The sequence below is a fragment of the Argiope bruennichi genome, chromosome 8 (assembly GCF_947563725.1).
Source record: "Argiope bruennichi chromosome 8, qqArgBrue1.1, whole genome shotgun sequence".
In the NCBI taxonomy this organism is placed as follows: domain Eukaryota; kingdom Metazoa; phylum Arthropoda; class Arachnida; order Araneae; family Araneidae; genus Argiope; species Argiope bruennichi.
Window position 1 is genome coordinate 110,953,863 of NC_079158.1, and position 144,179 is coordinate 111,098,041.

General features: G+C 29.7%; 5 protein-coding genes across 5 annotated transcripts; all 5 read left to right on the plus strand.

Annotated features, from left to right (window-relative positions):
• The first annotated feature begins 13,660 nt into the window (after window positions 1–13,660).
• Window positions 13,661–33,574, plus strand: LOC129981328 (protein ABHD11-like). The gene is made up of 7 exons (XM_056092119.1): window positions 13,661–13,762; window positions 14,527–14,609; window positions 17,335–17,500; window positions 20,299–20,475; window positions 24,664–24,849; window positions 26,448–26,641; window positions 33,377–33,574. The coding sequence occupies exons 2-7, from the start codon at window positions 14,533–14,535 to the stop codon at window positions 33,507–33,509; spliced, it is 933 nt and encodes a 310-aa protein (XP_055948094.1). The 5' UTR covers window positions 13,661–13,762; window positions 14,527–14,532; the 3' UTR covers window positions 33,510–33,574.
• Window positions 33,575–38,875: 5,301 nt separating this feature from the next.
• Window positions 38,876–71,514, plus strand: LOC129981255 (cytochrome P450 3A8-like). Its single transcript, XM_056092023.1, has 14 exons — window positions 38,876–39,004; window positions 41,285–41,381; window positions 41,832–41,884; window positions 41,968–42,064; window positions 45,057–45,173; window positions 48,014–48,102; window positions 49,149–49,294; window positions 54,283–54,398; window positions 55,859–56,018; window positions 57,370–57,533; window positions 60,173–60,261; window positions 63,200–63,343; window positions 67,483–67,645; window positions 71,187–71,514. The coding sequence occupies exons 1-14, from the start codon at window positions 38,919–38,921 to the stop codon at window positions 71,283–71,285; spliced, it is 1,620 nt and encodes a 539-aa protein (XP_055947998.1). The 5' UTR covers window positions 38,876–38,918; the 3' UTR covers window positions 71,286–71,514.
• A 5,548-nt stretch (window positions 71,515–77,062) lies between these two features.
• LOC129981517 (progranulin-like) lies at window positions 77,063–88,811 on the plus strand. Its single transcript, XM_056092376.1, has 3 exons — window positions 77,063–77,237; window positions 85,466–85,550; window positions 88,108–88,811. Exons 1-3 carry the CDS (start codon window positions 77,235–77,237, stop codon window positions 88,605–88,607), a joined length of 588 nt encoding a protein of 195 aa, XP_055948351.1. The 5' UTR covers window positions 77,063–77,234; the 3' UTR covers window positions 88,608–88,811.
• A 7,151-nt stretch (window positions 88,812–95,962) lies between these two features.
• On the plus strand, window positions 95,963–120,483 carry LOC129980529 (progranulin-like). The gene is made up of 3 exons (XM_056090870.1): window positions 95,963–96,093; window positions 112,943–113,027; window positions 119,379–120,483. The coding sequence occupies exons 1-3, from the start codon at window positions 96,091–96,093 to the stop codon at window positions 119,876–119,878; spliced, it is 588 nt and encodes a 195-aa protein (XP_055946845.1). The 5' UTR covers window positions 95,963–96,090; the 3' UTR covers window positions 119,879–120,483.
• Window positions 120,484–139,302: 18,819 nt separating this feature from the next.
• Window positions 139,303–140,247, plus strand: LOC129980725 (prisilkin-39-like). Its single transcript, XM_056091107.1, has one exon. The coding sequence runs from the start codon at window positions 139,303–139,305 to the stop codon at window positions 140,245–140,247; it is 945 nt and encodes a 314-aa protein (XP_055947082.1).
• Window positions 140,248–144,179: the final 3,932 nt, after the last annotated feature.

The following is a 144,179-nucleotide window of genomic DNA, read 5'->3' on the forward strand; positions in this document are numbered from 1 at the left end:
TTTTTCTAGTAGTTAGTAGATAAAAGAAACCTCTTCTAATTTAACCAAATTAGAAATAAATATTAAGTTTAATGCAAAAAGAATCAAAAGGAAGAAATGATGAATCCGTCCTGAATACTTTTTCAAGGGTCACCTTCAGCCAGGGATAGCAGCATTAGCGCTCTCTAAATACGATGCATCTTTTATTAGCTTGGTTCAGAAAAAAATTATTTTCAATTGAATTTCATAATGACTGCAATTTTGATTAATTTCTCTTCTAATTTAAATATTCCTAAATTAAAATCTTATTGCATAAAAGATAGACGTCGAAAAATGTGTACAGAAATGTCTTGTCACAGAAATTCAGTTACTTTTTTTTGTGAAATGTTAATAATCATTGTATCATTAAACTTACTGATGATACCAATATTCTTGCTTTGAACTTTCTTTTGAAAAAATTGTGAAATATTTTGAAAGCAAGAAAGTATAAGCAAAATGAGATAAACACAATATTGAAAAAAATTCTGTAGAAGAATTCGGAAGTTCAAGTGCATATGATCTCAGGTCTATTCTAGAACAAAGTCAAAGAAAAAGAAATTAGAAAATTGCCAAAATGACGAAGATTAGGAACGGTGACAACGTTTTCTCGCTAAAAAACTTCTATCATAGTTTTTTTCTGTGTAGTGTTAATAATCTTAAGCAAAATATTGAAAAATCTGTAGAAGAATTCGGAAGTTGAAGAGCATATGATCTCAGGTCTGTTCTAGAACAAAGCCAAAGAAAAAGAAATTAGAAAATTGCCAAAATGACGAAGATTTGGAACGGTGACAACGTTTTCTCGCTAAAAAACTTCTATCATAGTTTTTTTCTGTGTAGTGTTAATAATCTTAAGCAAAATATTGAAAAATCTGTAGAAGAATTCGGAAGTTGAAGAGCATATGATCTCAGGTCTGTTCTAGAACAAAGCCAAAGAAAAAGAAATTAGAAAATTGCCAAAATGACGAAGATTTGGAACGGTGACAACGTTTTCTCGCTAAAAAACTTCTATCATAGTTTTTTTCTGTGTAGTGTTAATAATCTTAAGCAAAATATTGAAAAATCTGTAGAAGAATTCGGAAGTTGAAGAGCATATGATCTCAGGTCTGTTCTAGAACAAAGCCAAAGAAAAAGAAATTAGAAAATTGCCAAAATGACGAAGATTTGGAACGGTGACAACGTTTTCTCGCTAAAAAACTTCTATCATAGTTTTTTTCTGTGTAGTGTTAATAATCTTAAGCAAAGTATTGAAAAATCTGTAGAAGAATTCGGAAGTTGAAGAGCATATGATCTCAGGTCTGTTCTAGAACAAAGCCAAAGAAAAAGAAATTAGAAAATTGCCAAAATGACGAAGATTTGGAACGGTGACAACGTTTTCTCGCTAAAAAACTTCTATCATAGTTTTTTTCTGTGTAGTGTTAATAATCTTAAGCAAAATATTGAAAAATCTGTAGAAGAATTCGGAAGTTGAAGAGCATATGATCTCAGGTCTGTTCTAGAACAAAGCCAAAGAAAAAGAAATTAGAAAATTGCCAAAATGACGAAGATTTGGAACGGTGACAACGTTTTCTCGCTAAAAAACTTCTATCATAGTTTTTTTCTGTGTAGTGTTAATAATCTTAAGCAAAATATTGAAAAATCTGTAGAAGAATTCGGAAGTTGAAGAGCATATGATCTCAGGTCTGTTCTAGAACAAAGCCAAAGAAAAAAAAATTAGAAAATTGCCAAAATGACGAAGATTTGGAACGGTGACAACGTTTTCTCGCTAAAAAACTTCTATCATAGTTTTTTTCTGTGTAGTGTTAATAATCTTAAGCAAAATATTGAAAAATCTGTAGAAGAATTCGGAAGTTGAAGAGCATATGATCTCAGGTCTGTTCTAGAACAAAGCCAAAGAAAAAGAAATTAGAAAATTGCCAAAATGACGAAGATTTGGAACGGTGACAACGTTTTCTCGCTAAAAAACTTCTATCATAGTTTTTTTCTGTGTAGTGTTAATAATCTTAAGCAAAGTATTGAAAAATCTGTAGAAGAATTCGGAAGTTGAAGAGCATATGATCTCAGGTCTGTTCTAGAACAAAGCCAAAGAAAAAGAAATTAGAAAATTGCCAAAATGACGAAGATTTGGAACGGTGACAACGTTTTCTCGCTAAAAAACTTCTATCATAGTTTTTTTCTGTGTAGTGTTAATAATCTTAAGCAAAATATTGAAAAATCTGTAGAAGAATTCGGAAGTTGAAGAGCATATGATCTCAGGTCTGTTCTAGAACAAAGCCAAAGAAAAAGAAATTAGAAAATTGCCAAAATGACGAAGATTTGGAACGGTGACAACGTTTTCTCGCTAAAAAACTTCTATCATAGTTTTTTTCTGTGTAGTGTTAATAATCTTAAGCAAAATATTGAAAAATCTGTAGAAGAATTCGGAAGTTGAAGAGCATATGATCTCAGGTCTGTTCTAGAACAAAGCCAAAGAAAAAGAAATTAGAAAATTGCCAAAATGACGAAGATTTGGAACGGTGACAACGTTTTCTCGCTAAAAAACTTCTATCATAGTTTTTTTCTGTGTAGTGTTAATAATCTTAAGCAAAATATTGAAAAATCTGTAGAAGAATTCGGAAGTTGAAGAGCATATGATCTCAGGTCTGTTCTAGAACAAAGCCAAAGAAAAAGAAATTAGAAAATTGCCAAAATGACGAAGATTTGGAACGGTGACAACGTTTTCTCGCTAAAAAACTTCTATCATAGTTTTTTTCTGTGTAGTGTTAATAATCTTAAGCAAAATATTGAAAAATCTGTAGAAGAATTCGGAAGTTGAAGAGCATATGATCTTTAAGACAAAGTAAAGCAAAACGAAATAAGAAAATTGTGAAAATGATAAAGATTTGGACCGGTAACGACAATTTCGCCTTTTTAGATAAACGAATTTGTAATAATATCCCTAAACTATTGTTCAGAATTTTAGGTTTTATTGGATTTGTCGATGATTTTGACAAAAGTTATACTTTTAGAAAAACTGTATTATTTTTTAATATTTTACTTTATTTCGAAATTGTGAGCAACTGGATTTCGAGCTTTGTTCTTTTTAATCGAAATCAATGGAAAACTGCGATTCCTTGGCTAACCATTTATTTAATAATTTTAGGAATATATCATAGAATGCGCTTGAAAAGAAAATGCTTGTCTAAAATACTCAAAATATTGAGTGACGTATCCCAATCCACGTGTGGGAAGACAGAAAATTTTTTATGCTTATTTATTTTTTCCTTGCCCTTTATATTTGCTATTCCATACGCTTTAACATGCGATAAAATATTAGAAGCCAGATTTGAAGCATATGGTTATGAGCTATCAGATTCAAGTCTGGTAAGAATATTCATATTCATCAAAAGAGTTCTCCACTATTTAATCCACCCAACACTTTTTAATGTTTTTGTTATCCTGTACTGTCTGCTTTGCCACCGATGTTCTTTATTAATTAAAGACCTCACGAAAAAAGTAATGAATAGTTCTTCTAACGCTTTTATTCCTTCGAAACAAATGTACGTCCTCAAGTCCAAAGTCAGAATTGATGATCTTTTGGATACTATCGAAAGCGCCCTTTCACTCCCAGTTTTCTTCGTAATCGTTGTAAATGTTTTATGTTGTGCTATTACCATCGGCTGGTTTCTTCAATACGAGTGGAGACACACCGACCCCGCTTTGATAAATCAAATGGTCATGTTCGGCACCAATGGATTAAGCGTTTTGATCGCTATCTTGTGGATAGCTGGTGGAATACCCATCTGTTTGGAAGATTTGAAGAAAGAATTTTGTAGAAAGTCGCATCAGGGATTTGTGCTGAATAGAAATTTGGATGAAATATTAATACGAAAAGAGTTTGTTGACAAAGAACATTTTATATTTACAGGATGTGGTATAGTGCCGTTGAAAAGAAGCACACTTTTGGCTACTATAGGATCATTGTTGACATATACTGTTCTTATAGTAAGTACCTAAAATCGGTTATATAAAGTTTTATAGGAGATTTTTGGTGACCAAAAACCAGTGAATTCCTCACTTTAAAATATTGCGCATGAAATACAGGGAATATAAATGAATATTCTAACATCGCAAATCTGTAAAAAGAAAACAAAACAAAGTATAGCCATGTTGGAAATTATGAATCAAAAATAACAACTGAAAGCTTAAATTCAGCACAGTTATAAACTTTCAATGTGAGACCCTTCAGAAATGCGATAACTCAATCCACAATTTTTGTGCATGCCTGGTGCGAAGCTTTGAAAAGATGTAGATATGAGATTTGATTTTTTAGATGTAGATATGATACTTGATTTTTTAGATGTAGATATTATACTTGATTTTTTTCTGGGGCTACATTAAACAGCAGGGGTTTGTTCCCCCGCTACCAACTGACACTTAAGACGCGCATATTTGTAGACTTTCAAAGCGTTAAGTAAAAAATGCTGCAAAAAATATTGGATGAGTTATTGTATAATCTTAATATCGTTTGTATTTTTGGAAGGTCTTACAATGAACACTAATAATTGTATTGAAATTAAACATTCAATCGTTATTTGTAATTTTTGAGGAATCGAAAGGTTGTATTTTGTTTCATTTGTTTTTAATAGCTTTAGAAATTTATATATTCATTATAGTCTCCTTATATTTAGGACGCAATATGTGCAGTAATAAGAGTGCTATAAAATATCTGTAATTTTTCAACATCTAATAAATAATCGAAATATATGAGCATAATTACATCATTAAAAAGATTTTAAATTGAAGAAAGAACTTCAAACTTTTCATGATTTACCAAAATTTATTTTAGATAAATTTTTCTTTGATGTAAGCAATACTTATATTCTATAGAATTTACTATAGAAATTCCATGAAAAACTGTTATAGGAATATTAATAGAACCAGCACGATATGTATGGTAGTGGAATAAAAAGCGCAGAACATTTGGCATCGTCACAACATTGAATTGTCGGTGAAGCAGTTTCAGGACACGGGTTGCTTGTGTAAGAGATTCTCAGATCTAACCCCTTATGTTTTTCTCTCATGCGATTTTCCTAAAGACCAATTATTCGTATTTCCACTTCTCCAAGAACTTACAGCAACTGAAGCAATGGATAATTGACATGTTGGACTGATTAACAGTAGATGTTCGATCAGGAATGTGGAAGAAATTGGAACACCGTACAGACATATGCCATGTCACCAAAGAAACGCACATAGAATAGCTACAGATACTTGGAGTGCAGTAGTTTCGCTGTAAATTTGATTTATCAAAATAAAATAATTACAACTAATCATAGGAATGCTTTAATTTCGAACAACATTTTCTAATGATCAAAAGAACATCAAAAATGTCAAAAAATCAAAATTATTAACGTTATTTAATGCTTTTTGGCTTTGTTTTATTTCTACACTTGGAGCGATAGCAAACGAAAATTAAAATTTAATCGCTTAAAAAGCTAGTATAAATCTAGGAATTCAATATTCTACAAATACAATAATTATATATTATTAGCTTCTAACAATCTTCATGTATATGCATCGGATTTGATACTAAAAGCGGAGTTTTCCCGAAATTTTTAAGTTAGCAATTTGATAATTACCTTTGGGAATCTTAAAACTTCTTAAGGGATAGAATATAAAAATCGTACGATGCAAAAGCATATTTGTTTTGTTTTTCTTGCATACATTTAGAACAAATAAACGCAATCGCTGTCTGCTTTTATTGGCATAAACCATTCTGGCTTTGAATTCCATTTATAACTGAAACTGCGGAATTTTAAACTCATTTTGCTCTCATTATGCAACTAAAAAAATGTTTGCCCTGACTTAAGCAACGTTCACACGAGGCCAACTATTGCTCGCAATGAAAACCAACGCCTAACTCAGGGAGTTCGTAACCGCAATGGGATAGTGACAGATGATTGTCTCATCGGGGCAACTATTTGTCATTGTTCTATTGGAGTCATGTGATCTTCTTGAAGTAGGCGAGGACTTTCATTGCTCGCAATAGTTGGCCTCGTGTGAACGCTGCAATACCTTTGATGCAAACATGGAAATAATCTAAACTGAAAGCTGTTGCCAAACGATGAGTGATAAATTTGACCCTTTTTTCGTTGACGTAAATTTCGTTGCCAGAAAAGTAATCGAAATAAGATTTTAGGACTACGCACGGTTTTCGCCAAGCACGTCAAAATCGTTTCAATCGTCCAAAAACTCACTAAAAGTCTATAATCCTTGGTGTACACCAGAAATGCTAACAAAGGGCTTTTAAAGTTGTAATAAAAAAACTGTCACTATTATATTAGACGAGAAAATGGTTCGAAAACATTTGAATTTTGGCGCCCGTATATTAATATTAAGTCAACTGTGATTGTTATGACTTGCTTACGAAAACTGATACTCATATCTTCCAAAATAATTATCTTATAAAAATGCTTTTTGTATTATCTGAAGACTAAAAAAATTACCTTTTTAATTACATAAATATCCTTTTCGTAAGATCCCCCCCCCTTAATTTTAATAATAGTTTATTTTAATTTGATACACTATCTGAAACAATGTTTTAAATGTTATCTTGGAGTTCAAACTCTCCATCAAAACATTGAATCGCGTGCTTTTGTTAATTGTTAAATCCGCAGTATAATTTTCATTTACGCTTTTATTTCGTAAAATATATGCTTTGTAATTTGCAGTAAACTGTTTTAATTGAATTTATATGTTTGAGTCGTATCAAATTACAAGCTGTATTGTTTTTTTTTGAAGAAATACATCCCATATTATTAATTAACAACCTAAAAAACCAATAATTTAGACGAACAAACTGGTCGCCAAATTCAGCTAGTGTTTCAAAATTCAGTAATAATCAATTTTTCACGGCGTGAAATGTTTATTCTCTAAATGTCAAGGAGTTAAACGGATAGGTTCTCTTGCCACGGCGTCCCAGACAGGAACATTTTAGTTTGAATCACCCTGTACTTACACTAAATATTAATCTTGTTTAGGTTTTAGAATATTCAGATAATATTTCACATTTTCAGTGAAATTAAAACTGAAGTTGAATTGTTTAAAACCATCAGCATTGATTTCATTGCACACACACACACACACACACGCGCACACACACACGCACACACACACACACACACACACACACACACACACACACACACACACACACACACACACACACACACACACACACACACACACACACACACACACAAAACTATGCATTATGAGATAAACTGCTGTAAAGGTGGGTTTATACTCGGCCAATTATAAGACGGCCAGTAGGCAGCGAATGCGTAGGAAGGTTGAAAAATGCTGTTCGGTTCATGGCAAATATTTGTACCGACGGGACAACACGCCACTGTATTGCATTTTTTTCTTACAGCACATGCGTTTGTAGAATTTGGCTTTTTTTTTTGGCATGAAAAAACTGATCATTTATTACAGTTTAATTCCAAAATTCTTTGTTCTCTCTGATATAAGGTTGTGTTTTTATTTTATTTGCCATTTTTTTTTTCATTTTGCCATTTTTTCCATTCTAAATTTTATTTGCCATTTTTTTTCCATAGTTTTCCAAATTTAAGTGCGTTGTCCTTTTTTTAAATTTTAATAAGTTTCTTTGTGTAAATATCCATCATTTCAATACAATACGAACCGAAAAAGAAAAATTGAGGGACGCCAAAACGGCAATTTATAGTCAAGCATGAAATATGTGAATCTATCTTATTAAATTGTGGCAAACATAAATCAGTCTGATTCTGCGCATGCGTTGTCTTACTGGCAGAGTGTGAACCCACCTTAATGTAGGGTTTACACTCGACCAGTTATAAAGTAGGTTAGCGTGAAAAAATTGATCTATTATCAAAGATTAATTCCGACATTTTTTGCCTTTGTTCTTTATGATGCGAAGTTGTGTTTTTTTTCATTGTATTTGCCATTTCTTTTTTACAGTCTTCCAAATTTAGGTACATTGACTTTTTTTGTTTTGTTTTACCATGTTTCTTTGTATAAATATCCATCATTTTAATACGATGCATAGTGAAAAAGAATAATTCAGGGGCACCAAAATGGCAATTTATAGCCAAATATGGAATGCCTGAATGTATCTTATGAAATTGTGGCAAACATAAATCAGCCCCTTTCTACGCATGCGCTACGGCATGCGCTGCCTACTTGCCGTCTTATAATCGTGTATAATTGCTCGTGTGTAAATCCGGCATAAAATTCAATGCAGTATTGGAAGGAATTCATCCGATTAAAATTATGTTGAAAAGAAATTGTAGCAAATAAATAGTTTTACATTATAATTTTGTAGCTATTGATGTAATAACATTTCTGGTAAATTTACAGGTTGCCTCGCTAGAAAGTAAACTGTATGCTATTCATAAATTCAATTTTGTATTTAAAATGCGAACTATCAAATGTTTTACATTTCACAAATGCGTATTATCATAAATGCAATTATTTAACCCTTTCGAGCCACAGCTCTAAATACAATAAATACAATTTTAATCACGTATCTGAAATATTCAGTTCATCGTTGAATTCTAAATATGTTTTTCTTAATTAGTAATAGTAGTAATAATTTACGTAGAAATTATGGGTAATAGTTAGGAAGAAGTGAGTATAACATTTTTACGGTAATTTAGGTGAGGTAGTTATATCTATTCTATTAATATCATAATCCTTAAACTAAGAAATCTTCCGGTATTATTTTCTGCAATGATTTGTTGAGACAGAGGCTGCCGCGAGAATGGAATAATCCGTGTTTGGTGTTTGATAATTGACAGCTGTTGCGTATGGATTATTCTGCTTATGTTGCAAATTTGCAGATAAAATACTTTTTTTTTTTGTTTAACTCTTCGCTTGCACTTTGATATGTCTACGTTATATTATCTTTTATTTTATTTATTTCAAAAGCTGCATTTATTTTTAGGAGTTTAAGGATATATTAATTATTATCTTTTTAAATCAATTCCAATATTTTTTGTTTTTTGACTTATTTGACCTTTAAAAATTTATTCTAATTTCAAAGACAATTTTTTCTGTGATATACCAAAATGTACTAAAAATATTACTAGTTGTATCTACTCAAAGATCTTCAAACCTTTTTTTTTATTTAAGAGTTAATTCTAAACATCCAAACATCTTAAATATCGAATGTAAGACATTTCAGATTTTATACTTTATACAATCTTGTATTTTGTAGAAAAACTACGTAAATTAAATAGAATAAAGCTCGTTATGCGCACAATCTGCCTTTTCTTATTGATTCTTTCGGCTGTAGATGATAGATGGGTTGGCTGCCCAACCAATTAAGAATCCATTAAATTCGTGAAGATATTTTATCACCTTGATACTTAATATGCTTCAACACAAGTGTGATATAATCGCAAAAGTTTAACTTTTTAAACAATTCAGCTTTCCTTAAATTCAAATTAAGCATGGAAAAATTTCATGAATAAAATATAATATTTTAATTTCTAAAAAAATATCAAATGGACACAATGCGATTAATGGTAATAGCAATTTTAAGTTCCTTTTATTAATTTTTCCTTTCCTTTTATTTTTCCTTTTGTTCCTTTTATTTTTTTATTCCTTTTATTAATTTTTCTAGAAAAAATTACTAAATTATTTAAACTTTCTTTAATTTTCATAGAAATAATCTTTTCAGAAGTTTGAGAAAAGAAATTTTTAGAATATATTTAGTTGAAATTACTATTGCAACAGTTTTTTAATATATTGTATAGTTTTATAAATATATATATATATATTGTTGACGACAACTATCCACATCCAGTTCCACTTAAGCTTATACAAAGCCAGAGTGTGTCCGTTTCCGAACGGAATTTGATAACCATAGGCAATAAATCATGTGTGAAAGAAAAAAGTTGACACTTTTGGTGGGTAAGTTATATCGTTTTCTTACATTATTTGGATGTGGTAGGTGATGAAATTTAGTGTGTTTCCTGAAGAGATGGTTTCTATTGTCGAGTTCCCTATAAAGGTTGGAGTGACTATCTTATTTCTAAAAAAAAAACTTCTCATCTGTTGTCAGGTAAGCTGTCAATGTTTGAAATGCTATTATTTTATTATTTTTGCTATTTTTTATTATTTATTTGAATTTGAAAATGCTATTAGATACAAGCTAGATATTTGGGAAATACTGTATGTTGCCAAAAGTGTACATACAACTTTTTTCAAAGTAAACATACCATATTATTATCTGGATTTATTTTATTTATTTATTTTTGCATAACCTGTGACTATTTTCCTATAATAAATGATTTTTTTTAAAATTCAAAAATAATCATGCATTTAAGGGTTAAACGCTCGCTAAATTGAAAGTATCAATTTAGCAATTGTCTTTACTTGATTAAATTTATGATTTCTTTCATATGTAGCGAAAATTGCTCCTTCCAACCAGGCTCCGATGGCTCAGTCGGCTGAACGACGCATTTCATAGCGGAGCGGAAGGTTGCGGGTTTAAATACAAGCTAGACGAACAGTTAAAAATTGATTTTTAATTTCACTTTGCTTTATGTCAGACTTATGTTAAATATGCAAATTTATGTTAATTATTCTAATATGTTATTTATGTGAATTCCTAATTTTCTGCGGGACTTCTTTTCTGCGGACCTTCAAATTCTAGAAGTTTCTTGAACTGTATATAAGTAGTTTCCCAATCGGTTAGATTGGTATTAAACTCTTCAGTTGATCTTGAGTGTGTCCATTTCTATTGGACTTAGTACATTCACTTCATCTACGTGACAATTAGAATGGAATTTCCAGTTTGAAAATTAGAAATTCCTTTTTTAAAAACATTCTTATTATCAGGGGAATGAATCGTCGAAATGTCAATTACTTATTCCAATTTCTGATTCCTAAATATTTTAATAGATACATGTCAATTCAGTTGTCGAAATTTTCAAACTTCTCAAATTCTGCTGAATTGCGTGTCATATAAACAAAACAATTGCTATATTTTAGTAAAATTGAATCATTTATCTGAATGAATGTCTTTCATTTCGTTTAAATAGGAATGAGTCCATTTAGCTATTCTTCTTTGATTGATGGCAAGTGCAGTACACTCTCGAGTATCCGGCCAAATATGGAGGAAGGACAGGCCGGATAACAAAACAGCCGGACAGGCCGGAACTCTATAAATTTATTTCTTTGCCCATCAATACCAGATGACAAAGTTTTTATACCAAAATTTACTATTATAATGCTAATTTCTTACTTTTAATTGAGTACTAAACTCTCCATTTATCTCATATCAAGTAGAATGTGGATGCGGACGCGGTCCGTTGAATCATAGAAGCCATTGCCGGTACAGTGTCGAGTTAAAATAGAAGGCTCTGTTCTCGTGCTTTATATATTCTCATATACTGTAAAATACGTTTCAAAAATTTATTACAGGAAAATTAAGGACATAAACTGTTCACATTTTAAACATAAATTTTGTAATGCCTAAATGCAAGAAACGTGAAGAAAACTTTAACATAAATCGTAGACCTAATTCCAGCAGAACGCTGCTCTTTTCCTGACACAACTTGTATTTTGCACACGATAGTAGGAGGATCATAGCAGACGCCCGCTTCCAATGCCTTGGCAATGTTGCCAATGCAACGCCTTGCCTTCTTCATTTAATTACAATAAAAGAAAACTAGCCGAATAGTCGCGAACCAAATACTCGGAAGTGTACTGTAGTAAAAGTTGTAGAACTTTATTCAAAACTCTGCGAATAAAGGTAAATTGAATGTCCATACATTTTCATTTAAAATCTGTTCGAAATATTTGTTCTGATCAATTAACTTTTTAACATTCTGTCCTCAATGAATTAGCACTAAGTTGGTCATAATCGGCTTACGAATTCTTATTTGAAACAGAGAACTCAATAGCCATCTTAATACGACAGGCATATTAATTGTAATAATTTAGTCAGAACAATTACGAATTACGATGACCTACAGCTTATCACAACAGAATAAAGTATTGATTGAAGTTATACTTGCTCAACAAAAGTTGAGCATTGTGATTAGTTAGCTAGCTACATTGACGTAATCAGCTTAGTTGCTGAGGTTGGGGTTTCTATCAAATCTTATTTTGCGATATCTCTGAAAAATGGCGAGTAATTTGATGGCAGGCAACAATTCATAACCTAACTAAAGATCCCAAACTTTCAAATAAAATTTTAAAAAATGTCAAAATCGATCTAGTGTTTAAAGTTGAGATATTTTATCGAGATTTTTCTCCATAAAGAAATTAAAAACATGAATTTCTTTTGCGCCTTCCCTCTAAAATGGAGAGGTGTGTGTGTGTGTTTGTTGGGAGGGTAGCGACGTTTAATGGCATATATAAGACATAAGCTTTTATATAAAATAAAAATGGAAGAAATCGGATCAGTAATTGGGATTGGAAAGAGGAATAACTCTTTAGTTTTAAAAAATAATTTAAATACATAGATTTTTATTAAATCAAATCAAATTCATGATATTTATTGCTAATAGATCTTCAAAAGCACAGATTTTATGACTTTGAAAATTTGCTAATAGCTCGGGACCATTTTTGTATCGTATAAAAATGCCAATGATAAATAGTCTCTCAGGTGTAAAATTAAAAGTGGTTTTATAATTTTGGTCAATGACAAGAACCTTCTTATCAAACCACTTTGATAAGAATGTATTGGTTACACTTTGCCATCAATTTGTACAATTTAGATTTTGATGTGGAGATTCTGATATTTTCGATATTCTCAGTGCATCCTTCACAATGTTCCATGTTTTTATTGTTCGTAAAGAAGTTGCTACATTTGCTGTTCTCCTGGCTCTTCAAAAAATTTGGAGAATTTCCCATTCTCTGAAAATTTTAGGTCTCTCTCTTGATTCTTCTCCTTCCCATTATTTCAACAACTTGATAAATATATGTATAATGCTACTTTGTGAAATATTTTGGAGAGTTGTGCAGAGAATTTTCGATGGTTATTTTGTCAGTATCTGCAATGAATAAAGCAGCATTGATTGCAAGGAATATGGTCATCGCTTTAACAAGGTGGATTCTTCAATCGTCTCAAAAATAAAGATTCTGGTGGGTCAGAAATATGAGAGGAAATTTGCATTGACTTTGTGGAAAATTTACAAAATCGATGAATCTATACTGTGCATCATTTATTACTGGCATTGCTTATAAAAACTTTTTTTCTAAAATTGAAATATAAAGCTAACATAATTTTCGTGTATAACTATGATGCTAGTTTTATTTTTAGAATGAAAGGTTTTCCCATTTTTTTAAAAATCAAAATTGTATTTGGGCATTATAAAAAGATTTTTAAAAAAGAATATATTTTAATATTTGATTCAAAACTCCACAAAAATTAGAAATATCTTTTAAAAATGAGACCTTTTCTATAGAAAGTCATACTATATATATTCTTCTGCTTGTATAGACTTGTAAGCTATAAGTCAATATAAATTTTCCATGATAACAGGATTGAGAATACCGTTCTGAAAATAGAATATTCCTTTCAAGAAAAATACGATAATGGTTAAGTGAAATAATCATATTTTTTTTATTTATCAGAGAGAGGAAAAAATATTAATCTTATCTTTAAGATGCAGATATGTCCAGAGAACTTTTACACTAGGTTTCTTTTAAATTTCCGAAAATAATTTTCTTCTTCATTGCCTTGCCGTAGAAGTTGCTGACACAAGCAAGGGTATGTTGTTGAACCTTTAATTGCTTTCTCGTATCTAATGATATCTTAAAAATTTTTAAATAAAATTTAATTACTTGCTTAAGAAGGAAAAATTTATATATTGAATATGTTAAATCTATGAGTCAGCACAGCTTATTTAAAATAAGTACAATCTTAATAAAGGTTGTTTTAATAGATTAAATGAAGGCTAAGAATAGTATTGAAATTTTTGAATTTTAAAATAAATTTTTCGTTATGAAGTTTTAAATCTTTAACATCAATTTTTAAGTATAAAAATTTAAATAAAATATTTATGCTCAAATTTTTCATGTTCTTTTTAATTCATATTTTTTTCTTCTTATTAATGCAGATTTTATTGCATACTAGATGGCATTTGTTTGAGTTCAAAATATATCAGATCATTTATTTTTGAGAACTATATGCATTATCATGAGAACTATAAGATATTTAATTGAAACTAATCAATATATATTTAATAAGATATTATAATGTTATTCTCTCCCAGAAAATAAAATTGAAAGTAAAGTGAAAAGACATTCCAAATTATGGAAAATACCATTAGAAACATGACAATTCCGGGCAACTCACCTTTCAGTCTACATATCACAACATTATTGCTATATCAATTTTTCACTTTCTGTATGCATGTACTAAAAAGTGTCCACTTAATAAAGCTAGTTTATTTAAGAAAGCATGCTATTTCAATATTTCAAAATTTTAATTAGATTGTTTATGATTTATGAAATATATATTTTTTATTTTAGATAAAAATGTTGCTGTTTTCGATCCTAGTTTGTTTTTCTTCACTTCTTCAAGCATCGTTATCAAGTCCTATTTTGGCTTCAAAGTAAATCTATCATATTCTTTTATATCTTCTAAAAATATGGGATTTTTACTAAGTAAAATAGAATACTAAATTATAAGAGAAAAATAATTGTTACAATTTAATAATCAAAATTTCTTTAAAGGTTTGGTCCAGAGTCATGAAGAATTCTGCTTAATATCTGTGTAGTTTATAAATAAATAAAAAAGTAAGGTTACAATACACGAGGCTTAGAAAATAAATGAATAGGATATTTATGTTTTTAACATCGTGATGATGTTCTGGGACTTTCTGCATTAAAATTGTTATTCATCACGATAAACAAAATTTTAATAATTAAAATAACATGTTTTTAATCCCAAACAATTTAGCGGAATCGTGAGCAGGAATTTATATTTAAACGATTTAGGAAATGCAAGCAATTGTCAATATTCCTGGTGAACCAGCACATCGCTGAAGGTGACAAGTCATTGAATAAATTTAACATCAATAAATTCAATAAATTTAAATAAAATTAACAAATTTCTAAATAATATTTAGTTTTTCATCACTATTTTAGAGAAGAAGAGCAGAACAAAGATGTATTTATTTATTATTTAGGCGTACTCTTGTCAATTCACAGTATTATTACCACAGAGCATCAATTGGATGCGTAATGATTTGACATATTTAAACGCCAGTAAAATGCTCCTCATTTAACACAGAATCTTGAAAATATGTGATTGATCCAGAAAGAAAGAATGGGAACCTCCCTTCTCCTTACCGACCAACAATAAGGTCTTGCACAGTATGCCAGTCGCAATCGTACAATCAGAAGCCGCTAAACCTCAACCTCCCTCACGGGTCCGACAGAATCAGCCGGAAAAGTTCACTCGTGAAGAACACCCCTAATGATCCTGCGAACCGAAGCTTTTCAGACCCGTAGGGAAACCCGGATCCACGAGAGATCCCACTACCAAAGCTGCTCAAGTCCTAAATTGATAGATTACCACACACAGGGACCGACCGAGTGAACTAACAAGGTCGACCCTCCAAACACCTGTGTGCACCGAGGATGCCCCACCCAAAGCACACCAACAGCTCCCCCACCAAAAGTACACCCTACAGCGAGGATAGGGGCGGTTACCGAAGTGGCTTACCGTTCCCAAGGACCTGTGAGCATATGAGGTGTCAGTTTTGGAACTGGCCAGCATTACACTGGACTGCAAACCCACCATAATCCCCTGGATCTGGCAACCCAGAGGCGAGGGCGGAGACCATACACTTAGTTACAGTTGGAATTGAATTCAGACTCTCTACTACGCCACTTAGCTAGGAAATGACGGATTGTTCCCTCCAGAACTATCCGGACCACGGAAAGGTGTGCTGCTCTTGGGAGAGCAGAGGCTTTATATTGCGCATGTTGCTCTGTAGACTGGTGAGATTGCTGCTTCTCTTTTACCAATCCTCGGATATGTGATTGATATATCTCGGAACTCTTTAGTAAAGCATGGGCATTTTACATTTTATTCATCTAAAAGAGACCAAAACATTAATTTCCTATTTTACAACTTTGCTTTAACTAGAGAAGTCCGATTTCAACTCATGTTACCTCAGCATATCATCTAACTAACGCAAAGAGGAACTGACAGTTGTCGAATGATAAACTGTGAATAAAATATCCTAAGCTGTGAATAAAAATCCATAAGATCTAGAGTGACTTCCATGCTCATTATTCTTTATTCAATGAGTTATTTTCTTAGGAAAGGAAGGTAGTTTTTGCATCAAAAATCAAGTATACGATAACTCATCTAGCTTGGAACCTGAAATATTCAGCATAGAGCTGACATTGTGATGATGTATGAATCATTTAGTGATGAACGTATGGACTGTTAATAATGACGTATGGATAGTGTAGTGATGACATATGAATCATTGAGTGATAAAGGTAAGAATTGTTAATTATGAGGTATGGAAAATACAGTGATGACGTATAAATCATTTAGTAATAAAGATATGGATGGTTAATTATGATGTATAGATTGTTAATTATGGCGTATGAATAATATAATGATGATGTACAGATCATTTAATGATGACATAGGGCTAATTTACGATACGTGTGGATGATTAATGATGACATAGGGCTAATTTACGATACGTGTGGATGGATGATTAATGATGACATAGGGCTAATTTACGATACGTGTGGATGATTAATGATGACATAGGGCTAATTTACGATACGTGTGGATGATTAATGATGACATAGGGCTAATTTACGATACGTGTGGATGATTAATGATGACATAGGGCTAATTTACGATACGTGTGGATGATTAATGATGATATATGGGTCATTCAGTTATAAACGTCTGGATCATTTCGGATACATATTTCGATGCAACAATGCTGTAAACAGGGAAAAAAGAGGCCTCATTTTTACCATTTATAAGTAATACAGTAAAGTAATTTTTTTTACAAAATTTATGCTGCTCTATAGCTATAAAATGAACTATTGTATCGTATGTCAAATAATTTTCAAGGTTGAAAGTTAACTCCAGACTTCTCCTCTAAGAGAGGCTTTTAGTGGTCTGACCAACCAATCAAATGCCATTTTATTATGACCAGACATCACGGTAATGACTATAACTATCGGCGTTCAGAAGTTAAGAAGGTGTTAAAAAACTTAATTTTTCTGATAAAAAATTTCTAATGTTTCCTTTGAAATTCAATTGACGAAGATATTTTTCTTTCTATTTTTTTACAGGCCAAAACCTGTGGATCTTTCATACACTTGCATGGCAATATTTGATGCAAGAGATCCGAACTTCAAACACGACAACGTACCTGTTATCTTACTCCACGGACTATCAGGGAATAAAGAATCCTGGCACGGTGTCCTTGAACTCATAGCTTTAGATACGAAGAAAAAAGTAAGTAGATAATCTGTGCAATATATTAAGTAAAGGTGATGTTACTCATCATAGCGCACAGTCAAATATTTCTGCATAGCATAAATTTCGCATTTTTTAATTAATTTTCAATCTTAATGATTACTTACATGACAGAAACAATTATTAGAGTTTTGAATTGCCATTGATGTGTTTTTAATAAAGAAATTGTAGCTAAATCATTATTAATTTATAATAAATTTAAGCTAAAAATTGAACTTTATCAGCATTTTTTAAAAAATTTAATTTGGATACTAAAATTTTATAATGTTTATAAATGTTCACGCAATTACAGTTGACACAATGAAAAAGTCTTGAAGTGTAAGTTTAAAGGAAATTTACAAGTGGACAAATTATTTTCTATGTAACATATTTTATAGCACAATATTATTTTGAAATATTATTTTTTGCGTCTCTCTGAAAATTGAGAATCTTGAAATCTAAATTGCGTTAAGTTTTAGGTATTTAAATATTTAGCATATTTAAATAATTTAGTGATTAAATGAATACTTGAAAAAACACGAGTATTACTTGATTCGTCCATATTCTTGTCAAGTATTGAATGTTAAAAAATGCTGGACTAAAATCAAATGCGAATGTGACAAGAAATAAGATAATCACTACTAGGAACACATTTGAGATAAGGCGTTTTATCCAAGGTTAAAGACCAGGTGTTGGTTTCATATTTGATGCAAAGGAACCGATTGCTTCTTTTCCCTCTGAGAATGAGGTCAAAATGTATGTATGCATCGCTTTTAGCCTAGAATTCCATTAATTTTTTTTTTGTTATTGTGAATTAATTTATTTATCTCCAACAATAATAAAGATCAATGAATGCGCATGCGTATATCCATCTGTTATCTGAGAGTAAGTTCGTTCTCAACTGGCAAGGTCGTTGGTTCTCAACTACAGCTACCTACTTGGGGAGTGGAAAACTAGAATTTTAGATCATTAAAATTAATCTGAATTTTGGTGTCTTTCAGCAATAACATCCGAATCCTTTACTGGATAAAAATGACTTTTACATCATTTTAAAATTTAAAAAAATTCTTTATTATGATACAAATTTAATAATCCCGAATTTTTTCAGTATTTTTAAAAAAATGTTTTACCTAATTTCCAAGAATAATTGAAATATTCTTTGAAATTAGTATTGTATCCAAACTATTTAATGGTGTGATTTTCTTCCATTGTTGAAAGTCAAAGAAGAAAGATTGTGTTTAGTATCTATGAAGTTTACAAGTGACGTTACAATACTACAAAACTTTAAAAAAATAAATGAACTTGAGATTTATGTTCCTAATAGCACTATGATATAATTGAACTTATCTCCATTTGAGAGATTCATGGGTACAAGAAATGGAATTAAAGTAAGTCATTGAAAATAACATGGCTTTAATGCCTTCCAATTAGACAGGATAATAGTTATATCTAACGATTTATCGTGAAGTTGTATCTAACGATTTATCATGAAGTTATATCTAACGATTTATCATGAAGTTATTCAGAAGAAAGTTATATCTAACGATTTATCATGAAGTTATTCAAAAGAAAGTTATATCTAAAGATTTATCATGAAGTTAAATCTAACGATTTATCATGAAGTTAAATCTAACAATTTATCATGAAGTTAAATCTAACGATTTATCATGAAGTTATATCTAACGATTTATCATGGAGTTATAACTAACGATTTATCATGAAGTTATATCTAACGATTTATCATGAAGTTATATCTAAACGATTTATAGGAAAATAAATTTAAACAATATTCCTGGTGAACCAGTTAGTCGCAAAAGAGACTAGTGAAAATATAATATATATTTAAATGAATCTGCACTTATTGTAAATTGTCCTATGTAATTTCGTTATATTGAATTCTCTTCTTTTTTTTATTTCTGAATCTTTATTTGAACATGTCAGATTCAATGCTTATCTCCTAATAATTTTTTATCCACATAACTTCTTTATCAATAAAATGGTCCTAGTCTCACTGAGATATTTATTTAAATATTAATTTAAGGATTCACTAACTTCGTAATTCGAAGAAAGATCATATTCTCTCCACTTTAATGAAGGCCTATACAGATTATCTAAACAATTTACGGATTAATTAAGAAATTTGAGAAATGAAACAATTACAGTACTTCCGCCAAGTTAATCTGCTGATTTCCAGATTTTCTGAGATTTCATATTCAAAGTTACAAAACATTCAACATGTGTCAATTATTTTTAATTGACACATGTTGAATTGATTGAATTCCACATGTGTTAAAACAATTAAACATGTTGAAACAATTAATTCATAGAGAAGGGATGTTGCAGATCGCTTTCCATTCTTTATATAAAATGCATAGTTTACGTCACTGAAAATATTGCATATTCCTAACTTTGAAAACGTTATAATTTTTCTTTTTAATGTCTTCTATTTCATTTTTTAGTACTTTTTCATTTCTCCAGAGCAGGTAATAAAGTCGCGAAAAATGGTAAGACCGATGCCAAACGGAATAACCCTGCTGTTAAATGTTTATCGCCAATTTTTTTATGTGTATACTGTGCGTTGATCAATAAAATTTGTTTGGCGAATTTTGGGCTGGCGAAATAGAAAAGTAGCCCTTTTTTTCTGTAAACAGTTCAGCGCCATTGATAATCAAAAACAGAATGAAAAAAAAAAAAGAGGGCTTGAAATAAGTCACGTTGTTGATAAAAATCACTGAAAAAGAATAAAAAAATATTGAAGCAATGTCACTTTTTTTTTTCTTTTTCCAACTCCATTTTAGGTTTGCGCTGCAGATTTACGAAATCATGGACAAAGCCCATGGAATGACGAAGAATATGATGCTATAGCCATGACAGAAGACGTAAAGCATTTGATGGATCGAATCAATGCTTCCAAGGCTGTATTGCTCGGTCACAGTTTGGGTGGAAAAACAGGTGTTCAGTTAGCCTTGACATACGTAAGTTCGATCCACTTATTTCTTGCATGATACCTGAAAGCCCCCCCGCCCCCCCCCCCAAAAAAAAGAAAGCAATGCCCTTATTGTGATATTTTGATGTGTATTGATTAGTTAAATGACAAAAACACAAATGAATATTTAAAAAAAACCCTTTTAAATAGATTTTTGTATTTTGAAATCCAAAACCTCAAAATTATTCAGGTTTTAATAAATTAACTTTGTGCTAAACATAGGCATTGCATGTTAGATATTACATTACTTATTTACATTACTTTATTACATTGTATGTTAGATATTACATTACTTATTTTTGTTTCCTTCATTACAAAAGAAAGTACAGTAATCGTCAAAAAATGCAGTCACGAAATTTTGAATGAATCTCCACGTTTCAGATTTCCTTTTATCTGAAAAACACAATTTTACTTTCTCGTATGCGAAATATCAATATATATATATATATATATATATATATATATATATATATATATATATATATATATATATATATATATATATATATATATATATATATATATATATATATATATATATATATATATATATATATAAAAGAACTCGAACTCTAGTTTTTGACGAATCTCAACGCTTCAGATCACACTATGTTCTGAAAATGCTTTTTTATAATTATGTTGAACAAGATAAATTAGAAACGCTTTGAGTTAGATTAATGGCATATGACTAAATTCATAAATATATATCTAACTTCCAACGAAATTTATTTAAAAAAAGTCTCTCTATTTGTCTGAATGCTCGAGTACAAGTTAATTCGATAAGTACAGAACATAAAAATCTAGATTAATAAAATTTGGTACACAGCTTTAACTTTTACAATGTAGGTCCATATCAATTTTTAAATTAAATCTGTCTAAGAGTTGACCATCTTTCGGTCTGTGCTTTTGCATTCATGTAAACACAATAATACATAAACGTATTGGCTTAAAACAATCAAATTTGGTATAATATCTTGCGAGTGCAACTATTGATCCGTATCAAATTTTGATTTCAATTGGTCCGAAAAATGGCGTCCAAAATACACATTTGCAAAATATATCCAATAAAGATGCTTGATTCAAGCCAACGATTTCGTAAATGTTTTTCACCAATGCCATGCATTTGCGGTCATACTCAAGTCCACAATTTTATGCGGGATGTAAGAAAGGGGGAGAGTAATAACTTTATTTGAGAAAGTTTCTGACGAATTAGCTAACGTGGTGAGAAACTCTGTCCGTCTGTGAAAACGATAACTAAGGAACGAATTAAATTAGACGGTTGATATTTAATATGTGGCACTAACACCAAATTTGTAAATATTTTTTTATCAAATTTTTCACTAAATCCATCGAAGGGCAGTTTGCTGTTGTTCCAATGGCACTTGCCATGGACAAGCTCACATACGAAGTCAGCGATTTTAAGCCAAAGGAGCGTCTCTTGTTTTAGTAGGGCCAAGAGTACGTCTTAGCTACTCACTCATCACATTCGCTTGCACAACCCCTTTTTACAGGGGGGAACATTCACACATCTCGCAGATAGAACAGATGAACAACCATGCCCAAACCGGGACTCGAACCCAGGACGCCCAAATCGCAGGGAAGACGCGCTACCCCTATGCCAGGACGCCGACCGGGCAGTTTAGTTGTCTGTTTATATTAGTGTGAACTTGACGAAAGCATGCAAAGGGCTAGATGGTTGAAATTTGGTACATATTTTTATCAATAGCAATTCACTTATAAATTGAATTTTAAACTAATTACATCAAAGGTATTACTATATACTTGTCCTTATCTTTTCATCCATATGAAGGCGATCGTTAAAATAATCCATTGGTTTATATAAATGAAATTTTTTATGCTGACTTGAAACTAAAATTGAATATAGAAATGGAAACCAATTTTAGAATTCTAAAATAAAAAAATAAAAGCGCTGAAAATTTAAATTAAAGAGCACTTTGACAATGGATATTGCTGCGTGTAATGAGATGCAAATACCAAAGACAACTGTTGTATTTTTTAAAGTCATAAATTCTTATGATTGAATTGATGCAAGAATTAAATTTCGCCAATTTTCTTCGATTTTACAACCATAAACGAATCCACATGATGAGCAAAAATGACTGCACACACTTAAAACAAGAAGAAAATGAAAAACAATGAAACCATCTAAAAATGCTTATCAACCACAAAAACCTTTCAGGTTGTACTCACATAAACATAAATAATAATAAAAAAATTCAACTAATTTTCTTCAATTAGATAAATTTTAGTTTAAGAACTTTTTAATTTCTCATAACGAAAAAATTATTAAAATTATTTATTAATATTAAACGTTTATTAATATTAAACGAAAAAAATTATTGAAATTGTTAAAAAAAGTCTACTTAGAGAATTTAATGCACCTCTCTAATTTAAATTGCCCTGAGGATGAAATTAGATTTTTAGCATTATATTTATTTTGTGTCTGATTACTAAAAAATTCAGTGTTTAGAAAAACGTAATCTAATGCAAGATAGTATTTACACAAGAATTGGAAATTTCTTTAAAAAAATTTTAATCTGCCAAATTTTTTTAAAAATTAAAACTGCCAAATGGAAATCTGTAACGCCCTCATTCATGTGAACAAGAACCAACGGACAGTTCGCTTATAAGTACTAATAAACTGCACCTACTCTAATTTTTTTCAGTTTTTAAATATAATTAATATTCAAATTAATTTGGCACTCAATAACAAAATATATAAGCACTCTCATAGCATTATTTATATAGCTTTTATTATTTTATTATATACTAAGTGTAGATAAAGCATAGTAATTATCAAAAAATTCGAACTCGTGATTTTGATAAAATCTGAATATTTTAATACTCTCTGTGTTCGAAAAACCCATTTTTGGAAAATGTCTGTCCGTCTGGTTGACTGTTAAAAAAAAAAAAAAACCCTCCTTTGGGTTAGATGGCAGACATTTAGTATTCGGATTTTATATCGAATTTTCAGATTTCGATCAAATTTTGAGCAAACTTTATGCAGAGGAAGTCTGTCTGTCCGGCTGTTGGAATATAAGTTAACACGATGACTACAAAATGAAGAGAGCGATATTGATAAAATTAAGTTCGTAGATTTAACATCTAAGGGGTAGTCAACCATCTAACTCTCTGACCCGCCACGAAGGCACACGGATTTAAACCATAAAAACTGAATGACCGGACCACCGCAACAGCAACATTGGTGGGAACTGTGGTTGAGTCCTAAGGGCCATCACCGGCCACGGTACAACCCTCCCCGAAGGAAGTACGTCCCGTCATCGATGGGAGGAGTCAGATCCCCCACTTATTAGTGTACCCTCCAGGGTGGCGAGATCCAACCACCATGCTGGAAGCATCTCATCCTCGTTTCGAGGTGCCCTCCAGGGGGTCACACATATAAGGGGTAAATAGCAATAAAAGTTTAAGTCAAATACATCAAGGGGTTAATTGCCTGTCGGTCTGTACTTTTAAAAACATGTTAATGCAGTAACTCAAAAATGGGGCTATTTAAATGCATCAAATTTCTTATAGAATTTTGTGACTATAAGTGTAGTTGTGTGTCAAATTTTTATTTCAATCGCTTGAAAAAACTTGTCTAAAGCACAAATTCGATTTTCGGGTACTATTTGCCGCACGCTAGATATTAATCGCCAAATTACTCGCCAAGGATTCAGTAAAAATGCTAAATTCACGTCAAAAGTTAATATTCCATAACTATTGTACGCCAGTGCTATGCAAAGTGCTCGCTGGGTTAACACCCTTATTAGAAAGTACGCGAAAAACTTTTTGAAAAACATTCCCGCTGGTTATGTACAGAAAGCGCAACAAAAAGGAAAGAATAACGGAATGCTCCTTAAAAAAAAAAAATCCAATTGCGTAGATTGCTCCATAGAGCACTAGCAATAAACAATAAATAAATTAAATTAATAAATTTCCACTGCGTAATTTTTGAATGGAAGGAGGTACTATTTGAAATATGTCCACTTACCATAGAGAAACAATAAAAAACATTATACTCGCTGCCGAAATTTTTTTCTAGAATTTAAAATTTTAGTAAATAATAATTCGATGCAAATAACTAAATAAAAATTGAAGCGTTGTTATTCATAAATAAAAATTATTCAATGTTTTTGTTTGAATACACTATTAACAGCCAGAAAGAGTGGAAAAATTAATCGTGGAAGACATGAGACCGAATGGTGTATCCCCAGAAGGCTTGAAACAAGTACAGTTAGCTGCTCGTATCTTTAAAGAAATAGAAAAACACATACCGCAAGGAGTCACGGAAAGAGAGGCAAAGGAAGAAGTCTTTAAAAATTTAAAGGAGAATCTAGCGAAGGTAAGATTTCTATTTTAATAATTTTTATTAGAAAGGAATTAATATCATGATATTACTATGCATGATATGTTTGTTTGGTACGTGTGCGAGGAGAAGTCCAATAAATTAGACAACATATAGCAGTTACCACAAAAACCTACGAAACAAGGTAGAAAAACACACCTAATGTTTGCACCTTGTTTTTTTTGTTTGTTTGCTATGCAAAAAGACAGCAAACATAAATTAATTTCCTATTAAGTAATAGCACAGCACAATAACACTAGAATATGAGAATTCATTTGGCTGACAAAAGCCCCTTGATTGAATAATCCCTAGAACAACTTATCGAATTTTCTAGAAGGATATAGGATCTTTGCTCCTAAAAAATGCATAGTTTAAACTGTTTTATGGTCGTGCACCTTCCTTTTTGTTGAGATAGCCGCCACGTTTTCAGCAAGCCTTTTTTTCTTTGAAAACCGAGGTATATTGACCAGATATCAATTTAGCGTTCATTGAAAATCCATAAATGTATCTTCCTTACAATGAGAATAATTGTGCAGGGTAGCAATATCATAGATTTTTAACAATATCAGTAATTTTGGTTTTTAGTGTTGTGTAAAGAATGACCATAAAATATCTTTCCCTATTTAGAGGAATTTGCAACTGAAATTTACGAAATGAATTTGGATTTTAACTGGCACTAGAGTCATATCTGGCTAAGTTGCGTCACACGTTCGATTAAAAACGTAAATCCATGTATGTAAAATTCTTAAACAAAGGCACAATGGAAATGAAGGGAATAAAATCATTTTCAAAGAGGAAAGGTATAGAACGACAGGTCAAAAAATAAATAAAAGGCTGCCTAAAATCATCGACTTTGTATGCAGAACAGGTTATCACACTGAAAATATTAATACACCATTCGAAAATATTAATAATCTATTAATTATAGAAAATGACATTTTAAGGTTAAAAATACAAATTATAAACAAATATTTAGAAAATTAGAATTCTTTTGCTATCTTTTGTTCAGTTTAAATATTTTTTATTGAAATTACGGATTATGATAATTATGAATGTTTTTATAATCTTTAGAAAATTAAGTTTCATATCGTATTTTATGAGCATTTCATTTTTAGTAACAACATAAAACCTTTTTTTCAAAGTTTGTATAAACATATTTTTTTTTAATAGAATTTTGTATAACTTATATTTTAATATTGAAAACATGACGAAATATTGTTAAAAAATTTAAAAAAATAAACCTTACTAAACTGAGCTAAGAACTGCTATTTCAATAGTGATAAACATGAAAAATATCGTATAGAATAAGTTAGAAAATTTGTAAGAAAATTAATCTTATGTTATGCATAATTTTATTTATTTATTATCAAAAATATATAAAAAAAGACATATTTGAATTTAGAAGAGACATTTTACTGAATAAGAATGGTATTTTAAAAATACTACAAACATTTTGGAGCAATTCTTTAGAAAATTACACGCCTTGTTTTAGAGATATGGTAGTAAGATAAAAATTTAAATCGATTAAGATTAAAATAAAAATTGTTCTTTTATGTGTTTTAGAAATGGCTTAATATATTTGCTTTTTTTTACAGATAAATATCACTCAAGAGTTCCGTGACCTAAATAACTTACCAATCAAATGTTTAGATGGGAAATGCAACCTGACCTTGAATCCTGTACTTCTGGACGCAGTTTTGAGGAACATTACTGATTTATTAAATGAAAGTTCTGGCCGTTTTGAGGGACCAGCACTTTTCATCTATGGCGCTGCATCGATTTTTACAGTGTGAGTGTTTAAAAAAATGGAATATAATAAATAGAAAGAAATATTGGCAATATTTGAGTATGGCCACTATTATTGAGGTAGAATACACTTATTTTAAACTGTTTATTTTAAATTACGTTTTGGATTATTTTTTCGAAAATGTTTTGAGTTACTAATATATATATATATTTAAATTTTGTATAATATAGATAGAAAATGCATGCACGAAATAAAAATATATCGTATAAAAATCAAAAGTATTTTGAAAATAAGATAAAATGTTTATTTTCTAGTAAAAAGTATTATAAAACAAAAACTGTTTAGTTTAGATTTTTATAGCATGATTTGTTCAAAATTTTAGAGATGACTTAAGAAATAAGTTATTTACTTTCTGAACTAAGAGATAAGCCGAATTTCCATTCGTTTTTTAAATATTGGGTTCAATTGATAAATAACATGAAATTTTCAATTTTCTTATCATTATGAGTCAATAAAACAAAACTAAAATCTCTTTAAATAAACATATTGCTTATTATGTAGTTAGGTAATCATAGATCATATTTAGAAGTTATTATACCAAATTTTAACAAAAAATATGCATTAAATTTTAATCTATGAGAATTTTTTTAGGAAATTTTATCAAAATTTAGAATTTCCAAGAATAACATTTGTAGCTATAAAAAAGTGTTAAAACATATGTAATCTATATACTTATAATAAATCTCAATGTGTGTGTGTGTATGTGTGTGTGTTCGCGTTCTACAGGCCAGGTCATTTGACATACAGTTACCAAATTTGGTACATGTATACCTTTGAGATCGGGAATCTTCACCTGGGGTCCCTTTTTTCGAAATTTTAATTAGAATTTTAATTACTAATTAAAAACTAACTTTCCCACCAAAAAAACTTCCATTTTCCCCACCGCCAACTTTTCTGCCAAAAAAATCTTCCATTTTCCCCACCGCCAAATGAGTAAGGCTTCAATTTTTTTTTTTCTCCCAACAGTAATGAGGCTAGGGTTAACATTTTTCGGCGGATTATTTCAAACGATTCTGTTTATTTTCTTAATGTTTTATGCATTTAAAAGTAAACATTGTTAATTAATCGATGTTTCAGATTCATTCTGAAGTACTTTTGAATTAAAATAACACAAAATAAAGGAAATTGAAAATGTATAATCTACATAGCGTTACCCTAACTGGCGTAGAAAAATTCACGCATTTGCGTTACCGTAACTGGCGAAGAAAATTCACGCATGCGCATTGTGTTCTGATTGTTGACATGGCAACCATTACCAACGGAGGATTTAAATTATTTTTAGGTTAGTTGCATGCTTTTGTAATTAAATTGTATTTATGTTAGTTATATATTTTTTGTACATGCTTATAGTTTTAAGTACATCGTTTTTTAAGTAGTGTTTTTTAACCTGTTTTCAGTGATTTAAATTATTTTTAGATTAGTTGCATGCTTTTGTAATTAAATTGTATTTATGTTAGTTATATATTTTTTTGTATATGCTTATATTTTTAAGTACATCGTTTTTTTAAGTAGTTTTTTTAAACCTGTTTTCGACCGATTATTTTAAACGATTCATTTTATTTTCTTAGTGTTTGATGCATTTAAAATGAAACATTGTTATTTAATCGATCTGTTCATGATGAATCTGAGAAAATTTTGTTGAGGAATTCTTGAGATATTACATAAATTAAGAAAGATATTCTTTAGTGCCCATAAAGTTTAAACGCTCAGTGACTCTATTATCAGTAATCATATTATTAAAAAAAAGGCTCTGTTTCAGTAAAAAATATTATTATATTAACTGCAGATTAATCATTTAAGCTTTAATTTAAAGCATAAATTCTACGAGGGGTAACAGAAAATTAGAGAGATACATATCACGTTATTCCTTTATAATATTATGAGTGAATTATATGACTATCAAAATTTGAAGTTTTAAAATATTTTGCTGAAGAATCTGTTAAAGTTGGAATTGCGTAAAATATTTAATGGTACGAGCGGAGTTTAACCTCCTGCTTTGCGAAATTTTTAAAAATCGCCAACAACGGCCTTGCGAAATGTTCAAAAGCAAAGGAACCGATGTTCAGTTATAATGCATAATAAAGATTGCCAGCTTTGGCGCGTTTTGCAACTTGGCGAAGAAGGGGGTTAAACTCCGGTTCAACCTATTTTATTATTAAAATTTAAGCGAACATTAAGATTGGCGGACCGGCTGGTCTCCAAAGGCGGCTAGTATGAATATAAAACTGATTGTAACTTCACCAAGAATTAGCGTAAAAACAAATTCAAACGATTTTATAAAAATAAGTGTTTGAAGCTTAAAAATATTTAATAAAAATTTTTTCGACATTTTCGCCGAAAATTAACTTTTTAATGCAATTATATAAAGTTCTTTGAAGTCTAGGCAGAAGAAATAGCCGCCTTCGAAAACTAAATAAACTACGTTCCTTAACTGTGTCGATTCTCCTTAATGCCCATTATTATAAGCAGGAATTAGAAAGTAATCTCCACTTTCCCGTGTATGTAAGTCAGCCATCTAACTCTCCGACCCGCCACGAAGGCACACGGATTTAAACCATAAAAACTGAATGACCGGACCGCCGCAACAGCAACATTGGTGGGAACTGTGGTTGAGACCTAAGGGTCGTACCGGCCACGGTACAACCCTCCCCGAAGTAAGTACTTCCCGTCATCGATGGGAGGAGTCAGACCCCCCACCTTTTAGTGTACCCTCCAGGGTGACGAGATCCAACCACCATGCCGGAAGCATCTCATTCTCATTTCGAGGTGCCCCCCCCCCCGGTGTTTCCCCGTATATGTAAATAAGAAGAGATTACAAAGTCATTTCATTGGCGTTATCAATAAGTGCTCATTATACACTGATCAATGAATTTATGAGATTGTGTTACAAGTAACGCATTCATTATATTAATTGAAATAAATGAAGAAATTGATGTTAATAATTAGCTACAACGAAATGTCTCCGAGAAACTTTGTACCAGGTCCGTTTATGATTTTTGATAGCCTCCTTGTAGACCAGATTAAGCACCGAGTGACTATTACGTAGTTTCTGTTATTTATTTTCAACGATTATAATACTTCCCAGGATATTGCTCACGATAGTTCCTTTATATTCCTATATTTGAAGCATCACTGAAATATGGAACTCACTACATGATGAGCGGCAATAATTTAACGTTCCATCGAACTATTGTTGATCTTAATATTTATAATAAAAGTTTTCTGTTGATCATCATATGAGGTTTATTTATTATAGTCAATTTAGTGACTTCTATGAGCAGTTCGCATGGCAAAAATTGTGCATTGATTACCAACCAGCACATTCTCTGACCATTAATAAATTTATTTACCATCTGCATTCGTCAAATTCCTTCAACTTATTACTTACAATGTGTTATTAATTTAGCAATGAATTTAAAACTTCAATGATACAATTAACATCGGAACATAACGTGTGCAACGATTTGGTCTTGTCATACACTGTGTAAAAAAAGTAAAACACTTGATTTTTTTTTTTTAAAAATGAGGATTTTTTAAAATTTGTACTACAATTATTTTTATAAAAATTATTTTTTAGATCATTCACCGAAAAAATATTAGTATCATTACCATGATAAATATAAATGACAACAAAAATGGTTTTTTCATTTGAAATTGTGTAAAAAAAGCAGAAGGACAGTTATAAATAGAACAAAATATAAGCGGTTTTAGAAAGAAATACTCTTTCCATTAGCTTTTATGACATCGAATATTCTGTTTGGAAGTGAATCATTCAAAGATTGAATTTCTGTTTGACAAATTCTGTTTTCTGTTTATTATTCCATGAGGTATTTAATGCCCCTCGAAGCTCAGAGAGCGATTCAAATTGCTTCTCATCAAAGTATATTCGACGAAAAAGCATTATCCAGATATTTTCTATTATATTCAGATCAGGACTTTTAGCTGGCCATGGTAAAACCTGCACATTATTTACAGCGAACCAATTTTTAATTCCATTGGAAGTGTGGATTGTGGCTCCATCTTATTGAAACTTTCAATTTTCACCTCCTAATTCGAAGTCATAAAGAAGAACCTCAGAATTCTGAACATTAATGTATGTATGATTCTGCCTACCATTGAGAAATACCAAACTTGTACTCCCTCCATAACCAACTGCTAACCAAACTATCAAACTATGGTTTTGCATTCTTTAGACAATGCCAGTGGTATTGATAACCGTCTGGACCATCTAAATTAAACTTTTTTTTTTCATTTGAAAATATCACAGAAGTCCATTCTGTGGTCCATGACATGTGTTCCTTAGCCCAAGACAAACGATTATTATGTGTTTGTTTCCACTTTGGAGGATGCCTCCGTTTTTTTTAAAACAACCTTTAGACCTTTGGATGTAGTTGTATACTGATTGCTTGGACACAAGAATAAGGCCCGCTAAATTTCGAGCTTTTGCAAAACTTTCACTACTCTTTTTAAGCTCATGAGTAAGTTTTCTTTCATCAGAGGCGTCAACTTTTCAGGCCACCAGTATTCTTTCTTATTCCGTTTCCATGTGAATTTTTAATAAAGTTAGAAACTGTATTGGGGCTGACGTGCAGTATACGAGCAATCTCTCTTATTTCTTTAGCTTCATTTTAATTTGCAACAATTTGACCCTTCTGCCAATGCCAAGCATTCTGAAATTAAAGCATCAGTGAAATTTTTAACAAAATACGTTTTCCTCAGAAAAAACAGTTTAAAAAAAGTTTGTACTTAATCCTCTACTCGTACACAATTCATCAAATAAAAAAAGTGCAGTAGATGCCCTTCTTTTTTTACACACTGTAAATCATATTTTCTCGCCTTTCTAATTATAAATAGTGGTAGCTATTTCATTTTTACATGAAAATAAAGAAAACATTGTTAAATAAAACCTATATAAGAATCTATTAGCCAGGATAAAAGTATAAAAGAGAATTTACAGAAAACGACTGTTCTTCTACTTTTTTTACGCAGTGTAGACACTGTTTTTATTACTTCTCGTAAAAGTTTCACATATTCTGCGAAGCTATTATTCTTTTTGCTATATTTTCAATCATCTGTATACAGAAGACTACTAAGTATTTAAAAAGGGGCAAACTATGTAGAAATAAATATAGATTTTTGAGAATAATTGTTTTCAAAATCGCAAATGCTTCTGAACGTAACTAGTGTATCAGTATTGCAGAATCTAGAATTAAAATTTGCTAAGCCATTTTTCATCAGTAAAATTCATTATTAAATTCCATAAATTTCATTGTATGTAACGAAGTATTTTTTTTTTTCGCTAATAAATTTTATATCCGATAGAAAATTTAGAACATATAAAACAAATGTTTTATTTTAATTATGAAGCAGTAGAAAAATATTTGTTTCTTAAAAGATTTGTCGTTGAATTTCAAATCGAATATGTGTTTTAACGCGATAAATTTCAAATTCATGACCAAAAATCGGAATGTCCAGAACTAAATAGTTGTGAATAAAATCGCTGCACAATTAACATTACATATGAGTATAAGTTTAATATGTAATTATTTATTTATTTAAAATTTATTTAATTTTATTTAATTTTATTTCTATTTAAATATTTTAAAAAGAAACATTTAAAAAAAAGAATGTCTTGTCGTGTTATATAAAATTTAAAAAATATATATGTTATTTAATATCAGTAAATAACTTCTAAATATTAATACTATTGTGCAGAAAAAAATATAAATAGTCTTAACAGATGCATGATGTTTGTAATAATAAATGTCGTCTCGAATGTCTTGTGTAAAATCTAAAAATATATGTATTGTTCATCGTGATAAATAACTTCTAAATATTAATACTTTCGAGCTGAAAAAAATAAAAATAGGTTTAACAGAGGCATAATGTTTGTAATAATGAATGTCATGTTGTGCAAAATCCAATATATATATATATATATATATATATATATATATATATATATATATATATATATATATATATATATATATATATATATATATATATTGTTGTTGTATAAGGTTTCACATTATTGCGATGAATAGAATGTGTTCTATAAGTACCGAAATTTGAAAAAAAAAAGTCTGATTTTAGGAAAAGTTAAGAAAAAAATTGTCTTTATATCTCAGCAGTTTATGTTAAATTTATGGTTTAAAGATAATGTACAAACTTCCGACATATCAAAACTCTGTAAATTATAAATTTCTGCAATGAGTGAAATATTAGACAAAAATTGAAAAATCGATATTTTTCAGTTAGCCGGGCGCAAGCGAAAGGTCGTCGCCAAATAATTTAGACCAACGCTTCTTCCAAAAACCATAGCCAAAAAAGTTGGAGCGTTAGTTTTGTATGTAAGTTGACAAAGGTCTTAAAAAAGTTTTTTTTTTTTTTTTTTTTTTTTTTTTTTTTTGCGCAGGTTTAAATTATTTGGCGACCTTTTACTTGCGCCCTCTAAAGAAAAAGCACCGAAAAATCAATTTTTTGAAGATACAAATGTTTTTAGTTCTCTTGATGGTTAACAGTAATCATTAAAACGATTTTTAACAATTTTTTTTAGATACCTGCTTTAAGATAATCTCTTTCTTTATGAAATAAAATAAATTTTGTTTCAATAATCTGTTTTTATTAATCTTTTCTGTTACTTTTTGGTTAAATTTATAAATAAATCCTTTTTTTTAATTCAGAGCAATTAATCAGCATAATTTTGAATTCCAGAAATGAAGATGAGAGCAACATTAAAAAGTTGTTTCCTGATGCTAAACTCGTTGGAGTAGAAGGGGCAGGTCATACTGTGCATACATCTAGAAAATTCATGACAGAAGTCATCAAATTCATCAACGGTAAATGAAGATTGAAACTCCTATTCATGTAAAATAATAAGCTGAATAAAGTTGAAATCTATTCCAAGTAAAATTTTTTCTTAAAGACCTGAAGAGTTGCTCATCTGGACATACTATTATCCTATTAAATATAGCTAGAATCGAATTTTCACAGGTTAACTAAGGAAAGTGAAAATCTTGGAGTGGAATGTATATCTCAAGTCTAGACAGACTTTGATCCTATTAGCAATACATGAAATCGAAACTGTATTGAATTCACTTCATAAAATTTAATTTCATCTGATAGGGGTTAGTTTTATAAATTTTATTGCACTAACTTCAAATTTAAATTTTTAAAAAATTTAGAACCTATTTTCTTAAATGTAAACGTTTTATATGTATTCATTTTCATGATTTTTTATTGGTTAAATTAGAGAAGAAATAAATGATTTCTCTGCAGAAAATTTATTCCTAAATTGACTGACTGAATGAAAAAATATCTTTGAGTTCATCTGGGAAACTTAATTAAATGTCAATATATTAAATCATCTTAATCCCTCTTGTTTTAAATTATGGAGAAATGTTCGAATATTACCTCAAAATTTATAAAAAAGATAAATTAAAATGTTGGATACAGAAGTTTTAGTTTCAGTTCTTAAAATGTATCTACAAAAGGATAATTTTCAAAAATGTTTCAAAATTCAGTAAATTATTTCAAAGGCATAAAACAAATTCATTTGAAACGACGACAATTGTATTTTTTTCTTTTTGTTTGTCCAATTAATTTTTTAACAAACATTTTTACTTATAGTAATGATAAATATGTTTTTGTCTACATGTATTGTTGTTTTATAGACCCGACTATTTAACCAAGAGCTATCACATTTGCCGCATATATACATTAAAGGATGATAATATGAACATTGGGTGGATTCTTTTCAAATTTTAACTAAGTTTTTAATTAAAAATCAAGGGAAATGTTGGTGTTTTTCAGCAACAACATCTGAAACTATTACAATTCGAAAATGATTTTTATGTCATCTTAAAATTCAAGGAATTATCATTTCAATAGCATTAAATTTTCTGTCATGTAATTTTTTTTTACTTTGAAATAAATTATTTAAAAAAATGCTTTCAACATATTTCGCAACAATAATATAAAAATATGTAAGAATTTTGAACGAATACTAATCGTATCAAGAAAGATAACACAAAAACATAAAAAATTCTGGAAGAAAATTAAAATTATTGATAAAAATCACTATTAAAGTAGCAAATATTTTATCGTTTTTGTTTTACAATTCAAATTAATATCAACATTAATATAAAAAAATAATGAAATGTGCAAAATAAGGAAATTGAATTAACATCAGTTAAATCCATTTGAAAGTAAAACTAAAACCTGAACTTTATAATGAATCAGATAAATGTTTTTGAATAAACTTTTGAGACAATTGCATAAATCATTAAAAATATATGCATAAGACTTTCATGCTAAACGATTTAATTTTCCGCACTCATATTTTTAAAAAACACGTGTTGCTTCAGCAAAAATGTTTTATTGTTGCATTTGTTGAAATTTAATCAACTTTATCTTCAAATTAAAATTTTAACGAAGTTTTCAAAAAAAAAAAAATAAATAAGAAAGAAAGAAAGGAAGAAAGAAAATGCATAGTAAAATAAATAGAAAAGTGTATATCTTTTAAAATAATATGAATTATATCTCTCAAAATTTGAAGCTTAAAAATATTTTGCTGAAGAAGCCATTAAATCTAAATTACATAAAATATTTAATTGAAAATTTGAGCAAACATTAATCCGAACCTGCTGGTCACCAAAGGCAGTTAGTTAGAAATATATGTGAAAAAATAATCCATAATAACACAAAACATTAAATAGTGATTTTCTGCATAACACTTTAAAATATGGAATTTTTCTTCAATTGTGACAATTACTGTATATTTGGTATACGAAGAACTGAAAAGGAATGTTGAGAATAGAAATAACATGTAATATCATTTTTGTGATAAGGTTTCTGTTGGCAATGAAAACCTACGATCCGTGTTGCATAGATACAATTAATTTGCAAGAAAACACGATTCTGCAATGTGTTAAATTAAAATTAATGTTTTAGATAATAGATTTAAACTATTAAAAATCATAATTTATAAAACATATAATTTTTATTTTAGATGATTACATTACATGATTATTCTAAAAACCGTCCATAAGGGAATTTCGGGTATCGAAGTTTAATAACAAATAATTGAAAGTGGAAGTTAAATAATCGTAGAGAATTTTTTTATGTCTTTGAAACAGGGAATCACCAAAATTAGGAAGCGAATGGTAAGGCATTCCTAACTTGGTAATTTATAAAGGGTATTGAAATTCAATGAGAATGATGATATGCTTTAGAAAGTTCAACAAATTTTAATTGTAAAAGCACGAATAAAAATAAATAATTATATGTACATAAAAATATTTATGATGTATATTCCTTTTTAAAAGAGCGAACAAAGAAATTCAAAAATAGTCATAAAATATCATGAACTACTTTAATAAATTAGATTAGAGTTTCTTGTGCAATTAGCATCCATTCAAAGAAAACTCACTCAGAACAGCTAAGAGAATAGTATGACTCATTCCTCCAGCGGACTGTATAGTTCTTCATAATTTAATCACGTGATTCAATTCCAAATTATAGTGAAATTCCTGTTTATTTTTTTATTTTTCATTAAGCAATAGATGCGTATGCTGTAGAATGAATCTAATAATACGTAATTTGCAAACAGGATTATTAGGATTTAAAAGAACAAACTGTAATTATTCAAAACATGTATATGAATCACATTTACACCCGTCATATTATACTGATTATGTAAATTATCACTGATAATTATATTGATAGCTTTAATCGCTTGTTTCGATTCTCACTTAAAGCAAAATGCCTGCTTCTTTTTAATAATTCATTAAACAGCAGAAGCATACTGTAGAATGAATCTAACAACACATAATTTCAGAATTATCAGGAAATAAAACGGCAAACCGTAATTCGTCCAGACTTGCATTTGAATTATATTTCCTTTGCCATATTATACTGATTACATAAATTACGCCTGAGATTATATTGATTGTTTGTTTTAATCGTTTGCTTCTACTTCTGGCTAAAATTAAATTTCTATTTTTTTTTATTATTATTCATTAAACCGTAGATGCGTATGCTGTAGAATGAATCTAATGATACATAATTTACAAATAGAATTATCAGGATTAAAACGAGCAAACTATAATTGTTCGAACCCTGCATATGAATCCCATTTACTCCTGTCATATTATACTGATAATGTAAATTACGCCTCAGATTATATTGATTTTTGTTTTAATCGCTTGCTTCTACTTCCGGCTAAAGTTAAATGTCTATTTTTTAAAATTATTATTATTCATTAAACCGTAGATGCTTATGCTGTAGAAGGAATTTAATGATACATAATTTGCAAATAGGATTATCAGGATATAAAAGAACAAACTGTAATTATTTAAAACATGTATATGAATCACATTTACTTTCGTCATATTATGCTGATTATACAAATTACCACTAATAATTATATTGATAGCTTTTATCGCTTGTTTCAATTCTCACTTAAAGCAAAATTCTTTTTAATTATTCATTAAACAGTAGAAGCATACTGTAGAATGAATCTAGCAACACATAATTTCAGAATTATCAGAAAATAAAAGGGAAAACCGTAATTCGTCCAGACTTGCATTTGAATTATATTTCCTTTGCTATATTATACTGATTATGTAAATTACGCCTGAGATTATATGAATTGTTTTAATCGTTTGTTTCTATTTCCGGCTAAAGTTAAATTTCTGTTTCTTTTTTTATTATTCATTAAACAGTAGATGCGTATGCTGCAGAATGAATCTAATGATACATAATTTGCAAATATGATCAGGACTGAAACGAGCAAACTATAAATGATCGAATCCTGCATATGAATCACATTTACTCACGTCATATACTGGTTATGTAAATTACTACTGATAAATTATATTGATTGCTTTAATTGCTTGTTTCGATTTCCAGTTACAGTACAATTCTTCCTTTTTTATTGTTCATCCGCAATTGCATACTGTAGAATGAATCTCATGATGTATGTTATTCATCGAAATTTGTATTTTAATTATGATTATTCTTGACGTATTGTACTGGTTATGCAAATCACGTCTGAAAAATTATATTTTTAATAATAAACTCACTATTTTCATTTGCATTTGTCAAAAATAATCCTCCAAAAAATTTCTCAGAATTATTAAAAAATAGCAATAATTAGAAATTAGCAAATAAATAAATAAAATAAAATATGTTGAGAAAACGAGTGATATAAAAAACTCACCGAGAGCAAAAATATTTCTATCAATTCTATCTAATGAAGTGATAGTTGGTTACTCTAATCCACGTCAGTTCTAGACGATTTCTTCAGTGACAATCGTTTTTGGTGAAGGGAAGTCGGATTCGTGAGACTAATAACCAGTTTCAGAAATGTTGATTGATCCGGGGCAATTTTTACTTTTTCTTATACAAGGTACAGAAAAAGTATAGAAAACGTCAAAAAATTCGAACTAAAAATTTTGACAAAACTCCACGTTTTAAGCCTCTCTGAGTTAAAAAAAAAAAAAAAAAAAATCCATCTATGTCGCTATGTTATGCAGAATGTAATGGACTATGCATTTGAAGTTAAATTTTCTAGAAGTGGATTTATGATTATTTAATGTAAATATTGTTGAAAAAATTCAAAACTTTCATATAATAAACACAAAATTTTGCTTTTGAATATAATTTTTAGATAACTCTAAGGTATATTACACATGTAATGTTACAAAGGAAAATGAGAAGCTGTAATAATTTTTCTCTGGAACTTTCTTAGTTTTGGTAAATAAGTCCTAAAATTTACATCAAAATATACTTTTTCTTCAAAAGCTACGTATATATTTAAATAATTTCTCTTTTATTTGTCATTTAATTGCCATATATATTAAAAAAATCATCTAAACATTATAATATTTTTTAATCCTGTCCGAATTTAATGGGAACCCTGCCATGGAAAATGTTTGCTAAAAATTCTTCTGATTGGGACATTTTAAGAATATTTTACTTATTTAGTACTATAAAGATTTTTTCTATAAACCATTCTTTAAAAATTCCCATCGGATACCTTGTCGAAAATAACATCCCGAAAAAGGAAAAATGCTTTCCTTTCCTTCTACATATTAAGTGCGCACACCTCAACGGGGAAAAAATTTATTTTCGTCATTGACCTTCACGTGTTTCGTTTCTTCACGTGACCAAATGGTTCGTGCGTCATCTTTGTTTATCAACAATGTAGCTGAAAAAACTGTCAGTTGCGTTCTGCCGTCGGTGCCGGTAGTGAATGAAAATGTTTGGTCTGGAGTTTTTGTTCGATTCTTTTGTAGTCAAATCCCTGATTGGATTGTTTGTAGTTCTTTTACTGTATTGGTAAGTCTTCACTTTTATATTATCACTTCTTTACCTTATGAACTTTTCAGCTTATTTTCAGAATTGACTTTAGGGATATCAGCGAAGAAATAAGGATTTGATCCTATTGAGGGTTTAGTATATGTACCAATAAACGATATAAGCAGTGGGAAGGGACACTAAATACTCTGGAGCTGGCCCTATTTATTTTTTAAAAAGATAATTAATTAATTGCATTGTTTATTTTATGCAGAACAATTTCTTAATAGAATTGATTTTTCAAAATATACCTAAAATCATTGCAGAACGTTTTTAAGATAAGCGGAATTTTTATGCCATAAGTTAGTCGTAATTTAATTCCAATGTTTATTTATGCATAAAATTTCAATAATAAAATTGATTTTTCAAAATGTACTTAAAATGTTTACAGAATGTTTTTGAGATAAGTATATTTTTTGTGAGTTAAGTAGGTCGCCGTTTAATTCTTGTATTTATTTTGTGCATAAAATTTAAATAAAAGAATTTATTTTTTCAAAATGTACTTAAAATATTTGCAAGGACGTTTTTGAGATAAACAGTTTTTTTTGTGAGATAAGTAGACCAAGTTTAATTCAAATGCTTATTTTGTGCATAAAATTTCAATAATAGAATTGATTTTTCAAAATATGCTTAAAATCTATGCAGAATGTTTTTCAGATAAGCAGAAATTTTAAGCGATAAGTAGGTCGCTATTTAATTTCAATGTTTGTTTTTTACATAAAATTACAGAATTTAATTTTAAAAATATACTTAAAATCATTGCAAAATATTTTTGGTATTATATATATATATATATTTGTTTTTTATACAAACATTTATTTTATTTGATTTATTACATACTTGTAGAAATGTATCATGTTTATAACGATACAAAGAATTTTACTATCTGTTTTCTATTCATTTTTGATAAAATGTAAAGCTAGAATTTTGAAAGTATACACACTTCTGATAACAATAAGCATTTTAAATATTTACGCCACCTAATTTTTAGCTAACAAATTAATTTTTTAAAAATTTTGATATTTGGTGCGTGAACTGTCACCTGACATGGAATTTGAGAAAAATTCGACCTCAAGATTCTGATATATTTATAATATTGGATTCAAAATTTAAGACCCATTAAAAATAATATAAATGAAATAGAATATATGTTTTGATAAATAATGAAAGTGTGTTTTATTAAAAATATTTTATTTAATTTATTATACCATTTATTTTGCTTTTTCTATTATTTATCCAAATTTATCAACAATTATTTAATGTATGCGACGTGCAGATGAATTTTAAATATGGTAATTTGTTACATTTCCTCATGTTGGCATAGATGGTAATTAGGAGAATTGAATACGATTTTTCAGCAGGCAATTATTAAGAGTTTCGAGATTCAACCTAAATAATCATTTTTGTATTTTCAAAATTAAAAATTTATGAAATTTGGCATTAATTAAAAGTATTTAAAGTATAGGTATAGATTCAATTATTGATTTAATTTTAATACTGTATCTACAGCATATAGGGTGGATGCTATTTCCCACAAAACCTTCAGATTATGATTATATTTGGATTGCTGTCAACATTTTTTTTTTTTTGAGATTTTTTTAGGCGTGGTTCTGAAGAAGTCGACTGAAAATCACACCCCACATGGCGATAAAGAATGTAAAATATATCATTTTCAAATGTTTTTATTCTTGGAAATTAATACGAATTACATTTTATTCAATATTTCAAAATTTCAGATATATTTGGTAATGTATAAATTATTAATCTTTTCCCTACTCAGCCTGTCTGCGTTAAATTAACCTATATTTCAGTATCTTTCTCACTTTATTATAAAAAAAAAAATCAAATTTTTTATTTGGGCCTGCATTGCGAAGGCTTTTAAAACTTTATTAGCAAATCGTCATATATTTCTTGAAGAAACGCCTCTCCTTTCCTACTTACAAAAGCTTGTTACCATCAATCATTACGTTTTGGCTTACGCTGCCATGCTTACGTTGCCAGTTGCCATGTTCTAACATGAAAAAGGTTATGAAATGAAAACGGAATTCATATTTTGGAACTTAAATCTTCTGCCTTAAATTTATTTTGCATACATTGAGAAAGCTTTGCAATTTAGTAATTTCTGTTGGAAAGCAAATAATGATAATTTTAGGAAAATCTTGTTTCTTCCAATGAATTAATAAGAAATAAGTAGTCTTTACTTTCTTGTGTTTTTTTGTTACAAAAATTTATTCTTGGTTCAATTTGTTTCTTTTAATGCAGGTTCTCTACAAGGAATCACGATTACTGGGAAAAGAAGAATGTGCCTTATGTTAAACCCTTGCCGTTGCTTGGGTCGATATTAGATAACCTGAGGAAAGTAAGTATCTGGATATAAAATACAAATGTTAGTATATTACCTCTCTAATTTCAATGATATTTTTAATGCATATGCTGGGTTTGACTGTAGAAATCTCAGTGATAAATGAGAGAGAATACATTGCTTTATAAAAGACAGAAAAGAGACATTAAAAAAGATGTAGGTGTAAATATAAATACAGATATTGATATAGATATATGTTTATGGAAGCTCGTTTTAACAAAGAATTTCTTTTACTCTGGCAGCAAATAAGTAACATGAGTATGATACAGTAAATGGAAGACTATACAAAAGTTACAGAGGGTAGATTTTATATGATTAATGCGGGATCTACCGTAAAAGAAAAAAAAATTTTGAATTGGCAAGATTAGTCGGATTAATTTTGAAATTTAAGAATAATTTTCTTTTTTATATATTAAACTTCTTTACTTTTTATTTGTTTCTTTGTAGCCTTTACATGAAGTAGAATACGAGAGACAGCTTAAGCTGGGCCCCGTATTCGGGTACTGATATTTTTATAAATCCATCTACTTTCAATTTATTATGATATTTTATATCCTAGTTTTTATAACTGACACTTCTTTAGTTACTATGAGGGAAGTTATGCTAACATTTCTGTTGGAGACCCGGCTCTTCTGAGGGACATACTGGTCAAGGATTTTGCTTCCTTTCCTAATCGAAGGGTGAGTGTGATCTGACTCTTTTGTGTTCCAAATGCTAATTTATTTATCTTACAACAATACACGATATAAAAAAAACCACTCTAATTACAGAGTGCATTGCATAAAACGAATAATTCCCTGCATTTTATTAAATTATATTTTTCCATCTGAAAGCGCATGTAAATATAAAACGCTTCGAGATGGAAAAATTAAATTTGATATACAGTCTTTGCACCAAATTTATAGATTTCTATTTTAAAAAAATCAGTTTTGAGCAAGTTGGTATTTTCGAATATAAATTAATACGATAACAACTAAACGAAGAGAGGTAGATGTATACAATTCAATGCGCAGATTTAACATCTATGTTGTAGACATTTGAATCGAATTTTGAGCTCTAATTTTGAGCTAGATCCAACCAAGCGGTGGGCATCTCTCAGTCTGCAGCAGGTAAATGTAATGATTCAAAAATGCAATGACCGAAATATATGAAATTTGGTATGTAATTCTGTGATTACAATTGCAGTTCGGTGTGAAATTTTGGTTTCAGACGATTGGGAATAAACGTGTCTAAAATACAAATTCGATTTTCGAATGCTATTAATTACATGCGTCACATATTTAATCGTCAAAAAACTCGTCAAAAAACAAAATAGATTCAGTAAAAGTTGTTAAATTGACACCAAAGGTTAATATTTCGTAAATATTGTACGCCAATGACATGCAAGGTATTCTTTACCTTATTTAAAGTTCACACTTTTTTTCGGGAGAGGGGGGATAACATTTATATTGGATATTATATGAGAAGTTTTAGGGTGAATTGTTTCCAATTAGTTCTATGGTCTTTTTACGCCTTTTTGATTAAAACATGTCTTTGACATTCCATACGTTTTCTAAGAAGATTTTTATGTAGAAATAAAATTGATTCATTCTTTACTGTATGTATACTATTTTTTTCAGTTGACTGCTGATAAAGGTTTTATATATTCAATAATATTTATTTACTTGCTATAAGTAATGTAAAATAATTTTTTATGTGCAAAAAAAAAATGTATAAATACCCTATGTAAAGCACAATTTATTTTAAGAACGGGCACTTAAATGTATTTTAATTAAAATATTATAAATGAAAAAAAAATTTTGAAATATATAATAATTGGATGTAGTTATTCAGTAAAGAATTGATTCTAAAGCAGTATTTTAAGATACAGCTGTTTTCTCACGACATCTGTGAAAAAAAAAATTTCTGAACTTGCATTTTTCAAATTTTTTTGGGGAGTTCAATGTACTATTTTAGCCAGCAGACAACAGTTATTGGTTCAATCTGAATTTTAAACAATACAATACATCCATTTAATTATAATTTTATACATTGAATCCCGAGTCAATAAAACACCAGTTGATTTCAAATTACTTTTATTTCAATAAAAAATTATTTTATTTTATTCTGGATCATAGAGCTGATTTCTGAGAAAATATAATAAAACTGAAAAAATTTTCTCTTTTTCTAAAAGAGAAGGCTGTTATGAAGATCTTTGAAATTCATTTAGAACCATACTGCAATATTTGAAGGCTTGATTATTTTTCATTTAGATAATTATTTTTAAAATGACATCGAGTTAGAATAAATCAATTACAATAGCCCATTATTAGCACTGTTTTAAGGACAGTACTACATAATGGTTAGACATATATATATATTTTTTTTTTTACTTTCATGTGGCTTTTTTTTTTTTTTCATCATTCGTGTCATGCTTGTGAAGATGGAAATTTGTAACCAATTCGCAGCCGCTTTGCATTGGTAGTAAATTAGTGCAGTTCGAAACATATTGTTTTAAAAGATTGTTTTAAAATTTCAAAAACTAATTATCAATTAATTGTATAGTTTTATTTAGTTTCAATTCAAAAGGAAAAAAAGAATCACATGGCAAGGGAGTTTTGAAAAATCGATTATAAAATATATAATAATTTTAAATTGAATTATGAATTTTTTTGACGACTAAAGAATAGATAACAATAAAAATTAAAAGATACAATCATTATTAGAATATTAAAATGCAGATAATGATTTTTTATCATAGATCTAAAGATTTAAGCAGATATCGCCAAAATTAACGGCACAGATAGCAATACGATAAGAAACTAAGTTACAATAAGTATAAAAGATATAAAATTTTCTAAAACTCATAAAAAATTAAAATGTGATAAAAATTTTAACTTACTTAGAGAATATATTTAAAATATTCACAAATTGTGCCTTTATTTTCAGAATTCTGATAAAAAAATCTTCTCAGCATTTTAATTATTATTTTTTTGTATTATTATTATTATTAAAAATTAATAATAATAATAATAATCAAAAATTTGTATTATTATTATTAAAAATAAATAATAAAATTAAAAAAAGTGTTTATTATTATTATTATTATTAAAAGTGAAAAATAATAATAATAATTAAAAATTTGTATTATTATTATGTCAAATAAATAATAAAATTTATAAAGTGTTTATTATTATTATTATGTCAAATAAATAATAAAATTTATAAAGTGTTTATTATTATTATTATTAAAATGAATAATTATATTATTATTATTAAAAGGAATAATAATAATAATAATTAAAAAATGTGTTTTATTTTTATCATTATTATTACTAAAAATGAATAATAATGATTAAAAATTGTTTTTTTATTATTATTATTAAAAATGAATGACATTAACATTTTTTTCTTCTTCTTATTAAAATTGAATAATAATAAAAAAATCTTTTATTATTATTATTATTAGTAGTAAATATGAAAAATAATAAAACATTTCTTTTATAATTATTATTATTATTAAAAATGAATAAAAATAAAAAAAAGTTTTTTATTATTATCATTATTTTTAAAATAATAAATATAATAATAATTAAAGTAAAAAAATTTAAAAAGTGTTTATTATTATTATTATTAAAATGAATAATAATAATTAAAGAGTATTTTGTTATTTTCGTTATTGTTTTCCTTCAGCCGTTTGAATTTGGCGACAAAGTGATCGACAACAGCATAGGTGTGAAACGCGGAGAGGACTGGAAGCGCGTCCGAAGCATCATCACTCCTACCTTCAGCACCGGGAAGATCAGAAGAGTAAAAATCCTCTTGTTTTTAAAATATTATTGAATTGATTTTCATCAATGCGTATTAATTTCGAATATACTGCATATCTTGACTTTAGATAGAATAAAAAATATGTTACAGCAACAAAACTACAATTTTTTTCTAGCAATAATTCTCCAAATTTGTATTAGATTTACCACGGTGTTGACCTCACAATTGGTTAATATTTTAAAAGATAATAACTTGCCAACGATGCCGTATTGTATTTTTAAGCTTAAGTCTCTTTTAGATTAGTTTTACAATTGGGTGCTTTCTAGCATAAAAATATAATATCCGTTTCTATAAACTTAATCTCATATGTTATCTAACGCATTAATACAATTTAAAACTTTATTTATCTACCGATCTTTTAAAAATTTTTCTTAAGTTCTATAGTCATGAAATTGATTGGTGTTTTAAACTTTAATCTAAAATTTAAACATTACTGTGAGCTTAGCACAGCATAATAAAATCTGTTTATATAGGTAGGAAAAAGCAAAAGGAAATATAAAACAATGAATTTTAAGTTAGATAGCATGAAAATCAAGACGGTACAAAAAAGATTCTCTCTCTTTAGAATATTATTACAGTACTTTTCATTGCTACTGTATTTGTACTTCTCTTGAAATGGTACGCTCAGCTATTGGTATTTACATGAGCTTCATCTCCAAGCAGCTGATATATTTCTAGAAACTGTGCCATTAGCATTTCGCTGTAGCAATGCTGTGGCCTCTGCATTCAGGTATTCTGCAAGAAATATAATCTTAGATCTAAGATTTTTTTAAAGTATTTTTTATTTAATCCAGGGAGCTAGTTACTTTTCTGTTACTGCCATTTCTTAATTTATATTAAGTTCAATAAAAGACACTCATTTTACCTAATTCATTATTTCCTCACCATCAAGATTTACTACCAATTTTTTGCATTTTTAAATCTAAAACTAAATTTGATATCCATATTGGTTTAATTTGTTATATTTAAGCCTCTCGTTTGGAAGCAACACAGTTATTTTCGGGAAAACCTTAAAATAATGAATTGTAATCAAATGATGAATGGCCATTCTTAGAAATTGTTTTTTCGCATACACAAGCGTCATGTATGATTTTACCAATAAGGTAGTATGCAGTAAATAATTACTATTTGCCCACAGTAAAAGGTAATTCAGAATTCAAACTGCAAATCTCATAAGAATGCCATACCAGAAATGTTATTTGACTGATCACACGACAATATAACAAAACCCAATAATAAGTAAACATTTTTATTTAGTGATATTTTATAATTAGTGATATCATTGGCAAAGCGTGCACAGGCGAAATTTCATAAAAAAAATATGAAACTTCTTGCTATTTGCAGTTATTTAGTCATTACTCACTTTTCGGCATCGATGCGTGAGTTAACGAAATCTTTGACGCGTATTTGTCATTTTGAAGAAATTTGTAGCAACGATGGACTCTAGAAATGAGGTAGACATGTTCGTCATTATTAACATTCATAAATTATTACATTTTCATTGAAAGCAGTCGGAACTTTGGAATCCCTTAATAACGTCAGCGAGTCACCCCATCTAACTCACCCGGAAGGCGTTTTCATTCATATTTTTTTGCCCGATTTCGATTTTTTTACGTATTTCTTCTTGTTTTCAGCTACAGTTCTTTTTTATTGTTCTGTTAAATTGCGAATCATCATATAGAGTGGTTAACATTATCTGCTATGCAATTTCAGTACTTTTATCAACTGTTCTGTCTGCAGGTTAAGAGCTTTGAGTTCACGAACTCCATGGCCCATCCCTCAAATTACCAATTAAAATTATCTTTACTAAAAATAAAAGAGAATGTGTATGCTGGCGCTCTATAGGACTGACCATTTGATCTAGAACTACTAAATTCGACATAGATATAATTTGGACGGTGGAAATGTGCAGCCAGGACTATTTATTAAATTTTAATTATAATGTAATTAAATTTTATTAATTAAATTTTAATTAATTAATTAATTAATTTTTATTAATTAAATTTTATTATTAAATTTTAATTAAATTTTTTATTTTAACTAAAAATTACTGGAAGTTTTAGTGGCTACTCACGTTTACTTGAAAATGTTATTCCACAAAACTGATATTACATAATTTTGAAATCTTTTTTTTTTAAACTTTTTTAATGATGCCCTTTTAATTTCTGTGCATTTGTTTTCGTAAATTTCGCTTTTAAAAAAATATTTATTATTCTTTTGCCTAATTTTCAACAGTATATTTCATTGTGAAATAAAATTAAAACCTCTTGTCGTTGTTTTATCAAAATTTAATCTCAAGTTTTTTTTTTTAATCTGAAAGATTCTTTTCATTATCTACAACGTTTACGAGCAGAATAAGAAAGTGGTTAATGTAACATTAAAGACAACATAAAATGAAATCAAAAGATAGACGAAAAAGGCAGCATGTTTCCAAAGGTATTACGATGTCATGGGACATGACTCCATTTGAAATGTTCTTTTATGCAATACGCAGAGCAAGAGTAAACGTATTTAAATGATACTTTTTTAATGCCGCTCACTATTTGATGCTTAAAAAATTATTTTATCCGGGGAGTCATGAATAGCGGGTTATGCAAAATGAATTTAATGGAAATTAAACACAATCAATATTCCAGGTAAATTAGCTGGTCACCAAAGACGGCTGATTAATAAAACGTAAAGAAAGGATGGAATGAAGCTTTGCTTTAAATGCACTCACTAAAAATAATTATTCGTCGGTAACAAAATTACTTGATATTAAAATTTCATTTCGGAATAAACAAAGTAAAACCCATAGTTGATTTTAATTGATTTTTCAGATGCTGTCCATTATTAACGAATGCGCCGAAACACTCGTCAGCAATTTCAAAGCTTTGGTAAAAGAAGGAAAGCCAATTGAAGTGAAAAGGTTGTTCTCTATCTATTACATATTTTAACGAAATGAATAATTTCTATAAGGGTTGGCCAAAAATTCAAATGACAATAAGTAAACTGAACATTATTTATATTGTTGACTGCCGTGCAACTCGCCTGTGATTCATGTCTTCTATCTAATTAGTTCATACCTATTAGCTAATTACTGAATCCTCTTCTTTAATACAATGAAGAGATAGTAATTATATTCTAATTAGATAGATGATGCGAGTCACAGGCGTAAACTATCGCGACGAACATGTTAAAAACCTTAAAATTGAAAGTTTAAATAATTTTTAATTCCTAAATGAATGAGAAATTATCACAATTAATAATTATTTCCAATTTATTTCAAGGTACTTTTGAAATGTAATAAATTTTTAAAAAGCTTATTGTTAAAAACTGTCTCTGTCTGCCCTAAGAGTTGATTTTGATTTTTGGAGCACAATAATTCTTCATAAATTGCTTACATTACAAATAAATAACCACAGACTGATTATTCCGACCCACCGGAAGGCACACGGAAAAATATGAATGATAGGGCCGCCACAACAGCGGCGGGAACTGTGTTCGAGTTCTAAGGGTCATCACCGGCCACGGTATAACCCTTCCCTAAGGAAGTAAGTCCCATCATCGATAGAGAAGCCAGACCTCCACCTTTTTTTGTACCTACAAGGGTGGCGAGAACCAACCATCATGCCGGAAACTTCTCATCCTCAATTACGAGGTACCCTCCCCCCCCCCGTGGGACTATAATATAAAAAATAAAAGAAGGTAAAAATAAAAAAAAATCTTACTGAAATAAAACAGCTAAAAAGGGGTATGAGTTTTAAACAATAGAAGTAAAAAATAATATAAGAGAAGTAGTTGCAAATTACCTATGCTTGGATTATGAAAAAACATTTTATAACTTCATAGTTTTCAAAAATTAAAAGGTGTGCATATTTATAAGATGTAAAATACATTGTTTAATACTTAAAAACTTTTCAAATATAAATACTACTTTGCATTATTTATTTTATTTTTGTTTTGCTCTTACAGAATTTATGGTGCTTATTCCATGGATGTTATTGCCAGTTCTGCATTCTCCACTAAGCTCGATTCGCACAACGATCCCGACAACAGATTCGTGCAAGTGGCAAAGAACGTCTTCAACCAAAAGCCCGGTTTAAAATTTTTTCTTTTCTGTAAGCATACTTACTTTTCTTAAAATTTCTTATCTGTTTGTGTTCTAAATATTATATTTAAAACCCTTTCTGGACGGGAGGCTTCAATCCTAAATACACTCCCGGACGGAGCGTATGCGAAAGGAATCATCCCACAGGACGGGGTTTTTGCGTTGCTAAGCCTAACTTTGAAAAAGAAATTTAAAAAAATAAAGTTTAAGTCCTATCATTTTTACTACATTTTTGAATATTAGTTAATTCATAATACGAGCACATTCGTTCTCTGACAAATAGCGTTTTCTTGCGATAATAAACCGAAGCCAAGGCTTTCCGTAATAAAAAGGGAAGAGCGCGAAATGTATACGAAAGCTACGCGAAATACAACAGAACTGACGGTAAAACCCAAAATGACTTGTTGCAGTTACACCGCAATAACAAAAAAAAGAAAAAAAAAAAAAAGAATTCGAAGGGAGATCAGAAACACGAATGATTCTATCAAGTGGAAGGTTATACCAAACGGTTATGTTTGTTTACATTATACTTACCTCCCCCTTCCCCGCAGTATCTGATGAGTAAAATACCAAAGTCAGGCTGAATATGAGCAAACTGAAAGTAAGGATTTAAAACTATATTTATTTCAAAAGTAATGGACACAGGGAGCCATCCAGTGGCGTTCAAAAATTGTTCCAGTTTAGTATTCATATCTGCATCACCGTCCCATGAGTTCGATTTCTAGAAATATCCGAGTAGTATTTCCGGCTGTGAGAGATGTTTCAAAAAGATGCATATATGACACGTCCGTCGCGAAATAGGTTTAATAGGTTTTGAACGTACAGACTGCTTTCTAAAAAAATTAGAATAACTATTTATATGATGGACAAGTGCCTCACGGCGAATCTTACATGATGGATTTTAGTGAATTATCCGTTGAAGAATAAGACATTGCATTACATTAACATCACGAGGAGAAATGTCATACCCCCCCTTTGTCCCTCATTTGCCTGTTTATCAACTATCAACCCCAATCCTGAGCTCTCAGTGGAGGGCGCTAACATCCCGTTTGGAGCGTACACTTTATTAATTAAAGCTGAAGCATTTCGTCAGATAATCTAAAATTATCTTTCTTTTAACTCATGCACTTAAATTTGTTTTTTATTCGTTTCAATTATTAATTCCGCATTTTTTTTCTAATGTTATCTTATTATCTCATGGAATTTTTTCGCAGTTTGCGGTTTTGTTCATCAAATCTATAAGCTTGATAACAAATATCCTGTTTAGATAAAGTATAAAATCTAGAAAGATATCTTATCTATTTTGAGACCAATGACATTAGTGAAAGAAATGCCACATAAAAATCAATGCAAACACTTTACTCACCATGACACAAAGATATAAGTAACCAGAGGGAGTTTCCTTTTTTAAATTTTACTCTGTGTTGCATCAGTTTGCCACATTTTGTGATGCTTAAATATGGAGATAAAAATCGATTTAGGGCAATATCGATTATATCGCCAAATTTGATCGATAGGATGCAGAATTTATTACATATTAAACGCTCCAGGTGACTGAAATATTGGTTATATTTGATTTCAGATAAATCTGTTAGATATAACTTCATCTCCATGATTCCGCCAAATTGTGTGACATTACCGCCATGTTATTTTAATGTTCTAAGTTTTATTTATCGTGTAATAAACATTTCTAATGGAAACCAGTCCCATAACATCATAGCACAACTAAAATACGTAAATATCCATTTCATCTATCTTCTAAGTTTAACGATATTGTAATTTACTTTTATCATGTGAGAACATGATGTTGTTTTGGGTTGAGGTTTTTGAAGCGATTTGAAGGCAGCAAATTGTTGAAGCCCCAAAATGCGTAGGAAACAAATTATCCCATTTTTTATTTTGGAGTCGACTTTCACAGTATAGCTTTTGAAATATCTATCGTCTGCTAATGTATTTTATTTTGGAGTCGGTTTTCACAGTATAGCTTTTGAAATATCTATCGTCTACTAATGTAGTTTTATTTTAGAGTCGGCTTTCACAGTATAACTTTTGAAATATCTATCGTCTGCTAATGTATTTTATTTTGGAGTCGGCTTTCACAGTATAGCTTTTGAAATATCTATCGTCTACTAATGTAGTTTTATTTTAGAGTCGGCTTTCACAGTATAACTTTTGAAATATCTATCGTCTGGTAATGTAATTTTATTTTGGAGTCGGCTTTCACTGTATAGCTTTTGAATTATCTATTGTCTGCTGTTGTAGTATTTACCATGGAAATCACAGTTTTATTGCCTTACTCGCGCAACATTTTTTAAAAATAAACATAAGTTAAAATATTGTTTGTTTATCTGTAACGATTGATGGTTCAGGGATAATTTCAACTAATTAAAATAAGGTTATTAGAAAATAATGCAGAAGGTTGTCATATTTGGCGATTTATCGCCAACCAACGTTACAACTTGATTTCCAAATTATACATTCTCTGAATTCTTACGAATTGTCTTACTTAATTTAAGTCATTAACCACTTTAAACAGGTTTGAAACAATCATGAGACTATCAGATTATGCACGCTTCGATATTTAGAAAAACAATGGGGTTTTTTCATCTCAAAATCGGTCGAGCTCCAAAACTTTGTTTGCCAGCTAGAAAAATTGAAAATGAAAGTTTTAAAAAATTATCATAAAGAGAGAGAGCGAAGGGGGGGGGGGGGTAGAGACCGATAGAGAAGTCTCGTGATTGAAAAAAATAATAATGTTCTCACATGATAACTTGAAAGTTGCGATAGTAGATTTCATTTTTTAAAATATTTGTTTCATAAACTACACACATATTCAAGAGAATCCTTCTTCCTTAGCTCTCAACAATGGAGGGAGATCACATGATCAAGTATTTGATGAAGCAATGAAAACGGTTTGCATTTCCGGTCAACATTGTAAGCTATTTGCTCGAAATTAGGGATAAAATGTATATATATTTTTAAACAATAGCTAAAATTCAGAAAACATTTGTGCGATTATAAAATTATTATCGTTATAGAGATAATTGCTTAGTTTTTGAAATGGTGTGAAATGCATTGCAATGCTATTATATTTTAGAAAATTATTGCAGAAAAGTGCCAACATTTCTCTAAATTTTTAAATTAATTAAAATTTTTAAAAATCTTTCTGAGGTGCACATATCCATTCTCCAAAATATATATGTGCCACATTTTATAACTCTGGGTCAAATAGTCTGACCTATAGATCGCCAATACACAAACGCCCACAATTCCATCTTTATTATTAATAGAGATCTGCACGTTTTATGATAAAACCATATTATAAATTTCATACATCAAACTTATTGAATTTTTAAATCATCGTACTCATGTTAAGTTACAAAACAGTTAAATATAAACATATCGAGTTTTTTTTAACCAAAACTTTATGCAAATTTGCAGTTCTGATGCTAAAATATCATAAGCTGAATTTCATCTATGCAGTTCTTTAGGTTTTTGAGTTGACTCGCTCTTATGCTCTTGTCTTTTAAAGATAAGCGGAATTCACACGGACGGATTTTGTCGAGAATTTGATACAAACCCCCAATTCTGGTGTAAAGAGTTTCCATTTATTTATCCCTCCTCTTTTTTTTAATTATCGAGTTCACATCCGGATGGACTGACATAATTTCAAAATTAGTTTATCTTAGTTCGGGGAAATCCAAAATGTAGAGATTCTTAACATATAGAGATTGTGGTGAAAACTTATAATCCAGTTAACAGCTACGCTACACGAGCAATTCCTTTTGTATTGTGTTTATGTTACTGGCTTATAAGCTTTTGTATTGTGGTTATGTTATTGGCCTTTGAACCACAAGGTCCCAGATTCTATCCTCGCCTACCAATTCGCCACCTTTGTGATCTCGGACGATGAACCTTCAATCTTCGTACAGCTGTTGTGGAATCATCTACCCATAGCAACCCAAAATCGTCTGACTCACTTGACGCAGCAACACAAAAAAGGCCACAGCAATCACAAAGCCGTCAGACTCACTTGGCGCAACAGCAACCACACACGCTCGCCATAATGCTTGGCGTTACTCAAATAGGTACAGGCACATTAGACTCAAAAGCTAAATACATCACCACTCAACAGCCATATCGTTCGTCTTACCTCCGACTCACTGAAGGGAGAGCCTGTGGTGAAAGCTTATAAGCCTGTTAACAGCTACGCTACACGAGCAATCGATTTTGTATTATGGATATGTTACTGGCCTGTGAACTGGCCAAGATCATTATATTCTAGAAATGAAAAAATATCAAAGGCATTTAATGTACTTAGGGTAGCAATTCTTTTTTTTTTAATTTTTTTTTTATTTACGAAGTATCGAGGAAGTAATGTAACCATCAAAAAATTCGAACTCGAGAGTAGACGTATCTCCACGTTTCTGTTCTCCCTGATTCCGAAAAACCCAATTTTGGCATTATGTTGTAGATTTCTATCAACTTTTCAATGAAATCCCTTCACATGAAGTCTGCCGGCTGATCGAAAACAAGGGAACTTGATAATTCTAATACGCAAAGAGATAGGAGAAAAAATTTGGCAAATAGGTGTAGAAATTTATAATGCAGATTCTTCGCAAATTTTGAACGAAATCTATCAAGAGGCTGACAATCTGTTGATCTGTATTTTCATAACGTACATTTTTGTAATTGAATGTAAATGCGGTGATTCATAAACGAAGAAATCAACAAAATTCTTTATGCTTGGCGTTAATCGGTCGGCAAAAATGGCGATCGATTAACATCAAATACGTATAATCGTTTGATAGATTTCGTTCAAAATTTGCTACTTTTACAATCTACATTTTAAATGCTAAACCTGTGTATCAAATTTTTATCTGTGTATCTGTTTGAGTAAAATAAAAAAAATTACTTTTTATTGCACTAGTTTTCTTAGATAAAATTATAATTAAAATATTATTTTTGAAAACATATTTTGTCAATTTCTTTTTTCAGTTTTATGCCCTTGGGTTTTGAAACTTTTCAAGATGCAAGTTTTTGCTGGCGAAGCTTCGCAGTTCTTTAAAGACATCACGCTTAGAATTATTGAAGAACGAAAAAAGACAGGACAAGTATGAAATAACTGATTTTCAATTGTTTTGTTGCTGAAATTAAATCGTTAACAATTAAATCTCTAAGACTAATCAATAGCTTCCACACGATGCTAGATATACACATTGCACAAGTACAAGAAATAGACAAAAAAAGAAATATAAATTATTTCAAAAGTAAATATAAATTATTTCCTTACAGCATCCTTCATAATTGTTTCTTTACATTGGATGAAGATATATTGCTGATGATGCTGTAAGAAAGCAATTTATATATTTATATTATTTCCTATCTATTTCATCTATTTGTGCAATAACACAATACTTTCACGTATAGGTTTTTTTTATTAAAAATGTTTATTATTTCGCACTAGGAATTTAAGTTTCTTCACTAGAGTTCTGATTAACTCAGTGTAAGCAAATACTAAAGGTTGCAATTTACGAAAAATTATAGTTTTCAAATGATAATTATTATTTTATGATTGGAACTTGCGAACAATTCAAGAAGATTTCTATAATTTTGTTTTATTAAAATCACATCTCGCTTTTAAGTAACTCTAGGATTATTTTAGGACGGACCATGTATTTTTAAATAGTGTTGAATGACGAAGTCAATAGGATTTTCAACCAAGCCCTTTTGAGGCCCTTCTTTCAATCATTAGATTTGCACCAATAAGAGGATAACCTTAACCGGAAACTCCGACCCACCCAAAGGGACGGCGGAAAAACTGAATGACCGGACTATCGCGACATAAACATTGACAGGATCTATGTTTGATCTTAAAGTCCGCACCGGCCAAGGTACAACCCTTCCCGAGGGAAGTACGTCCCGTCATTGATAGAATGTAACACCCCCCCCCCATTTCTGTACCTACAAGGGGTGATGAGAACCAACCACCATTCCCGAAGCTTTTCATCCTCATTTCTGAGGTGCCTCCCGGTGGAAGCCAACAAGAGGATAAAGATGTTCGCAAAATTTTATTATAACTGACATCTTTTTCTAAAAAGTATCTAACAAATCTGTAATGTTGCTTCTTAACATGGTTTGTTCAATCACTGGGAAAATTTTACGGTGAGCTGATCTGTTGGATGCCGAGCGGATGCCGAATCAGTGAACTTAGAGCTTGGTAAAAAAACTTGGCGACCATTTGGCGACTTGGCGTCTAATTCGGCGACAAAATAGGTAATACTAGAATCTTTCAGAATTTTGGCGATAGAATCAATAGGAAACGAGATATGCCTAATTGTTCTGTTTATTCAAATTGAAAACAAAAAGAGTAAACAATATCACATTATTTTTTTAATGATGATAAGCAATTATTATCACTTAATTATTTTCGCAGCTGAGAAAGTGGGTTAGTTTGATGTTCTGAAATCTTCCATATAATCTCTAGACATGATTTGTAACTACAGCGTGATAGTTGCTTTTGGTAATATCATACTGATAATTAATTTGGTATTATTATTATTTTTATCATTAGGTGCGAAACGATTTCCTCCAACTTTTAATGGATATCGCGAAAGAGACGGAAACTGAAGAGAACAAGCAAGATACTGCAGAAAAGGAGAAGGAAGATATCGCCTCCAACTACGGCGAAAACGACGCTGGACATCATATTTTCAAAACAACCACATCCAAAAGTGAGGCTTTGTTTTTACATTTAACTGATTCGACAAAACTTATTTATTTTATTTACCATCATTTTTATTCTTTTCATTCAGTCTCATTTTTTAATCCTCAACTGGAATAATTCGCATAAGACGAATATCAATTATCACTAGCCATGACATCATGGCATGAGTATTATTCTGGTGATAATTTGCGTGTGCGGATTATTCCGATTATGGAAGTAACTTCGTTAATTTTCTATTGTATTTTAAATTTTAAAGCCTGCTCCTTTGAATCTTTTCCTAATAATAAACGAGTGTATTTTTAATGTATTCATGGGCATATAAGTTTTAATTAAATTCTCAGTTTTCAAGCAATGATATTATTTGAACAATTATTTTTTAAATATAAAACCATTAAGAAAGTGAGATTGTTGAAATGGTAGCGGACAATCTATATTACTTTTGGATAGTTTTATTAAATATCCAAAACTTATATATATTAATGACATATTTATTGGAATATCAAATAAAACTAAAGTTGATAGTTTTTGGAGTGATTTTCATTCAATTGCTGTTTTCGAATTCAGAAATTTCTGGTGAGCTGTTTTGGACTATTTATTTTCTTAAACATAAAATTGATTTATTTTGCTCTATAGGGCAATAAAAAATTAAAGTATTAAAATTTTCTTCATTTCCAGAAAAATTGGTCATATAATTAATTATGAGTTGTTTTAACCAATTGTGCTGTAAAGACGTGCCACGCACGTTGAAATGTTTTTGTCACAAAATCGCCAACAACGTGCTGTATACGTCGGATGGTAATTAGTATCATGAAAGTAAAAATGAAGTTCACAACTTGTCGAGTTATATTGTTTGCTGGAGCACATTCTTAGATTTAAAAAAAATTAAATTATTTAAAATATGTAAATCTTTTTTTCCAATTTCTATAAAGCATCAGATACTTATGTGGTTAAATCTATTCTATTATTTATTTATAAAGCACCAGATACTTATGTGGTTAAATCTATTCTATTATTTATTTATAAAGCATCAGATACTTATGTAGTTAAATCTATTCTATTATTTATTTATAAAGCATCAGATACTTATGTGGTTAAATCTATTCTATTATTTATTTATAAAGCATCAGATACGCAAGCTGTTAAATCTATTCTATTATTTATTTATAAAGCATCAGATACTTATGTGGTTAAATATATTCTATTATTTATTTATAAAGCATCAGATACTTATGTGGTTAAATATATTCTATTATTTATTTATAAAGTATCAGATACGCAAGCTGTTAAATTATTTCCATTCTATTTGGAAACTTTGTAATATGTGAACTTCTTGTGATCGTTCTTGATATCTTCTGCAGAACTTTCTACAGACGAATTGGTTGCACAATGCGTCATCTTTTTCATCGCTGGCTACGATACAACAGCCACTACACTAACCATGGCTACATACTTCCTCGCTTTGCATCAGGATATACAAGACAAAGTGCGGGCCGAAGTGGACTCATTGCTGAAGGAACACAACGTGAGTTCCTTTCTTACTAGCCGCCTTTAGAGACCAGTTTCTTCACCCACATTATTAACTTTTAGGCTATTAAATAATTAATATGGAATGTAAAATGAGGAAATGCTTTGAATGGTGCTTGAGAGAAGTCATCCGAGTGTAAAGGATGGAAAACATTTCACTTTCTTATTTGACATGACGGGAATTTAATTGAATCATTTTGCTATACATTTTTAAAAAAATGTATGGATTATGAAATAAAAGCAGAAGTGAAAATTTTTCTACGTAGTTAATGATTGGGGGAAAACAAGCTATTTAATGTTTGGATTGACGTATTTGAAATAAAAACATTGCCACAAATAATGTGTCAAATTTAATTAAAATACTATTAAAATTAAGCGATAAAGTTTACGGAAATAAAATTGATATTATTAAAAAGTGTTTTTTAATCTAAGATAATTCAAAGACTATTTTTGTAAGGTAATTGTTATGGAAGATATAGGCATTAATTTTCATAAGAAAATCATAACGATTATCTATCTGGAGACGTTTAATCTATTTTAGCTCTCGATTAAACATTCTTGCATATTTCTTGATTTCTTTTATATCTTCTCTGCTCTGACGGAATAAACATATTGGTAACATAGTGAGCCACCTTCAGAACATTTCTAATAATATTTTTCGGCTTTATTAATTAGCTTATAGAAGCGTTGAATCAATGTAGGTCTAAACGCCTTCAGAGAACCAGTCTAAAATTTGTATAATACTTTTGTTCACTTTTTGATTTACCAATGAGAAATAAAAGGGATTTCTGTACGTTAGCGTTTCATATACTGAGATATTTCAAGGCCATAACAGATTAATAATAAGATGTTGTATTCGAAGCTGGAGAGCTTCAGTCTCGAAATCAAAGTTCCACCTAGAAAATAAATATAGTAAATGCCCTATAAATAAATAAAAATCTTAATTAAAGTTATAGTTTCTTAAAATTCCTTAATAATCCATTCATTCATTTAACAGAGAGAACGAATAAAATTTAAGTTCATGCAAATAAATCAGGAAAGTTATTATCATATATTCGTCTTTGCTTTTACAAGTAGATAGAAATGAAATACCAATGAATTCAGAGCACGAGATATTGTATAAACAAGAATTTAACGGTTTGAAATATTATAATTCGCTTAGCAGAAAGCAATCAAATCTTCATCACAAAACTAATGAATTGTCTCTCTCTAAGTAGTTTAAATCCTAATTATTTTTTTTTAAAAAATAGTTTGATTTTATGATTTTTTTTTTCATTTTAACGTTATACAGGTACAGTTATAAAAAAATATAAATATTTATTCTATCGTTCAGTGTATGAAATCCAGAATACTATATAATGCATAGGCATTTTATAGAATGCTCGAAACTGGAGGACAATGAAATGAAATGATTATAAATTTCAAATATTTCCTAGACTTTATATGTAATGAGAAATATCAAATGCAAAATATAAAGTCCATCTCCAAAGCAAAAAAAAAAAAAAAAAAAAAAAAAAAAAAATCCTGTTTTAAAAATTATGGATGTGATTATATACAAAGGTGAATTAAGCCAGCAAGTTGATGCAGATCTCCGTTTCTGTTTTCTATTTAATGTGTTTAAAGAAACCAAGAGCAAAGTATTGCCGACAAATTCATGCATACTGTTAATAAAGATGATCAGATTTATAATTTGTGTATGGCGGAAGCCTGGCATAGGGGTAGCGCGTCTTCCCCATGATTTGTCCCTCGGGGGGGCACCTCGAAATGAGGATGAGATGCTTCCGGCATGCTGGTTGGATCTCGCCACCCTGGAGGGTACACTAATAGGTGGGGGATCTGGCTCCTCCCATCGATGACGGGACGTACTTCCTTCGGGGAGGGTTCTACCGTGGCCGGCGACGGCCCTTAGGACTCAACCACAGTTCCCGTAAATTGCTGTTGCGGCGGTCCGGTCATTCAGTTTTATGGTTTAAATCCGTGTGCCTTAGGGCGGGTCGGAAAGTTAGAAGGTTGACTCCCCATGATTTGGGCGTCTTGGGTTCGAGTCCCGGTTTGGGCATGGTTGCTCTTCCGTTGTTCTATCTGTAAGATGTGTGAATGTGTCCTCCTGTAAAAAGGGGTTGTGCAAGCGAATGAGTGATGCGTGAGTAGCGAAGTCGTACTCTTGTCCCTAGTAGGCGCTTTTAAAAAATCAAGAGACGCCCCCCCCCACTGGCTTAAAATCGCTGTCTTCGTAACAGCGAGCTTGTTCATAGCAAGGGTCATCAGAAACAACAACTTATTTTGCGTATTTTTAGCTTTTAAACTAATAAAATGTAGCATCATATAATTAATATTGTATTATCTTGACTTTTTTTCGTACTTTCCTTAAATAGCATTTATCATTCATTTTATAGAATGTCTAGGTATCACAAATAATGCCTAAGGAAAATGTATAACAACTCTTATATTTCAGATCTTTACCAAAAATGCTTTTATGAAACTTTTATTTCTTTACTTTTTATGAAGCGCATAGGTAATCTATGGAATATCGGCGTTTCATATGCTACTGGAGATTTTATATATGAATGTATTTTTATAAATCACGCTTTGTTGTTCATTATATGATAAATCCTTATCATCTTTAATTTATTTCAGGGAAAGCTGACTTACGAAGCTGTGCAGAGCATGAAATATCTGGACAATGTTATATCAGAAACGCTCAGAATTTATCCTATATCTGTCAGGTAAACCATTTTCATATCTTTCTTTATGCTGGAAAGCAAATTTATGCCATGTTTTGAGAAATCGCAGAATAGCTAAGCATCTTTAGTAATTAACTATGTAGTGCTTTGAAAGAAATGTGTGCCCAGATGATAAAAAATTTTATAGGAGAAACTAGCGTTAGTTATAATAATTTATGAAAAAATGTTTATATTTTTAAATGTGTTTATGATTCCTTGATTATAACATTTTTTATAACTTAACCCTTTAAAGGGCCATTTTTTTCTAGTGGTATTATGTTAAAATATTTTTAGTCTTGAAATTAGAATAAGAAAAAGGATTCATTTAGCTTATTAGATAAATTTAATCTGATCAATTAATTAATTTGGTAAATTAATAATTAAGTAACAAATCAAGACACGTCATTTTGTGTGAGATAAAGAACTGAAGCAACTAAGTTTCTAAAAAACTTTGTCAGAACTTATGCCAACCTACATAATTTCATACAAAGATTGATAAATTTGGTGGGAAGCATACTTCCCACGGCCCTAAAAAGGGTTAACTGTTCATTCATATGATGTATGAAAAGAACATTCAACAATTTTGTTAATTTTAACACGAGAAATATTTTTTTTTCAAAACTTGTCGGTTGCTACAACTTGCCCCGAATATACAGCAAGTTGTTGTAACAAAGTGTTGTTGTTATAACAAGTTGTTGTGGGAAGTTACCGCTGCAAGAAGTTGTAAAAGCATCAATATTTCAAATTATTTTCTTTTTATCATTCTTTTATAAGTGAAAGAAAATAAAGCATTTATTAATTATTATCCCTTGGCATAATGACGACAAATGATATCAAGTAGTTTAGAGTAAAATAGAGATTAAATTATTTAACTAATCAAGTTAAAAATCAGTCTGCATAAGAAATGCAGTAAAGCAAAGAGATGATAGATTTATTCCTATCACACATTTTGTGTTGACAGTTGGCAAATGAAACATTGAACCCATTCTCCTTCATACGAATTTCGTGCAGCGGTGGCCAATTTATAATGTCTTAGTTTCTAGGTTGGATTGGAACCCAATTCCGCCGAAGAACAGATGTGTAAATGGTTAGGTGTGCATTATTGTTTGGGGATATTAAATTTAATTTCACTTAAATTATTTACATATAACAACATATCCAACTTGTCCGTGGTCAGGCATTAAAGTTGTATTATTTTAAAATTGTCTTACATGTATGTGTTCTATTTATTCATTATGAACATGAACCTTTCTAATGAAAGACAGCCTCATGACATCATAGCTCTATTAAAAAAGTTAAGGTTTGGATTAACTATCTTCTAAATACTACGGTATTGTAGCTTCACTTTTTTATTCGTCTCGTAAATTAACGGACTCATAACAGTAACTATTAAACGGAATGCTATTTCTTTAGCTTTCAATAACGGTTAGTATTTCAGAACAATAATGTAACTTACTGTTTGGGCATTAAGGAAAAAAATTCATTGCCAACATTTAAGAATAATTTGCATAATACTTAAATTGGTGTCATTAAAAAAGCAATTTTTTTTATATTTTGAAAAGGTATAAATATTATTTTTGTGCGATAATATTTTAGGAAATTATCGAGAGAAAAAAACGACAAAATTCAACTTAAATTAAAATTTTAAAACATTTAATTAAATCTTCTAATTAAAATTTCAAAAAAAGTCTCCCCGTGATGCACATTACATTGCTCCAAAATATATATGCTTCAAATTTGGTAGCTATAGGTAAAACGGTCTATTCTGTAGAAATACACACACACACACACACACACACACACACACACACACACACACACACACACGCACGCACACACACACACACACACGCACGCACGCACGCACACGCACATGCACACGCACACGCACACGCACACACACACACACACACACACACACAGAGAGAGAGAGAGAGAGAGAGAGAGACAGAAGTGCACATCACACACGTACTCACACAAACACACACACACATTCATCTTTATTATTGAGAGAGACAGGGATCTCCAAACTGCTCAGAATCTCCATTTATAATCCATCTTGTTGAAGTCTATGTCCGATTTTCACAGTCAATGTAATAACTAAATGAACGTAATGAAGCACATAAGAACTGGACAAATTACACTTGATAAAGCGTTAATATTTTCTCGATATTTGATAACACATAAAATTTGTATTCTTTCGTAAACTTATTTGTTTGTCAGCTAAGAGAGTAAATTTTTATAATCGTCCTGCTTGCTACTCCTTTTCAGCCTTATGGGTCTTGGCAGCTGCTATTTTCTATGTTGACAAAACCCTACATATGAGATATTTCTCTTATCTTATTTTCGTCTGAAAATTCCAGAGCCTTAGAAAAATAATTATATTTTGAACGAAAAGACAAAAACAAAACTTTTATTGGACAATTCTACGCACCCAAACAGAAAGCAACCTTTTTATAGAAGTGAATATCTGTTATCCGAATGTTCCATTAAATATCGCCAACGGTAAACAGATATTACAGTATAACAGAGACAGGGCTACTACATTAATGCTACAATGCTATTGCTGGTTAATCAGAAGGCCGCGATGAGCTGATGGTATGATCTCGACTTCGGGAATGGGGAGTCTTAGGTTTGAGGTCCTATTCCAATGAAGCTTAGGTCTGGAGAACGTTGAATTCGTCATGATCCAATGTCCTCCCATTGATGAGATTGCGGAAAGGAGGGTGCTGGATTTGAGATGGGAGTGCCGTTTCAAGTACTGTCCTCGTCATCTGAAAGTGGTTCAATATTACGGGACATAAATATAACTAAATTAAACTAAAAGCTGAATAATCTAAAAAAGTAACCTGAGAACTATTGCTGACTAACATGCGCATACATTGTGCCTGTACAAGTTCTCGCGCAAACCAGATAAAAAAGATCTTTTATTCTGTTTTAGGTTGGAACGCCGTGCTGAAGAGGATTATAAATTAGGAGACACCGGCATCACCATCCCCAAGGGAATGATTGTTTCCATACCAGTCATTGCTGTGCATAGGGATCCTAAGTATTGGCCTGATCCTGAAAAATTCGACCCTGACAGGTAAGTTTCTGTTCAATAAAAGATTCAAAATTACATGTTCCGTCTCTAAATATTATCGTATGGTTTTAAAACGAAATGTTAAAATATAACTATATTAATTTATTTTTAAAAAAATATTAGCAAAGAGATTCTCAAATTATGATGACTGAGAATCTTAGAAAATTCTTGTATTTTGAAGATGGATCACTTTTTGATCTGAAAAATAAACAGATATTGTTGGAGGTCATTATTGTCGATACAGGTGGATACAGTCTACAGCTATTATGTACACTGAATATACACATATCCTAAGAAACCATTGTGAAAGTTCACTAATGCTGTGGCGAAAGATCGTTGTTATATTTTTACTTTCTCGTATACATAGTGTGATGAAAGCTTCTAAGCCAATTAACAGCTAAGCTACCCGATAAATTGCTTTTGTATCGTGGTCATGTTACTGGACTGCGAATCACAAGGTCCCAGGTTCTATCCTCGTTCATACCAATCCCTACATTGGTGACACCGGACAATGAACCTTCAACCTTCGTAGAGCTGTTGTGGAGCCATCTAACCACAGCAACATAAAATTGTCAGACTCACTTGACGCAGCAACAGCATCAGCAACCACTCACCCACACACGCTCGCCATAACGCTTGACGCTACTCAAATGGGTACAGGCGCATTAGAATCAACAGATAAATACATCGCCACTCAACAGCCATATCGTTCGTCTCACCTCCGACTCACTGGAGGGAGAGTCTGTGATGAAAGCTTATAAGCCAATTAACAGCTACGCTACCCGAGAAATTGCTTTTGTATCGTGGTCATGTTACTGGGCTGCGAACCACAAGGTCCCATACTCTATCCTCGTTCATACCAATTCCTACATTGGTGACACCGGACAATGAACCTTCAACCTTCGTAGAGCTGTTGTGGAGCCATCTAACCGCAGCAACACAAAATTGTCAGACTCACTTGAAACAGCAACAGCATCAGCAACCACTCACCCACACACGCTCGCCATAACGCTTGACGCTACTCAAATGGGTACAGGCGCATTAGAATCAACAGATAAATACATCGCCACTCAACAGCCATATCGTTCGTCTCACCTCCGACTCACTGGAGGGAGAGTCTGTGATGAAAGCTTATAAGCCAATTAACAGCTACGCTACCCGATAAATTGCTTTTGTATCGTGGTCATGTTACTGGACTGCGAATCACAAGGTCCCAGGTTCTATCCTCGTTCATACCAATCCCTACATTGGTGACACCGGACAACGAACCTTCAATCTTCGCAGAGCTGTTGTGGAGCCATCTAACCGCAGCAACACAAAATTGTCAGACTCACTTGACGCAGCAACAGCATCAGCAACCACTCACCCACACACGCTCGCCATAACGCTTGACGCTACTCAAATGGGTACAGGCGCATTAGAATCAACAGATAAATACATCGCCACTCAACAGCCATATCGTTCGTCTCACCTCCGACTCACTGGAGGGAGAGTCTGTGATGAAAGCTTATAAGCCAATTAACAGCTACGCTACCCGAGAAATTGCTTTTGTATCGTGGTCATGTTACTGGGCTGCGAACCACAAGGTCCCATACTCTATCCTCGCGCATATCAATCCGCCGCACTAGTATAGAGAAATCATCAAAAAATTCGAACTCGAGATTTTCGCGAATCTCCACGCTTCAGTAATTTCTGAATTAGAAAAAACATATTTTTGGAAAATATCTGTCTGTCTGAATTTGACAAAGGAAACTCAAAAACGCTGTGATCTAGAAGATTGGAATTTGGTAAACGGTCTTTATACCAAATTTGCAGATTTCTGTCAAATTTTGGGTAAAATCAGTTCAGAATAAATTCATCTATCCGGTTGCTCGAATATAAGTTAATTACGAAAAGAAGGGAGCTAGACAGATAAGAATTGCTATACAGATTTAACATATATAGTGTTTAGCTTAGTTTAGTTACATAAACGTCCCGTTTTAAAGCAACACTAGCGTTATTTTGGGACGGACCTCGTCATTTTGAACCGCGGTTAGATGACGAGGACGACACCTGTGCTGGCACCTGGCACCACCCTCTCCACACCACGCCACACCAGCGGGAGGACGTTTGGCCAGGACGTTTAACGTGCACCAGACCCACTTACACGACGGTTCTTCGGTGTAATCGAGTCTCGAACCTGAAACTCTCCGGTTCCGAAACCGATACTTACCAGGCCACCGCGGCCCAACGTATTTAGTGAGACACCTATCAAATATTCAACCAAATCTGATTACAGGTTGACTGTTTTCAAGTTCGAACTTTCAGAAGCATGTAAACGCGATCATTCTAAAACGCCATGGCATAAATATATCAAATTTGATATAGGATTTTGTGACTACAAGTGTAGTTTTGTGTCAATATTTTGCTACAGTCGGTTGGTAAAAAAGTGTCTAAAACGAATTCGATTTTCGGATATTATTAACCGCATACCAGGAATTAAACGCCAAATACATTCCCCTGACATGATGCAATAGATTCAGTAAAAAAAAATCATGTTAAAATTTAATATTTATTAACTATTGCACGCCTATTCCATGCAAGCCGTTATCTGGCATGACAAGTTTATTAGAAAGAATGCGAGAATGTTTTGAGGAGACTATTCCGATGGGTTGATCCAGGCGTTTGTAGAAGCTACATCATCCTTGACAATAATCTATTTTACATTAATCTCAGTCTTCAATAAAAATGAGGTAGAGGGTCTAAATTCCTTATTTCTAAAACCATCATGAAGACCATCATCCCAGAAGATATCCCAAAGACTATCATCCCAGAAGACTTCATGTATTATTTTAAAAAATCAACTGTTGGTCAAAGCAGATAATGGTACTTAAAGATATGAATGTTTGTCAAGGAAAGAAAAAGTCTGCTTAAAACAGCGCAAGAGATAAAGTTCTTAGTACTTCAAAGTGTGATCCTGTTAAATCTTTAACTGAAAATCTCCAAAGTCTTTAACTGTTGATTTTTAAGCACTTTTATTTGATTCATTTCATGTTTGTAAAGACAGAATTTATTATCTACTTTTCAATCACTTCCTGAAATGTTGGAGTTCGAAAAATTGTATTAATGCATGCATTTTTGATGAAAATACATTATTTTTATTTTCATCCGTATTATTACGTGTCCATGTTATTTCATATTATTATGTGTCCAGATAACGTATAATATCTAGAATAATATCTATCAGTGGAAAAATGTTTTGAGCTTAACGTATGAAATTTATATGTAGTTTTTATTCTAAATATGTATTTTTCAATCAAAATTTGTGAAAAATCTATTCATAGAAAATTTATTTGAACGTCTTCTGTTCGATTACAAATGGACACGATGCATATAAAAGATTAAAAGCTGAATTGATTTAATTTGGCACAGAGTTTTAGAACCTAAAGTGCAGATCTGCATCAACTTTTGAATGAAATTATTATCGGTTGATCGTTTGTCGGTCAGTACATTCGAATGCTATATAATGTACAGTAAATGCTATAACTCAAACATGTAAGAACTTGGAGAAATAAAATTTGATGTGTCATCTTATTTTTATAATTGTGATTCAATACCAAATTTTGACTTTAAGTAATGGAGAAAAGGGGTCCAAAATGTATACCCGGTTTCCTTCACTATATTTCGAGATACAGAATAAACAAACCTGAAAATAAAAATCTGAGCACTCGTGATGTTTACTTCTTACTCAGGCCCCACAATTTTTCTGTAAGGGGGAGGGGAATGGTACTTTTATTAGAGAATATAAGAAAAAGTTTCAAGAAGATTGTTCTCTCTGGTTATATTTTTTAATTAATAATTAATTTTATTTATAAGTTTGACAATTAAATTTACTTTTAATTCCTTTTCGGTGGGAATCATACTGAAGTGAGTTTCATAAACAATAAATCTCAATAACAAAAAAAAAAAAAAATCGAAAAAAATTGAAAAAATTTAAATAAATAACATATTTTATTTTCTAATACACTGCAAATTATGTCTCTACAGGAAAAATGCCTTTAAAAACTTTTTAATTAAAGTTTTCAATTTTTATCAACAAATAACACTTTTCAGAAAGAATACCTCAATACGTCATCGCATTCTAAAATCTTCTTTATTTACAGGTTTACTCCAGAGCAAAGGGCTCAGCGGGATCCTTATTCGTACCTTCCCTTTGGGGCCGGACCCAGGAATTGCCTAGGAATGAGGTTCGCTCTCATGGAAGTCAAAGTGTGCTTGGCTCATGTCATCGCCAACTTTACAATCAAAACCTGTCCTCAGACAAAGGTACAGTTGCAGTTACGAGCGGTGTTTAATTTGTTTCTTTGATGCCAATTTGTCATCTTTCCCTGCATGATATTTCGTCTATTTAGAATTCTGAAGATCAGCAATCAACTAATTTCTAATACCTATTGAATCCTGCATACTTGAATTGAATCTTTCGTTGAGTCTTAGTGTCTTGGCATTTCTATTCTGATTGAGTGAATCGTCAATGTGATTATGTACCAGTTATTCGAATAATCATATGAGAGAGAAAAAGAAAATGATGATAAGAAGAAGATAAGGAATAACAGTGATTTCATCTCGAAAATTTAGTTTTAAGGCGACACGGTACCTCAATTTTTTTTAAAAAAACATTTAATGTTTAAAATTTTATTTTATTTTTATTTTATGTGAAATAGTATTTTATAACTCTCCCCTAAAAATTTTTTGGGGATGATTTAAAATTTTTAAAATTATTTTTAGCTTTTTTTTAAACTTTAAGGCTTTTTTAAATGTGAAGATTTTTCTCCAAATTTCTTTCCCATGTAGCTATTAATATACTACATAAAACTAAGTATGGATTTTCTCCTGTCCATAGTATTTTATAATTTTTTATTGTAAAAACACACACACACACAAAAAAAAAAACTGAAAAATGCAAAAATTGTGAATTTGGATTTTTTTTTTAAAGCTACTCACCTTGAAGCTAATTTCCATACTAAGTTTTATAAATCATGTATTTCTGAACATTAACAAAAAAAATTTCACACCCCCTACCTCCATTCTTAAGAAAGCCTTAGGCTTTCGAAATGTAGCATATAAGCAAAAACACAACATGGAGAAAAATGCATTTAAAGTTTTAATTAATCTAAATCATAATATAAAATCTATAAAATTTGCCGATAAACTTTACAAAATGTGATTCAAGTTATTCTAAATTATTTAAAATTAAAAATTGCAAAAATTTAATGAAATAAAATATTATATTTATTTATTATTAGATATAAAGAAAAACTAATGAAAGATTAAAACTTCACAAATCTTTATCATAACGCCTTTAAAATAATTAATTCGCATATCAAAATGGATTAAGTGTATATTTCTGCTATTCTGTATGATCGATGCAGTTGTAGCTTTTGAGTATTTACTCCAGATGACATTGTGGAGTTTTGTTCTATGCACCGAATGCATTGCTCTAATAGCTCATTTGATGCAAGCCTTTGGTAAATTAGTTATATTTTTGACAAATGAGTTTCTTTTGCAGCTGTTTGAATCTGAAAAGTGGGCGTTGGAACATTGTTTACTCTCCTGTCATGCCTAAAAAATTCTTCAATAACTTAATAAAAATTAAAGCTACAGCTCTAAAATTTTGCAGGCACATTTAGAAAGATTCAATTTGTCATATGAGCCAATAAAAAAAATTTGATCTTTTGATAATTTGTCGAGTACCGTGTCGCCTTAAATGATAAATAAGTTAGTTTTTTAAATTTAAATGCAAAGTATGAAAATATTATGGAAGTTTGCGAGACAGAGACTACTTCATATTTATTTGCGGGTAAGTGCATCTTCCATTATTGAGATGTACATAATTTATTCATTGAGAGTCAGGTTGCTATGTTCTTCCACTTGTTTCCAACTTTCTTGTTATATCTTTTTAATAAAGATATATGTTTTGGGGCCTTTCAGATTTCTATGTATGATGCCATTTCGGTCAAACCAAGAGGCGTCTGTTATTATTTGCGGGATTTTAGTACGGAGTGTCTCTACTTTTTTGAGACGGGTTTTGGCAGCTTATTTCTGATCTGAGATGCTTTTGACTTTATACTCACTAAACTTGAAAAAAAAAAGCTTTAATCAGACATTAAATCATTGCATTTTATATTGCAGGTTAAAAAAAAGAAAAAGAAAGGCCAAATCAAAAATATGGAAACAAAGTAATATCATACAGGATCTTTAAGGTCATAATCTATGTATTAAAATAACTGGGAAGACTGAAGAGCTAAATCGACTAATGTGTCGATTTCGCCATTTTTTTATTTCATATGAAAACTTCTGATTCATATTTATGTCTTCAACGGCCTCTTGTCTCTTATTAACCCTCATTTTTGAGAGCAATCTCAAAAATAATATTTCGTTTTAAATTTTTTAATGAAGGAAGCATCCACGATAGAGTCTCCATTTTCAGTCCCTATATTGATTTCGCCAGTTTTTATTTCATTTGAATGTTCATCACAATTAAATAGCTCAACAATGGTTTACATTATCAATTTTGTGGCTGTAGTTAGAAAAGTCATATTTTCCAACATTTCCATATTTCTTTGTAAAGGCCTGTTATAATTACAATTTCTTTTTTTTTTTTACATTAGTTATTTTTGGTAACCAACAACTCCATCTATAGTCCAATTTCGAAAGAAACTGTAAAATAAAATCATGATATTGGCTTCAATTTGCGACTGAACTGATTTCGCTACTTAGCATGCATAACTAATCTAACATAATGCTCTATGTTTATGGTGCAAGAATAATTTAAAATATTTCTTTCAAAAAATGAGATAAGATGTCCATCGATTGACTAAAATAACGTTTTTAATATGGTGAGTGAATAGTTGGTCGCCTAAGGTGGCTAATTGCTATTTAGAATTAAAGAGTTTTGTACTATTTAGGATTAAAGAGTTTTATACTCCGCTCATACAGTTATTAAAACCCTTAATTCTTCAAGAGTTATGCAGAAAACTTCATTTGACATGTTTTAACAAGTTTGTAGCAATGTAATAAGTGTGTTAGAAGAATTTGAAGCGACTGCAGAATGCGTTCCAGGTGTGTTTAACAAATGCGTTTTTCGATACACCGTAGACGGTGAGCATTTCATTGTTCTGGTATAAAGAAGAAAATCTCTTTTATAGAGATGTCTCTTTTGTATTTATATTATTTTATTAATGCTGAAAAACTATGAATGAAATTTTGTCGATTAATTCTTATACGTGTCTGATACGTGTCTGATTCATTTATCGACATCATTTTGAATCCCCCTGTAAAAGTACCTTAACCAGATGAAAGAAGAAATTAAGAATTCCATTTTGGTGCCGCTCTGATTTAAAAAGCACTATATTTCGCTTACAAAGCTTTATTATCTAAGTAATTCAACATATAAATGTAAATGAGTGTTTATGTATCTCTGATTTTGTTTCTTTAACCCTTTCTAGGGCCGTGGGAAGTATGCTTGCCACCAAATTTATCAATCTTAGTATGAAATTATGTAGGTTGGCATAAGTTCTGACACATTTTTTTAGAAAGACAGAAACTTAGATGCTTCAGTTGTTTATCGCAAACAAAATAATGTGTCTTGATTTGTTACTTAATTATTAATTAACCAAATTAATTAATGAATCAAATTAAACTTATCTAATAAGCTAAATGAATCCCTTTTCTTATTCTAATTTCAAGCCTAAAAATATTTTAACATAATTTGACTAGAAAAAAATGGCCCTTTAAAGGGTTAACCAATACGTTATAGAATAATCTTTATTCTTAAATGAAAACTTTGTCTTTTTTTTTCCTTTTCAAGATTCCCTTGGAATTTGACCTGGGCTCCCAAGGATTGATTCAACCAATCGGGATAATTGTGAAGATGGAACCGAGGCAAGAAAGCCTTCTGCTGAAATGAAAAGAAAGCTGTAAAGGATTATTTCATTGTACTCGTACAATTATCTTTTTTTTTTTATGAAAGAGCAATGATAGTAATTTATTAGAACCATTTTAATTTACTAACTTCAGAATCTAGAAGTATTTGCATCAAGTAAACATACCTTGCGCTTGTATTTAGGATTTAATTGTGTATGTATTTTATATGTTAGTGATTTTAAAAAAAATGTAATAAAATATATGAAGTACAAGGATTTTTTTTATTTTTTTTCCATGTTAGATTCTATTCATAATCTATTTGATAGATAACTTGTTCCACTTTTTCGCGATAAAGAATGCTGTAATCGTCGAAAGAAATGAACCTGCAGTTCTTGATGAGTCCCAATGTTTCAGACTTTCTAGAAATTAAAAACACAATTTTCTTAATTATATCTAACTATTATAGCCCACATTAGAGAATTAATAGAAAAAGTATCATAAACAAACAAAAAATTTTTTCCAACTGACCAGTGTATTTGTATACGCACACACACACCTGTGTATTCTATTAAATTTGAGCTTAGTTCTTAGATAGCAGATAATCACTAAGAAAAAGAGTTAAAGCATTTTATTAGATTTTTGAATAAAAATCAATAAAATCATTTTGAAGTATATTGTCACAAAAAAAAATTCACGTCGCACTAAAATTTAAAGAGTTTTTCTGTGGTATCAACTTTATTTTTGCTGACTTTTAAGTACATTTTACAACAATACTTTTTTATTTTTTAAGTACAGGCTTTATATTCAAGTTCATTATGAAGAATTAAATTCTATTTTTGTGTGCCACGTGATTACTGTTGTATAATTAAAAGCAGATTTTAAATATAAAATAATATTAGTTGAATTATGCCTAAAACGTTTTGATACTTCCATGTTTTATATTAGAAGCTAGGACTTTTTAAAAAATATTTTTAATACGGAATATATATTAATAATTTCATGCTTCGGTTCTTTCAAAATCCTGATTATCTAGTTATTGAGATTTAAGAATTCCTCCTTCATTAATAAATTGAGTAATTCTATGAAATCAGCATTTCCTTATTTAATACTAGCCGCCTTTGGCGACCAGCCGATTCGCCAATCTTAATGTTCGTTAAAATTTTAATAATTAAATATTTTATGCAATTCCTACTTTAATAGCTTCTTCATCAAAATATTTTAAAACTTCAAATTTTGATTGTCATATAATTCATTCATAATATTATAAAGGCCTTCAGTCATAACGTAATATGTATCTCTCTAATGCGCACCCGTAGGATTTATGCTTTAAATTAAAGTGGAAAGAATTCTATCTTCAATTAATATAATAATATTTTTTACTGAAACAAAGCATTTTTTAATAATCTGATTACTGAAAATAGAGTCACTCAGCGTTTAAACTTTATGGGCACTAAAGAATGTCTTTTTTAATTTATTTAATATCTCAAGAATTCGTCAACAAAATTTTCTTAGATTAATTATGAGAGGATCGATTCATTAACAATGTTTAATTTTGAATGCATCAAACACTAAGAAAATAAAACGCATCGTTTAAAATAAACGGTTGAAAACAGGTTTTAAAAAAACTACTTAAAAAACGATGTACTTAAAACTATAAGCATATACAAAAAATATATACCTAACATAAATACATTTTAATTACAAAAGCATACAACGAACCTAAAAATAATTTAAATCCAGTCCGCCATCCATTGATAATAATTATCAACACAATGCGGAATTCAGAACCCAATGCGCATGCGTGAATTTTCAACGCCAGTTACGTAACGCAAATACGTGATTTTTTCTACGCCAGTTGGGGTAAAGCTATGCGGATTAGACATTTTTAACTTCCTTTATTCTGTTTTATTTTAATTCAAAAGTACTTCAGAATGAATCTGAAAGATCGATTCATTAACAATGTTTAATTTTAAATGCATCAAACATTAAGAAAATAAACAGAATCGTTTGAAATAATCCGCCGAAAAATGTTAACCCTAGCCTCATCACTGTTGGGAGAAAAAAAAATGAAGCCTTACTCATTTGGCGGTGGGGAAAATGGAAGATTTTTTTGGCGGGAAAGTTAGTTTTTAATTAATAATTAAAATTCTAATTAAAAATTCGAAAAAAGGAACCACAGGTGCACATTCCCGACCTCCAGGGTATACATGTACCAAATTTGGTAGCTGTAGGTCAAACGGTCTGGCCTGTAGAGCGCCAACACACACACACACACACACACACACACACACACACACACACACACACACACACACACACACACACACACATTGAGCTTTATTATAAGTATATAGATAGAGAAATTCTGACATATTTTAAATAGAGAATATATTTAAAAATAATCTTTATTTTATAATTATTTCTACATCTTGGAATTTAATTTGAAATTACATAATTTTCTTTCATTATAAAAGGACAATTATAAATGAACAATGAATGAAGGCCTATATTTAAGTTTTTTTCAAAGCAAAACACTTTTATTATTCTATTCGGAACACTATTTCGGAAATCTGTAAAAGCCTACAATCAATGTATCTAAAGGCAGTACATGCACATTCTAATTTAAAATTATTTGAAAGACTAATAATTAAGAAAAAGAAATTAAAATCTTACTAAGTCAATAGTAAAATTAAAACTCTACTAGAAAAAAAAATGAAGCAATCTCTACGAACAATCTGAGGTGAATTCCTTAATGTCAAAATAAAATTTACACAAATAAAAAATACTATAGAAAAGTCATAGATTGATCAGTATTAATTGCAAATAAAATGATAAACAATTATCTGAATCTGAAAAAAATTCCGCCAAAAATACTTTTATCGTCATGTTCTGAAACACGTGGAAGAATGTGGAGCATGACACAAAATTCTGTATAAAAACGTTTATCTGCTAAAAAGAATAGGAAAATATTGCAACATTCGATTGATCTGGAATATTTTTAAGCGATTGGGGTAAAAAAATTATTTGTTCACCTTGAAAGAAAGGGGCGGATTTGAATCCAAAATCTAAAAAAAATTGTAAGGAAAGAATGAAAGGTTATTACTCATTTTGCAGATAATGGGAAATTAAAAATGAGAATAATGGAAACGATCATCCCTTAAGAAGCAAACGCCATCTATCTCGATTTTAAAATTCAGTAAAATCAAAAGAAAAAACATTTCAAATATTTTTGAACAATAACGAATATTTTTGCAATTTTTTTCCTAATAGCTATGAATATTTGATCACAACGAGCCTTGAACTAAAAATTTTCATTTTCTCGTATGCCAACAAAAAATATTGTAATCGTCAAAAAAAAAAAAAAAAAAAAAAAAAAATCTGTCTTCGATATTTTTACAGATTTAGACCACAGCATTCGGAAAGTCGATGTTTGCAAGCATGATGTGCTGGCAGTATGAAATTGCCATATACACAGCATACTTCCTTTTCTGGAGACATACTACAATTTTAAAAAGAATTTATTTTAAGAAGATTTTTCATTCGGATCAAAGTGCATATCGATACAATTTAATATATTTAAGGAATTCAAGTTTAAAAACATATGCATTATATAGCAAAATTAGTATTTAACAGCATAGTTAGCATTTATATAGCGTAGAATACATTATATAGCATAAAATGCATTTTATAACGTATAATGCATTATATAGCATAGTTAAAACATTTATAGCATAGAAAGCATTATATAGCATAGTTAACATATATATAGCATAGAATGCATTATATAGCATAGTTAACATTTATATAGCATAGTTAACATTTATATAGCATAGAATGCATTATATAGCATAGTTAACATTTATATAGCATAGAAAGCATTATATAGCATAGTTAACATTTATATAGCATAGAATGCATTACATAGCATAGTTAACATTTATATAGAATAGAATGTATTATATAGCATAGTTAGCATTTATATAGTATAGAATGCATTATATAGAAAAGATAGCATTTATATATTACAGAAAAGAAATTTTGTTCAATACCAATAATAAAGTTCTATTGTGTGCCTGTATTCATGTGTGTATGTGCATATGTATGTATGCATGTATGTGTGAGCGCGTGTATATTGATACTCTACAGTTAAACCGTTTCATTTAGAAGTACCAAATTAAGTCTACAAATACTTTGAAGAATAAAAATAAGCACCTTGGTATTTTTTTTTAATTTCGAAATTTTAATTTAAAATTTAGAGAGATTTCGACATTCTACCACAATACCACCGAAAAATATAATTTTACAAAAAAAATTCGTATTATTTTTTTCTGAATTTTAATAATTTTTAAAAATATTTTTAGCATAATTCTCAAACCGTTGTAAATGTATCTTCAAATATTTAATTGCTTTTCTCTTTGTTGAAAGATAAGGAAGAAGTTTATTAATGCTCAATTTGCATAAGGAAAAATATATGTAATTAATTTACTAAAAATAGCAATACCCATTTTGAAATAAATAATTAGGAACTCAAGTGTCTTATACGTCTATAATTTCATTGAGTTGCAACTTTATTATTTATTTCAATTTTGGGTCACTATAACATTGAGTACAATAAACAACAGTATAGATATAAGGTTATTATAATTATGTCTACCATAATTTAATGCTTTAAATTACTTTGTTGAACGAACAATGAAAAAGTTTTGCGTATGAGATTGAACTGAAATCAAATATTGTCAAATTTCTTTGGAGAATATCTAGTCGCATAAGATGGCTATTTTTAAATACGATATAGTTATATAAGTAACACAATTTTTAAAGATAAATGGTTGATAAGAAGAAATTGGGAATTTAAGTTCCATTTATTTTTCCACTAGAGGGCATAGTTAGTACGTGTCTGTTATTATCACAATTCAAGCAAAGAGTCTCAGAAATTTTCCTCTAAAGGTTTTAACAGACATATTCTTATAGGGATTTTTTTCGACACATGCCGAGTTAGCAAAGGGAATTTTTGATATCTTTGGAAGGAATGCCGTAGTCGTTAAGTATTTTTTATCCCTGCTCTTGAATTTTAAAAACTGTGTTAGTCATCCATTTTTCAGACTGCATGTTCGAAATGTTAAATAAAAAAGGGGGATTTGAATCCAAAAATAAGAGAGAATAAAGTATGGGCTAATTTAGGACAAAAAAACAATGGGAAATTAATTAGGAATTAACATAGAGTAAGATATCCTTTCATATCTATAATACATAAGAAAGACAAGGCCTTGATTAAAAGCTATTTAACAAAATATTAATTTTAAGCATAATCTAAGTAAAAAATTTAAGTGTTCTCTATGTTTTATTTAAGATAGAATCTAAGTATTTTTCTAAGTTGTTTCTTTATATTTCATTTCAGAGTGATTCGAAGTAAAGTACTTGATTCAGTTAAATCTAAGCGGAAGCTATTTTAATTGTTACTCTTAAATATCGTTCAATTCTAAGATTTCTTAATCACTAACATCTTTTTTAATATCACAATCTAATTCTTGAATTGCTGATCAATATATTATTTAAAGAACATATTATTTATGATATTTTAAATAGAATTCGATAATGCAATCATTAATCGTTTGGAAGAAGTGAAAGAAAGATAAATCTACTCAAAGTAGTTCCAAATTGAAAGTAAAACTAAGTTTATTTCGAAAACGATTTTTACTGAGATTTTTTTTTTATTTACTCTCGATATCAGATTTCTTTGAAGTTTGAAATATGTCTAAGCGATTGATATCTGTTCTGTTATCAGTGAACTTTAAATGCCCTTTTTTGAGCAGTTGCCTGAAATTTAGTCCTTAGTCTCTTTATAAAATAGAACAACTTTGGATCCCATTCAGTTCCATCAAGTTATAAGAGTAACTGTTTTTACGCATTTTCTTTTTTTAAATTCCATTAACAACATTTTTTTTAATTTTTTTTTATTTTCCACCTTATTACCTTACATCATTTCCCGAAAATGGTAAGTTAATTGAGCTGCTATTTAATTCAAATACAGTAAAAGCTATTTCATTTACCAATCAAAAAAAACGTTGTAAATGATACATTATTGTGAAAGTTGAACTGTTGTACATTGCTAATTTTAATTATTTACTCTATATAACTATACTCTATATAGCAATATATAACAGTAATTATCCATTTTGAATAAGATTTTATAGTCATTTTAATGTATAATTATGAGCTTAATGTCTATTAAAGTTCATTACTGTTGAAAATATTCAAAAATTTCCACTTTAAAATAATTAAATGAAAATTATAGTACTTTCATTGCTATAATCTTTTCAGAGTAACCATATTCATAAATGTGATGTATAATTAATCATTAAATTAATTTTATGATTTAGAATTCTGAATCATATTTTTTCAATTTGCAAACCTGTTTTAATTAGAAAGCAATATTCTTGTCTTTTTAGTCAACATAAATTCATTCATTCTATAAGTGATGTAATAAATGATAATTTTCTTTAGTAACATTTTCATTTCAGAACGAATCATGAATTTAACGTTTTAAATATTTTAAGTCATCATAAATTCGTATGATTCTCGGATTCAGAGTTTTGATAAAATCTTTATAGAGTTTTTAGAAATATATTTGCTACGCACAGTCTGAATAAATTCTATCGATTTGGCGAACTTACTATCTTTTTACAGAATCAATTTCTGAGAGCGAAGATATATTGTTCATTAGATATTTGACTAAAAATGCAATGAAAAAGTATCAAGGATATTAACTTTATAAATTGTCTTTTGATTCTCCGATAATTTGCATACATATCTATGCACTTCTTAAAGTCTAATGATAGAACATCTTTGTTATTTATACGTTCTTTTATAATAAAAAGAAACGTATCAGTTTACCTTCTGGTGTTCTACAAGATACATTGTTTGAACTGGTACTATCAAATTTGGTATAAAAAAATTTTGGAAACTGGAAGTACTAGTTTCGAACCTAAAATCTTTAAGAAGAGTTTGAAGAAATTATAGAAAAAAATAAGATTGGACCAGCAGAATTCTGCACTGGCATCGCAAAAACAAGAATATTGTTGTTGTTTTTATAGAAAACGATTGGAAGACCAAATGTTCTTAGGATGTTGTGAATTCGGAAATAATCTGTAGTTACAAACATATCGTGCAAAGTAAAAACTGGAAATTTCACATCCTCCAATCACTTCTACAACGTTTCGTGTTCTTAAGCTACGGCAATAAATAAATAAATAAAAGTCAAATTCGTAATGAAATGCTCTGAAGAAGAAACTGATAATCGTGTAATCGTGATCGACTGATAATCGTGTAACTGAAATATTCCTAATGCTTCGGAGTATTTGTGAACCTATTGATTCAGAGAATTTGCATTGTTTGGATTCTTACTGCTTACAAATTAAGAATTATTATGTATTATTTAGGAATTTTAATTTTAATTATAATGATTAAATTGAAAATATAAATATGATGAATGAAATACATGAATGAATAAGTGAATGGTAAAAATAAATACAATGAATAATAATAATAATACATATAATACATTAATATATATGTAGTTTAATTTATGAATTTTAATTTTAAATATACTGATTAAAATGAGAATATAAATATTATGAAATAAATATAATGAGTAAATAAATGAATAAAATAAATACAATGAACAATAATAACAATACATATAAATGCAATAATGCAGATAATATAAATTTATGAATTTTAATTATACTGATTACAATGAAAATATAAATGCAATAAATAAATAAATGAATAATAAAAATGAATATAATGAATAATATCACCAACAATACATATAAATACAATGAATTTATGAATTTTATTTTTAATCATACTGATTAAAAAGAGAATATAAAAACAATGAAACAGATGCAATAAATAAATAAATGAATAATAAAAATAAATACAATGTGTAATAATAACAAAACATATAAATACAATGAATTTATGAATTTTAAATTTAATTCTACTGATTAAAATGAGAATGTAAATACAATATATATATATATATATATATATATATATATATATATATATATATATATATATATATATATATATATCTAATAAATGATAATAACAATAACATGAATCATATGAATTTATGAATTTTAATTTTCTTATACCGATTAAAATAAGAATATAAATACACTGAGTATAAATAAGTATGTGCATAAGAAAATAAAAAAATAAAAAATTTAAGCACAGCTCCATAAGATTCATAAAAACCGAATTAAATGTATTTTTTGCATAAGTAATGTCAATTTCCAAATCGGCAGCCATCTAGGGGGCTGGATATAATGGGGCCGCAGACAGATTGATTAAAAAAATATCAGTCTAGTATTAAATAAATAAATTTGTAAGAAATACATTCTTTTTATTCTAAAATGTTATAACTAGACGATGAGTGCTCACTGAATTGTTAAAATCATTAATTAAGGTATAAGTAACTAATTTTTACATATTGGTATATTATTTATTCTTTAATTAGTTTCTTACTTATTTATTTCATATTTCAATAGACGAGCCCTGTAAAAAAATATTTTTGATGTCCTATCTGTTCGAAATTGCTGTACACTTTATAATATTCCTATAATTATTAAATGTTCATATTAGAAATAAGGAAATCATTACCAAATGATTATGTTTAATTTTTCAAGAATTTTATTATTTTAGTTACTTTCTTCATGATATTCATATTAAAAAATACATAAATGAAAACGAATATATTTTCGCAAAGCACTAACTAAAATAAATCTTTAATATGTTATTGAAATCTGTGTTAAAATGTAAAAATAAATTGGCAAGTTACTGAAGAGGAAGGGACATCATAATATGCATTGTCTAGGACAGTAAAATTCCAAAATCTACCACTATCCATAAGTTATAAATACTTTTTAAAGATTGCAAAATTCAATTAAATCAATTAAATTTTGTAATTGTTTAGTTGAAAAATTCAATTAAATACTGCAATTGGCAAATCGCAAATAAAGTGATTTTAAATGTCAGCAATATTTTCATTCATTGGGAATGTCAACGCTAAAAACAAAACTAGTTTTTAGTTAATAAAAAATTGAATTATTCTGAAACATTCGTTAATACCCTATGTTTCATCATATTTTTGAAGAAAATGTGTTGGCTTTCCATTGCAAACGAACTGTAAATTATTCGACTAGGTTGAAAACATGAATTGGGGTGAAAAATTCGGATTTTTATTATTATTATTTGTAAAGTTCCAAAAAGTAGTTACGTTTCTGTTTCCAGTGTTATCTTTATTTTGTCTCTATGTTAATTAGAAGGCAAGTTATAGCAAACTATTGACATGTAAGTGATGCTTATTTATAAACTGTAAATGCATTTTTTGAAGAATGAGTTTTTTCGTAATTCTGCTGTATGAGTATCGTCATATCTGAAAAATTAATCAAGGTATCTTAATGAAATTTATAATTAGTGCACGTTATGTTAGGCAGAATGTAATAAACTATGGATATGATATTGAATGCTCTAAAAATCGATGTATGGTTGTTTAATGTAAATATTGTTGAAAAATTCCAAAATATCAATGATATGATATTTGATTAATGATATGATAATTGATTTTGAATGATATTTATAGATAATAGCTATTTAAACGCTAAGAGAGTTGTTACACATGTTACAAAGAAAAATGAAAAACTATAACAATGTGTATCTCTCTAGGACAATGCTAGTTTTTATTAATAAATGCTAGAATTTACATAAAAATATGTTTTTTTTTCAAAAGCTACATAGATATTTAAATCATTTCACTTTTATTCATCATTTTATCCTTATATTAATAAAAACATCATATAAAAATTCAAATATTTGTGGGTGTTTTTTTTTAAATTTCACCGGGGCTAGTCCGGTACCTTATATTTCTCTTCTATTTCCACTGATAGAAATATTACTTTTGGTATATAATCTTCTGATAACAGGATGCTTGAGATTGTTGGATGATATCATAGTCTCTAATTTTTTTGCAATACAGAATAGAATGTTTTACTTTTTTTTTAGTAATTCTACCTGTTTCAAGGAATTTTTTTTTTTATTTGCCATCTTTCGGTACTTTTGAAAGGGGAAAGATAAGCCATTTTCCTACAATGAAACTTTTGTCAAATTGTGCCCTTCAGTATTTTCATTGCACGTGTTCAGAATATGAGTCAAGTGACTAAATACAAAGAGAAATGATAACCATTGATGTCATTTTTAAAGGTTTTGGTCTTTTTTAGTTCTTTTATTCTAGTATTGTTTTTTGAAGTCTTTTCATTATCTTATTTTCTTAATTCCCTCTCTCTAATAATTTATATACAGATTAATTAAAAAAAACTTAGAAACATAACTGCCTTCCCTAAATTTTGTAAATCCACATCTCTTTATATTACAAATAAGGAAGATAATTGATATATATATATATATATATATATATATATATATATATATATATATATATATATATGTGTGTGTGTGTGTGTGTGTGTGTGTGTGTGTGTAGCAGAATGAATGAATGAATGCAGTTTCGAAGACATAGATGAGACATTTTATATTTTTAAATTAATTTTAATATCCATTCCGGGAAAGCATAATTATTTACAAGCAGAGACGCGGACAAAGCACGTCCACCACAGTGCGGAAGCACAAAGCAGAAGAGGGAAAAGAACGAAATAAATTATCCCTCGTCTTATATAACATGAGATATGGATAGAGAAACATTACTTTACAGTGCCAATATATTATTAAGATTCTGATAGGGATTTCTGACGCATGTCAATCACATGTAAAGGAAACACTGGGATCTTTTAAAAAGAACGTGCTTATTGGGCATTTTTTTACCTCTTCACGCGGAGCGTGTGAAAGTGTCGGCATTTAGCCGATTCAGCAATTTTATAAAGCTTCCCTTTGAATTAATTAAGTAGAGAAAGTGGAAATGGATCAAGAAATAAGAGAATGGGCTTACTATGGGTTAAATTAAGATAAAATCTTGGAAATTAATTAAATTGAAATTAGAGTTAAAATATCATTACATATATATATATATATATACTAGGAATTATTGTCTATATTTTCTAGGAAATTTAAGAACATTTTCCCAGCTTCTTCCAAATAATTATAAGTAGTTAAAGACAAATATGTCATTTTCAAAATCACAGGTTTTTTCAAAACAATATCATATTGCGTTAAAGTGTTCTTATAAAAGAAAGTCTTTAAAAAAATTTTTAAACAAACTTTAAAACATTTTATTAAAAACATTTTTAAACTCATTTATGAACTAATATAAACTATGAAAAGTTAACATAAATAATTTAATTAAAACTAATCAGATGCAGTGAAAAAATCAGTTTAGTAAAAATTTACACGTTTCTCATTTAACTGTCACTTTATCACAATCTTAATTCATTCGTAAATAAATATTATAATGATAAAGTACTTCATTTACATTGTACAAAGCTTTAGTTATAATTCGCTTTCCCCCATTCAAAAATTCGTAAATTTTCTCAAACAGCAATTATTTTATCGTTCTTATACAGGTGAAACCTTTTGCAAAGCCTAATTAATAATATGTTATTTCTTTGTACCTAGTCACGATATCCAAAGAGATATGCAGCTGACATCAGATAATGATTTCCAAGAAGAAATTCTCCCAAAGGCTCTTTAAAAAAAACTAGACATTAAGAATAATGAGAATCTTAAATAAATTAAAAACTACATGGCAACAAACAGCCTTATAAATCAAGGATATGACCTTAAAAAGACAAATAAGATTTATTAGTAAATAATTCCCCAAATCTTGATGCACCGCCACTACATAATTACATATGGAATTACTGAATGGAACTGAATTGTTTACATACAAATGAAAATTATCATTGAACAAATCACTTAAATTATGTTTCCTTATATATACAAACGCCTAAATATTTTCCATCTAAGCCTCTTGGTTTTTTAGCTACTTTGTTGCATTCGAACAGATAGACAGACTTCTTAATGGATTTCGAACAAAATTAAATAGAAATAACAATACTTTGAGATTAAGTTTCTAATAAAATCAGCAGGAGTGCTTCCTCCTTAAGTTCCAGCTGATCCCACTTTCTTATTAAGAGCTGGGGGGCATTTATTATGTAAACATCAAAGTCCCGAATGTGTATTTGGACACCATTTTTTTCCCGACCGATTTAATACAAAATTTGACGAAGCACTATAATTGTAGTATCAAAATCATATACCAGCTTTCAAATATTTAAGTCTGAGTTTTTGCATTATTGCGTTTACGTGTTTCTGAAAGAACAGGACGATAGTCGCCTAACCTTTTAAAGGATTTGGTTCCAAATTTTAAATATATTTACACTTTAGATGCTAGGTCTACTAAATTATCCATCTAACTCTCTTCGTTTTATAAATATTTCGTTATATTCGAACAGACAGATAGAGTTCCTTTGAACGGAATTTGAACAAAATTTGACAGAATATAAATGTGATGTAAAAACCATCTATCTGTCTAGCTATTCGAACACAAGGGAACTCGGTAAAATGCAATATGCAAAGAGCTAGATAAATGAAATTTGTACACAGGTTTAACATATAAAATATAGATTATTATCAAATTTTAACCAAATATGTCTAAAGGTTGACGGTCTGTCATTCCGCACTTTCGCATACATGCAAATGTAATAAACACTTTGCCATAAATCAATGAAATTCGGTATGCTACCTTGTGATGTAACGGTAATTCCGTGCCAAATTTTAGTGTCAATGGTCAGCAAAAATGCATCAAAAATAGATTTCCAGCGTTCCAATTGGAAGATTCACACCAAGATCTATATTTAATAAGAGTGCCGGCGTCCTGGCATAGAGGTAGCGATTTTTCCCCGTGATCTGGGCGTCCCGGGTTCGAATTCCGGTTTGGGCATGGTTGTTCTATCTGTGAGATGTGTGAATGTGCCCTCCTATAAAAAGGGGTTGTGCAAGCGAATGAGTGATGCGTGCGTAATCAAGGCGTACTCTTGGCCCAAGTTGGCTCTACGATAAAAACAAGAGGCGCTCCCCCCTTAGGCTTAAATCGGCTGTCTTTGAACAGCTGGTTGTCCGTGACAAGTGCCATAAGAAACAACAACAACATATTTAATAAGTGTCGTTTATAAATATCGTATAAGGTATTCGCCGGCTTTTCAATGCCCACAATTTTACGCGTAAAAAAGGGAAAAGACATTTATTAGAGAATATGCAAGACAGTTTCGGGAAGACCACTCAAGCTAGTTTATTATTATTACTAACTGCTTGCTTTATCTTTTAGAATTATTATTACGCTAAAGCGGCCACATTAATTACTGCTTGATAAGGATATTTTTGGAAAAAATTTCTCTATATTCCATACATGATATTATATTCCAGCATCCATAACAATTGATGCTTGAACACATCGAAACAAAAAGAAGGGTTAATGAGCTTCTAGAAGAAAGATAAACAATGTTTAGCATATTCTAAGATATAAAAAATGATATACATGTTTATTTGAAACATTATGTATATTGCCACGTAGATTCTTTAGGGTGGAACTCAATGACACACACAAGAAGTAGAGCTAAACCAATTTATTAACTCAACTCAGAACAGAGAACACAGTGACTGATAGATCTTCTGCTTTTATACTAGCAGGGAAAGTTCCAGAATACTTTTCTGGAGACAGTAAGAAAAGTCCAGAACACTTGTCTGGTAAACTAAAGAAATCTCCAGAATCTTCTGGAACGTGAAATAAAGGGAAACATAAAATCAAGGAATTAAATATTTACACAGACTGTGAATCGCATTTTCGTTAGCGGGACTCGAATTTACGGTCTCTAGATTAAGAGACCAGTGTTATGACCCTTCGGCCATGGAGAGTCGACTGCCTCTTTTCAATGCAGCAATATTTTCAATTTCAATAATGTTAAAGTTCTCTTAGCTGGTACATTAACTGAGGAGAGGTACAAAAGCCCTAAATTATTCATTTTTTAAACGCAGCGATAAATCTTAAAATGGAATTGTGTTATAACGGGTAAAACAAAGCTAAGAATTTGTTTCCATCATATTTATGTTAATGTAGAAATTTGCTTAGTTCTAATTCTTATTTCTGATTATTCAAGATACTTTTTCTCAAAAATTGAGGTGTCTTTTTTTTTTTATTTCTTTTAGAGAGGACTCATATTTTTGTCATTGATTCCAAGCTTTATTGCCGCTAAAGTTTTGTGCCCAAATGGCAAAACAGTTTGTCCAGAAGGTAAGTCTGGAAACTTAAACACAAATAAGTATACATTAAATTTTGACAAATTTTATATATATACTGTCAATTCTGAAATCATTCGTATTTAATGAATTGATAGACGACAAATAATCTAGTATAAATTAAAATTGTAGACTAATTGGTGCTAATTAAAAATAGGACGAAATTATTCCACCATCGATTAAAGACACCATAGATTCCGCCGAAAAAGTTCAAACTTATTTAATTTGTTAAAATTCTTCTGAAAAATCACTCAATGGATATAATTCTATTCATGATGTTGTATTTAATTCTCAAGCGATCAGTGTGACGTTTAATAGAAGGCATTGGAATCTTTTTATTTTTTACTTTTAACTAAACGCATACTTGTATGCATATTATAATATAAAATAAGAAATATATAATTTGTGTTTAAGATATACAATAAAAATATGATTTTCCACACTTTTAAAATAAATTTAAGATTTAAATATTGTTTTTATTACTATGGATTTTTTTACCAATAGATTTTTTTAAAAAATTATTACTTTAAATCTTTTTTGCTATAGTCAAATTAAATTATTGTTATTGTAATTAAAATTTAAAATTCCGATTATACGTCATTTCACATCCATCCTTTAAAATGCATTTTTTACTGCTGAACTATGTATTTAGAACGCAATTTAAATTACGTCATCGTAAAATACTAGTAGATATTTCTGTCTAATTTTAAAAAAATTATTACTTTAAATCTTTTTTGCTATAATAAAATAAAATTATTGTTATTGTAATTAAAATTTAAAATTCCGATTATACGTCATTTCACATCCATCCTTTAAAATGCATTTTTTATTGCTGAACTATGTATTTAGAACGCAATTTAAATTACGCCATCGTAAAATACTAGCAGATATTTCTGTCTAATTTTTAAAAAATTATTACTTTAAATCTTTTTTGCTATAATCAAATTAAATTATTGTTACTGTAATTAAAATTTAAAATTCCGATTATACGTCATTTCACATCCATCCTTTAAAATGCATTTTTTACTGCTGAACTATGTATTTAGAACGCAATTTAAATTACGTCATCGTAAAATACTAGTAGATATTTCTGTCTAACTTTAAAAAAATTATTACTTTAAATCTTTTTTGCTATAATCAAATTAAATTATTGTTATTGTAATTAAAATTTAAAATTCCGATTATACGTCATTTCACATCCATCCTTTAAAATGCATTTTTTACTGCTGAACTATGTATTTAGAACGCAATTTAAATTACGTCATCGTAAAATACTAGTAGATATTTCTGTCTAATTTTAAAAAAATTATTTCTTTAAATCTTTTTTGCTATAATAAAATAAAATTATTGTTATTGTAATTAAAATTTAAAATTCCGATTATACGTCATTTCACATCCATCCTTTAAAATGCATTTTTTATTGCTGAACTATGTATTTAGAACGCAATTTAAATTACGCCATCGTAAAATACTAGCAGATATTTCTGTCTAATTTTTAAAAAATTATTACTTTAAATCTTTTTTGCTGTAATCAAATTAAATTATTGTTATTGTAATTAAAATTTAAAATTCCGATTATACGTCATTTCACATCCATCCTTTAAAATGCATTTTTTACTGCTGAACTATGTATTTAAAACGCAATTTAAATTACGTCATCGTAAAATACTAGTAGATATTTCTGTCTAATTTTAAAAAAATTATTACTTTAAATCTTTTTTGCTATAATCAAATTAAATTAGTTATTGTAATTAAAATTTAAAATTCCGATTATACGTCATTTCACATCCATCCTTTAAAATGCATTTTTTACTGCTGAACTATGTATTTAGAACGCAATTTAAATTACGTCATCGTAAAATACTAGTAGATATTTCTGTCTAGACGGATTGTCACCCTATTAACAATATCTCAATCACTGCTTAGCTAGCAAATTAACTATCATTGATTAATCAGCGAATTTATTGATTATCACTTCTGAACTAGCGAAAGTTTTAATAGAAAATCTCAAGCACATTGGTTAGATGAAAATATATATTGCAGCATTAAAAGTTTTGTTTCCTTGTAATTGAATCTTCTCTATTCATAATGTTCATGAACATTCAAATCAATATTAATCACTAAAATCAGTATGAATATAAAATAATGAAAATTGCAAATCTCAGCTCATTAACCTTTGCTACAATCCAAAATAAAAAAATTAAAAAGTATGTGAAATTACACATCGGAAAATCAATAAATTTAAACCTAAAGAAATTGTCTCATTTACTAGACGCCAGAACAGAAGTTTGATTTGGCATTCGATAATGGCACAGACCACAAGGGTAGAGATATTTAAACTCCACTCAACGTTACAGACGGTGGTGGACGATTATATATACTGATTTCTATCAGTGCCTCACGTTTTAATGCCTAAAATTTAGATTTCAAAAATTAGTTCGAATTTTGTATATTAATAAAAGTGTGTTAATTTTTTTCTAATTAAATTTTAGTTTATTTGTTATTATATATAAATTATTTTTATAATTACTTGGCTCTGTTTCTCCATTTAGAGTTATATTGCTGTGAAATTGATGGTGAATATTCATGTTGCGATCACTATGCAACCACATTGTTCCCTGACACTAAAATGAAAGTGTACCCAGGAGTGGAAATAAAGGAAGTGAAATCATTAGCTTTGGCAGCTTCAAACAAATCTATGTCAGCAGACGTGGCCTTGAAATATGATACATGCACAGAAGACTGCCTAGGAACGTGCTGCAATTCGGATTCCTGTTGCCCTCACAGATCTGCCACCTGTTGCGACAGCCTCACTTGTTGTCCCACTTTGAGCCAATGTTGCTCTAATGGCTGCTGTGAAAATATGTCCCATTGTTGCGGATCGGGTTGCTGTGAGAGAGGAACTAGATGTTGCGGCTCTTGGTGTTGCGATGAAAAATATATTTGCGGCAACCGTTATATGACTTGTCGCAATAAAGGAATGGTATTCTCACCTGAGTTAACTTCAGTGCTAGTGCTGGCATTCAGTTCCTTGGTGTTTCGCCATTTTTAAGCAAATCCAGCTTGCTGTATCTTTGAACATTCTCTATTATTGCTGAAATGAATAAATAACTTGCGAATGTTGTATTCCTATCTCAACAGAAACAATGAAAATGCTTTTTGTATTTAATTTTGTATGCACTTTATAATGAAACGTGTGCCTCACTTGTGGCAGGATATTCATTTATAGTTTCAAAGAAACCAATTTTGAATTTGATTATGGCCTTCAGCGGGTCTTTCTTATATCAGAGGTTACAAATATTTCTTTTTAATTTATCGTTTCGATTAAAGATTCAGAGAAGCAGAAAAATACAGGACGATCCACACTGAACACATAAGAATTAAATCAGATCTTTGGAATCACTAAAGTCAGACTGTCCCAACCAGATTTTATAGTGGATAGAAGTGGGGAAAAAATATTTAAAAAAATTAATACGCAGTTTTTTGTAAATGAAATTGTGAAAGCATATAATTTATAATTAAATATTGCCGAAGGTGCATATATTTGACTTCATTTTATAAAATAAATATAAAAGGAAATATTTTTATAAACTTCAGTAAAAATATTTAGTATGCTTTTGAAAGCTTAACATACTTGTTTTCATTTACTCTTGATGATATTGAGTATTTTAGTAAAATTAAAGATTAATTAATTGTATATACTGATAATTAAAAAAATATTTTCATTTTCAGTAAATTCGAAATAAACCATATAATAATCTGTTATAATTAATTCAAAAACTTTTTTCTATGTCTTTTCAAAAGGGTCTTAACGGAAGCAAATTCTGGAAATGTTTATTTTAATTATATTTTTTCTTCCTTATCCGTGTTGAACTCATAAATTAATTAAGTTTTTCCTTGGTATTTGTTTTTATTATTTTAGTTTAGAAATGCATTATACTTCAAAAAACCTTTTTGTTTCAGGCGTGTCCATGAAATAATTTATTTGCATATTTCTTAATCTCATGAGTCAATCATATTCAGCGGTCATGTAATATAAGAACATGAGGAAAGAGTTGCAGGTTTAACATACAGTTGCTGAGAAAAAACCTCAAATTTTGTAACATTAACGAATTTTGCAAGGACTTTAGTTGCTGTTCGTTGATGGAAAATATATCATCGCATTATAAATTCATTATTTTGAATTTTGTGAAAATAATATGAAATTTTATTCTAATTGTAGTAAACTATAATAAATATATTGTCACAAAGATGTCAAATAGATTTATTAGAAAGAAGCAACTCACAACAGCATGAGACTAAGAACTTACCCACCATTGACAGTACTCGGCTTTTATACATATATAGAATGTTCGAGAATAATCCAATATAAATATTCAAGAAAGATCCAGAACCTTCCAGGTCTTAGATAAACAATAAAAACAATTGAAAAAAAGACTTCCAATCTTTGGATAAAATGCAGCTGGCGGGATTTGAAACATGGGCCAACCAATCTTAAAACAGATCCTCTGCCAACTGAACACGGTGATTGTCAGTTACCGTTATTTATGCAGCAATATATTCCACCCCTGTTTTTGATTCCACATTTCCCAATCGGATGAATCAGATCTTCGATAGTTTTAACGATATCGGTCTCATATGATTGATGCATCTTTTGTGTAAATATATATATAAGCATTATTTTATGTGAAGCAGAAGGCAGGTTCGAAGACATTGAAAAGACTTGATTTCGTGACGTCGTTTTATTTCATATAGGGGAAGCACGCATGATTATTTACAAGAAGGTGCGGACATGGCACGTTCTCCACAGAGCGGTACAAAAGCATAAGTGGGGAAGAAGAAGAACGAAATAAATGATCCCTTGTCTTATATAACATGAGATATGGATAGGGAAAATATTTTTTTACAGTGCTAATATATTATTAAGATTCTGATAGGGATTTCTGACGCATGTCAATCACATGTAAATGAAACACAGGGATCTTTTAAAAAGAATGTGCTTACTGGACAGTTTTCTATCCGTTCAAGTGGAGTGTGTGAATGTGTCGGCGTTTAGCCGATTCAGCAATTTTATAAAGCTTCTTTTGAATTAATTAAGTAGAGAAAGTGGAATTGGATCACGAAATAAGATGATATTTTTAGAATGAAGTTAATGTAGGCTAAATTAATATAAAATCCTAGAAAATAATTAAATTGAAATTAGAATTATATATATATATATATGACCTCGTAAATTAAAATTGTTAACTCGAGACGCACGTCCTTTTGCTGGATCATTGCTTGGGGGACAGAATTTTAGTGTTCCTAGCCGGATTGTTAGGACAGAAAAAAGCAATTCCACCAACAAGTGAAGAAAACGAAATGGATTATGATTTTGGTTTCCTATAAGAATATTATTCGTATCCAGGTTCTTTACCTTTCCTCCAAGTCTGTACCATGAATTTGGAATCACCCTATATATATATATATATATATATATATATATGCTTAGAAGGATGTTACTTAAAAAAACATTCATTTAAATGTTTATGTTAAAATTGTATCATCCAAATTAATGAAGTGCACCATTACTGATTCACATATCACACGTTGAAAGCTTCTAATCTAGTCACAATTATTTTAAATTATTGTGTTTATCTACCCAATCGTCCCGCGGACGGATTTTTTAAAATCAGATGTAGAGTTCAGATTTTGTAATGAAGAAACGATTGTGAGGAAAATCCTCGTGAGACATTAATCTAAAGTTTTCGCAATTTAAAAATAGAAAAATTATATCACTAGGATTTTTTCCTACTTTTCTGTTATCTTATCACCGTTCAATATCATCAATCTTTCCGATACAGGCTTGTTTCCAAGAGTTAATATTTCATATCTGTAATAATTTTCCGAGAATATTTTTCATTTTTTATTCCACCAATTGTTGAATTTTATCATGGAACCTTTTAATCAATGTTTGACAACTACTTGAGATCATTCTGCTACAATCAGTGTAAATTTATTCCATACAAATTCTTTATTTTCTCCATCTGGATATTTAAAATTGAATTTTAATTACCATTCTAAAGTGATATCATAAGAGTTTTAATTACCATTCTAAAGTGATATCATAACAGTTTAAATTACCATTCTAAAGTGATATCATAAAAGTTTTAATTATCATTCTAAAGTGATATCATAACAATTTTAATTGCCATTCTAAAGTGATATCATAAAAGTTTTAATTACCATTCTAAAGTGATATCATAACAGTTTTAATTACCATTCTAAAGTGATATCATAACAGTTTTAATTACCATTCTAAAGTGATATCATAACAATTTTAATTGCCATTCTAAAGTGATATCATAACAGTTTTAATTACCATTCTAAAGTGATATCATAAAAGTTTTAATTACCATTCTAAAGTGATATCATAACAGTTTTAATTATCATTTTAAAGTTATATCATAAAAAAATTCCACCTAGTTTGAAGGACATCCGATAAAACCTAAAAACCAGACAGCCGAAACCGCCGATAATCATATGGGTATTATGAATCACACATAATAACCATGCAATATATTCGTTCAATTGTCTCGCTACTGATCAGAAAAGACAGAAAAGATGTTACCCTCTTTGGAGATATGTGGATTGAGACCATATAGGTAGTAGGAACCATGCATAGTATCTGGTTATTCATTATTACCTTTCGCTGTTGGGACATAATTTAAATTCTTTTATCAAATGCTGTCATTTCTGAAGTTGGTCATTGGCGCAAGTTACCAGAGGCAATTGATGACTCAGGGAGAAAAACTCCGGCAGAATTCTTAGGTTGTTCTAAAATGTTCCAAAACATAGCTAGTGACTATATTTATTCCAGAAAATACTCTGCATGACAGAAGGCAGATTGTTTTGTCGATATGCAAATCCAAACTTGACTGTTAGATAGAAACTCTTAACTATGAAGAATGGATGTGACCCCCCCCCCCTCCTCTGTCTTTTTTACTGTACAAAGTTTTATTTATGATACAGATATATAAACTATGTTTTAATATTAATCCAGATGTGATGCTAGAAATAAAAAAAAATTACTTTGAAGTTTAGCTACGAGTATTTATTTACAAGCAGGCTTATAAACAAAAGTAAGGCACGGTAATCATTAAAGACCTTTTCAAGTAAGCCTTTAATCTTAACATGACTCTCTCCACTGCTTCCAGAAACAATATGCACTCTTTGCTTTCGTCCAGGTGTTCCAGGATTTTAGTTCTCTCATCATCTGTTGAGGGATGGGTACTGATTATGCCACGGTTTAGTTTGCAGTTTTAGGGAACTACCTGTTGATTTGTTGCAGATTTTGTACTGGTTGATAATTTAAGTTTTATTGGAAGTGATTTTTGTGGATCTGTCTCTTGGCCTTCGTTTTCTAAAATTTAATATTTATTATTCATTTCCTTGTTATGGGAGAATTTTCTTGTTGCTGCTCTTCTCGGTGAGACCATCTCGTAGTCACTGAGTTTGTCGTTTATTTCATTACTGATAGATGGCGCCAAATCCATTCCAATGGGTTTCTCTTCATGATTATTGTTATCTGTAGACGCAATTTCGTTATGGCTGGAATTTTGGGAATTTTCATTTATGCTGCCTTCTAAATTTTTGGCCCAATTTAAACTTTTCTTTCTAGACTTTTTTTTATTTTACCCTTTTTTAAATTACATGTCGCAATACTCTTCAATTTTTTGATGAGGCAGCTTTTATTTGGGCAGGGCCAATTTCAGGAACTTCATTTTCCAGCTGAGAAAGTTTATCTTGTTCAGAATTAATTTCGTGTATGATTTCTTTGTATATCTGCGAGCCATACTCGCTAAACCTACCGGAATCTAGTTCTTCATAGCGACTGAAAATCAATCTGCGCTGTTTATGGGCTTCTGTACTTTTCTCCAATAAGATGTGACAATGCTTCACTATTTCTTTTCCTTCGCTTGAGTTCTGACAGTTTATGATAATCATCTCAATTCATGGCTAGGGATCGAATCAACTAACAGTTTGGATGGTGAAGAGTCAGGGCAACTTGTTTCTTTTATTGTATTTAGGTGAGTTTCTGTGAGCAATAAAATGTTACAAACTTTTATATGTATAAGTACATAAAATAAAATATAAGAAACTGAATGTAAAAAATTTATAACTATATTTAAAATCTTCGCAATAGGATATGCCTAATAAGTTAAAAATCAAAGTTTTGAATCAACGAATTTATGCTTTGTCTTCTTGCCATCCATGAAATGATTGATTAGAACATTTATACTATTGTAGATCTGCCAATGCCTGCATTTTGTATTGTGAAAGTACGTCTAGGATTTGAATAAACTGTTTTTGAAAGTTACTGATATACTTGAATAGAATTTAGAATATACTTACATATATAATAATAATTTAAGCGTAAATTATAAGGCAACAAATTTATATTTAAAGCAGAAAAGTTTATATTTAAAGCGTAAAGTTGCTGTATTCTCTTTGTGGAAATAAAAAGTTGATGGTTTTCATATACTTTGTAGAGACTAAGAAAGTACACACAGAAATTTTTAGAAACCAGTGGGAGTGATCTACCTGAAATTTTCTCGTACATTCTTGAATAAAGGTCTTTTCTCACCTCAGAGGATAAAATTTTGGACTATAAGCAAAACCATGAACACAAACGGGCATAGATACATGTTTTCATAGTCTCACATACGAATATTTTGTCCTTCATAGTGTTGTAAAGAAATTAAAATATATATTTTGAACACATTTTTGTCGACCGATTGAAATCAAATTTTAATAGAGGACAAAAGTTTTAGTAAAAACACAATATACATTTCATTTATTTAAGTCTTTTCCTTTTTGAGGTACGGCTTAGTTTTAATTTAGTTATATTAACGTCCCGTTTTAAAAGCCACACTAGGGCTATTTTGGGACAAATCTGGCAATTTTGAACCGCGTTCAGTTGACGAGGGCGACACTAGAGCTGGTACCCCCCTCTCCCTACACCACGTCACAACAGCGAGAGGACGTTTGGCCCAGACGGTTTTAACGTGTACCAGACCCGCTTATACGATAGTTCTTCGGCGGAATCGGGTCACGAACCTGAAACCTTCCGGTTCAGAGACCTTACCACCATACCATGGCATTATGGCCATGGCATATGGCATTTTCATATATACGAATTTACAGTCCTACAGACTGGCAACTCTTTTTTCGGTTCAGACTTTGATAAAAATTGACATTCCACAGTTAATTGTGCATCAATTTCCTTTGTCTAAATCGTTGCGTTTTCTCATTTATTTTGATTGCATGCATCTGAATATACAGACCAATAAACAGTCAACCCCTTGACAGATTTAATATATATATCTACATTTTGTGTATTAAACTTTGTGCCAAATTTTATCTCGTTAGCTCTTTGCACTTTGTAGTGATTGTGTTCACTTATTTGCGAATTTTCTTTGCCGATAACGATTCATGTGGAAGAAAAAAAGTGGCCTGTCAAAGCTTTTAGACAAAAATAAATAAATAAAAAATATTAAAATATCCGATTAAGATAAGTATGAATACAGAATATTAATAGATTAAAACCCTTTAAATAAAATTTACCTAGAGAGCTTGAAACTAAATTCAGGTATTAAATAAGAGCGTTGTTACATTTCCTGCTTAGAAAAAAAAGCCAATTATATACTTCTGGCTACGTTTACCTCTAACTTAACATATACGTAGTTATGTTATTATTATATATTGGACATACTGATACAATGAATCATCTGTAAAAAATAATTGTAAGTATCTTTATTAACTATTTGTTTAAAATAAACTAAAACACAAATTGAAAAAAGAGTACAATTAGCCAATTTATGATAGAATGAGCTGTACTGTTGGCCATTTTTACCTACTGGTACAATGAACCATCTATAAAAAAAACTGCAAGCATCTCCTAGCATGCCTTCATCGGTGATATGGATGCTAATCTTTTTACCAGAAGGAGAATAAGAAATCTATTCACTAAAATGACAACTCTTGATTCCATGGCTGAATTGTCTGCGATGGTTACATCCATATTAAGGAACAATCATAAATATTTTCAGAAAATTCTGACTTTCAATTATTTAAGACAAATTTATTAAATATTGGTATCATAGAATTTACTCGTGTACTGGCAATTCCCGGAGAAATGAAGTTCATTTCAATTGAATATTAGAAAATCACTATTTTTCACTGTTAAAATAACACCTTTTTTTCTAATGCTTAAATATTTCAATGACGTTACTATATTTTTTCTTCTTTTTTTCTAAGAACATTATTTCACCTTCTGGAAAGTTTACTCACAACGATTTTTATTTAAAAAGAAGTTTTGGTTGCAGTGAACATTGAAAACATCAGGTGGTTGATAAAATATATCTTATCGAATGCAAAGTAACGTAACTGTAACATTTAAAGGTTTGATAAATCCTATTGATCTCTTCTCTGCAATATTCAATAGATAACTGCGCGTGTTGGAGGTTTGAGGTGTGAATTTTTTGCCATTGAAAATGGTAAGTGCTTTTTATTCTTTTGTTTAAATTAAATTACAGAATTTTATTTTTCTTAAAATTAAATTATAGAAATTTATTTTTTTCAAAATTAAATTATAGAATTTTATTTTTCTAAAAATTAAATGATAGAATTTTTCTATCATTATTATTTTAATAATGATAATGGAAATTATTAAATCAATAATTTTAATTAGAATTCGTTGAAATTCGAATTCTTCTGTAATCTCTTGATTTTCCTATTGGCGTAATATTACAATATCGTCTGTAACATGATTTTATTTTAATCAATTCAAATTTAGAATCGAAAATTGCCAAACGATTTTTTTTCGTTATTTAAACGAGTTCTCATACAGTGGCTCAAAAAATTGAGAGTACACCTTACTTTTACTTGATAAATCTGACTTTCAATATAAATAACACATTACCGGGAAGTGCAAACACGTTTTTATTTTTACACATAACAAATGGTTTAATTTAGAGTAAAAATAAAGAAAAATCAACGAAAAACTTCTAAATTGAAAAGTTTCAGAAGCATTTTTAATAAACATACGCAGAATTTTGCCTCAACAAATTGAGAATACACCAATGAAATTTTTGCAATATCGCGAATAGAAATAAAATGTCACTATTAAATTGCATGTCTTTTGGCTCTTATAATGGACTCTAAACGTCGTGGTATCGATTTGACCCATTTTTGGTGGTATCTGAAGATATTTAACCCCATTCTTCTTGCACCATTTGCTTTAAATGGGTTTTGTTTCTAATTTTGTGTTTTTGAACGACTTTTTCGAGTCGACCCATGAATATTCAATGGCATTGAGGCCGGGGTACTGTGGTGGTGTGTGTAACTGCTATTTACAATGAAAAAGACACCATATTTTGAAGTTACGTGCATTCTATTTGGGGTCTTTGTCCTACTGGAAAATTAAATTTCCATCTAAACCCAAATTTTTATCACTTTCCTCTAGATTGCTGCGAAGTATATCCAAGTAAACCATATAATTTTTAATGCCCTCTATAAAAATTAAATTTCCTACCCCGGATGAAGCCATGTAACCTCAAATCATGATGGAGTCACCATCATGTTTAACTGTAGGACGTAAACTTTCTGGATCCAAAGCAGTAATAGGCTTTCTACATGCAGTAAGATGGTTGTCACTGCCAAAAATGTTGAGTTTTCTTTCATTACTAAATATAGCTTTCTTCCAAAGGTTATTGGTCTTCAATTGATGGGTTTTGCAAACTTCAAATACTTTTTCTGAATTTCAAGCTGATGAATGGTTTCTCACTAACAATGCGAATTTTATATCCAGCTTGTCTAATGGCATTTAGCACAGTTTCAGCACTTACACTTCTGCCTATGATTTGAAAAGTTTCTGCAACACGTTGGATGAACCATATGGTAGCAGCAATCTAAAGAAAAGTGTTAAAAATTTGGTTTTAGATGGAAATTCCATTTTCTAGCAGGAAAACGAACCCAAACAGAATGCACGTAACTTCAAAATATGGTGTTTCTTTTCATTGTAAACAACAGTTACACACACCACCACAGTACCCCGACATCAATGCCATTGAATATTCGTGGGAAATACTCGAAAAAGTGGTTCAAAAATTCAAAATTGGAAATAAAACCCATTTAAAACAAGTGGTGCAAGAGGAATGGGGTTAAATATCTTCAGATACCACCAAAAATTGGTCAAATCGATACCACGACGTTTAGAGGCCATTGTAAGAGCCAAAAGACATGCAATTTAATAGTGACACTTTATTTCTATGCGCGATATTGCAAAAATTTCATTGGTGTATTCTCAATTTTTTGAGGCAAAATTCTGCGTATGTTTATTTTAAATGTTTCTGAAATTTTTCAATTTAGAAGTTTTTGTTGATTTTTCTTTATTTTTACTCTAAATTAAACTATTTGTTATGTGTAAAAATAAAAACGTGTTTGTACTTCCCGGTAATGTGTTATTTATATTGAAAGTCACATTTATCAAGTAAAAGTAAGGTGTACTCTCAATTTTTTGAGTCACTGTATATACAACAATAATTTTAACGCACAACAGTTGCATTCAAAGTTTTGTATGCTATTTGTTCATTAAAATTACTTACACATTACTTTAAAATTAATTTTAAAAATATCTTTTTAAATTAAAATCATTGTTATTTTATTTGTTATTTTTTATTTATTACTTAAATATCTTCAATAGAAATATTTTAACATAAAAAAAACTTTGCAATCATTTTTAACCTGAAAATCTATTTTTTATATATTTATTTCTAAATTCAGTGTTACTTAATTTAAGTTTTTGAATAATTCTAATTTTGTCATGGTGCCTTTCAGTCTGAATTAGTCAATTTAGTCGGAGTTTATTCTAAACGAAACAAATGAAAAACTGGATAAATTTTTACATTCCTACTTACTGCGAGCATTATTTATCCGTTAATTTCCAATTTAATTAAAAACTTAGATTTCGGCAAGTTTTAAATAGTATAAAAAATATCAAGAATGTGACACTTGGATTTTTAAGTAGAGATAACAGATAGAGGTATTTTTTTAGGAATTTGGGAAGACATTTTAACTTATTATGCGAAACAAAAAGTAAACTAGGGAATGCTTGCGGTTTAGACATGGATATGAAATGTAATTGTGATATAAAAAGGACACTAAGTGTTGTATATATATTTCAAACTTTAATAATTTAACAATAATCAATCAAGATAACTTTAAGTATTGATCAATCAATATAAAATAAATAATATTTATAATTTGGAACCTTATATTACATATTTTACTGGCTCAGTCCCATTTCAAGGATCGAGATTTTATTTCAATCTCAGAATTCATGAAAGCGTTTTAATACCGGGAAGTTTAGTAGTAGAAACATCATATCTCTCGAGGAAATTAAATAATATCCTTACAAAATATATTCATTCAAGTATACATGCTTAATATATGAATGTTATGTTATTTAATAAAATCCAACAATTAAATTTAAAGGAAAATCATTAAACTTCTGCTTACCTTGTGATATCATAATTATTTTAATTTGAAAATTTGTCTAGAAAAAAATAGAAATCATTTTTTCTCTTGAAAAATCATTTGAATGTGGAAAAAAAAAACCTACAAGAAAATTTTAACGCTAAAAGCAGTAAATTTAATCTTTTTTCATTTACTAACCTCCTCTGGTTGGCCGGGTTGGTTAAATTTAATTTCATAAATATCATTTAGACATAATTTCATGTTTAAAATTTCACCAAATTCTTTAAAATTAAAGCCGCATTATTTTAACTGTCTTACTTATATTTATATAAAAAAATAAACTGAACTTTCCTCTGGAGATAAGTTTCATAACATCATAGTGCAATTAAAAATTTAAATATCCGGCTCATCTGTCTTTTAAATTTTCCAATACAGTAACTTATCTTTTTTATTTGTTTTATAAACCACACAGACATTAAGTAGTTTTCAAAATTGGAACAAAAACATGTAATTAAATATTTGGTGAAACAATGGAAGCGGTTTGAAAATTTCAAGGTAAGAATATTTTGAAAAAAAAATTCAGCAAAAACTTTAATGGCTATTAAATTAATATAATCAAAAAAATTTATTTTATATTTTGAAACGGTGTAAAATTCATTTTTGTGCAATAATATTTCTGGAAGTTATCGTGGGAAAACGTCAACATTTCGCTTAATTTTTAATTTATTAAAATTCTAGTAAACATTTCAAAAAATTACAGTTTTGGAAAAAATAAGAGCTTTATTTAGACTTATGTGCTTAGCTAATTACATTTGACAAAATATTTATCTAATATCTTGTCATAACCTTACTTTTTAAAATGTTTTATACTTCCTATAAACAAGGGGTTTAATAACTGAATCACATTATTAAGCTAATTTTATTATTAAGCTTAGTATTTGAAACGAAGTAATGATATGTATTTATCCAGTTTGGATCAATAAATATAAATAGTTAATAATTATGAATAGTTACTATTATATGATTAATAGGGAAGGCATTTTTTATCGAATTTTAACTAGTTATTTGATGTAATTGAAAACTAAAAATTTAATTGAATCAATCGACTGTAAATTATTGTGGGAGTCAATGCAAATTAAAATAGGTAGTATTCCTACAGGAATATACATAAAAATTATAGGCAACGAAATAAAATTCGAAGTTAAAATTTTACTTCAAATGTAATTTCCAAAGAAAGTAATTTTTAAATTTTAATTTTAACATTTGTAAAAGTGTGCTATAGCATGTTTTGACGGATGAGTTTCAATTTCATTATAATATGTATCAAATTAAAATTTAAGAATTTAAGAAAAAAAAATACGGAAGTAAAATTGACTCATTAAGAAAGGCATTTTTCAGTTTTAAGGTAATACAAAATCATTTTTGAAAGATAATAGTTCTTGAAGATATGCACATCAATTTCTCTGGGCAAGCCATGCTATTACTCGTTTGGCGACTGTTAGCCTAAATTAGAGTTTAATTTAGCTCTCTGTTTGACTTATTTCATTATTTTTATTTGAAGATTTTGGTTGCACGGCGAGCCTTCTTTCGAGCATTTCTAACTTTTTTCAGCTCCATAGATTATCTAAATAAAACTTTGCAATTGATTGCAATTGTAAAAATCTTTCAAAGAAGCAGCCAGAAACTTTCTTATAGTAACTTGTCCACATTTGACTGTTGGTATTATATATGCAGAGGCTGAAACACTACAAAATCTTTATTTTTAAGTTATCACCCCTTTTTTTAATTGCATTTAATGAAAAAAAATAAAATCTTAATACTCTAAAACACTCAACCAAAAAAAAATCCATTCTTTTCTGAAAAAATTATCCAAATAATAGATATATTTATATATACAGGATACGTATACAGAATTTTTTGAGTGAAAAAATTATCAGGTATTGGAAAAGTAAAATGTTAATAACAACTCACTTTTCACTTTGTCATTAAAGGCTTCTGCAATTAGAGGATTTGGTTTGGTTTAGTTATATTAACGTCCCGTTTGAAGCAACACTAGCGCTATTTTGGGACAGACCCCGTAATGACTAGGACGACACCTGAGCTGGCACCCCCTCTCCACACCACACCAACAGCAGGACGTTTGATTATGACGGATTTAACGGGCAACAGACCTACTTACACGACGGTTCTTCGGTGGAATCGGGTCTCGAACCTGAAACCCTCCGGGTCCGAGGCCGAGACTTTACCACCAGGCCACCGCGGCCTGCAATTAGAGGGCTAGTTCAGTCTGAGGATATAATAACTGTAGATAGCTGAAAATTAAAAAATAAAAAAAAATACTAATTAAGGCATACCGATATTTTTCAATATAACGCGATTTCATTATTTTTTTATTTGTATTATAAATTATAATTTTTAATAAATCATAATTATAAAATTTGTATTATAAATAGAATTCTTTAAAATATTTACGAATCAGAACTATTCCAAAAAATAAAAGGAATTTCCATTTTATATAATAAAAATATTTTTTTTTTAATAAAGCATGGCAATATCAAAGTAATATCTGCATTTTATAATTTTTCGCATTCTTTTTAATCTTTCCTTTAATCATTCTTTTTTAATACAGTAGGTTTTAAAATTTTGCCTTCTTTACTACAGATTTAAAAAAAGTTCCAAATTCAATCATTCTTCAATGAAAAAAAAAGCAATATAATAATGCCTTTCACAGGTAAAATTAAGTAGTTTTAATAAAACTCGAATTCGGAATTTGAAGTCATTAAAAATTAATTCAGTGTAGGAATAAAATAAATTTTTATTTTTATTTTTAAATCGTACATTAAAAATTTTTGTTTGATGTAAGACATGTAAGTTTTCTGATATCTCGATGAAGCTGGCAAAAATCGATGAATAGGCTTGCATTAATACGGTTGGTTTGACTTTGCATTGATTCTATTAGTATCTTCAAGCGTGAATATAATAATAGTTAATAATAAAATTAGAAATAAACTTGGTCAACAATAAAATAGGAATATGCGCATTGACATTCTACAGGACAAATTATTTGGTCTACACTTATAAAATTCAGAATGCGCTCCTATGAGCAATTTAAAAACAGCGGGAGAGATCCCCTAAAAACTATTTTGAATACTCTGTAATAAATTTGTCATGCCAGAAAATACCTTGCATGGCATTGGCGTACAGTAGTTACGAAATATTAAATTTTGGCGTGAATTTAGCCTTTTTGTTATGCCATCATTATCATGATTTTTGGCGATTAAACCCTGCCATGCCATGTATCCAAAAAATCGAATTTGAGCTTTAGACATGTTTTTCTCAACCTATTGGAACAAAGATTTGACCCAAAACTGCACAAAATCCCATACCAAATTTGATATACATAAGTCATTGTGGTTTTGAATGATCGCGTTTACAGCTGTCTGAAAATACAGACTAACAAACAATTAACCCGTTATAGGATTTAGCTCAACATTTGATAGCTATCTGGATTATAGATGTTAAATTTGTGTGCTGAATCTTATCTATCTAGTTCTGTTCGTTTTGTAGTTATCTTGTTAACTTATATTCGAACAGCAGATGGACGGACTTCTGAACAGATTTGACTTTGATAGAAATCAGCAAATTTGGTTTTAAACCCGTATATCTAATTTCAACCATATAGCTCAAAGCATTTTTCAGTTAAATTTGTCACAGACAGACAAATAGACGGACGGACATTTTCCAAAACCTCAAGGTAGTCTGAAACGTGGAGATTCGTCAAAATTTCGAATTTGATTTATTTGACATATAAATCAAATTGCTATATTCCCCTATACTATGTATGTGGGTGTGATGGGTCTTAATGCATCAGTCCACTTGGATTAGCTTGATCTTTTTATTCTTGATTAACAAATGATGATTCTGATGAATTTTACAAATGAGAATTCTATGATGAAGGAATTTATATTACATGAAGATGGACAGTTGATGTTGTTTAAAGGATCTTTCCCACCTACGCGTGGTTCACTGGCATTTGCAGAGGAATTCTTCAACGCAAGAATTCCAGTTTCGGCCCTTTCTCAGAGTATCACGTCTTCTCGGTTTCCGGTCGCACCCTTCTCGGCGGACGTATGTTCTCTCCCCTCGTCTAGTGAACTCTGAACTCTGCCCTCCGACTGTTGGCTATCACCGGATGAACTCAGAGTGCCCTCTCGTGGAGTTAATTTACCACATGTATACGAGACAGTAAAAACAGAACTGATAAAAAATAAGCAAAATTCTGTATTTTACCGGTATAGCTTGCGAAAATATTACAGCACAAAAATAATTTGTGTTCATTCAAATAAAAAAATTATATTTTCAATATTAATTTAATCATCATGCAATTTTTTTCTCTATTTTTAGTTGATTTTAAAAACTATTAAATTTTTTTTACAATATAATTTATTATTGTATTTTCGTGTCTTTGTTGCTATCTCTTCATTATCATTGTTGTTGATATAAATTATTTCATTTTGGATTTTTTCCACAGTATTGTTCGAGATACGCAAATACGAATTTAATTCTCAAAATTGAATAAATTTCTGCTTAGAGTGCATTTTTAATAAAATTTTTGAAATTTGTTGCACTTGAAACTAAAATTTAACTTCAGAACTAACCAATGATGAAACATTTTAAAAATTCTTTTCTTTATACACACTATTACTCAATATGATAAATTTTTAATGATGTGGACCAAAAACTGTATACCATAATGAACAGAATAATAAAAGATTCTTAAAATAATATGAATTTCATGTCTAAAATTTAAAGCTCAAAAATATTTTGCTAAAGAAACTGTGAAGGCTTAGTTGTATAAAATATTTAATTTAAATCTTTAGCATTTATTTATCTGAGCGAACCAAATGATCCAGAAAGGGATCAGTATCTAAAAATATCAAAAAATCTACAAGCAACAATACCATTTTTTTAAGTGTATCCTTATCATTATCAAAAATCAAGGCCAAAATATTACTAGATAAAATAAATATTTGTACCGAAATAAATATTTGGCTAAGTTGTATAAAAAATTTAATTTAAATCTTTAGCAATCATTGATCTCAGCGTACCAAATGGTCCAGAAAGGGATCAGTATCTAAAAAAATCAAAAAATCTACAAGCAACAATATCATTTTTTTAAGCGTATCCCTATCATTTTCAAAAATCAAGGCCAAAATATTACTAGATGAAATAAATATTTGTATCGAAATAAATATTTGGCTTAGTTGTATAAAATATTTGATTTAAATCTTTAGCAATCATTGATCTCGGCGAACCAAATGGTCCAGAAAGGTGTCAGTATCTAAAAAAATCAAAAAATCTACAAGCAACAATATCATTTTTTTAAGTGTATCCCTATCATTTTCAAAAATACAGGCCAAAATATTACTAGATGAAATAAATATTTGTATTGAAATAAATATTTGGCTTAGTTGTATAAAATATTTAATTTAAATCTTTAGCAATCATTGATCTCGGCGAACCAAATGGTCCAGAAAGGGATCAGTATCTTAAAAATAAAAAAATCTACAAGCAACAATATCATTTTTTTAAGTGTATCCCTATCATTTTCAAAAATCAAGGCCAAAATATTACTAGATGAAATAAATATTTGTATTGAAATAAATATTTGGCTTAGTTGTATAAAATATTTAATTTAAATCTTTAGCAATCATTGATCTCGGCGAACCAAATGGTCCAGAAAGGGATCAGTATCTAAAAAAATCAAAAAATCTACAAGCAACAATATCATTTTTTTAAGCGTATCCCTATCATTTTCAAAAATCAAGGCCAAAATATTACTAGATGAAATAAATATTTGTATTGAAATAAATATTTGGCTTAGTTGTATAAAATATTTAATTTAAATCTTTAGCAATCATTGATCTCGGCGAACCAAATGGTCCAGAAAGGGATCAGTATCTAAAAAAATCAAAAAATCTACAAGCAACAATATCATTTTTTTAAGTGTATCCCTATCATTTTCAAAAATCAAGGCCAAATATTACTAGATAAAATAAATATTTGTATCGAAATAAATATTTGGCTAAGTTGTATAAAAAATTTAATTTAAATCTTTAGCAATCATTGATCTCAGTGAACCAAATGGTCCAGAAAGGGATCAGTATCTAAAAAAAAATCAGAAATTCTACAAGCAAAAATATCATTTTTTAAGTGTATCCCTATCATTATCAAAAATCAAGGCCAAAATATTACTAGATGAAATAAATATTGGGCTTAGTTGCATAATATATTTAATTTAAATCTTTAGCAATCATTGATCTCGGTGAACCAAATGGTCCAGAAAGGCGATCAGTAACTAAAAAAAGCGGAAATTCTACAAGCAATAATATCATTTTTTAAGTGTATCCCTATCATTATCAAAAATCAAGGCCACAATATTACTAGATGAAATAAATATTTGACTTAGTTGCATAATATATTTAATTTAAATCTTTAGCAATCATTGATCTCGGTGAACCGAATGGTCCAAAAAGGCGATCAGTAACTAAAAAAATCAGAAATTCTACAAGCAACAATATCATTTTTTAAGTGTATCCCTATCATTATCAAAAATCAAGGCCAAAATATTACTAGATGAAATAAATATTTGGCTTAGTTGCATAATATATTTAATTTAAATCTTTAGCACTCATTGATCTCGGTGAACCAAATGGTCCAGAAAGGCGATCAGTAACTAAAAAAAGCGGAAATTCTACAAGCAATAATATCATTTTTTAAGTGTATCCCTATCATTATCAAAAATCAAGGCCACAATATTACTAGATGAAATAAATATTTGGCTTAGTTGCATAAATTATTTAATTTAAATCTTTAGCAATCATTGATCTCGGTGAACCAAATGGTCCAGAAAGGCGATCAGTAACTAAAAAAAGCGGAAATTCTACAAGCAATAATATCATTTTTTAAGTGTATCCCTATCATTATCAAAAATCAAGGCCAAAATATTACTAGATGAAATAAATATTTGGCTTAGTTGCATAATATATTTAATTTAAATCTTTAGCAATCATTGATCTCGGTGATCCAAATGGTCCAGAAAGGCGATCAGTAACTAAAAAAAGCGGAAATTCTACAAGCAATAATATCATTTTTTAAGTGTATCCCTATCATTATCAAAAACCAAGGCCACAATATTACTAGATGAAATAAATATTTGGCTTAGTTGCATAATATATTTAATTTAAATCTTTAGCAATCATTGATCTCGGTGAACCAAATGGTCCAGAAAGGCGATCAGTAACTAAAAAAATCAGAAATTCTACAAGCAACAATATCATTTTTTAAGTGTATCCCTATCATTATCAAAAATCAAGGCCAAAATATTACTAGAAGAAATAAATATTTGCCTTAGTTGCATAATATATTTAATTTAAATCTTTAGCAATCATTGATCTCGGTGAACCAAATGGTCCAGAAAGGCGATCAGTAACTAAAAAAAGCGGAAATTCTACAAGCAATAATATCATTTTTTAAGTGTATCTCTATCATTATCAAAAATCAAGGCCACAATATTACTAGATGAAATAAATATTTGGCTTAGTTGCATAATATATTTAATTTAAATCTTTAGCAATCATTGATCTCGGTGAACCAAATGGTCCAGAAAGGCGATCAGTAACTAAAAAAAGCGGAAATTCTACAAGCAATAATATCATTTTTTAAGTGTATCCCTATCATTATCAAAAATCAAGGCCACAATATTACTAGATGAAATAAATATTTGGCTTAGTTGCATAATATATTTAATTTAAATCTTTAGCAATCATTGATCTCGGTGAAGCAAATGGTCCAGAAAGGCGATCAGTAACTAAAAAAAGCGGAAATACTACAAGCAATAATATCATTTTTAAGTGTATCCCTATCATTATCAAAAATAAAGGCCAAAATATTACTAGATGAAATAAATATTTGGCTTAGTTGCATAATATATTTAATTTAAATCTTTAGCAATCATTGATCTCGGTGAACCAAATGGTCCAGAAAGGCGATCAGTAACTAAAAAAAGCGGAAATTCTACAAGCAACAATATCATTTTTTAAGTGTATCCCTATCATTATCAAAAATCAAGGCCAAAATATTACTAGATGAAATAAATATTTGGCTTAGTTGCATAATATATTTAATTTAAATCTTTAGCAATCATTGATCTCGGTGAACCAAATGGTCCAGAAAAGCGATCAGTAACTAAGAAAAGCGGAAATTCTACAAGCAATAATATCATTTTTTAAGTGTATCCCTATCATTATCAAAAATCAAGGCCACAATATTACTAGATGAAATAAATATTTGGCTTAGTTGCATAATATATTTAATTTAAATCTTTAGCAAGTGTATCCCTATCATTATCAAAAATCAAGGCCACAATATTACTAGATGAAATAAATATTTGGCTTAGTTGCATAATATATTTAATTTAAATCTTTAGCAATCATTGATCTCGGTGAACCAAATGGTCCAGAAAGGCAATCAGTAACTAAAAAAAGCGGAAATTCTACAAGCAATAATATCATTTTTAAGTGTATCCCTATCATTATCAAAAATCAAGGCCACAATATTACTTGATGAAATAAATATTTGGCTTAGTTGCATAATATATTTAATTTAAATCTTTAGCAATCATTGATCTCGGTGAACCAAATGGTCCAGAAAGGCGATCAGTAACTAAAAAAAGCAGAAATTCTACAAGCAACAATATCATTTTTTAAGTGTATCCCTATCATTATCAAAAATCAAGGCCAAAATATTACTAGATGAAATAAATATTTGGCTTAGTTGCATAATATATTTAATTTAAATCTTTAGCAATCATTAATCTCGGTGAACCAAATGGTCCAGAAAAGCGATCAGTAACTAAAAAAAGCGGAAATTCTACAAGCAATAATATCATTTTTTAAGTGTATCCCTATCATTATCAAAAATCAAGGCCACAATATTACTAGATGAAATAAATATTTGGCTTAGTTGCATAATATATTTAATTTAAATCTTTAGCAAGTGTATCCCTATCATTATCAAAAATCAAGGCCACAATATTACTAGATGAAATAAATATTTGGCTTAGTTGCATAATATATTTAATTTAAATCTTTAGCAATCATTGATCTCGGTGAACCAAATGGTCCAGAAAGGCGATCAGTAACTAAAAAAAGCGGAAATTCTACAAGCAATAATATCATTTTTTAAGTGTATCCCTATCATTATCAAAAATCAAGGCCACAATATTACTTGATGAAATAAATATTTGGCTTAGTTGCATAATATATTTAATTTAAATCTTTAGCAATCATTGATCTCGGTGAACCAAATGGTCCAGAAAGGCGATCAGTAACTAAAAAAAGCGGAAATTCTACAAGCAATAATATCATTTTTTAAGTGTATCCCTATCATTATCAAAAATCAAGGCCACAATATTACTAGATGAAATAAATATTTGGCTTAGTTGCATAATATATTTAATTTAAATATTTAGCAATCATTGATCTCGGTGAACCAAATGGTCCAGAAAGGCGATCAGTAACTAAAAAAAGCGGAAATTCTACAAGCAACAATATCATTTTTTAAGTGTATCCCTATCATTATCAAAAACCAAGGCCAAAATATTACTAGATGAAATAAATATTTGGCTTAGTTGCATAATATATTTAATTTAAATCTTTAGCAATCATTGATCTCGGTGAACCAAATGGTCCAGAAAGGCGATCAGTAACTAAAAAAATCAGAAATTCTACAAGCAACAATATCATTTTTTAAGTGTATCCCTATCATTATCAAAAATAAAGGCCAAAATATTACTAGATGAAATAAATATTTGGCTTAGTTGCATAATATATTTAATTTAAATCTTTAGCAATCATTGATCTCGGTGAACCAAATGGTCCAGAAAGGCGATCAGTAACTAAAAAAAGCGGAAATTCTACAAGCAACAATATCATTTTTTAAGTGTATCCCTATCATTATCAAAAATCAAGGCCAAAATATTACTAGATGAAATAAATATTTGGCTTAGTTGCATAATATATTTAATTTAAATCTTTAGCAATCATTGATCTCGGTGAACCAAATGGTCCAGAAAGGCGATCAGTAACTAAAAAAAGCGGAAATTCTACAAGCAATAATATCATTTTTTAAGTGTATCCCTATCATTATCAAAAATCAAGGCCACAATATTACTAGATGAAATAAATATTTGGCTTAGTTGCATAATATATTTAATTTAAATCTTTAGCAATCATTGATCTCGGTGAAGCAAATGGTCCAGAAAGGCGATCAGTAACTAAAAAAAGCGGAAATACTACAAGCAATAATATCATTTTTAAGTGTATCCCTATCATTATCAAAAATCAAGGCCACAATATTACTAGATGAAATAAATGTTTGTATCGAGTGTTCACATTTCTGTCATAAAATGTTATTCAAAGCGATTGAGCTGATTACATATGACTACAACCATTTAATGAACTTCATTGTTCATTAAACAATGGTATAAAGATAAGATTTCTTGAGAGTAGTAGAAAGAAGTTCAAAGTTTCTCTCTGTTAAACCTTGTGCCATAAATGGAAATCCGGGCCTTCAGAAGCTTCATTAATGAAATGGTTATTCCTGTACAGAATCCGACAGTTGAAGATAGGGAAATGACGTTCTGTTATAATAGCGCTGCAAAGATCTTGCCACTGGTACAGCCATGCATCTCTGGATATTCAAAATGCGATGCAAATTCATAATATATTTCAAAGGAGAAAAATATATCTATAAAAAAATAAAGTTATTGAAAGTTCACTTTTTTACTTTCACGTATACGTAGTAAAGAAAGTAAAGCGATCATCAAAAATTCGAACTGGAGATTTTGACGAATCTCCACGTTTTAGACATTTCCGAGTTCGGAAAACACATTTTTGAAAAAATGTCCATCTGTGACAAAGACAAGTCAAAAATGCTTTGAGATAGATGGTTGGTATATTTTCTTTGCACCGAATTTCTATCAAATTTTGAGCAAAATCTATCCGGAGATGGTTCATTTTTCCAGCTGTTCGAATATAAATTTACATAATAACAACAAAACGAAGAGAACTAGAAAGATGAAATTCGATAGGCAAATTGTAGTGTAGATTTTGACCTGCCAGATTCTGAGTCAAATCTAACTACGGGTTGATTGTCTGACAGTCTATTGTAATGTCTTGATCTAGACTGATCAAATAACGAAGCAGAATTTCCAGACAATTCTTTATTTTACAGACCTATATATACAAAAGAACAACTTGTTCTAATCCTGGTTAAATAAATAGGTATTTACTCCTGTAGTAGGAGACACAACAGTTAAAGTCGAAGGCTTTCTTAAAACTACGTTGGTTCCCGGACTCCGAACTCGTGGGCGTAGTCCAACAGTCCGCCTGCAATTCGTTTCTTCTCTCCCCTAAAAAAAATCTCCGCGCTTTATTTCGGCGACAATCTCAGCCTCTTAAATTACATTGGTCATTTGAGCTCTCTTTCGGCCAATCGGCGTTCAGCAATATGCTCTCTCAGCGACGCCAGTGGGTCGTGGGAAGGAAACACCCCTTTCTGTTTGAAGGTACTATCAATATCTCTTGGACGAGGAATTCCACATGTGGTCTTTCACTGTAGTGAACAGATGCGAGACCACCCAGGTGAAAAAATCCACCATCTGGCTATCTCGAGGTATTTAGTAAGTAACAGCGACGACACAGCTGGCTGTAAATGTCTTATCAGTACTGGGAAAAGGGAAATGTTACACTATACTTTTCTAATCACGTAAAAGCGATAATTCAAAAACGCAATAACTTAAAATATGTGACTACATGTGCAATTTTCTGTCAGCTTTTTGTTTCATTAGATTGAGAAAAATGTGCATAAAACACAAATTCAATTTTCGGATACTATTAAAACATGCCAGGGACTAATCGCAAAAATACTCACCAAGAATGACACGATAGATTCAATAAAAGTGCTAAATTCATGCCAAAAGTTAATTTTTCTTCACTATTTTACGCCAATGCCATGTATTATTGAGAACTGAGAATTGGCGAGCTTATTTGAGAATTGGCGAGCAAGTTTTGGGGAGATAATTTCTTCTGGTTAAAACTGGGCATCTGAATCTATAAGTTTTGACCTAATTAAGGTAACGTAATAGAAGTTTTGAATTTCGTAAACCTTGGCTGCTTCTTTATGCAAAGAAAGAAAAAAATTCTGATATTATAAATGACCATTAATACCTGGATGACATCCCCAATTCTTTCTTAAATCTTCTTTTGTCTTCGGTTTTTAACAGTAAATCTCATTTTCTCACCTTCATCTAAAGCTAAAAACTTCTGCAGCCTATAATCGACTATGAACTGTTATCAAAATTGGGGATAACTATTTTTTGCTCTACATCCCTCAGCATGTTTCTCAAACAAATAAATACATTGCTATGAAAAATCATCCGGTTGGTGTCAATGAATGAAATCCAAAGAGATGAATAATGAAAAATGACGCTTTATCCCACAAGAAACACTAAAAACAGTAATAAAACACACAGCTGGAATATATTCAAAGTACAACATTGGAGACAACTATCCATACCAATACCGGTAGACAGTGCATCGCTAAATAGAAAACATTAATAGCTCTTAACAAAATCAACTAGAGATCCCGCTCTGCGATCATTGCGAAAAGAGAATCAATTCCTTATGTGACTGTCTCATCTTCTGTCATCTCTCGACAAACCATGAGGTCACATGGATTTATACACATGATCTTAGAATTTCTAACAGAGATAGAATCATGAGTATTTGGAGGAATATTGAGAATTTTGAGGAGATTATCTTAAAGTGGCGGTCTTCTCCTCTTTTAACAGGATGATAGATGTACGAGAAAATGAGAGTCAGAGATTGATCACTTTATGGGTGGGGGCCATCCACCTCGAAAAGGATGTCAGTTCGGTGAATTGGCTGGTGTTATGGACGTGTAGTGAATAGGTTATAAGCCAGTTAACAGCTACGCTACCCGAGCAATTGCTTTTGTATCGTGGTCATGTTATTGGGCTGCGAACCATAAGGTCTCAGGTTCTATTCTCACTCATTCCAATCCGCCGCAGACGATTTGTGATAAAAACAGCAGTCAGCCACATCGCTACTGATTTGTTCAGTGGTGGCTTGGTGTTTGGCTGAAGAAGAAGAGTTAAAGCCATAATTTTTGCATTTTCTGAATTTTCATTTCTGTCATCAAAGTCGCCAAAATTGTCTCTAAGATCAGGGTTCATTGAATCAGACATTACGGTCTAACAAGAATATATGTAAATTTCCCTCAAGAATAATGTAAATAAAACTGCCATTGAAGGGAAGCAATATTATAGATTCCTTACAATATAATATTAAACTTCTTTTAGCCATCACTAAATCCAGATTTTAACCTTTCAATTTGAATTTTTTTACACAAATATTCATTTCATTTTTCTTTCACAAACGGGACACTATTTTTAAAAGACACTATTTCGGCCCTATTTTTAAGTTCAAAATCAAATTTTCTAATAAAATAAATTTGAAAAAGCATGGATTTAACCTCTCCAAAAGAATTTATGATGAACTTATTCTCAAAATAAAATATTTACACTTAGAAATTTCTACATTATTTCTCACAATCTGATGATAATACTGTTCAAAAGGATATCAATATTGGTTGTGACTAAAAAATTAAAAAAAAATGTTGAAGAAATATATTTTATCATTTGGTATAGTTGCCAAACATTTCTAAAATAAATTTTTGATGAAAACTTTCAAGATTTTCATTGCTTATTCCGATTTCACATTTCAGAAGGTTTTTCTTCTTCTGCTTATTGTGCCGTGCCTCGTTGCTGGTGATACACAGTGTCCTGACAGCAACATTTCTTGTCCAGATGGTAAGTCAGCATTTAATATCATTCCTTTCAATCCACCCCTTACATATTCAAGAAAATGATTTTCAGAAAAAAGAAGCTTAAGAAATTTTCTTACTCTTCCTTTTTACTGTCATTAAATCAAAGCCAAATCAGGCAACTGTCCCGTCAGTAAAATTATGAGAAAGCGGTCTCTTGCTTCATTTTAAATACATCATTTTGTTTCTTTAAAAGCTTTTATATCCATAAACATAACCCTGCTGATACAATTCCCATTTGCAGATAATTTATCTCATACCCATTTCATTCATAATTATTGTCATGATAAATTATTTCAATTATATGATGCAGCGAAAGCAAAGTTTTGGTTACATGTTGTTTCCATCTTTTCTAAAATGATTACTTGGTCATAATAATTGTTTTTCCGCTTCTATTAAGAGGGAACTTTTTCTAGAAAGCCAGAGAATAAAGGTTTCCTTGCTAATTATTTAATTTATGCTAGAATAAAAAACTAATATAAAGGAATTGTCCGTTTATTTTTATTTTTTTTTAGAGAAGCAATGAGTTCCGTTGAGGAATTTTGGATTTGTTTCTTAGTCGTATCTAATAAACAGTGAAAACGAATTCTGAATTCAAATGAAAAAAAATGAAGGAAATTAACTCGATTTATGAAAAGTGAAAATACATTGGATGAAATTTACTCGATTTATTGCCAGTAAAAAATATTGAATGAAATTAAATCAATTTATTACCCATGAAAAACACAGAAGTGAACTTCGTTTGATATCAGTTAAAAAATTAATTCCATAAATTTAACTTGATTTATTGCCAAAGAAACAATATTAAATGAAATTAACTCAATTTATTTCTATGAAATTAATTGGATTCATAATGTTGATATTATAATCATAGACAATTAGGATGTGAGACGTCAAAATTAAGATGTTTTTAATTAAATGCTTATCCGAATGTGTATCGCATAAAATAAGAAATAAATAATTTGTTGTCAAGATACGCTATAAAAGATATATTTTTATCGTTTTTAGAAAATATTGTTAATTTTAAAACATAGATGTTGTTTTTAATATTATGTAGTAACATGCTAGCATTTGTTAAAACTATCATGAGTGGACTCGCTAAAATTTTCCCACATACTCTTTAATAAAAAAGGTGTTTTTATGCAGAACGCCTTGAGAAGTATTGATGTACAATAGTTGTAAAATATTAATCTTTGGAGGGGGGGGTTCGTCCTTTTACTGAGTCTGTCGTGTGATCCTTGGCGAGAGTTCTGGCAATGAATCCCTGACATGCGGTTAATAGAATCCAAAAATCGAATTTTTTGTTTTAGAAGCATTCTTTCCACTCAACTGAAGTAAAAATATGCCACAAAATTACACCTGCAATCACAAAATCCTATACCAAATTTCATGCATTTAGGTCATTGTGGTTTTGAGTTATATCTTTTACGTGTAGTGCTTACTGAAGTAGAGACCGATAAACGGTCAACCCCTTGTTGTATTTAGCTTAAAATTCGACAGGTGTCTGCACTATAGATATTTAATATGGATACCGAATTTCATCAGTATAGCTCTCTTTTTTTGTAGTTATTGTGTTAACATGTATTCGAATAACTTGACAAGTGGACTTCTTCATAACAAATTTTGCTCAAACTGTAGAAAACTACAGAAAAATTGTTAGAAAACTACATATTTGGTGTAAAGATCGTGTTCCAAATTTCATTCGTCTAGCACAAAGCAGCTTTGAGTTATCTCAGACAGAAACAGACAGGCGTAAATTTCCCAAAATGTATTTTTTTTTTAACCCAGAGAGGTCTAAACGTGAATATTCTTCAAAATCAAGTTCGAAGTTCTTTACAATTACAATATCTTGTCTGTACTTCATATACAAAAAAGTAAAAACTATTACCTTTAAACAAATTTGTGTTAGCAGCATTAAATTTATAACTATCAAAGTTTTTTATTAAAATTTTGATTCTATATTGTTTATTTTTTTTCTATATTGTTTTTTTTTTCTTTATTGTTTTTTTTTCTATTTTGTTTATTTTCTTTATTGTTTATTTTTTCTATATTGTTTATTTTTTTTTCTATATTGTTTATTTTTTTCTATATTGTTTATTTTTATTCTATATTGTTTATTTCCTTTGTTGTTTATTTTTTTCTATATTGTTTATTTTTTTCTATATTGTTTATTTTTTTTCTATATTGTTTATTTTTTCTATATTGTTTATTTTTTTGATTCTATATTGTTTATTTTTTTGATTCTATATTGTTTTTTTTTTATTCTATATTGTTTACATCATGGCAGATTTCAATTGTCTATAAGCGCCCAGCTGGGCTAATGAGGATCGCAGATAGGCAACTTTTTTAAAAAAAATGTTATGAGCCTAGTCAACAAATAAATAAATTTGTGAAAAAAATATAAACTCAGTGAAATATGATAATATTAGAACTTTGTTAACTGTCATTAGTCGGGTTCGTATTTGTTCAATAATTTGTATAGTATTTACAAACATAGAGCATTTGTTTAAATATAAGTTGCATACAAATATGGATCTCATTCATTTATGATTCATAATAAACAAATAAAAATCTGCATTTTTATAAAGTTACTAAATTAAAAATTAACCGAAAATAAATGCTTAATAAATTTTAAAAATATACAGAAATATAAAATTTAATTGATCTAAAATGTGATGTAACATGATGTACTTTGCATAAGGCCGACAAATACCTAAATTTGGTACTAGTGCAGAATGTGGTACAATAAAATTTTAATATAATAACAATGTTTCACTAAATGAAACTGACTCATTGCACAGAAAAAAAATCATTATCATATTTTTTTCAACAGTCCCTTTATTGACTCAAATCTCATAAAATAACATTTAAAAAATTATTATATTCTAATTATTTCTAACAATTATTATTTTTCTAACAATTATTATATTCTAATTATTTCTAACAGTTATTATATTCTAATTATTTCTAACAATTATTATATTTCTAACAATTATTATATTCTAATTATTTCTAACAGTTATTATATTCTAATTATTTCTAACAATTATTATATTCTAATTATTTCTAACAGTTATTATATTCTAATTATTTCTAACAATTATTATATTCTAATTATTTCTAACAGTTATTATATTCTAATTATTTCTAACAATTATTATATTTCTAACAATTATTATATTCTAATTATTTCTAACAGTTATTATATTCTAATTATTTCTAACAATTATTATATTCTAATTATTTCTAACTGTTATTATATTCTAATTATTTCTAACAATTATTATATTCTAATTATTTCTAACTGTTATTATATTCTAATTATTTCTAGCAATTGTTATATTCTAATTATTTCTAACAATTATTATATTCTAATTATTTCTAATAATTATTATATTCTAATTATTTCTAACAATTATTATATTTCCAACAATTTAGAAACAAGTTATTGGGTTACAAATAAAAAAGACAACCTGTATATTAATGGAAGTAGTATTACCAAATACGTAACCAACCTGAATTTTTTATTCCTATATAGCTCACATTCTTACATTATATATTTTACTGGAACAAAAATGTATAATTATTTAGATTTTGAAATTTTTTAAAAAAATAACCTTAAACGTAATTATTTTCTGCTTTTAAACTCTTTATTATATAGAAGTGCAAGGGTATTTCTAAAAGTTTAAAACTTAGCTGTAAGGGCTCTAACAGAAAAGATATCCGGTATATTAATGGAAATAGCATTACCAAATGCATAACCAATCTGAATGTCTTTATTCTTATATATCTTGATATACTCACACTAAATATTTTACTAAAACAGTGGAAGACTATTTAGATTTTGTAATTTTTTCAAAACAACATAAATAACCTTAAACGTAATTATTTTCGGCATTTAAACTTTTTACTATTTGGAAGTGATAGGTATTTCTAAAAGTTTAAAAGTTAGCCACTAAAACGCATCCTATATATTGATGTAAATAATATTACTAAATAAGTATCCAATCTTAGTTTTTAATTCGCATATATCTTCGTATTCTCGAATTAATTATTTTATTAGAATAGTATCGTACAAAAATTTATATTTCACATATATTCAGAAATCTTTTTATTAACTCAAAACACGTAAATTTTATTATTGACATTAAAAGTCTTTTTCTATTCTGAAGCATCTACGTACCTTTAATGGTTTAGAGAAACATCTCTAGTGGGCGTCATGTAACTTCCATTAAATTAAGGACGCCCATTACCAAATAAGAACATAATCTGGATTTCACATTTACATGTACTCATATTTCAAACGTCACGTCAAATTTTCTTAGAATAGATAATGAATGAGGGCGTATCAGTTGCCTATACTCCGATATCTGAAAATATAAACACGATTTCAAAGTACAAAATTCCAAATAACTTTATCTTAATACGAAGGTCGAATTCTTTCTGGAAGCAATGATATATTTCTAATATTGTTACAAAAAATATATATTATGTATTACGTATTTTGCAAGACTGACGAATTACCCTAGGAGGTCCTTCTTTCTAAAACCGTTGATCAGAATTAATTAAAAAATCAATACCTATCTTCAAAACATATACTCGCCATTTTTAGGGACTTGTGCTTTTTCTAATCAAATCTCTTTTGCCTAACTTGATGTTCATGATTCTCTCAACAGCGCAATTTTCATTAAATTGATATCTGACACGATTGCAAGGTACAAAATTCCAAATAACTTTATCTTAATACAAAGGTCGAATTCTTTCAAGTAGCAATCGCAAATTAATAATATTGTTTCAAAAAGAATGTACCATGTATTAAGCATTATGCACGGCTGACAAGGCTTAAGAAGTCATTCTTTCTACAAATGTTGATCAGAAATAATAAAAAATCAAGATCTGTCTCAAAACACATAATTAACTTGCCACTTTTAGCTATCAGTTGTGCGTATGTGTTTTTCAATCAAATTTCTTTTGCCTATCTTGATACTCATAATTCTTTCAATAAAGTAGTTTTTAGCTTCAAATTGTGTCAATTGTTCAGCCTCAAATTGTATCAATTGTTCAGCATCAAATTGTATCAATTATTCACCATCAAATTGTGATAGGTTTTAAAGCTGTGTAATTTTAACGTAGCGCCATTGAAAATAAAACTGTCTGGGTAATCCATCTGCTAATTGCACATCGTCTTTCGCGATATTTTAATTTCACTTTCTTATTTCTCACGCAAACTGCTCGAGTAATAAAATTAATCTATTATCTTCAGTCTTAAATAATGGAATTAAACCCCTTGATTCAATATTCCATGACTCAATGAAAGCGATTGAATCGAGAAAACCCCTCGATACAATATTTCATGAAGCAATGAAAAAAGTTTGAATTTCAATTCAACATTGAGATCTACTATTGAAAATGAGACAAAAAAATATATTTAATAAATTTTAAAATCCAGGAAAAGTTTGCAAAACAATTAAATTCACATTGTTAAAAAAGACAATTTTTAAAAATTTTAAATCGATATGAATATTGTTTCTATACACATATATTTTTGACGTTATCGCAGAAAAAAGTTTGGTTTATTTTTTAATCAATTAAAATTCGAATTACATTTTCAAACAATTTTTCAAAGATGCACAGTCTTACCTTCCAAAAATATATTTGTACCGAATTTAGAAAGTCTAGATCAAACGGTCTGGCCTAAAGAATTCTAACACATACACATTTATACACTTTTAAAACATAATTTAATTTTAAGAATTTTTATTAATAAATTCATTTTAATTAATGCTTTTTATTTCCTTTAATGATATAATCAAAGTTCATAGTTTTGCAACTTTTCTCGCGAAATTTATATATTAATAGTCGTAGATGGTCTGCATCGAGATTTAATTACTTATTTAGTATAAAGGTCACATTCTTTGAACAATTGTCTGTCAAAAGTAATGATAAATCATTATCCATGTTTAAAATAATTATAATACAAAGTATATGAGGTTCAAACATTATCTTAAATTTTGGGTAAAAAGTTATAAAGGTATTAAATATTAAATTTTACTATTATTTTACAGCATATCTCGTTCATTTCCGATATAAAACCTCAATTATTCTCACACTCCGAGGTATACATGTGTCAGTTTTGGTAACTGTAGGTCAAACGGTGTGGCCTATAGAGCGTTAGCATACATTGATACACAAACACACACACTCATTCATTTTTATTATTAGTAGAGATGGCGATAATTGTAAATGAAAATAATGGAAAGAATTGGAGAAGGTTTGCTTAGAGAAGAAGCAGAGATAAATTTTCTAATTCATTTCTTTTACTTCTCTACTTCTTTAGACAAGAAATGCTGTGAAGTGAATGGCCAGCACAGCTGTTGCGACATCGAAGACGACGTTGACAAAGTTCATATTCTAGAAGGAAAAATGAAAGTCTACCCTGGAGAAGAGCTCTTAGCACTAGCTGAACAGTACCCAAACGCATCCGTGGATGTCCAACACGGTTTACTTGGCAAGTGCAATTTCTTAAGCTGCAAAGGACAATGTTGCAAAGATTTCTGCTGCGAGCCTGGTTACTCCTGGAAGTGCTGCCAAGAAAGCAGGTGCTGCCCCCCTCAAACTATTTGCTGTCCTGTCGGCTGCTGTCCGAAGAGACAAGAGTGTTGCGCAGGAGGTTGCTGCGCTGAAGGTCAAAGGTGTTGCGGAAGATGGTGTTGCAAGAAGAAGCAACAATGCGGCAATACTTTTAATAGCTGTTACGGTAAAGGAGCAACATTTACACCTGCCTTTGCCACGGTTCTGATTCTGGCTGCAGCGGTTGTGATGTCACGCCATCTGTAACATTTTGCAAGTTTAAACTCAAGAAGAAATTTTGAATCTGTATATGATGTAATCTTGAAAATTTCTCCAGTAAATATATCGGAATTTGATAGAGATAGAAAAATTTCGCTGAAATAAATATTTTCTTAATTTGTAGTGCTTCATAACAAACTTTCACTACTTATGCATAATTGTATCATTAAGTAACAAAGCAAATATGATATTGTTGTAATTTTCCTTATTTTGTGTAAATTGTCTGTAAAATTTCTGAAAATCGTGGTAGAAATAGTTTTGCATACCTGTAAATTGTCTTCTTTTCATATGCAATTCAATATAACTGCACGGTACATGAAAATGGTGATAAATTGAAGTACATTCTTGTCATTTTTACCATATCACTTCATTTAATTGTAGTTGCAGAATATTTCTGTTTTAATTGATGAACTTCATCGTTTAAATAATGTTTAAAAATTGAAATATTTATTTTTTACCCTTAATTTTTACGTTTGAATCGTGTTATCGATATGATTCAAAGATTTTCATGTAAATAATAAATCCTGCAAGTCATCAGATTGTAAATCTCATCAAACTGTATATAATAATAAAAATAAAAACTAACTTTTCTATTTTTTATAAAGCATTTACTTCGTTGATCTGCTGTTCGACCACTATATCAATAAATTAATTTAATCATATCAATCAGTTTTGATGTGCTACGTCTTACTACAGTAAGCAACTTTTGTCACAATATTATTGTTATGACTGCCAATCAATATATCGACTTGTAGAATCGTTGACAATTATCTCTTATTATTTCAATAAAGTTTTCAAAGTATTAAAAATATACTCAGTATTTAGTAAGCTTTAATAGTTAGTTCGAAGCCAAATAAAAAGAATAAAAAAAAAAATTTTAAATAACCACACCTTTTATAGCATACATTTCTCTCAACAAAAGCAAACAATACTATTTATGAAAAAAAAAATAATTTAAAACATGAAATGACTGCATTTAATTATATTAATTTTAAATCATAACTAATCGAATTCGGCGACTAGTTATCCGCCTAGAATTTTAAAATATTAATTAAGTTATTAATCAACCTAATTTGAAGAACTAAATTTTATCATAGAAAAAACGCTATTTTATATTAAATTAAGGATGTTATTTTAAATTTCACCACAAACATAAATTATTACTTGCTAGCAATATTAATTGAATTAATCTGAAAAGATGCAGAAGCTGGTTCCGTCAGGGATGGGGGGGAATCTTCCAGACGGTGGGGCAGCGAATGATTGATAGAATATTTAGGGGGTCATGAACTTTCAGACAGCTAAAGTTGCAACTATCGAGATTTTCCCCCATACAGAAAAGACAACGAAGTAGAGTAGACTACCTTTACTCCGTTTCTGCAACTACCGATTTGAAGAAAGGATCGCGGAGTTCCTGAACTCGAAGTTCTTAACCTCCGGGCATAACAGATGATATGATACTGACATGGAATTGAGAGTTTTTGTTTTTATGCATGTTTTATGCAAGTTTTTGTGCATAATGAAAGTGACCAGCAGTTACATAGTAAAGTAATATAAATATCAATAGCATTTCTAGAGAGGAAAGAGAGCATTTTATGTAAGGCGTTTACGACAAAATCGGCCCTGAATCATATCGGAGTTGCAAAGCTAAAGATTATTAAGTTTTTATGCATGAATAAGGTGGAGAGATCTCTTGAAGTTACTTCTTCAGAAAATGGAGATTAGAAGCAGGCGATCATGGATAATATATACTGAAGTTACAAGATTTCACATCAAATAAAAAGTGGCGAAATCCGAACAGTAATTGTGACTGGATGACTGTTACTTTTGTTTTATTAATTATTTTTTAAGTATATAGATGGTCTCTAATACATTTATAGAAGGAATATTTCTTGGATTATGCGATTTGCAGAAAGAAACAATTAGAACATAGAAAATAATGGATTAAAAAGGATTTAGAAAATAAATTTTCAGGAATAATATCATTCCATCCAAGGCTGTAATCCGATTTAAAAGAGTCTAACCTCGAATCCAATCAAACATAAAAAAGCTACTTTACAACAAGAGAGTTTATATGCCCCAAAAAAGCAGTTATTAATGGTATAAAGATTATGTTAAAAAATACACAAATGCATTTTAATTTAGTTAAATGAACGTTCTGTTTCGAAGGAAAGTTACAGGGTGTAGGAAAAAAAAAAACCTTCTTAATTTCGAAACTTAGGCGAAAGGCAAAAACAGCTCCTGAGTCGATGCACCTTCTCCAAGTTATGCGCAGTGGAAAATGTATGAGCCTCATCGTCAGATTTAGCATTTATTAGATAAAATATGAGGATTGGGTTTCAAACTCAGAGACCCCGCCCTCCCCTACTTCCCCCCCCCAAAAAAAAGGAAGGTTTTGGATTAGATTTTTATGTAATCCTACATGTGGACAAGTATTATGTAAAAAAAAAAAAAATTAGAATAATATGCGTGAACAATGACTATTTCTTCTGCTGCCCCCCCCATTCGATAAATCGCAAAATTAATAACCGTCGTTAACCTCAATCGCTTATCTTCTTGACAAAATCTTGGCATCTAATGTACAATAGAGTTCGGCGATATTGGCGTAATTAGAAAATCGCCAAGTAAAACTACCTTGGCCGGTGTTAACATAATCTGAAAATCATCAAAAAATTGAAAACCATCCCAATCCGGAGTCACCAATAATCAGAGAGGAATATTGGCATCTTATATGCAGAGTGATCAAGAAATAACAGGAGGTGTTCGGAGTAGCGTGCTATGTACTGGACGAAATATAACAAAATTTGGCCGCTATATACATTAAAATATGCGGTTTCGATTTATCAAGAAAAAAAATTAGTACAAAAAAAAACACCGATAGGAGAAATCCTGGCTCTACGATCGAAAACTTTATTATGTTATTTGCTTACACGGGTACTTTATAACAAGACATCGATGATAAAGGAAAAAATTGCAGAAATTTAAGTCATTCTGCAAGAATTCCCCAGTCGATTGCGTTTGTCACTACGTGAACGCGCTTTATTAGTCAAGCTGTTTTATCGGCGATATGAAAATGCCAGTGCTGCTCTTCTTGAATAACGGTAGTTAAAACACTTACGTAGAAGACCGATGACTATAACTAACTTGCGAAGAAGGATTGAAAGATTTGAAACCACAGGAATTCTCGGTGTGTAACCAGGCCCAAAACATAAAGGTATCAAGGAGGAACAAGTTGAAGAAGTTGCAACTAGCGTTATGGAATAGACGAGAGCTAATAAGTAGGGTACCAACGGTGCGTTCAATATCAGGGCAAACAAATATCTTGTTCTCGACGGTCAGAAGATAATGCGTAAGAACCTGAAATCTTATCCGTATAAGATAACACCTATTAACTGATAACGCTGATCTGAATCTTGGCAATTTCTGGTTGTGTAGCGGTTCCGGTTCATTTTAAAAGCGTTGAGTATCAAGGACATGTTCCTGCCATTCCTATTTTAAAAGATCAAATAACGTTACATGTCAGACGAATAAATGCCGATATGCTGCCAATCGCCGTCGAAAACCTCGTGTACCGCATGCAACTATTGGAACATCAAGTTGGTGGTCACTTTGAGCCAAATTTATAAGTTGCTATAATAAACGTTTTTCATTGGTATTTGGTGTGTTGCTATATACTGTTTCCATTGTCAGTTATGTATTCTTTTTTTACACATTATGCGCTAGCAGCGCCAAGATTTCCCCATCGGCGTTTTTTGGTATTAATTTTTTTTTCTTGATAAATTGAAACGGCGTGCTTTAATGTGTATGGTGACCAAATTTTGTTATATTTTATCCAGTACATAACACGCTATACGGCTCCGAACACCTCCTGTTATTCCTTGATCACCCTGTGCATTGGAGCTTTACTATCTTGGAGCAACCTAGAAATCTAATAGCAAATTCGGAAGCCGCTTCGGGTGGAGGGATAAAAAATGGCAAGCCTAGCACATTCTTTTAAAAGATCCCTATGATTCCCTTGCCAGTGGTCGACACATCTAGGAAATCCCTATCAAAATCCCATAGTATATATTCACAGGGATAAAATTTTCATTAGCTTTTCCTCATTTCGTTTTGTGTCTTTCTGTGTTGTGCTTGTCGCTTCTGCTTGTTCATAAATCATGCCTCCTGGGATAAAATAAAACGAAGTTAAAAAAATTCAAAGTGTCTTCTCTCTCTTCGACCACGACTCTGCTTCAAAATATCAATTGACTAATAAAAGAAGCAATAAATACCAGATAAAATAACGGAGCGAAACATCTCTACTCAAAATCGGCATTGAAATAAGTATATTTTATCAAGAACATGAATCACCACATCAACGGATTTTTGAAAAAAAAGAGAGAGAATGAGAATGATATGATTTATCTAGTTTGATTACAAGATGAATAGTTATATGCCAAAGAATTTATGTAATGTGCCAACATATGGGAAATCAGAGCTAAGGTTTAAATGGAAATTTTGTATTATTGGAAAGATTAAAGATGACTATGAACTATGCTGCCATCTATCGGTAATTAGTATAAATATATTTTAAGCCTCCTGAGATTGTAATTTCTTAAGAACAAAAATTATTCGAATCATTTTGAAATTCTGCATTTAGTAAAGCAGAAAAAAAAAATTGATTTGGAAAAATGTAATTAAAGTGTTCAACTGAAATATTTTTTATTGTATTGAACCAATTAAGTTAAATCTCACTCTTTAAAAGAAACTATTCATATTTTAATTATTGTGATGTAAGAGAAAACCGAAAATAAAAGAAGAATTATAAACCATTTTCTTTAGGTTTACAGGTTCTTCTATTGCCTAAAATAACTCCGACATTACCTTTAATAGCATTTGGAGATTCAATTTCTTAAAGGCACTCACCAACTAGGTAGACTAGGCATCTTCTTATGCAAATGTATTTAAAAAGATTTATTTAGCTTAATTTCAAATAAAGTAATACTATGTAAAAAATACATGCGAGAGATAAATACAATACGAATTTTAAAATATTAAAACAGTATCAGTACTTCGTCAAGTATAAGTGGTCAGCTATCAATCTGTTTCATTCCGTTTTCTTTGCTAAGTATTTAATACAAAAATAATGCATGCGCAAATGTTCTACACTAAATAATACAGCCTTTTTTTAATGTTGTTAATTTCCGCAGTTTGAGCAAAATTTCCATGTTTTAGCGTTATTAATTTCCATTTTATTGGAGTGTTTCTTGATTTCCTCTGAATTATTTATAAACAACTTCGAAGCATTTTTACTGAATGCTATTTAAAAAATTATTTGTTTAACCTAAAAGAAACAATTATTGAAAAAATATTAAGATATTATGGTTAAACTCAATAATATCTAATTTTTTTAATTACTTAGCGCATGTACTCAATGCAAACAAATTTCAGTAATCATATAAAAGCTCATTTAATCGCTCCTTATGGTTCTCAAATAATTTTGTTTCAAGATGACTGTCTAATTTTAGTTTCTTAATTTTATTACTTTATTAGATCAACGTTTTGAATAGATGTCTATTAAAGTATAAAAATCTGAGATTATGATCGACTAGATTAATTTTGATAACATAAACAAACAATGGGTGGTGTCTCGCTAAAACTATCTCGCGTACTATCTAATCAATTTGTCATACCAGAGAAGGCCTTGCTCGGCATTCATGTCCAATAGTCACAAAATATTAATTTTTGCGGACATTGAACGTTTTTACTGAATCTAGCGTGTGATCATTACAGAGTTTTTTGGCGATTAATCCGTGGCATGCCTTTAATAATATGCGAAAACCGAATTTGTACTTTACACACGTTTTTCTCAAACAAATGAAACAAAAATTTGACACAAAACTACACTTGCAGTCACAAAATCGCATACCAGATTTGATATATTTAAGTCCCTGCGTTTTTGAATAATCGCGTTTATATGTTTCTGAAAGTACAAACCGACGGACAGTCATTTGTATTTGGCTAGAAATTTGTCAAGTATCCACCCCATAGATGTTAAATCTGGGTACCAAATATTATCTATCTTGCTCTTTTTGTTTTGTAAATATCTTGTTAACTTATATTCGAACAGCCATACAGATGGACTTCCTTTGAACAGATTTTACAGAAAAATTGATAGAAATATGTAAATTTGTTTTAAAGACCGCATACCAAATTTCAACCGTCTAGCTCCAAACGCTTTCGAGTTATTTTTTCACATACAGATAGACAGATGGATGATCATTTTCAAAAAATGTGTTTTCGAACTCAAGGAAGTCTAAAATATAGAGATTCGTGAAAAACTTGAGTTCGAATTTTTCGACGATTGCTTTACTTTCTTTATATTAAGTATACAAGAAAGTAAAATGTAATTTAACAATATCGCTACTCCAGTAGAAAATTCAATATTTTACTAAATGCGTTGATTTCTGTACACGAAATATAAAATAAAAATGCATTCATTTGTTGCAATAAAATATATAAATTATTAAAATTTTTCTTGTGAAAAATGTTTATCGTAAAATTTCAGAAGTTAGTTCTTTGATGAAAATATTTTGGAATATGATTTTAAATACTTTGGCTTCTATTACTTCCATTCACTTCTTTGTATTCATTGAATAAGAGAAAAAAATATAAAAGAAATTTTCTGTATAATTTGCTCAATGCAGATATTTTCCTCAAAAATTTGATTCCAAACAAAAGCATAATTTTAACAATGGATCTTATTTTTTATGTTGCAGGTATTTCAGAATATTATTATTTCAATGAAGATGTGAAAATACAAAAGTTTTCATAACTTGCAGTCACTGACTTTGGTTTGGAAGTTTATCGTCTGAAAAATACAGATTTTTTTTTCTGAATTCTCAGAAAACTGAGCAATTGATATTTTTTACCAAGATATTCAGCTATCACATCTTCGAGTAAAAAAAAATATTTGTCCAAAAGAAAAAGAGAAATGAAAAAGAAAAATTAATTTTTTTCCCTTGTGAATTTTATAATTAGTAATAAATTTTAAAAACTAAAGTGATTTTAAACAAGTAAAGTAATATTAGGGAGATAAATATTGTTTGTATATTAAATTACGTTTTATGAATCATCTAGAAATTTTTTTTAAGAAATCGATTTTTTAATCCATAATATCATGGCGAGATAGGATTATCATATTAAAAAAAATCATATCTTAAAAAATAAGATTATCGTATTAAAAAATTAATCTGCTGCTCTTTTACAATAGTATTCCCTGTCTTTCCAAAATCGTAGTTATTTCATAAAATTATATTAAAATAAATAAAAATGCATTGTAGCAGTTGCATTACTCATATCTTCTCTTTTGGATACTAGATGGCGATGCCTGATTAGGCCATCCCATATGTCATCCCATAGTGCATTGCCATTGAGAGATGTGATGCTGAACTGTGAAGTCGCACGCGTGAATGTCTTGCGTTTGTGTTTGTGCTTGTTTAGTGTGTGAATGAGATTATTAAAAGAAATGTTCCTAAAAACATTCGTCCTGTTGCTCCCTGCATGGATCATAATAATCTACATACCACCACAGCATGATATTTGCATTAAGGCAAACAAATATTGACGATCAAATATTTTTATTTTGCTAAGTTTTTAATAAAAGATTCCTTTGCCCTTTTCGTGGTTAAAGCTACAACTGAGCATTTCAATATTGATTGATCGGAAAAACTCTAATCCATTCAACGGTGTAAAATAGAATTTTGAACGTTTATTAAAGAGCAAAAAATTGCACGAGATCAAAATTGGTAAGATTAAAAAGTTAATTCTTCGACTTTTGGTGAGTGGTGATTTCTGCGAGACAATTTCTTCGAAAATATTGAATAACAACATTAAACTTCCGATTAATTTTAAAAAATCAGTTAAATTTTGAAAGAAAAAAATTTCTTAGTGAGCATTATTACACAGAAAGTGCGTACCAAATTTGGTAGTCCAATAATTTAGTCATTAGAGAACTTTGAATGATTTGAATAAAATAATGCAAAGCTAATAAAGCAGCTTAAAAACATTAGCAGGTTAAGGAGAAGCTCCCTAAAACATTCTCGCATACTTTCAAATAAAGTTGTCATGTCAGAAAACGCCTTACATGACATTGGCGTATTATAAACTTTTCACACGAATTTAGCATTTTTACTGAATCCATCGTATGATTGAGAGATTAAGTAAAGATCTCTCAAAATTTGGCGAGATTTTTGGCGAATAAACCCTGGCATGTGTTAATAGAAACCAAAAATCGAATTTGTGTTTGAGATATTTTTTCGCCAAAAGATTGAAATAAAAATTTGATACAAAACTGCACTTGTAGTCACAAATTCCCATAGCAAATTTGATATATTTGATTCATTGCGTTTTTGAATGATCGAGTTTATATATTTTTGAAAGTACAGACCGACAGATAGTCAACCCGTTGTTGTATGTGATTCAAAATTTGACAAATTTCAGCACTGTAGATTTGTACCAAATTTTATCTTCGTTTAGTAATTATCGAGTTAAATTATATTAGAACAACCGGAGAGACAGACTTTTTCTTAACAAATTTAACTCAATATTAGACAAAAATCTGTAAATTTAGTGTAACAGTCGTATACCAAATTTCAACAGTCTAAATGAAAGCGTTTTTGAGTTATCTTTATCACAAAAAGACAGACGGTCATTTTCCAAAAATGTGTTTTTCGAACTCAAGGAAATGTGAAACGAGGAGACTCGTCAAAACCTTGAGTTTTATTATTTTTTTATTTATTTATTTATTGACGATTACTATATTTTCTCTATACTTCGTATACGAGAAAGCAGCAAAGATAATTTGATTATAATATAATTTCTTTGTATACTTTATGAGAAAGTAACGTCATTACTTAATTTTCTTTCAGGCAATCGGTGTCAAAGATATCCATATTCGAATCTGAAATTCTATTCTGCACTGAGACCTAGAGATGCATAATCCACGATTTTTTGAATAACAAATAATATTGCTATTGTTATTTTTAAATATGCGTTCCAAATATCTGTTATTTCAATCATATTATTAATTAAAAATTATTACTTAATATTAAATATAAAATTTATTAATTGTAATTAATACTTAATTTACTAATTTAAGTAACGTGTGATTGAATTAATTTATCTGTTTCAGCTTACTTCTTAAATTTTATTTTTTTTCTCAAAACTATTTATTTAATTTATTTATTAGAGTGAACCATTTTCGGGAAAAGATGAGTTAAAAGTATATGTCATTTCTTTAAAATGTTTACTTTAGTCCTATATTCTACCAATAGATGGCGCCAGCAGTAAACAGAGTACATGTAATGAAAGTCAATCATGTCATGAGCAATTAAAAATAATCTGTATGGAATAGTGCATCATCAAATACGAATATCGGTTACTCCCGTAAAGTGGAGCGGTGACTTCGCACTTTCCAGTGAAGCCTCGCACTTTCCGGTGAAATCACCGCTGCGATAAATTTCAGTGATATGCAATTCAATGATACGATACGATAATTCCAATAACCGGTCCGTTCACTTTTCAATCCAATCACAGATTTCTTTCGAGAGCTTCCATTGGACAGATCGTATCGTCACCGCTCCGACAAATTTCAGTGATATCGTATCGATTGTTAGTTTCTATCGTGATCCAAAACTTGTAATCGAAATATCATCAGTAAGATCGTATGAAGGATTTGAATCACACCCCTCTTTGAAAAGTATTGATCACTTGTATTTGTGACTTTTTGGTATTGGTTACGTAATAACCGCTCTGAAAATATTCGTCATCCCTACTGAGACCAGAGAATCCCCTTATTTATATATATTCGTCACATAAATCTCATCCATATTTGGCAGTTTGATGTGACTCTCTATTAGTACAAGATTTTGCACGATATCCCAAAAATAATGTTCGATATTATGAATATTGTTTAATATTGTGAAGCAATATTGTGCAATAATGTAGCAATATCGTAGAAAATTTTGTAATAGTTAGGGCCGATAAGAGTCAAGCATTTGCAAGATGGAGTAGTGAAAAGTAGAGTATTGGTCATCCAATAGATAGATTAAAAATTTTGAAATCTTTTTCTTAATATCTAAATAAAGTCTTTATTTAACAAATAAAAAAAATAATCACTAGAATATTTAGAATATCTTGATAACAATAAGAATATGGAAAACATGGTAAAAATCAAATTTATTCCTGTTAATTTCTTCAGTTGATTCGTGATAAAAAGTGCTGATTCCAGTGCAATTTATGAATAGAGTCATGCAAAAGAATTAAAAATTGCGATTAAGAGATTACTGAATGAATGTTGAAAAGTTAGACTGAGTATTGTTTTTCCAAGTTTTTGGAAACAATGAATTTATTAAGTTGTCTTTATAGTTCTTTTATTCTCACATTTTCGGCTATTCATTTTTTATTTTATAAGACCTTAAATAATGTTTTGTGCCCTGCCAAGCTACGCGTTAAACAAAAAAAAGTAAAAAATTGTTCTTAAAGGACAAGATTATATTCCTTTAAGTTAATGATTTAATATCTCTTTTATTGCTATTATTATTTTTTAAAATTATATTTATATGTGCAAAATTTTTTAAAATGTCCATTTTAATTCAAATTAATATTATTAAAAAATTTTCTTGCAATCTATAATATTTTGTTTTTACTATTTACCCTACTGTTTAAAATATTTGGTCTACACATTTTGGTTATGACTCATACTATGTATTATTCTAGCTATTATTATTTTTAAATATGTTTCTATAAACAAGTATCGGCAGTATCAAGCAAAAAGATATAAAGTCAAAAAAGGAGAAAACAAGTTCACATGTTACTGTTTGAATACATTAACACTTAAATTCCTCCAATTTCTTCTAACTTTTAAAATCACATAGTGATAGTATCATTCCTTCAAGTTATGTTAAAAGCGCCAAAATCAGAAAATTTATTTCAAAATATTTTGAAAATAACAAAATTAGGATAACTGGGGAATAAAATTAAATTCAAAAAAATGTTTATATTTTTAAAAAATTTTTAGAAATATTATCAAAAATCGTTAAAAAATTATTTTGCAGTTAAGTTATTAAAAAATTTAAAAATACAGAAAAATATAAAGAAATAAAGATTATCTTCAATTTATACCATTATCTCAAAAATAAATGAAAAGAAAAAAAAAAAAAAAAAATCCGAATCAAGTCATATTTACCATAAAATCTGACTAATGGATGGTATATGCCGATTGAAATTTGTTTAATGTACACAAAATTGCATTTTAGATAAAGCAAGTAATAATAATAATAATAAAGAAACAATGGAATCGTTTTGGTTTAGCCGTGCAAAAGAAATACGCTTGTAGAATAAATAGGAAAAAAAAAACATATAGCATTTACCATCACTGTACAATATACACAGCCCTTGTAGTATCATGTACTTTTTTCAGTAAAGAAAATGGCATTTTTTGATAACACGACCGGGTTAATTAATTTTTCTTCCCAATTCCTCACTTTTAGCAGTACAAAGTAAAATGTATTTCATTCTAAAGAAGCTTATATACTAACTAATTTTACTGAGTTAATTTTAAATTTTCACGAAACCGTCGAAGTATGTAGAAGAAAAAAAGCACGCTTTTAAAAACGTGATGCTACGAATTTTACCTTGTGCTCATAAAATCCTTTGATTCAATTTTTTTTTAAAAAAATTAGATATTTGTTGACACTAAAATATTCTTGACGTCAGAAGCTAGTCTTACAAAGATGCATCAATCGGTTTTGGAAGAAAAGAAATGTTCATTATATTCATGCTCATGTGTAATCTCAGCTGTTATGAAACTTATTTATGCTCTTTATTCTGAAATGCAGTACTTTTGACTTTGTTAGGCAAAAATGTAAAAATACGATTTTTTCTACAAAATTACATAAAATAATATGATTGTGAAATGCTTCTTCAACATACATATTTACTGTTTCATCCACCTCGAAACGTAGTTCTGACGTATTTGTATTACCACTTTAGCTTTGCCGACAAAATGCATTGATATTTGAAATGGCACGTTCCTTGCAATGAGATTTATCAAAAAGTTTGATAAATTTGCAGCCAGAACCGAATAATTTTCAAGTCAAATGTAATACTCATTTACATAAAAAGGTAAATCATTAAAATAATACAAAAATCATTTTCTTATGATAATTCGCTTGGAAGTTAATGGTGGAAAATTAAAATTATTTTTAAAAATATTTTTTGAAAAAAATGTCTTTATGAGCACCTGTTTAATAATAAAAATGTAAGAGAATGCACAAATGTTACTTGCCAGATTTGATAAATATAACTTTAACAGTTCTCTTTTGCAAGTCATTAAAAGAAAAATGCACATATTTTTTTTCTTTTACCAGCTTATGAGAAAATTGTTTTTATATAATTTTAAATTTTGTATAAACTAAAAATTTGTTTTGAATTCAGATTTGCTATTCAGTGTATGTGAATTTTACTAATTAGTTATGTTTACTGCTACTAGATGGCGCTGCTGAGCTTCCTTACAGTGAAATCGTTCGAATAGAACAAATCGTTTCTGTATTTTTAATTTCATTTTCAGATTTTTTTTCTTCTTTAATTTCATATTATAATCTTTGCAATGAAATGAAATAGGTAAAGACAATGTAACAATAAATGACTTTTTCATGTGCATGTCTCTGAAATAATGTTCGGAATAGTGGGTACCATTACATATTTGAACAGAATTAAATCAGAAATTTCTCCAAATCTCTGACAAAAAAGTCTGTTCTCTACTCTGATAAATAATAAAAATATAAACATTATTTTTTTAAATATCAGAACCAGAATTAGTCTACAGAATTTATCACGTTTCAAAAACATCTGGACTGTTCTCGCTTAGATTTTTTTGTTTATTTTCTCACAAAGGTCACTTTAAAAATTAGGTAAACAAAGATTGCACGCCTTTCATTTGGTGAATTGGATGGAAAATCTGATGTAGCTATGTAATTGATATAGATGCTTTTAAATTCTGCCGGTGTAAATCTCGCCAAACTGCCTTTATTGACGTCTATCCACTGTATAAAAAAATCTTACCAACGGAGATATTTTGTTTGGCATATCATTTTTGGTGACTTTATCACCTGCGTCGACGAAATGGATACCTAGATATGTAAATATTATTCGGCAAATTTCATTAATTATCCTGTTTGAATCAAAATATTCATGTGCAACCCAAACGGATGCAAAAAAGACAGTTTACTTTTAAATGAACATGATCAAAACTTTGATACAAATGAAAAGAGCTAATGTTAAGGCCATAAAATAAACTTCATTTATCTAGCTAGTTGTATTCTTCAATTATCGAATGCATTGATAAACAAGCAACCAATCTACTATCTATCAGATCTTATGAATAATTTTACACAAATTACAAATGATATGTAAAAGATGATCCGTCAGATCGCATTCATTTAAGTTTTGCATGGCTGAATCATCGCAAAGATTAACAGACTGAACAGTCTTCCCATTAGCATATTTGTTCCAAAATAGAATTGCTATTTACAATTTTAATATGAAGACCACGCAACAAATATAAGTTATTTAACTTGTAACCTCATCATGCTCTTCTACGCACAGACATTCCACAAATGGTAGTAGGTCTTTATTATCAACAATGGGGGGGGGAGCCTAAAAGATTTATTAGTAACAATAACGAAAACGATTTGAATTTTTTTCTTCAGGAATGGAATATATATTATCGTAAATTATGTTTAAGATAATAATAAAAATTTATTTAGAAATAAAAAACAAAATAATTGGTATTATTAAAAAGATGATTTTTTTAATCTTAAGAAGATATATAATAGAAGAAGAAAAATATTTTTTCGCTGTAGTATTTTCGAATGTTATCGTTGATGATTATCAAATTTAATTTTAACCAGTGAAAAATCTATTTAAAGCTTCAAAATAATCGCTCTGATATACATCCTTAAAACTAATAATTATAATATCTGATACCTTTAAATCGAATGGTCTGACTTGTATGTAGCTCGCCAATACAGACGCATTCATTCAATTACCAGTAGAGATGAAAGTGTCTTTAAAATTAATTAAAGCACATAAGAATAAAATCGCATTTTAATGAGAGAAGAAAAAACATGCGGTTTGGCATTGGTAACTTTGGAAAATATTGATTGTAGTGGTGGTGGTAGGGGCATGGAGAGATGTTACGGTGGTGGTAGGTAACAAGACTAGTGAAAGTTTGTTAGAAAAAAGATATCTAAATAAATTTAGTCTAAAATTTGTTACAAATTTACAATTTCAGTGCCATGATAATATATAAAATCTACAGCACCCCCCCCCCCCTTTATCTCCTTACATTTTAAAGTTGTTATATCCATAGATAAAATTCGGGAAATGTGTTTTTCTGTCTCCTGAATATCTGAAATGAGAAAATTTGATGAAATCACAATTTAATTCCAACATAAATTAATAAATAATCCAACAGTTTATTTTTAATTCATACTTCTACTAATTATTCTGAAATAATTGTTGTTGTCATTCCATAGTCACTCCATTAGTATAGAAAAATTCGAAAACCTAAACTGAACATACACACTTTTCCAACTTATTATTGTTCATTGGTCTGAATCAGAATATCAGATTTATTTTAATGAACAGAAAATTATCGATATCAGTGATAAAAAATTACTATTTTCCTATAATCCAATTGCTTATAAAACATTTTAAGATACAATATATTCAGGGAAAATGATAAATTTGATAGCATAATTTTTGATTTTCCCTGAAAATAAAAATAGTCACCGTAAGGAAAGAATTCTTTTGTTCCGTAAAAAACATTCTTTTTTAATTTTTTGATGAAGGTTTTCTTAAACTTCCACAGCTTGCTTTTCGGATTGAAAAGTTTTTTGTGGCTTCTATTTAATTACAAAATTTTATCACGACAATTTAGAACAGAAAAAAAAAACTACGATTAAGAAAAAAAAAATTAAATTAAACGAAATTGAAAATATTTATTTAGATAACCTTAATGGGTTCTTAATTATATTCTTGGCAAATTTTTCTTCGAAATAAAATCTAGGTTTTGAAAATATCTCGCATAATATTGCACAACTGAAACACAATATTGAACTTTGTTTAAAATCTTGATCAAGACCGGATTTCCAACCAAGCAGACTATGGCACTGATCGGAGAAGGAACAGTAAGCAATTTTTTTTTTTTAATAATTAGCTCAGTTTCTAAATAAATAAATATGAAATCAACAAACCTTTCTCGTATACTCTATAATAAAGGAGTTATCTCAGAAAACGCCTTCCAAGTCATTGGCACACAATACTTGCGAAATATTAACCTTTGGCGTGAATACCGCATTTTTACTGAATCTATCATGTGGCTTTAGCCAATTTTCGGGCAATTAATCCCAAACATACAGTTAATAGAATCCGAAAATCGAATCTGTGTTTTAGATGCGCTTTTACCAAGCGATTGAAACAAAAATTTGACATAGAACTACAATCGTAATTGCAAAATACCATGCCGAATCCGATATATTTAACATTACGTCTTTGATTTTTACGATTCTGAAATTACAGATCTAAAGATGGTCAGTCCCTTTTTGAATTTGGCATTGATAGATCTCTAGACTATAGATGTTAAATATGTGTACCGAATTGTATCTATCTAGCTCTCTTCGTTTTGTAATGATTGTATTAATTTATATTCGAACAGCCGGGCATAATTCCTCTGAGCGTATTTTGCTCAAAGTTTGACAGAACTGGACAAATTTGGTACAAAGACCATATACTAAATTTCATCCGTCTAGATCAAAGCGTTTTTGAGTTGTCTTTGCTACTGACAGACTGATGGACATTTTCGAAATATACGTCTTTCGAACACACGTATATCTGAAACGTGGAAATCTGGAGTTCGATTGTTTTGACTTTTAATGTACTGTCTCTTAAATATTCTAAATATTTAAGAGACAGTACATTAAAAGTACATTTAAATTACTGTATATTACGGTGATAATACTTTGCCAAGCGTAATCATTCAAGTTCTTATTTACTTCCTTATTTTCACTAATAATAAAGATAAAGAGAAATTACATTTTAGACGCTAAAACTGTGCATCAAATTTTAACTAACTTTATCTTTGGGTTTTGTAGTTATTGAGTTCACTTGTACTCGGACAACCAGACAGACTGACTTTCTATAATAGAACTTTAAAAAGTTTGGTTTTTAAAAAGTTTAAAAATTTGGTATAAAGTCCCCATATTACATTTCATCCATCTAGTTCAAAATGTTCTTCAGTTATCGTGTTTCTAAAAATGTGTTTTTCGAACTCAGAGAGGTTTAAAACATGGAGATTCGTCAAACCTTGGTAGGGTTTTGACGATTACTATATCTATTCTTCGAATACGAGAAGAAAAGATGAAAAGGAGACTCCAAATTGATAGAATCTCCTCCAATTAACTCCATTTTACAGATAATTTCTTTTATCATAAAATTGTTGATCAGAATTGTTAACATTCTTGACTGCGAAAATTGTTTAAATTTGAGTTATAGAAAAAATATAAATTACAAATAAATATTTTATCTATTGTAAAATTCGGCACATTCACAGATAATAAGTCATTTTCAATATAAATTAGCATTAAAAATGTTTCCTTTTTTCAATCATTTTATTCAATTCTCTACAGAACAAATCCCTGGTATATCTCTAAGATATTTCATAGTGTGGTGGCGGGAAACTTTTCTTGTGATGGTCGGGACGACGTAACTTTCGTTTCCTCACAAATTCTTTTCCGTTGGGGCCCCACGTTGAGCGCCAGTGTGGTGGGTGGTATGTAGATTATTATGATCCATGCAGGAAGCAACAGGACGAATGTTTTTCGGAACATTTCTTTTAATAATCACATTCACACACTAAACAAGCACAAACACAAAGACAAGACTTTCACGCGCGCGGCTTCACAGTTCAGCGTCACATCTCATTCTTATTACAATCGCAATGCACTATAGGATAACATATGAGGTGGCCTAATCAAGCATCGCCATCTAGTATCCAAAAGAGAAGATAAGAGTAATGCAACTGCTACCATAGGGTTTTATTATAGTAAATTGATTTTATACAATATGAAAACATCAGCATCCTTGCTAGTTGTCGAATTAATTGTTATAAACAATGACAATTTCTTTTAAACAAAATAGTGTACATAAAGCCGTGGATCATAAATAATAAATAAATAAATAACATTAATAACATAAATAACATAATAAATAAATAACATTTTTAAAAAGTTACTAAAATGAAAAGTTAATATAAAAAAACCCAGTTAACATGTTGATAAGTAAAATCTGTGCTGAATAAACTAATAAATTAACTGTGAATAATAAACTAATAAAATTTGACAAAAAACGACTAATTTATTAAATGAGGAGCTTCATAATATGAGCTAGCTATCTTGGTTCACAAAATGATTAAATCTGCCATTGATTGTCACTCGTAGCCAGAGTCATATTCTGTTCCTAAACATTGAGCAGAATGGAGTAGAACTACTATATTTCAAAGAGGAATATAGTAGTTCTACACCTTATAATTCGATCCACTATGCTTTAGAAGTTTAAAAAAAAAACTTTCTATTTTGTTTCTTTTTATTTAAGCCGAAAACTTGTTAAACATTTACTTACAGACAAGACAGTACTTTTCTACCGGTTCTCTATTATATCACTTATGTTATTTTATTGCACAAGAGGGTATGCAATCTACTTTTACAGTCCCAGGGGGTATATGTAGCACAAAAGATTCTAATTCATTGATTCATTCAAACTTAATGCTTTAAGAAAAACGTCAATTCCAAACAATCAACAGAAATGACGGACTTTACATTTCAATCATATTCAGTTTAAAAGCACAGTAAAATATTTGAATATAATCGTAAGCATCCGCATTCAAAGCGGTAACGGCTTTCAAGTGAAAGTTCACCTGCCTTTTTAGAACGAAATAAAAAGAATATTGGCGCGAAAAATTCTGCTCGTTGAATGGTCCGGCCAGCGAGTCAGTGCGCAGATTCGTCATTCTCATTGTGTGAGGTCAAGCGGAAGTTTGTTTTGGTTTTCTTTCATTGCTTTTATTATTCTGCCAAATTATGGAATCGGTCGAGGTCTAGTTGTTCGACGGCGCATCCGAGCTGGCAGGGTTACGCAGAAAGCGTTTTTTAAGTCCAATATGGAACGTTTTTGCGCCAAACTGACTCGATGGAAATCGGACATTGTCATTCAATAGAACTGGAAATATAGTTTCAAAAATAATTCTGCTGCTATCAATAAATGGAGTAAGGCACTTTTCGATCTCAAGTAGTACACTCTAATAAAAATCATCCTGTCCAATTAGTCCAATCAGTTCATGTTTCCAAACATCTTTTAATTTTATGAATGAATTAATGAATTATTTATTATTAAATTTTGCTTTCTCGTATAGGACGAGTATAAAGAGAAACATCTTTTGATTTTATGAATGAATTAATGATTTATTATTAGTTAAATTTTGCTTTCTCTTATAGGAAGTCTATAAAGTGAAAGTCGTTAAAAAAAGACTCGAACGCTAAGTGTTGACAGATTTCCATGTTTCAGACCTCTGTGAATTCGAAAAACCTTATTTTTGGAAATGCGTCAAATTCTCTATTAACCAGATAACCCAAGACTGTCTTGAGCTACACCGATGAAACTTGGTATATAATCGCTACAGATAATTTGTTGATTTTTATCAAAATTTGAATGAAATCCATTCACAAGAAATTTATCAGTCTGATTGCCCAATTACAAGTAAGCACGATACTTAGAAAAAGTAAAACGCTTAAGGGTAAAATTTGGTGCACAGTTTTAGCATTGAAAGTATAGATCTGCATTAAATTTTGTATCAGATCCGGGCAAAATACTGCCGTTTTGTCTGTCTGTAACTTCAGAAACATGTAAATGTGATGATTCAAAAATGCAATGATTTAAATAACTGAAATTTGTATGTGAGCTTGTTTTTGAAATTATTATTTTGTGTCAAATTTATTTTTTCATTAGTCAAATAAAAGATGACCAAAGCACGCTTTTGATTTCCTTTACTACGGCGCACAAAACTCTCAGGTACTCGTCTCTAAACATAAAAATATGAACATCTACGATTTTCATGGTCTTGGGGATTATTCATAATTTTACTCGGATAGGGTTAACACCTTTACTATAGAGTATGCGAAATAGTTTTAGGGATCTCTGCATCTCCGTCCGTTGGTTTATTTTCTAAAAATGCACATTTTCTTTCACTTTCTTGTGTATAAGACTAATGATTGCTTGGTATCCACGTTTGGATATAGGACTAACGGTTGGCAGTATCCATGCTTGTATATAAAACTAATGGCTACACTACATCCACGTTTGCATATAAGACTAATAATTGCGTAACATCTACGTTTGGATATAGGACTAATGGCTGGGCAGTCTCCATGCTTTTATATAAAACTAATGGCTACGCAACGTCCACGTTTGCATATAGGACTAAAAATTGCGCAGCATCTACATTTGGATATAGGACTAATGGCTGGGCAGTATTCATGCTTGTATATAAAACTAATGGCTACGCAACATCCACGTTTGCATATAGGACTAATAATTGCGCAGCATCTACGTTTGGATATAGGACTAACAGTTGGGCAGTATCCATGCTTGTATATAAAACTAATGGCTACACTACATCCACGTTTGCATATAAGACTAATAATTGCGTAACATCTACGTTTGGATATAGGACTAATGGCTGGGCAGTCTCCATGCTTTTATATAAAACTAATGGCTACGCAACGTCCACGTTTGCATATAGGACTAAAAATTGCGCAGCATCTACATTTGGATATAGGACTAATGGCTGGGCAGTATTCATGCTTGTATATAAAACTAATGGCTGCGCAACATCCACGTTTGCATATAGGACTAATAATTGCGTAACATCTACGTTTGGATATAGGACTAACAGTTGGGCAGTATCCATGCTTGTATATAAAACTAATGGCTACACTACATCCACGTTTGCATATAAGACTAATAATTGCGTAACATCTACGTTTGGATATAGGACTAATGGCTGGGCAGTCTCCATGCTTTTATATAAAACTAATGGCTACGCAACGTCCACGTTTGCATATAGGACTAAAAATTGCGCAGCATCTACATTTGGATATAGGACTAATGGCTGGGCAGTATTCATGCTTGTATATAAAACTAATGGCTACGCAACATCCACGTTTGCATATAGGACTAATAATTGCGCAGCATCTACGCTTTGATATAGGACTAATGACTGGGCGCCATCCACATTTGTGCAAAATCAAATTTAAACAGATTCTTGGTGCTTATACTGTAAAAACTGACCAAACATAGTGAAACAGAAATTTCTCTAAATATAATTATCAATATTTTCATATTATTCTAGCGTTTCAATTTTTTTATTTATCATTTTTGTAAATTTATTTGTGACAACATGACTTAATAATAATATTTTTGAATTAAATTTCTTTCGCCCCTATCCTTATTTTATCCTGGAAATCCTGAACAGGAACCTACTCAGAAATCCGCTATTGTCAAATAGATACCAGTATATCCCCACAGATCCTTTTTGTATTCCATGTGATAACGCCAAGACCTAAGGATTTAAGAGTGAAATTGTTGGCATTGATCAGAAGAGATAACTTCTAAGAAATATCTCTATAAAAGGCTTCAGAAGGCGTTTATTTTTAGAAAAGTCATCTTTTAGAATAGCACAACGCATTAAAAAATTAATTTATATCTTTAAATGAATTTAAACGATGAATATAGTTTGTATATTAAATCCATTGTTGTATAGTGCTCATCTATTTATCTAATAATTTTAGAAATCCTTTTTAAAGTGAAATTTATAATTATCTAGTGATCATTGAATTGAAATATCTAATAAAAAGAAAAGAACTGGAATAATTCTTTTTTTTATTGAATCTTTGTTGAAATCAAAGCATCCATTTGTGAAACCATGTTTGTTTATCCATCCATCGGTCAATTATATGTTCAATTTATCTGTGATTTAGAAGAAGTATACATGTACAAACAATAAAAAAAATTAATTATGCCAGATTTTCTAGAATTGCAAAAGTCACTTATAGTTTTACTCCTCAAATTTTTTAAAAAATTGTCTGCTTTTCCATAAAATTTCATGTTTTTGAAAGTTCAAAAAATATTTCTTGATTTTAATGAAATTTCAGTAATTTTCTATTAAAAATCGTGCATATATTTCAATAAAATAATTCGTTTATAAGAAATTTTTATAATTACTTTATATTTTCATACTTATAAGTTAAAACATCAAATGCCTATCCAAATTAGAAAAATCCTCAAATATTGATTAAATATTCTAAAAAGAAAAAAAAAATTTCTGTATATTCTCACATTAAGTCATTAAAAAGATAACTCCAACAGAAAAACTTGATATCTATTGAATATAAATCCCTTTCTATTTTCTGTTAACAAAAATAACAATACCAGAAGCAAACGATTAATAACAAAAAAACATGAATTGGAGATTCCATTTATAAACGAGAATAAGAGAAATCTGAAATGCTTCACTTTTCATAATTACAAACTATCCAGGTTGTAATTAGAACCCTTAACAAGACACGATTGTTTGTTGTGTGCTTAACTAGAATTTTGGGGCACACGGAAATCAACCCGCTTAATTTATCAAACTTTAATCTCACATCAAAATCTTTCAAACAAAGGGCAGGGTGGGTTTTAAAAAGAAAAGCCATCGATTAAATTCCCGGGAATTGATCTAGTAAAAACTAGAATAAATTATTCGGGAAAAGACGCTGCCGAACCTTTCGCTAGTCATGGTCTAATGAAATGCTCTTATCGCGAAAATGTCTGTTTGATCCCACGCATTGTCCTCCGTGATTATTGAGGGCAATTTTCCATTGAAAATGCGTTTGCGTTTTACAGCTGGCTGTCTCTTTCGAAGACAGTCGCCAATTATTACCTTGTCTCACCCATTTTAAATTGTCGTCGCATGTCTGACATGATGCGCTCCTCTCTGGAGGATGTGAAAGGGTTTTTATTGAGGGCATTTCGTGTAGGGAACAACAAAGACGTTACAACTTCAGCCATTAACAGTAGAACACTATGACACGCGTTCTTTCAATGCTTCAACAAAGCCACGGCCCGAATTTCTCACCTTCGACATGCCTCTCTTCGAAGGATTTGAGTGGCAATTTTTTTATAATAAAAGAGAAATCGTCTGAGTATTTTCAGAAGAAAATATAGAACAAAAAAGTTCAATAAATACTTTCGTTCATTCTTTGCATTTAGAGGCCCTAGACTACAGCCTCCTGATATGGGATTCGGAAACTCTAAACAAACTTCATACTTGCAAGTCTATCATAGAAAACTGGCCTTCTTTGAATTATCAAAAACATGACACAGTTTTAACTCGTCTGAGAATCGGTCACACTAGATTCACACATAGACATCTGTTATTAAATGATCAATTGCCATCATGCCCACATTGTGACTGTGTAATAACAGTTTATTATATCCTAGTTGAATGCCCTTATTTTAATGCTCAACGCTTATTTTACTTCAAAACAACAACAGTGACTTTGCCCTTCGTGCTTGGTAGAGATCCACATGAGAATCTTTTTGTCTTTTTTAAAATCTATAGGTTTTTATTCCTTAATTTGAACTTACCATTATGGCTTCGTTTTGACGTTTTGCAATTTATCATCATTTTACCAATGTTTTTATATCACTTTAATAAAAACTGTTTTTATTAAACTTTGAATTAGAAATAAACTTGTTTGGCGCAGTATAACCTTCATATTGTTTCTTGTGCCATAAAACCTCAAACCAAATCAAACCTAATAAATTAAAATATGAAGCAAGCCACCTATTAAGTTAAAATATACATAAAAAATCTTTAATTTTTTTTAAAAGGAAAATAGTAGATACAAGATTGATACTCTTCTGAATAGCATTTATTACTTAACTAATATTATTTCTACAAAATAAAAGCAAAATAATTGTAACCTTATTTCTCTTGCTCTAATTTCATACGATTCGTTTTATAATAAAAAAGAAATCGTCTGAATATTTCCAAAAGAAATATATTATAATAAAGTCCAATAAATATTTTCGTTCATTCAGCTGTATAATGAACCAATACCAGAAACATTTTTTTTTATTTAAAACCCCCAGGGTTTGTTCCCTAATAAATTAAGATATGGTACATAGAAATATGGAATAACCCCCCTAATATATTAAAAGACATATAAGTAATTAAAATTTTAATCGTTTTAAAAATGAAAATAATAGATATAACATTGATACTTTCTTACATGGCGCCGATTACTTAACTAATATTATTACTAGAAAAGAAAATCAAAATAACTGTAACTTTATTTCTCTTTCTTTAATTTCAGAAATTTATTTATTAACCCATTAATTGCCTCGATAGCCTTTGGGGAAATTTTGGAACTCACTCGGCGCTTAATATATATTTGGTGCGCTTGACAATTTAGCTTCATTCTAGCTATCAGTCAATGTTGTATGATTCTGAAAGTGGATATTCTGTGCTCCGTTTCTTTACAACAATCGAATCAATTTGAAATTCGTCTGTAAGTTGAACGTCATTGTCATATTTGAACCATTATATTGTTGGGCTTTTTTATGTTATAATGAAATATTATAAATTTAAAGGTTGTACTAACGATTTGTTACTTTTACACTCAGTGTTTTGCTTTTTATTGAAATGATTTTATTGATCATTTTATAAAGATAACCTTTTTAAAAAATATCAAATATTTTCAAAGCAAAACATAATTTAAATATAATTATACTGTTATACAACTTTTTGTATATATACATAACTTATCCGGCCAAAAATTTAAAAAAAAATGACAGTTAATGGGTTAAATTTAAATTCTTTCTTAATTTATTTTTTACTAACAGTTTATGGTGATCAACTGATTCTATAAGAATGTTGGCTAGATTTAATTTTCATTAAATTTATTATGCAAAATTGCAATGCTTAGGATTTTCTCAAAAATTTATTTTTCACTGTGAAATTCTGTTAAGAATTAGTGCGGTGTTATTTTAGTAGCCTTACACTTTTGTTATAGTCTGTAGAAATGACCTTTACTGATGAAGTTATCATGGCATCATAGTGCCATTAAGAGGACAATCTCAGTAATCTATC

Excerpts from the sequence above, each read along its gene's own strand:
- LOC129981255 (XM_056092023.1), top strand. The coding sequence starts at position 38,919 with ATGAAAATGTTTGGTCTGGAGTTTTTGTTCGATTCTTTTGTAGTCAAA. Across the intron at positions 54,399-55,858 it reads AACGAAAAAAGACAGGACAA|GTGCGAAACGATTTCCTCCA; the intron begins GTATGAAATAAC and ends TTTTATCATTAG. Across the intron at positions 56,019-57,369 it reads CAAAACAACCACATCCAAAA|AACTTTCTACAGACGAATTG; the intron begins GTGAGGCTTTGT and ends TATCTTCTGCAG.
- LOC129981328 (XM_056092119.1), top strand. The coding sequence starts at position 14,533 with ATGTTGCTGTTTTCGATCCTAGTTTGTTTTTCTTCACTTCTTCAAGCA. Across the intron at positions 20,476-24,663 it reads TTCAGTTAGCCTTGACATAC|CCAGAAAGAGTGGAAAAATT; the intron begins GTAAGTTCGATC and ends CACTATTAACAG. Across the intron at positions 26,642-33,376 it reads GCTGCATCGATTTTTACAGT|AAATGAAGATGAGAGCAACA; the intron begins GTGAGTGTTTAA and ends TTTGAATTCCAG.
- LOC129980725 (XM_056091107.1), top strand. The coding sequence starts at position 139,303 with ATGCTTGTATATAAAACTAATGGCTACACTACATCCACGTTTGCATAT.
- LOC129980529 (XM_056090870.1), top strand. Across the intron at positions 113,028-119,378 it reads CAACATTTCTTGTCCAGATG|ACAAGAAATGCTGTGAAGTG; the intron begins GTAAGTCAGCAT and ends CTACTTCTTTAG.
- LOC129981517 (XM_056092376.1), top strand. Across the intron at positions 85,551-88,107 it reads CAAAACAGTTTGTCCAGAAG|AGTTATATTGCTGTGAAATT; the intron begins GTAAGTCTGGAA and ends TTCTCCATTTAG.